The 144,179-nt window shown below is 39.1% G+C and overlaps 1 pseudogene across 1 annotated transcript; it reads left to right on the top strand.

Moving 5' to 3' along the window:
• The first annotated feature begins 29,486 nt into the window (after positions 1–29,486).
• Positions 29,487–103,324, top strand: LOC307101995 (glycolipid transfer protein-like; annotated as a pseudogene). The gene is made up of 4 exons: positions 29,487–29,722; positions 35,395–35,527; positions 88,574–88,661; positions 102,668–103,324. The product of its transcript is annotated as a glycolipid transfer protein-like (transcript).
• Positions 103,325–144,179: the final 40,855 nt, after the last annotated feature.

Below are 144,179 nucleotides of genomic sequence, written 5' to 3'. Positions count from 1 at the left end.
GTACTGGTCTCTGCCAGTGAAATTCTTCAATGTGAGAAGGTTTCAGTATGTCTGTATTTTATCTTATTATTATTTTTGTGTGTGTGAACCACTATGATAGTAAGTGCCTGAGAGCTACTGGATAAAGAAACTGAGAAATAGTTTAGTATCCTTTGGTTAGGAGCTCACCAGTTTTGTTTGTTTGTTTTTTATTTCAAGCAATGCAATCTTTCAGGGTTCTAGCTTGAAACTGGCAAACCAATATTTTTCTGCATTCTATTGACCAGGGCACATCACAAGGTAAATCCAGGTTCAAGGAATAGGGAAGTAGACTCTTTTTGAAAATGTTCTTATATGTTTATTGATTTGAGAGAGAGAGAGTAAGAGGAGAGAGAGAGAGAGGGAGAGAAACATTGACCAGTTGCCTTCTGCACACACCTCAACTGTGGATCAAACTGGCAACCTAGCTATGTGCCCCAACCCGGAATTGGACCCACGACCTTTCAGTCTACAGGACAATGCTCCAACCAACTGAGTCACCCAGGAAGGGTAGGGAAGTAGACTTTTAATGGGAGTAAGTTCAAAGCTTCACTGCAAAGGATATGAAACAGGGAGACACAAACCACTGTGCCTGCAATCAATCTGCCCAGTGAGTAGCACTAGGAGCCCAGGGAGCAGGTGGAACGTGCATGTATTCCAGCAGAGCAGTCAGGAGACATTCCCTGAGGGTGTGATTTATTTTGAATCAAAATTGCCATTGAAAGAGTGAAAATAAAAGTCAGAGGAGGGGCAGGCACTTCAAGGCAGAAGGAGTGACCTAAGTGGGACAAAGTCAGGATGCAATACCTTTTGAGAATTATAATATTTGTGATGGGCAAATAAAAGAAAGAATCCACAAACCGATTTTTAAAACACAACCAGCTTTTTGTGTAATTTGGAAATTTTACATTCCCTCAATAAAAGAAAATTTCTTTCTTTCTTTCTTTTCTGATTATTTTGTTACCTTATTTGATTAAAAAGCTGAAGATTTTCCTTTCTCACTGACATGCACAGGAATAGGAAAACACACCCTGAAAGAATGTAATTTTGGACTTTCAGTATACGTGGAAGTGTCTTCTTGACAGAATTGTCTTTACAGCTACATTTTGAAGGACTAATGAACACGTCTCATCCTGAGATAGCTCAGAAGGAAACCATTTAGAATAAATGACATGTGGATAGATGGCTGTCAATCAATCTGTATAGAAAGCAATTTTCTGAATGTCAGAGGATGGCAAGGAAGACCAGAAGGGATTTGAAAAGAGAAAGACTCATTTTAAGACATGAATATAATTTTCAAAATACTCAATCTCATGAGAGGGAGATAGAAGAAAATTCCAACAGTCATTAACACAGAACTAAAGGACAAACATGTAAGAAAGAAATCAATGGAATGATTAGTCTAGATGAGATTTCAAAAAGTCATTCAATTCCCATTGTTTTCTATTGACTCATATGGTCATATGATATTACACAATTTAAAACGATCTTACTTTTCATATCTGCATACAAAATATTAAATTTTAGGTAATTAAATATTGTCTAGAAACCAGATTAATTTGTCATTTGTTATCAATGACAGCCATGAGTTTGGAAGACTTGCCAGGACTGGAATATTTTCATAATTATAAGACAATATCGTTGTTGTGTTTTATTTGTGTTGATAAGTTCTTTTTAGGGTTTTAGCATTCCATGTCTGGCATTTCCTCCTGCCAGCTATCCTCACCTATTTCTCTGGCATACCACTAGTGTTTCGCTGAGAATAATTCAAGTTTATTTTTTCCTATATGAAGCCTTTTCTGTCTCTGCAAGACTTCTCTACCCAACTTGGCAGAACCAAACACCTTCAGTGGAAGCACTAAACTTGATACCAATCTCTAATATCTGTTATCACAACATGTTCACCTATTAAGGTCTGTCTTCACCATTAGACTGCTCTTTTCAATGGTAAAGTGTATGTTTTCTTAATGTTTGTGTTCTCCCTTCATATAATGATGACATAGCAATTGCTTGATAGGGAAGTAAGCTATGAATAAATGAATGAGTGGCTCTCAACTGCAAATGCAGTTTTGAAAGAGATACATGTTTTCATACAAAAAATAATATGAACTTAGATTTCTTTTAATTTATTGCTTATAAAACCACTAGAGGCCCGGTGTATGAAATTCGTGCACTTGAGGGGGGATCCCTCAGCCCGGCCTGCACCCTCTTGCAGTCTGAGAGCCCTCTGGGAGTCCCCTGGGGAGCAGTCCTAAGCTGTCAGTAAGACATCCTTAGTGCTGCCGTGGAGGTGGGAGAGGCTCCTGCCACCGCCACTGCACTCGCCAGCCGTGAGCTCAGCTTCTGGCTGAGTGGCACTCCCCCTATGGGAGCGCACTGACCACCAGGGGACAGTACCTGCATTGAGCATCTGCCCCCTGTCGGTCAGTGCACATCATAGCGACTGGTTGTTCTGCTGTTCAGTCGATTTGCATATTAGCCTTTTATTATATAGAATTTCACATCCCTTATTCTTCAATTGAGACAACAACCGTATCACCCTCATTTTAAAAGTAAGAGAACATGGGTTAACAATGGGTTATGTGACTCCATAAAAGAAAATGCCAACATTCAGCCATAGCCACGCACTCCATGTTGTACACTGTTCAGGGAAATAGCAACTAAAATGGGACAGCAGTTCTGCAATTAACTTTTCATAACATAAAGTTTGGGTTATTTTTTGGGGGGGAGGGTGGATTCATTTTTCTTAAGTATAAATAAGGGAAGTAGACAAGGTGACTCCTGAGAGCCCTTTAATTCTAACTTATGAAACCTACTCACAAATTCATTAAAACTCTGCATCTGGGCACCACATTATATGACCACCAGATGGCGATGCAGCTTAACTCAGTGCCCAGGTCTGCAACCCCAGCATCTGAGGAAACAGTGCTTAGGGCAATTTCCTGCAGTAAGAAGTTTTTAAAAGATAGATATTCTATTATAATTGAGAATTCACCATTCCCCTTCCAAATGTGACTTTGTGAACTTTCCTTAAGGAGAAAGTGTTTTAGGATGCCAGCCATTCATAAACTCAAGCCAGAGGAACTATCAACTCGAGGCCAGTGCTAGAACACAGATAAGAAGGAACTCCTGTAAATGACTGAAAACAAAGTACAATATCCATGCCAGGTCAAATAACTATAAACATAAAAATAAATTCAAGACTGTGCATCTTCACTAGACTCTAAACTTCATTATTTCAGACACCAGGTTTGTCCATTTCTGAATTCTCAAAAAATATACAGTGAATAAATGTATCTACTAGGAGTAAATCGATGTGCCAGGGGCTAAGGAGGAGATAGTCATCTTGTGTTGGAGTCACAATCAGAATCAGATATTTAGTCTACATTTACTGGACACTGTCTGTGCCAGGCTCTGTGCTAGGTCTCAGGAAAACAGAGGTAATAATGGTTACTGTTAGTTATTGATTGCTAACTGCCAGGAACTATGCTCAGCACTCTAATATTTAACTCCTTAAATCCTTATGGCAACACTACATATTAAGGGTTACTATCCCCCTTTTAGAGATAATGAAAAGGAGGCTCAGAGAGATTAAGGAAAATGCTAAGGTCATTACCAAGACAAGAGGACAGATACATGCCAACAAACAACAGATATATTCCAGACAGTAACTAGAAAGGCAGGGTGGAAACTTTCAGGTCACAACACTTATTCTTGCCTTGATTCTTTAAAATCACTTACACTGGTTCAGAATAGGAAAAAAGTAGCATTTCTGATTTGTCTCACATTGGCCATGGTCTACCAATTCCTCATGGATGTGTGGTTTTAGGCTGGCATAGTTGGTGATTCTTAATCCAGAAAATGTTATTTCCCCAGTTGAAACTATTGCCACTATACCCAAACCCTATGAAATATTATTTTATTGGCAAGACTTTTCCAACTTATTCTGAGACTAGAGAAAAGGTAAAGAGACAAGTTCCCAGGGTGGTGTAAGATTCCCTTATCCCAAGTTTGATTTAGATCTGTGTGAAAACATAGACATTTTTAAAAGTTTATATTTCTTCTACCAAGTTGTATAGATTACTTTTAAGTCTGCTCTCAATTTAAATGCTTCCTTTTGTTAATATGTGCATTTTATGTATGCTAATATATACACACACACATATATATATATATACATACAAGTTTGGACAAAAGTAGGTTTACAGTACTTTATATGGAAAATAATATAATAATCCTATCTAATAAAAGAGTAATATGCAAATTGACCATCACACCAAGACACAAGATGGCTGCCCCCATGTGGTCAAAGATGGCTGCCCCCATGTGGACACAAGATGGCCACCATAAGATGGCCAGCAGGGGAGGGCAGTTGTGGGAAGTGAGGGGTGACCAGGCCAGCAGAGGAGGGCAGTTGGGGGTGACCAGGCCGGCAGAGGAGGGAAGTTGGGAGAGACAAGGCCAGCAAAGGAGGGCAGTTGGGGAGGACCCAGGCCTGCAGGGGAGGGCAGTTGGGGGGATCAGGCCTGCAAGGGAGGGCAGTTGGGGGAATCAGGCCTGCATGGGAGGGCAGTTTGGGGGACCAGGCCTACAGGGGAGGGCAGTTGTGGGCAATCAGGCAAGCAGGGAGGGCAGTTAGGGGAGACCAGGTCAGCAGGGGAGGGCAGTTGGGGGTGACCAGGCCAGCAGAGGAGGGAAGTTGGGAGAGACCAGGCCAGCAAAGGAGGGCAGTTGGGGGGGACCCAGGCCTGCAGAGGAGGGCAGTTGGGGGGGATCAGGCCTGCAGGGGAGGGCAGTTGGGGGGATCAGGCCTGCATGGGAGGGCAGTTTGGGGGACCAGGCCTACAGGGGAGGGCAGTTGTGGGCAATCAGGCAAGCAAGGAGGGCAGTTAGGGGAGACCAGGTCAGCAGGGGAGGGCAGTTGGGGGGGGACCAGGACAGCAGTGGAGGACAGTTGGGGTGGCGGGCCTTCAGGGGAGAGCAGTTGGGGGGGACCAGGCCTGCAGGGGAGGGCAGTTGGGAGCCAGCAGTCCTGGATTGTGAGAGGGATGTTCAACTGCTCGTTTAGGCCTGATCCAAGTGGGATCAGGCATAAACAGGCGGTTGGACATCCCTCAAGAGGTCTCAGATTGGAGAGGGTGCAGGCTGGGCTGAGGGACACCCCACCCCATGCACGAATTTTGTGCACCGAGCCTCTAGTCAATAAATAATGATACAAGAATAAACTCTGTGTTTCACGTATTCACAACTGTAAACCTACTTTTGCCTCACCCTGTATATTCCCATATCCCTAAGCTGAAGGAAACATTTCTGGAAGCAAAGAAGGAAGAGAACAAGAAGAGGTATTTTTGCTCATGGCTCATAATATAAAATTGACTGAGAGTCCCATAACATGAAACATTACAGAACTAAAACCACATCACATTTCTTATCACAAGCTAAAATGGGAGGAACAAATCCAGTCAAACAACCTCCACCCACAAAGGTGGCACTTTTTATATACAAACTGGTGGCCGAGATTGCTTATGAGAGTATGTCTCCATCTCCAAGGCTAATTTTTTCAAATGACCTCAAAGTAGAGAACATTAAACTGAAGAACAAAAGTTGGGCAGAGCAAAGAGACAAACATTCTTGAAGACAAACATTCTTGAAGATCGTAAATATGAATAAGAAACTACCCACAAAGAAGAATTTTCATTGCCAAATGTAAACACATAATAAAAGTAGTAGATCAACAAACACTGAAGCTAGTACATAGGTTAAAAGCAAAAGTAGGAAGATCATATGTTATTACAACAGTAAATTAAGGAATACACACAAACACACACATGCATAAGAAGTAAAAAGTGAATGACAAAAACATAAATGTGTAGAGGATGAGTAAAAATGGTAGTGATTTTATAATGAATTTAAACTTAAGTGACCACCAACTTAAAATAGATTGCTATAAACATAGCTGGTATATAGTAAAGCACATGGTAACCATAAGCCTAAAATCTACAAGAACTACACAAGACATAAAGAAAGGAATCCAAACACAATACAACAGAAAGTCATCCAATATACAAGAGATGAGAGTGAGAGAATAGGAGAAAAAAACAATAACAATAACAACAAAAAGAGAGACTCAAAACAATCAGAAAACAATTAATAAAATGACAATAACTACATACCTATCAATAATTACTTTAAATGTAAATGAATTAAATGTTCCAATTAAAAGATCAAGGGATAAAGAAGTGGTACATATAAGCAATGAAATATTACTCTGACATAAAAAATAATGAAATCTTACCATTTGTGACAACATGGATGGATCTAGAGGGTATCATGCTAAGTGAAATAAGTCAGTCAGATAAAGACAAATGCCATATGACGTTATTCATGTGTGAAATCTAAAAATCAAAATAAATGGAACAAACAAAACAGAAACAAACTTATAGAGAACAGATTAATGGTTGCTGGATGGAAGGCAGGTTGCAAGGGCTAGGTGCAAAAGGTGAAGGGATGATATAGTCCCATTTGTTTATTTTCTCCCTAGTTTCCTTTACACTGGGAGATATATTGGTAAACATATTGCTATGAGAAATGTCTGAGATTTTGCTGCCAATGAATTGGGTGGGGTGGGTTATCAGGGAATCACCAGGGTAGGGTGAGAGTGGTGTTAGCCAGATTAATGGATACTCAGATTTGGCCCCTGCCTATACCTGCAGGCTGGGTGGTAGGAGGGCTCAACAAAGTACCAGTGGCATCTGCTGGCACTTTAGTTCTGGGAAGAGCTATCCCTTCAGCCCTGGCCCTGAAGCCAGAGAATTCAATTCCTCCCCATATGTCCCTGGTGCATTTTGAGCAACTTTCCTTTCTCTGGAGCTTGGGGTGAGTGTTTGTGAGCAAGGGCATCTGCGGACATGCCCATTAAAAGGATGCTTGGGTTACAGCAGCCCTCTGTCTCACCTGGACTGTGTCCCTGCTGTTTTTCACAGCTAGCTGTTGTGGGGACTCTACTTCCCTGAACTAGTACTTCAGGCTGGGTATCTAGTAGGGGGCTGGGACCCCTTCTCCTCAGGGGGAACCTCTACAGCTAAGGTATCCCTCCTGATTTTTAAATGCCACATGTGGGCTTGGAACCAGCCTTTTTGTTTATCTGCCCCTCCTACTGGTCTTAAAGTGGCTTCTTTATATCTGTAGTTATAGGAGGTCTGTTCAGCTGGTCTTCAGGTGATTTTCAAGGGTGGTTGTTCTATAATTTAAATTTAAATTTTATGTGTAGTGGAAGCAGCAAGCACAACATTTATCTACTCTGATGTCTTGTCCAGAAGTCAAGTCAGGATATGCAAATATTGTTTATTAGATTAATATTTTCCACATTAATTAGCATCAGAAATATAATGATACTAGAGGCCCGGAGCACGAAATTGGTGCATTGGGGGAGAGGGTGTTCCTCAGCCCAGCCTGCACCCTCTCCAATATGGGACCCTCGAGGGATATCCGACTGCAAGTTTAGGCCCAATCCCTGTGGGCCTAAACTGCCCTCCACAACAGCCCTTTCCTGCTGGCCTGGTTGCCCCCAACTACCCTCCCCTGCAGGCCTGGTCTCCCCAATTGCCCTCCCCTGCAGGCCAGGTCACCCCTAACTGCCCTCCCCTGCCAGCCTGGTTGCTACCAACTGGCCTGATCACCCACCACTACCCTCCCCTGCTGGCCATCTTGTGGTAGTCATCTTTGACCACATGGGGGTGGCCATCTTGTGCGAGGGTATGAGGGTCAATTTGCATATTACTGCTTTATTATATAGGGCTAGAGGCCCAGTGCATGAAATTCTTGCACAGGAGTGTGTGTGTCCCTCAGCCCAGCCTACTCCCTCTTCAATCTCAGACATCCCTCTCACAATCCAGGAATGCTGGCTCCCAACTGCTCACCTGCCAGCCTGATTGACGCTTAACTGCCAACCCGATTGCCCCCAACTGCTCTCCCCTGCTGGCCAGGTAACCCCCAACTGCCTTTCCCTGCCAGCCTGATTGCCCCAACTGCCCTCCCCTGCTGGCCTGGTTGCCCCTAACTGCCCTTCCCTGCCGACCTGGTTCCCCACAACTGCCGTCCCTTGCAGGCCTGGTCTCCCCAACTGCCCTTCCTTGCAGGCCTGGTCGCCCCCAACTGCTCTCCTCTGCTGGACCGGTCACCCCTAACTGCCCTCCCTTGCCAGTCTGGTCACCCCTAACTGCCGTCCCCTGCTGGCCTGGTCCCTCCCAACTGTCCTCCCCTGCAGGTCTTTTCCTCCCCAACTGCTTTCCCCTGAAGTTTTGGTCTCTCCAAACTGCCCTCCTTTGCCGGCCCAGTCACCCCTAACTGCCCTCACCTGCTGGCCTGATCACCCACAACTGCCTTCCCCTGCCAGCCATCTTGTGGTGGCCATCTTTGACCACATGGGACAGCCATCTTGTGTGTTGGAGTGATGGTCAATTTGCATATTACCTCTTTATTATATAGGATGTTTCTTTGGGCATGTTAATACATAAAATTAGACTTGACAACTTAGCTTTTATGTTTGACTTTCTTGTTACTTATCAACTAATAATGATTTAAAACTGAGCTGGAAATTGTGCATCATAAATGCCTTTACTACCCCCCACCTTCCACCAAACTCTCTCCAATTCCTCTCTCCCTTGCTCCTACCATCAGACAATTTCATACTAAGTCTCTAGTTTTTAGCAAAATCTTCTTCAACTCATTCTCTGGGCAGCTGTATTTACTAACAGAATCAGTATAGAATATGAAGAATATGGCTCAAGGTGAGCTCAGGAGTATTTACATTTAAGAGGGACACTTTTAAGACCCAAGTAACTTAAAATGTAAATTTTTCCAGTATGCAAGAAGGCAGATGTGAAGGAAACCATTCCACCACCTTTTCAAAGACAACCAGGGTCTTCTACCTCTCCCAACTGACAAGGACAAAGGCAGGTGTGTGTTTGATTTTTCATTACTGCCATTTATATGAGGTTTCACAGCAGTTTTCTTGGATCAGAAAACTAACAACAGTGTCCTCACTCTGAGTTGGTAAGTAATGATATCTGAGAGCAAACTTTCAAGAATAATTAACACTAAGGATTGTGTAATTGTTCTACTCAGCAACTTTAGGTGTGGTAAAGTTTGTCATTACACCAGTGTAATATGCTCCCATACTTATTCCCAGAAAATGGAAAATCAATCTTTGAAAAGTAAAGAACCATCATCATTCTTTGCATTTTGTCTTAACATTTTGGCATTAACCTTGGAATTTCTTCCCACTTTTTTGTTATTTCAGTTTTTCACTGTGACTATGGTCTGTTAACACCATTATTTTGTTATTTCAAAATAAAGAATGTTCTATTGCTCTTTGTGGAATATTCAGTGACCCAAATCTATAATTAGTATTACTAAGCACATGCCAGTTTCTTTTTTTTTAGTTTTTGTTTTAAATTGAAATACCCCAAGTCAATATTCTAACATCATTTTTTGTTTAAGATTATTTGGACAGAAGCTTTGTCAACATCAGAAAATATTTTTTTCTCTAAGTAAATAAAGATATCTATCCTCCTAAGATCAAATTTATAACTAGAAAAAATGTAATAACCAACAAAGGCTAGAATTATGTAGTTTGAAAACATCTTTAAAGCTATTGAATTTTATATTCTGGATAAATTTAGATGTTGGGTAGAGTATTTTAAAGACAATTCAAGATGCCTTTTATTATAATACTATAGCCTTAGAAACAGGGAAGAAAAACACTAAATTGGATTCAGTTAACTTTGTGATCTTGGTTAATTCAAGAATTACAAGTCCTTAACTTTATTTTATGTCACCTAACATGAAAAGAAAATTTAAGACAAGCACATGGGTTGTAACTTCTGAAATGAATGGCCAGGCCCTAGGGTAGCCAGCAAAGGACACCAGGTGCCAAGAACCTCTAGCAAGTTCTCCAGGGCGGGAAGCCACCAAGATTTTTATAGGAGCAGCAGCAGATATCCCTGCTGATGTTATAGTGAAGGCAAGGGTTCTATAAGGGCAACTTATTTATCTTTTACTTACGCAATTAGCAGTATTATTAAGAATGCTAATCTATATGATATATGATATGCTTTTATAATTATCTTCAGCCAATCAACCAAAGCCTAGTTTTGGTATACTATAAAAAAAATCAAAAAAGGATTTAGAGTACCTGGATCCCTAAGACTTTTGTAATCTTTAGACATTAATCAAATTACCTCTCATTACTCATGTGGGATAAGAAGGAGTTGGGTTATTTCTATGGTCTGAGAGTGGCTTAGTGAAATAGCAGAGAACATTGATTTAGACAGACATTGGCTAGAATTTCAGCTCTGCTGCCTTTACTACATGGTACTTGTCTTTATTATTTTTTGATAAATAAGTTGGAGGTAGGAATCTCTATCTCCCAGAATTATGAGAATTAAATGAATTAGTAGAAGTATATCTACTAGCACACAGTGGCAGCTATTATTACCGAAGGTCTAATACTGTACCTCTCTCAGTAAATGCCTTCTTTCAACCACCACCATCAATGCTTTAAACTTTTATTGCAGTTGGGCCTTTCTTCAATCTATAAGGACCTAGCTGAGACATATGGATCCATGAGCTGGAGAAAAGTTGAAATTAAACAAACAGTTGAAGAATAAATTGCAGGATTGCATAGAATAAGATCTGTTTGGAGGTAGCATCTCCTATTCTCCTTCCTCAACCACATCTACGGCAATAATCCCATCCATTCATTCTTTCATACATCCAATAAGTATTGATTAAACTTTGTGTTCATGTTCCTTAATCAACCTCGTTCCTAAGCCAGTGTAGGCCAAAAATCTGTCTGAGTTAAAATGATGAATATTTTGGTGCCAACTTTTATCTAATTACAATTTTCTCATTTCTAAATACCAAGACAGCTTTCCGTTATTTACCTCTAGACTATTATATGGCATATGGTGTATTTTTTGGATATTTTCTTCACACTTTCCTAATTAGATCAACTTTGTCTTCAAACTTCCTGTTTAGAATATTTTCCAAGACTGTGCTCTAGTTACTTGTGTTTTTAAACTGAAAAGAATTTTATTCAAATTTTTGTGATTCTTGTTTTCACTGGGCAGATCTTATCCCCTTTTACATTTTCTTTGAAATGTGCTGAAACATAATTGGGGGCAGGGAGAGGATCGATGTAATGTTCTCATAGGTCATATTTATAAAGTATTGTACATAAGACAGACCAGTACTGAAGCGACAGATTCTGGCCCCAAATTCATCAGTGATTTGTTGTGATAGGAGATGTGACAACTTCAGCCCTTTGTTTCTTCATATTGAAAACTAGAAAATGATACTATATTATTTCTTAATAAAAAATAAAATTAGGTAGATATGTAATAGACGCTTGAAAATTATAAAGTGAGTTACAGCAAATATCAGCAATTACCTTATCTTGCCTCAGTGAAGGGAGACCACTAAGCTGGCTCAAATTTGAGCATTGGAGAGAATGATGACTGGGAGTAGATTTGGGTTACAAGTGAATCAGCAAACAATGCATAGGATAAACACAGGGTCAAGGATTCTAGTGAGTGGGACTGACTCTAATGTTTCTTCACTTGCCCTCACAGAGGGATGCCCTGTGCTACAAAACCATATCCAGCAGTGCTCATATAGTGAAGAATCTATCAGGACAGATCACCCCAGATCCATAGGAAACTTGCCTCCCACATCATTTTTCATGGAAGGATCTAAAGGGGAGGTTGTGCACATGGGCATGAAATGGTCTGCCCTATTTCACTGAAAGGGAATTCTTGCTGTGCTACTAATACATGCATTTACAATTAATTTCTTTTTGTGTTATTGGGCCTTTTCAAAGTTTTAATAATCTGGCCAGTTTTATCTAACCCTGAGCCCCACGAGAGTCTTCGGAAAAAAAGGCAGATTTGGGTTTTGACTTCAGCCTCAGAGGTGTTACTGAGTGCAATCAATGGGGAAGACAAGGAAGCAAACCAACCAGTAAACATTAAGTCATGAAAGAGACAAACATACATAAAACCAGGCCTGTCTGTGGGATAAATTAAGCTATAGTAGAGTATTTATTTATTTATTTACTTACTTACTTACTTACTTATTTCTCTTAGATTCCTCTAACTCCTCAGTCATTCTCTACTATGAGCACTCTCCTTGCCCCAATTTCCCACTCTGCCCTTGATTTAACCTATCACAGTTGCTTTAGAGATCACATAAATACCCACTGTTCACAGTCCACACTGCAGGAACTCTCACTTATCCCCTCCCTTTCCTTAGAAGATATTTAGTCTTTCCCATCTCATATGCATCTTATTTTAATCTTCAACATCAGTCTGTCAAGGTACTGAACATCTCGTCTTTATGAAATACAAAGCAATAGAATTCAAGAGAAGGATTGCTGGTTCAGAATCACATAGACTCAATGATGAATCTTGCTGGATGATTTGGGGCAAATAATCTAATATCTCAATTCTTACCTCCTCACTCTTAGGACAGGTGTGATGAATCCTATCTCAGAGGCTGGAGTGAACACTACATGTGAATTTACATAAAATGCACATAGTAAGTTGTCAGCCAATATGCATCTTTCTATTTGTTTCTTTTGTAAAGCTGACAATTTCAGAAACAGGACTGTAGGACTTGGTCTAAGAAACATGACCCACTAAATGTTTACTTGTACTTTCTGCTGCTCCTTGACTAATTAACTTCAATTTTCTGCTAATTACAGTCCAAGCCCTCAGGAATCAAATTAGAGGGTAAAATATTTCATACGTTATATTTTCCAGGCAATTAAGAAGAGCGCAATTGATATTTATTTCTTACTAGAGGCCCGGTGCACAAAATTCGTGTACGGAGGGGGGTTGTCCCTCAGCCCAGCCTGTACCCTGTCCAATATGGGAGCCCTCGAGGGATGTCCAACTGCCCTTTTAGGCCCGATCCCGGTGGGCAGTTGGATCCCTAAATGGGCAGTCGGACATCCCTCTCACAAACCAGGACTGCTGGCTCCCAACTGCTTGCCTGCCTGCCTTCCTGATTGCCCCTAACCACTTCTGCCAGCCAGCCTGATCACCCCCTAACCACTCCACTGTCAGCCTGTTTGCCCCCAACTTCCCTCCTCTGCCGGCCTGATCACCCCTAACTGCCCTCTCCTGCAGGGCTGATCACCTCCAACTGCCCTCCTTTGCAGGCTTGGTCTCTCTCAACTGCCCTCCCTTGCAGGCCAGGAGCCTCCCAACTGCCCTCTCCTGCTGGCCATCTTGTGGTGGCCATCTTGTGTCCACATGGGAACAGGATCTTTGACCACATGGGGCAGCTATATTGTGTGTTGCAGTGATGATCAATCTGCATATTACTCTTTTATTAGATAGGATAGAGGCCTGGTACAGGGGTGGGGGCCAGCTGGTTTGCCCTGAAGGGCATCCCGGATCAGGTGGGGGTTCCCTTGGGGTGTGGGGCGGCCTGAGCGAGGGGCCTGTGGTGGTTTGCAGGCCGGCCATGCCCCCTGGCAACCCAAGCAGAGGCCCTGGTATCTGGAATTTATTTTCCTTCTACAATTGAAACTTTGTAGCCTGGAGCGGAGCCAAGCCTGGGGCTCCCTCCGAGGCTGGCAGCCATTTGTGTTGGGGTTATAATTGAAACTTTGTTGCCTTAAGCAGGTGGGCCCGGCCAGGGTGTGCAGAAAGCTTTGCTTCCCCTGTTGCCGGCGGCAACCCTGGCCTGCTCTCTCAAGCTCCATTCTGCCGCCATTTGTTTGAATTTGTTTACCTTCTATAATTGAAACTTTGTAGCTTGAGTGGAGGCTTAGGCCTGGCAAGGGCAGGCAGAAAGCTTGGCTTCCTCTGTTACCTAGGAAACCTTGCTCTCTGTGGCTGTAGCCATCTTGGTTTGGGTTAATTTGCATGCTCGCTCTGATTGGATGGTGGGCGTGGCTTTTGGGTGTGTCGGAGGTATGGTCAATTTGCATATTTGTCTATTATTAGATAGGATAGTATACTAGAGGCCTGGTGCATGAATTCATGCACAGGTGGGGTCCTTCAGCCTGGCCAGCGATAGGGGCCGATTGGGGCTACAAGAGGTTGGCTAGTGGGGGTGGGGGAGCAGGGAAGTTGGCTGTGGGAATGCACTGACCACCAGGCGGCGGCTCCTGCATCTGCCCCCTGGTGGTCAGTGCGCGTCATAGTGACTGGTCGACTGGTCGTTTGGTTGTTCGGTCATTTGGTTGCTTAGGCTTTTATATATATATAGATAACTCAAATACTTTGATCATTTCCCTTTGATTAGAAAATTAACTATACATTTTATTGATTGGCTAGAGGCCCAGTGCATGAATTCAGGCATGAGTGGGGTCTGGCCGGCCTGGCCCCAATTGGGGTGGATCGGGGCTGGGCATGTCGGGAGGAGGAGATGGCAGGAGGTTGGTTGGCCAGCCCACCCCGATTGGGGCTGGCTGGGGGAAGGGACTGCAGGTGATTGGCCATAGGGCCCCGCCCCTGATTGGGGTTGGGGGGCTGATTGGGGGCGGGGCCAGCCATGGGGAGGGGCTGTGGGTGGTTGGCCAGCCGGCCCTGCCCCTGATGGGGTGACGAGGCTGATCTGAAGTGGGGGCTGGCTGAAGGAGTTTGGCAGGCTGGCCCCAGCCCCTATTGGGGTAGGGGGTGTGATCAGGGTTGGGATGGCCAGGGGGAGGGGCTGCAGGAGGTTGGCTTCCCAGCCCCGCCCCCTATTGGGGTTGGGGGGTGAGATCAGGGGCAGGCAGCCAGTGGGAAGGGCTGCAGGCCTATCATGGAGTGGCAGGCTGATCAGGGGGAAGGGAGGGGGCATTTTGCCTGTGGCCAGATCTTGATTGGGGTGGGAGAGTCCGAACAGGGCAGGTCAGCAGCGGGGAGGGGCTGTGAGGTTGGCTGGCCGGCCGGCCCCACCCCGATTGGCTGATTTGCTGGCCAAAGTGGGTGTCATAGTGACTGGTTGTTATCATCGTTATGGCCGTTATGGTCGCTGGCTTTTTATAGAGAGAGATTTTAGAGAGAGAGGAAGGGAGAAAGTTATTGTTCCACTTATTTATGCATTCATTGGTTGATTCTTTTTTTTTTAAAATATATTTTATTGATTTTTTACAGAGAGAAAGGGAGAGGGATAGAGAGTTAGAAACATTGATGAGAGAGAAACATCGATCAGCTGCCTCCTGCACACTCCCCACTGGTTATGTGCCAGCAACCAAGGTACATGCCCTTGACCGGAATCGAACCTGGGACCCCTCAGTCTGCAGGCTGACGCTTTATCCACTGAGCCAAATTGGCAAGGGCCATTGGTTGATTCTTGATTGTGCCCTGACCAGGGATTGAACTGAAATCTTGGCATAGTCAACAGACTGAGCTACTCAGCCAAGGAAGAAAATGAACTATATTTTTCGCTTTATCCTATATAATAAAAGCGTAGTATCCAATTTGTCCCCTCCTCCAGAGTTCTTCCAGGAGTTCGACCAGGGGGCAAGGGTGGAGCCAGCCCGGGGAAGAGAGAGAGGCCCTGGCCGGCAGTTGCCAGCCACTAGGGACCCTACCAGTGCATGAATTTCATGCACTGGGCCTCTAGTTTTTAAATAGTTTTGTATTTAGGAATTTTAATTTCTGTTAAATCGTTTAGTTTATATTAGATCTTTCTTAGATGGCGGGGCTGACCAGCAGACCCTGAGTGATGGGTGTATGAATGATTACTCTGACACAGGATTGCTGTGAGAGGGCTAAGGGACTGCCTGGCTAAAGGTACCAGACAGCCTTGATTGCTTCCCTCTTCAGGATTTTATTGTGACAGCAGTTTGAGATAAAGTTTATCTTTTAAATATAATCAGTAGGATAAGTAATTTTGGGAGGACACATGTGTCTGCAGTTCTGCAGTGTCCTTTAAGCAAGGACACCTAAAGATTAAGCATAAAGGTTCTGATAAACACCCAAGGGTCTGCACATGCACAGACTTGTTTGGAAAGGTCAAGGAACAATTAGGAGTGACTGCCTTTGGCCAAACTCCCCTAAGTCAGTTGAAATTTCGATAAACATGGTGGGCCACCTTCAGCCAACTTCCCTTTCTGAAATGTCCTCCTTACAATTTTTCTAACCAAGTCTCCTGTGCTTCCCTACATTTCCCCCTTTTTTGTTTTGCTGAATGTAGAAGACAGAGGGCTGAGGTGAACTTTCTGCTTTGGAATGTCAGGTCCGTAGAGTGCGTTTATTGTTGGAGTTCCAGTTTTACAGACAATAAGAAAAACAAAAAGAGCAATGATTAATTATCTGCAGTGCATGGAATGTGAGTATGCTCCAATAATCACTCAACCTCTGCCATCAGCTTCTTCATTATTCCCCAGGTTATTCTGGGAGCCGTCTGGGTCTGGGGAAGGTGCAACGATTGGTGCCATGGTGATCCCAGGCCCAAATTCTTCATTTCTGGAAGAGGATTGGTCCTGTGCCATGCCATGGTAGGGTTTAATCTGGTGAGCTGGGATACACACCGGCCCTGTGGCGGTAGAAATGCATGCATATTCTCTCCCCCATGTTAATAACACATTGGGTCCTATCCAGTTATTAGTGTCCACATCTTGCCACAAAACTTGCTGTTTCTGAGGTGGGGTTATTAAGGTAAAGTGCTATTCTACAGAGTATTGAAAATGATCATTCAGATTAAAAAACTTAAGGGTAAAGAGTGCTTTGGAAAGTATTATAGCAGGGTCCTTGAGTCCCATATTCCTCCTTTTTTGTTTTACTAGCATACCCTTCAGGGTAGCATGGTCATGTTCAATGATGGCCTGTCCTTGTGGATTGTAAGGGATTCCCATATAATGCTGGATGGACCAAGTTCTGCAAAAGGTGGTGAAGCCATGGCTGCTATAAGCAGGCCCACTATCAGTTTATCTTGGTTAATATAGCTACAATTGGAAACAGGTGTTATTGAATTCATGCAATGAAATGTATTGCCACTTATTAAGAATTGTCAAATTCTGGAGGGACAGGTAGGGAGAGAAATATATAATTTACCAAATTGCTTTAAAAATTCTTCCTTACATGTGAAAAACAAAATGTTTAAGAATCAGCAATACTTTCAACAAAAGTTACAAAAACTATATAATTATTTTTCGTTCATTCAGCCCCATAATCAAAATTTTTGTTTCTCCTGATTTTTCCTGCCAGTACTTCTTCTGTAAATCCAGATACTTTATAGAGTAATGGAAATGACATAGAATCTTGTCCTTTCTGCAAAACACAATATTACAGAATAACAATTAGAGCTATAAATGAAAGCATAATATTGTTATTATTATTTGACAAAGCTTTCCATGTACTTCAAGCAGAAATTTTTCCTTCATGAGAGAGAAAACAAACATTTGAGGCATTCAGAGCCCATTGGAATGATCTAAAGCCAATTCTAGGTCAAAAAAAGTTTCTTAAAATTCAAACTCTGGAAGGATTGTCAAACTTATTTTACCAAAAGATTATATATCAAAGTGTATTAGATACAAACATAGGCTAGCAAACTTCAGTTCCCATGATTGAAAGATGGCTTAAAAAAACTGATAAACATATCACCATTTTAATATTTATAGAACTTTTGCTTTCTGGGTAGAAAAACAGGACAGATCTTTCCCTTTTAACAGACTAGAAAAGGACTAACCAAAATAAGGTTTATTCTCTAACATCATTTGTCCTTGAGTGTGGTCAGCAAATGACACTAATTGGATTTCTACTATATGTCTCCCTGAGTAGGTTGATGTAAGCTATTTATCCTCTGGTTAGGGAGGCAAAATGAAAATCATTTACTTTTAAGTGTCCTTGGTTTAGGGGAGATAGGATTTACTAGATAGCTCCAAATTGCTGTTTAACCATCTCAATTTCCCGATTCTACTTGTCCTGGCTTACTGGCCTGTGTCGTTTATATAACTTTCTTTCAACATTTCTCTTTACAGATATTCTATAACTTTCACAAACTTTCTATAACTTTCACAAATCTTTCTTCAGAATCTTACAACTTTTAAAAATAACCAGCTTTAGAAACCACTTTATTTATCCTTCAAAATGCATCTCCATGCCTCATGCCTTCTATTGTACCAAAACCATAATTCTTTTCTAATTAGTTATAATTCTGAACCCTTAGGAACCTTTATTTTGAGGTGACATATAAGTAATTAACATTCCTCAGAATAGCAATACATTGACATTTTAAGAGATATTTCAAATAAAATACAAGACTTATTTATTAACAGATTCAAATCCATCCTCTAGATTTTCTATACAAGGCAAGTTCAGATTCATATTTCAGTATCTGTTATTTCAAAATACCTGGATATTTAATAATTTTTACTATTTAATTCAACAAAGTCCAAAGTTTTAATCTACCAAAGACTGGAAAAACTATGTTTAGGCATATATAATTACCACTGAGAAAGCTTTATCATATACCCTTAGTTTTGGTTATATTTATTTGCCTTAACAACTTTGAGATTTTAAAGCCAATAATTATTACCCAAGGTATTTTCTTGGCAAATTTTGTAACATGGATAATTCACCAGCTTTCAGAAGCTTTAATGTGAAAGTACTGTTGTTTTTTCCTTACAATAAATGGGAGTGGCCCCCACTGCTATTTCTGCAACCTGCTGGAGGGCACTTCTACAGGTCTGATCCTTCTAGAAAAAATACTTGGGGGGTTTAGAAGATTTTATTTCCAATTTTTTCTTTCTGAGTAGACTAGCAATATAAAATCTTACCTAATAATAGAGAAACATGTAAATTGACTGTACCTGTGCTAAGCCCACAGCCAATCAGGAGTGAGTATGCAAATTAACCTGACAAAGATGGTGGGTTAATTTGCATATGCAGGTGTGGAGCAGCCGGGCGGGGCAGGACACCTGCTATGAGGGGAAGTGGGGGGGTGGAGGGAGCTACAGGAGCGGTGCTCTGGCCAGGAGCGGGGACTTGGTGGCTCCTGGGCATCCCAGGAGCGGGGACTTGCAGGCTCCCAGGTGGCTGGGAGTGAAGCCAGGGGAAGGAAGGCCTATTCTTGCACGAATCTTTGTGCAATGGGCCTCTAGTCCTATATATAAGAAGAGATCTTAAAAACAGAAACAGAAAAACCCTATGGTAAATAAATAAATACTCATAACAGGGTGGACTGGGACATTAGCCTAAAAATCTTATCTCACACTAACCCAGCACAGCAAATGGGTTCTGAGTGGCTCAAAGCCCAAACAGCAGAGACAGGGGATTCCCTATGTTCATAAAACAGTGAACATCAAACTGAAGTCCCCCAAAGATAAGAAAGCAAGCAAAGAACATCAGTAAACAAGTTAGATTACAGACAGACAATAACTTCCACTAGCTATGGGTTTCCAGTGGCTGATGTCTTGAGAAGGAAAAGCAGGAAAGGTCGCCAAGATTAAGGATTCTTGGAAACTGCTGAGAAGTTCCTGAAATCCCTGCCATGGGTTCACCCTGCCACAAGTAGCTAGGGCCCCTAGCAAAGTGAAATATGGCCCATCTTTAAACAAATTAAACCAAACAACAAAGGCACTTAAAACAACAATTAATAGACACTTTTATAGATTGAGTGGCCAGATTATCATGATCTCTGGACGCATAATAATCTGGCCACTCAGTGTATATTCTATATAATAAAAGGCTAATATGCAAATTGTCCCCTTGACCAGCAGTTTGAACAGCAGGCAGGCCAGCCAACTGCCTATGTCCCCTCCCCCTGGCCAGGCTGCCCAGACCCCACCCATGCACGAATTCATGCACTGGGCCTGTAATATATATATATATATATATATATATATATATATATATATATATATATATATATATATACTGAGTGGCCAGATTATTATGCATTCAGAGATCATAATAACCTGGCCACTCAGTGTATATGATATTTACAGGTGCGCATAACCCACAGACAATATTTAATAAATCAGAGTCTTTTTTGTGGATCTTTCAGAAGATGTCTTATAGTGCCCAAGACTTACAGCCAGAATGTGGATCAGAGGCTTCCCAGGTGGGTCGCCAGTGAACACCCACAAACAGCCTGTTGTCCACAGATCTCATCATATTCTGTTCTCCATAATAAATATTGACTGGCGTCCAGTGTTGTTTTGGCCCAAATCTGTAAGTCCAAAGGCATCATATTGTAATTTTCAGACAAGGCATTAAGGAGTCCTTTTGTAAATGGACTGTTAGCCCTATTTTCTCTAATATTTTTCCTTATTTCTTTAAAGGTATTAAATGAGGTATCCTGTATCCGATTACCTTGCTGATCTTGCATAACTGGGCAAGTCAAAGGCTCTCCTTCTAACATAGCTTGCCTGACACAAGATCCCATAACTGAGGATCTAGTTGATGGACTCTTCCACACCAGAGGTGGAGAATTAGGAAATATTTCCTCTGGTGGTGGGGCCTTGAGTATTACAGACTCTACAGGCTCTACTTCAGGAGGAGGGGGAGGTGGTAAATCCTTCTAGTATTCTGTAGGCTTTTGATTCTCAATATGAAGTGGACATAGTGCAGCTCGAACAAGAACTCACATAGTTAATGACAAGGACATTAGTTTTCCCTGGGCCTGATTTCATTTTAAATTCCTACCTACTTGTTCACAGAGATCAAAGTCTAATGTTCCAGCATCAGGGAACCAAGGAGTATAAATTATAACAGTCTGCAGCAGGCCCTTTAATTCTTCTTCTGTAACCAAGGCACCATTTGCTTTTAATAACTGTTTAAGTAACAAAGAAATCTGTTACTTGGTGGACAGCTGCTGTCCTGTTGTGAAACCTTAGCTGAGAAACATACCCTTGAACTTAGAAATCCCAAGTAGGCTCCAATGACTTACTACGCAGTTATTCTTCGTTTTCTTACTCTTAGTTTTTGAGGTTTCCACTGCATCTCATTGTTTTCCTTGGTCCTCACACGGGGCACCACTTTGCCAGGGCTGACCAGCAAACCCTAAACAATGGATGAATAATTACTCTGACACAGGATTGCTGTGAGAGGGCTAAGGGACTGCCTGGCTAAAGGGACCAGAAGCCTCAATCTCCTGCCTCTTCAGGCTTTCATTGCACCAGCAGTTTGAGATAAAGTTTATCTTTTAGATACAATTAGTAGGGTAAGTAATCTTGGGAGGACACATGTATCTGCAGTTCTGCAGTGTCCTTTAAGCAAGGATACCTAAAGATTAAGCATAAAGGTTCTGGTAAACACCCGAGGGTCTGCACATGCACAGACTTGTTTGGAAAGGTCAAGGAACAATTAGGAGTGACTGCCTTTGGCCAAATTCCCATAAGTCAGTTGAAATTCTGATAAACAGGGTGGGCCGCCTTCAGCCCACTTCCCTTTTCGGAATGTCCTCCTTACAAACTTTCTAACCAAGTCTCCTGTGCTTCCCTCCACTTAGATATGTTTCTTTTATTTTTGAGTGTATAATGTATGTAGAAATATATTCATGGCAATGGAAAATATGTAGAGTGATTCCCTGGCTGAATGGCTCATCTGGTTGGCATGTTGTCCCATACAAAACTTGGGAATCAAACTCAAGGTTTTGGGTTCAATTCCCAGTCAGGGAACATACCTAGGTTGCAGGTTTGATCCCTGGTTGGGGTGCTAATGGAAGGCAACAGATCAATGTTTCTCACATCAATATTTCTCTCTCTTTGTTTCCCTTCTTCTCTCTCTAAAAATCAGTAAAAAATATATCCTTGGGTGAGGATTAGAAATATATATATATATATATATATATATATTGTGTGTGTGAGTATGTGTGTGTGTGTGTGTGTGTGTGTGTGTGTGTGTGTGTGTGTATATATATATATATATATTTAGAGTGAAATTAGTTTTCTTTCTTTTAACATTTCTGTTTCATATCTTTATATTGGTCTCTCCACTGGTCTTTAGTCATCATTGAGCATGATTCATAGTTGCGAGCACTTTCTTTGCAGAAAACTGAAATTTTTCTTGTAACTAGAAGTGCGTGTTCTTTAAGACAATGCAAAAGACAAGCACCTTTAATGAACACTCAGATCCTCTTCTGGGATGCTGCAAGTCAGAATCATTTTATCATTAACTCTAGAATCATCCTGAAATTTACATGCCTCTAATGGAATGTTTCTACTTCTGGGAAATGGATAGTATTCTTAAAGATCCCATGGGACTTGGGGAGGTGAGAGAGAGGGACAAATGGCAATCTAAAAACCAATCAGGATACATGGTGATCTACTTCACCTCAGTTTATTATTGTCCCCTAATGTCTTTCAGGACATATTGATTAAATTATTTATGACTAAATTGAGCAGTTTAAAATATTTATCAGTTAATAGTAAAACATAGCTCAGGCTTTTAATATCATTTAGCCCTGAAGACTATTACTCAGTTATATAATGATCTAAAGATTTGAAAAGAGCCTAATAAGACATGAAAGGTTGGTGCACTGGAAAATGCCCAGAAGGAATAAAGATGGCACATGTGAAAGGGAGGTTGATGTATATATTTAAAATAGCCCTAGTGGAGCAATAAGAAAAAGAATATTTGGAAAACCATGGAAAAACAACCATAATAGCAACAACAGTATAATAGAAAACTTGTGGCTGCATTCTATTTCCCCATCCTTTATTATAAATAGGTAATATGCAAATTGACCATCACACCCTCATAAGATGGCTGCCTATGACCAGGCCGGCAGGGAGTTAGTGAGGGACGACCAAATGACTGAACAAGCAGGCTGCGTGGGGCAACCAGGTCAGCAGGGGTGTTAGTGAGGGATGATCAAACGACTGAACAAGCAGGCTGCATGGGGTGACCAGGCTGGCAGTGGGGGCAGTTAGGAGTGACCAGGCCAGCAGGGGGGGCAGTTGTGGGTGACCAGGCCAGCAGGGGGGGTAGTAAGGGGTGATCAGGCTGGCAGAGGGGGCAGTTAGGGGCAACCAGGCAGGCAGGCAGGTGAGCGATTAGGAGCCAGCAATTCAGGATTGTGAGAGGGATGTCCGACTGCTGGTTTAGACCTGATCCCCCGAGGGGCCCCAGATTGGAGAGGGTCCAGGCTGGGCTGAGGAGACCCTCCCCCCATGCACGAATTTTGTCCACTGGGCCTCTAGTATTAAGATAAAGACTTTGATTGAAATATAAATTAACAAACTGTGTTTAAGTCAGTGTTAAAACAAAAAAAAATAAGAAATATATATATATATTTTTTTTTTCTATGTATACTCCCACCAGCAAGGCACAGTTCAAGTTCATCCCAATTCTTTTAAATATCAATATATTTGACAAATGTTCAACCTTTTGTGACACTTGCCAATGAAACATCAGAAATCTCTCAAGAATCTACAAATATTTCCAACTCTAGTGTTTATGGGGCCTTTTGTAATATAGATAGATACTGCAGAGATTGGCATTAAGTTATATTTAGTCGTAGAAATATTCTATAATATGGAAAGAATGTATTATTTTCCTTGAACCATAAATGCTCTGAATACCTGAATTATCTGTAATCAGAAAGCAAAGAAAATGCCTGGGCATGAAAAATCCAAAATAACTATTTTTCATAAGGAAATATATACCCTTGCAACTTGAATGAGAAGGAAACACAGGTATGCTTTATTTCTTATATTCAGAAAGTTAGATTTTAACTGAATTACATTTATTTAAAAATCATACTGAAATGACTTTATTTTTAATTGTGTAGGTTAAGCCACATGATTCAGTGTCTTAACAACCCATATCTTGTAATATAAATATTGGCCCTTTACAATTTAGAAAGGTAAAGTGCCAAGTTGACCCGAAGGCTATATCTGTGTATTAGGTATCACTAGTGTGGATATTTAGGATCCATTCAATTCTATACATATTCCATCAATGTTAGGAAAACCACTACGGACTCTCTTAAGAATTTCTGTGTACTGTCTGCCCCTCCTGTATTAATCTTGACTGAGCAATATTCTTATAGAGAATTAATAAAGCAATAGCTAGGAGAAGTTATCTAGAATATTTTCCATTTCTGGAGCAGACATAACTCCTTACTCTCTGGGTCAGGAATCCTGAGTGTTTTTAATGCATTTACCTGCCAAATACTTTTTAAAAGTTTATTTTTATTGAATTCAGAGAGGAAGGGAGAGGGAGAGAGAAATAGAAACATCAATGATGAGAGAGAATCATTGATTGGCCGCCTCTTGCACACCCCCCACTGGGGATTGAGGCCACAATCCGGGCATGTGCCTGACCAGGAATCAAACTACGACCTCTTGGTTCATCAGTCAAGGCTCAGCCACTGAGACACGCCGGCCAGGCCAAATGTACTTTTAATCAGCTGTTTGTTATTATGTCTTAAGTGGAAAGTTCTTTAAATAAAGAACTTCATGAAGAAAACCCAGCTATGTAATTAATCTTATTTAACTCTTACTTTGCTGGCTTCATCTCTGAATGGATACCTGCTTTGCTTCCCCTACTTCTTGATCTTCTCCTAAAACTCATGGCCAAGGAATAAGAAGGACCATGTCTACTGCCTCAGAAGATAAGATAGGTCCATATCACTTATCATGAAATTGGTCTAAATTAAATTGGAAGCATAGTTTTACAACATGAGATACCATATCGCCTTAGATTAAGGCCCACATAAGACCTGTGAACTATGTGATGCGTTACAGAAACAGAACAGAGGAAATTCAGTTAATCATTTTGGTAAAAACCTGATGTTAGCAAAATAATGTTTATAAATTGCTGCATCATGTCCGTAGATCAGATTGCATAAACAAATTTTCCCTTGCTTAGCCAGTATAAATAATTTGCATGATGTGTCTGTTTTGTTTTCTCTTGCTCCTGAAAAACACTGAGAACAAAATATCACAATATTTCTGTAACAAGAAAAAAAAAAAAGCCAAAAGAATTACAAAGGACAATTTTATAAAAAGAAAATTACTTTGGTTTTACAATAAATTAACAGATGTGCTTATGTATAAATTATATTTTATCTATTTATTCTTGAAAAGACAAATATTGCTAACAATTTTCCTGGCTCCCAGGAAAACTTGCCAAATAAGCGGCTTTTCTCTATTTTTCTTAATTGAAATTCAACTCTTTCCTCTTACCATTGTTACAATTTTAGGTGGGTGATGAGAAGTTGAAATATAAGCCTTCTTTGAAATTTTATGAATTTAATCTCAACAGCTCAGAGTTCAGTTCTCGCAGCTACACCTGCCATAGCTTTTCCTAATGGACACATCTACATAGACATCAAAAAAAGAAGAAAGAAAAAAGCCTACAGCAAATACAAGGGATTTTTTTTCCCTGTGATATTAAATACACCCAAATATAGAGACATGCTGAAATTCATAAAGTGTACTTGAAAAGCAACTGAGAAGATGACAGGCACTTGAAAGAATCATAATTTTAAAAATAATTTATTTTGCATGGAGGTTATTGAAGTTAAAGAAAGATAGAGTATATTTCATGGGAGGTAGGGGGCTAAGAGATCCCCATTGTCTAAGTCTAATTCGTGGTATGCTCTACTCTAGCTCATACCAGCCACCTTGCTATGTCTTGAATATGGCCAAACACTGCTTTGGATTTTTGGTATTTGCTGCTCTCCATACCTGAAACATTCACCCAGATATTTACATGACTCACTTCATTACTTTCTTTGGTTGTTGTTTAAACATATCCTTATTGGAGATAAATTTCCTTTCTTTTAATTAAAATAGCATATCTCAGATGAACTATCAATAAAAATTTTAGTTAACACTTTAGGAACTGTTTTTTGTCCAGTACTATTAATTTTTCTAGAATATTCGCTTGCTTCAATTAGCCAATTTAAATTAGCCTGAAAACTTGACTACTATTTCACTGTCAAATTTATTACTCTAACAACAATCTTATTTTACCCTGTAAATATTAGTGGAAAGGATTATTTGCCTTCTTGAGTAGGCCCTGAGCATTCCTGGTGGTAGGCTGGATTTAGATATCAAAAATCCACTTCCCTTCACCATGGGTTCAAGACAACTCAAACAATTCTTGTTGCAGTGAGAGGGCAGCTGCTGTCGGCCAAGTCTCTGTCTGTTACCCAGGTCCCGATTTGAGCGGGGCATGGGACGTTAAGCAGCCATTGGGGCAGGAGACTTCCTTCAGAAGGGGTGAGGTTCAGGCCCCTGCTAAGTTAGGGGGGTGAGTGTCCGTGCCCCACCTTTGTTGACCCCCAAGTTCTCTCTTGATGGCCTCTCTGCAACTGTGCCTGTCTTAGATTGTTCCTTCCCTGAGGAATCTTACCCGTCTCTGGCTAACCAGCCATCCTCTAGGGCCAAGCAGGGTGATGTGAGGTTCAGTTCTGTCTCCTTGGTACCCTATGTCCCCCTGGCCTCCATGCCCAGCACCTGCCTTGGGATCCCCTCACCTGCTGGCGGGGCCCCAGCACTGATCACATATCTTGGGGAACCCGGGTTTCTTCTCCAGGGAGAACCCAGTTTGCCCCACTGGGCGAGAGGCAGATCCATGGTACCAGTCATCACGAGGCTTCAACCTCAACATGAACATAAAACTCAGGCAACAGCTGTGTACAATTGGATTGTGAGAAGAGGGTCCCTCTTGACCAAAATGGCAAGAGGGACCAATATAGAATGCTCAGGTGCCTTCCCAGGAGGCCCTCTACACAATGGAAGGGATTAAATCCTTACATGTACTTTTTAAATTGCTGCCAGACATTCAAAGAATTATCTCAAGTTTGCTTGGGATAATTATGTATTATGTTGTTGTAATTCTAAAATATCAAGAGATGTGATACCTTTGTCTCCAAGCACCATAAAGATGATTTTTATTTATTTATTTATTTTGATCCCCAAGGGTGTGAGGTACTATTATAGGTAATGGGGGTAATCCAAATCTGGAAAAAAATTTAATGACATTGTAGAATAATATCATGTAAGGATATTCTTTGCTCTAGGCCATGGCAATTCCCCTTCAAACTGGCTGTCCATTTCTTTTTGTATTGACAAGGTCTTAGTTACATTTTCTGCACCTCTCCAGGGGGCAAGTAGTGATAGTAGTGACACCCTTTCTTAGGTGTCCACACAAGCCAGAAACCTCTCTTTAATTTTACACACAAAGGGGCAGTGTTTTAATTTTGTGTCATACAAAAGGGAAGCTGGGTGGAGACCCCTGTGTAATTATACATTCTTGCCCCACCCATGATCCTCCTGGATATTATTGGTGACTACATTAATCAGGGGATCAACCCACGTAAGGGGTCTTACCCATGAAGGGTCAGGAGCATAAGTCCAAAATACTTCCCCATTTTTCCCAGGTAATCTTACCGTACATCTGATGATTGCTAACATGGCTAGAAAGGCGTTCTCAGGCATTCTTGGGTTTCTGGTTACCTCACAATTTCTTCCCTGAGGTTTGACGTTTTGATTGATGTTTCTCTGTCTCTGAATCTATTTTTTTATTTTTTTATTTTTTCCTTTTTCTTTCTATCAGTTTATAACAGGTAATGAACCTAAAGCAGTCATATTATAGTGCAAAAAATAAAATTTAAAGCTATCAAGACTACATTAAAATTTTTTCAAAAGCCTCCTAATATTTAAATCAAAAAAAGGGGGGATAGTAGAAGAATATCATGTAAGGAAAAATATCCTGTAAGTAAATTACATCTAGAAAATTTGTACTTTTGAAAAATAATTGTAATGCTAAAAGCAAGACACCCATGAGAAACACACATGGTGTCAAAACAAGCCAGAGGAAAATCATTTGGGCAAAAAAATGAAAAAGGATCCTAAGTCAAATTTATAGGAAATATTCCTTTATTAACTTTTGGTCGAGAATATGTTTGTATATTTTCAGAAAACAACTCTGAGACCATGTGGATTCCGGCAACAGAGAGGAATCGACAGGACTACTCCAGCCATGAAGACAGAAAAGAAGCAGTCCAGAGATGGAAGACGCTGACGTCGCCTTGCCATACTAGCAGTCAGCAGCTGTGCATCACTGCAGGTTGCCCAGGACCAAACCAGAGAGGGTCGGACCTGCATTACCACCATTTGTCCACCATCCAGAACTGAAATATCATTGCTGACATGTGCACATAAGGAAATGTTTGACATTGAAATTGGGTCACAAAAGAACTGTTGACCCAGAAAGAAACTCACTACAGACTGATTCATTTGCCTTTCAGCATAACCATTATTGCTTGTCTCATTTTTGGTTCTTATAAGTGTATTTCTAGTAGCACATGATCTCACTCATCTAGGGGAAATTATGAACAACATGGACTGATGAACAAGAACAGACCCAGAAACAAGGAGGAATGGATCAGACTGTCGGGCCTCAGAGGGAGGGTAGGGGAGGGTGGGGGTAAAGGGGAGAGATCAACCAAAGGACTTGTGTGTATGCATATGAGCCTAACCAGTGGTTAAGGACAACAGGGGGGGTGGGGGCATGCGTGGGGAGGGGTGTGGGTTGGGAATGGGGGGATGAGGACAAATATGTGATACCTTAATCAATAAAGAAATTAAAATAAATAAATAAATAAATAGCATATCTCTATCAACCTCTAATCTCCATCTTTGCTTATTTTTTTTTCATAGCATTTATCACCTCCTAATCTATATTTTATTATACGCCATGTAGCCCCAATGCCTACAACAGTCCTAATAACTTTATGGGCACTTAATTTATATATGTTGAATAGACAATCATTTAAACTCATTTCTATTATCTAGTGAAATCTTTTCAGAGTATCTCAAATATTATAATAACTAGAGGCCCGGTGCACGAAATTCGTGCACGGGGGTCCCTCAGTCCAACCTGCACCCTCTACAATCCAGGAGCTCTCAGAGGATATCCTACTGATGGCTTAGGCCCACTCCCCATGGTTCTCTGCTCTCTGCGGGGCCTGGAGGTTTCCCTGCAGCCATGGAGATGAAGCCCCCATGCCCTGCTATAGCTCTCTGCCTGCTGCCACCATGTGCCATGTGAAGGAAGCCCCAATGCCCTGCAGTGTGCTCTGTCTGCCAGGCCTGGGGGCTTCCCAGACGCGGACACACTAAGGAAGCCCCCATGCCCTGTTGTCCAGGCTCTGTCTGCCCGGCCTGGGGGTGTTTCCACTGCCACTGCCCACTAAGGAAGCCCCCAAGCCCTGCTGTCTGGGCTCTGTCTGCCATGTCTGGGGACTTCCCTGCCACTGCCCCACTAAGGAAGCCGCTATGCCCGGCTTTGCAGGGCCTGGCGGCTTCCCAGCTGCCGAGATCAGGAAGCCACCATGCCCTGCTCTGGTGGCACTGGAGTCTTCCAGATAGCCTCTGCGACCAAAGGGAAGGTGCGGTCCCCGCTCCTAGGCCGGCTCCGTGTGCGCAGGGCGGGCCGCTTCCCGATCGCCGCGGAGACCAACGGGAAGGTGCCGGTCCCCGCTCCGAGGCCGGCTCCGTGTGCATGGGGCCCGGCCGCTTCCCGATCGCCGCGGAGACCAACGGGAAGGTGCCAGTCCCCGCTCCGAGGCTGGCTCCGTGTGCGCGGGGCCCGGCCGCTTCCCGATCGCCGCGGAGACCAACGGGAAGGTGCCGGTCCCTGCTCCGAGGCCGGCTCCCTGTGCGCGGGGCGGGGCCGCTTCCCGATAGCCGCGGAGACCAACGGGAAGGTGCCGGTCCCCGCTCCGAGGCCGGCTCCATGTGAGCGTGGCCGGCAGCTTTCCGATCGCCGCGGAGACCAACAGCAGGGCTGAGGGGACTGGGCGCCGCCATCTTGTGGGTATGGGGGCCGCCATTTTGTCGCAGAGTGACGCCTAATTTGCATATTACTCTATTATTATATAGGATACCTGCTAGAATATTTTGAAGGATATTTAAATCAAGCTTTAAAAAGCCAAAAATATTTTTGAAGATTTCTGTCTTCAAATAGACAAAAACACGGTAGCTTTAGCCTTACTATAAAGTTCATTCTTATTGTGTAATCCAAAAAGATCTCTGATTTTGAGAATTCTGATCAACTTTTCTATTTGAATCTTGATATTCTCTTCATTTTTATTTCATTTTAGAGCATGTTTTTTGGAAACCTTCTGTGCTTTACAGCTAATGGGTTTCTTAAAGCACCTGTGCTGCCTAGGATCCCTTCTGCCTGACACAGGTTTTGACAGACTGATCTTGTATTGATATTCTTTTCTTCCTGACACATTTGGTTGTAGAGGATATCAACTGTCATTCATGGGGAACCCCTCAGTAGTTATGGGCTCCCTAGAGTCACCCACATTGGATAAAAGGGACTAATAGCAATTGATCCAGGGTGTAAATTCTAGAAGCTTTATTGACCCATTACTGTGTTTTCATATCAAGGGACTATGTTTTGTGTCCTAAATGCAACTTATGGTAGAAAGATTTTACAAAATTTTAAGTGAATTAAACTTTTGTCACTTTTAGTAACTTTCACTGTAATAAAACAAAAGCATTGTCCATGAAAGGACAGATTGGTAAACTGGATTTCCTTAAAATTAAAAACATCTACTCTTCATAAGACTGTTGAGGGAATGAAAAGACAAGTGACAATCTGGAAAAGAACATTTGCAAAACACACACACACACACACACACACACACACATATATATGATAGATGTGCTTAATTATATATGTTAAAGGACATATCTTCATAAAATATAAAGACCTCTTAAAATGAAATAATAATTAAAACAGTCTAAAAATGAGCAAGATATTTGAATAAGTATTTCACTCAACTAACTACGTTTACTGATTATAAATAAACATGCCAAAAGATACTCACCATCATTACTTATTTTGGAAATACAAATCAATGAGGTAATACAGTGAGCTAACACTATCCTGTATAATAAAAGCATAATATGCAAATCGACTAAACAGCAGAAAGACAGGTCAGCGGGGGGGCTGGCGAGCAGGCAGTGCCAGGCCAGCCAAGGTGTGTGCCAGCAGGCAGAGGGAAGAGACGGTGATTGGGGGTGGCAGAGACCAGCAGCGGTAGAGGGGGAGGGGAGCAGGACTGACCAGCCGTCCTCTGATCACCCCCAAGTCACCTCCCACAGAGGGAGGCCAGACTGCCCAAGGGGAGTGGGTCTAAGCCATCAGTCGGACATCCCCTGAGGGCTCCTGGACTATGAGCGGGTGCAGGCCAGGCTGAGGGACCCCCCACCCCCCGAGTGCACAAATTTTCATGCACCAGGCCTCTAGTACATCTATAAGAATGGTTAAAATAAAAAGAGACCTGCTATACTGAGTGTTGGCAAAACTGTTGGAGAATTAAAACTATAATACACTTCTGTTAGGAAACTAGTTTATAGTTTCTTAAACACTTAAACTCAGATATTCTACTCCTAGCAATTTACTCAAGAGAATAGAAGCATAAGTCTTTATAAAACTTTAACATGAATCCTAATATTAGCTCTACTTGTAACAGATAAAGAGAGGAAACAATCCAACATGTTCATCAGCAGATGAATGGATAAACTGCTATATCTTTAGAAAAGAGTACTAGTCAATAATAAAAAGGAATTTATGCTACAACATGGATGTAACTGTCAGGAAATAATTGTGCTAAATAAAAAACCTGTATAACATAGGACACAATGAATGGTTCTATCTATTCTAGCAAATGAATATTTAACATGTGTGGTAGAAAGAAGATATGTGGCTGCCTTGTATGGGGGGAATGTGGGGAGAGACAAGAGAAAGGGATGACAAAGGTGCAGGAGAAAAGTTTCGGAGGTGATATATCTGTTCAATGTCTTGATTTTGGTCATGATTTCATGGGTGTTATGTCTGTTCAAACATGGTATATATACAGGCACCTGTTTATGTTAAAACAGCAAATTTATACAATTATGATGTGCAGTTATTTTATGTCAGCTATGTCTCAATAATTCGTTAAAAAGAGCTAAACAAAAAACATCCACAATAACCACTATCCACATATGACAAAATTTTTGCCACATAGATGTCACTGATTGCACATGTGGATTGGCTGCCATTGGGTCAAGGACTTACTGTTGCATTTATTAGCTATGGACAGAATGTGCAATGTGGTATCCATTTGTTTTCATCCTGTAAACTTCTATTTAAGGAATTGCCTCAGGTTGAGGCTCGCAGGCATTCTCAGACTTGGATTGCTTAGTATGCCATCTACAATAAAGGAAAATGCAGATGTCACTAAGAATAGAGGTAAAATTAGTGAGCCAGGTTTGAAATATTTCTTGCCACACATTGCCCCTCCAGCTAGTGTATATGTCCAGTTTAATTGTGACTCCTTTAAACTCCTCTAGCACTTCCAATTATTCTGGTAATTTCAAATTTCACAATTCACATTCCAAAAAAAATCACATGTTGCTGAGACTTTGGAATTTGGTTTGAAATATGATGCTATACTCTACCAGTCATCTTACTTTTACCACAACACTTTGACAGCTGTTCAAGGCTATTAATATGAATTAATGCTCATGGAAGTTTACAATTCATCACTACGGAGGAAAGAATATAAGTTAACCACAAACTTCCTGTTTTTTGCATTGGCCAGCAAAGAGATCCTTATGTTTCATTGCTGAGTAATACTCAGATTTCATCTTTCTCTGTCTCACACAATTTGGTTTTCCTTTCTTCAAAGAGCTACTCAGGTTGAATAATTATATGTGTATGATACCTAAACATGCAGTGGAAAGATTTTTAGGAAGGCATCAGAACAATTGCAAAAGAGGAGAACGAGAGTTGAACAAATCACAAAGTAGGTATTGTACATTATTCTTCTAATACATCCTCATCAAGCATTTCCTATGTGTCAGGCAATGTATTGGAACTGGATGAGTAATACTGAGCAAAACCAACCTGTTCCTTGTTCTCATAGAGCTTATAGTACAGGAAATGCATTCAATCAAATGTGCAGTTTATCCCAGACTCCAGCTCCTTGTTCTTTATTCCTCTTTCCTATCTAAATTATCCTCAATAAATTCATAATTATATGACTGAGATTATGTAACAGCTTGGAATGAGATTTGGGTATAAACTCTTCTGAGAAGGTAAGTCCTTGTACTCCTCTTCCTCTCCTTTCCCCCTCCTCTTTCTCTCTTTTTTCCCTCCTTCTCTTTCTTTTACTATTTTCAATTTTTTCTAATTAGTACAATAAATTCCCTTATATCCAAACCCAGATTCCCAAATTGTTAACACACATTACTAATATTCTCTCTCTCTCTCTCTCTCTCTCTCTCTCTCTCTCTCTCTCTCCCCCCCCTCTGTCTCTCTCTTTCTCTCTCTGTATGACCCCAACGTTTCTCTCTCTCCCCTGTCTCCATATATTTATGCCTATGGGTATAAATATAAATATAGATAAAGATATAACCATAGCCCTATATTTTCCTTAAATATTTGAGAGTAAGTTGCAAACATGATACCCTTTACATCTAAATACATCAGTATACATCTTCTGTTACTTAACATATTATGATAAATAAAATCAAGAAACTACCATTAATAATACCAGTATCTAATCCAGAAGTCATATTCAAAATCAGCCATGTGTACCACTAATGTCCATGACCATTACAAGAGCATATGCTTCATATAGTTGTCATATCTTTTATTTGCTATAAATCTGAAACAGATCCTTAGTTTTTCTTTTTTTATGACATATATTTTTAAGAATACAGTCCAGTTATTTTGTAAAATGCTTCTCAGTTTGTGCTTGTCTGGTATTTGCCTATTATTAAATTCAAGTTATGCATTTTTGACAAGATTACCATAGGACTGATGTGTCTTTCTCAATGCATCATGATGTGTCATTAGTGGGGCAGTAATTTAACTTCATCTACTTACTAAAGGTAATATCTGCAATTTTCTCCAATGTAAAATTACTGTTTTCCTCCTTGTAATTAATAATTATCTTGTCAAGACCTGCTTTGAGATTACATAATCACCCTGCTTTGCCGGGCCTGACCAGCAGCCCCTGAATGATGAATGACGGATGAACAGATTACTCCAACACAGTTTCACTGTGAAAGAGAAGGCTAAGGGATGGCCTGGCTGATAGCAACCAGGCAACCTCGATTGCCTGCCTCATTAGCTTTTTATTGGAATATTTATTTTTAGATAAAATCGGTAAGGTGAATAATCTTGGGAGGACACATGTTTACATTGTCCTCTAGGCAAGGGATTTAGCAGTATTTGTTTTGTTCCACTTAACTCTTCTTCATAATATCAGGATATTTAAAAATCTGCACATATGCTAAAAAATATGTTATTTTAAAACATTTAAATGAGAGATATGGTGATAATGGTAATTTATCCCTTTATGATGATTTGTAACTGTGCCATACTTTAAGCTTCCATTTCCTTAACTATAATTGAACTCCCTAAGTTGAATTTTCTGTTTCAAACAGTAGATGGTAGTACTGGGTTATTCTATCAAGTTTAAGGACTTAATTATCAATATTGCTGTGTTGTTGAAAGTAATAGTAATCTACATTTTGGTTTCAGAACCATTTATATAATTCTGTTAAGATTTATTTTATAAAATAACATACATAATGAAGAATATTGCACATATGTAAATACTTTAGGATAAAAGAAATAACTGTGTATATATATAAAATGTATATTTAAATCATTATTTAAATCATTATTTAAATCATTCAATAAGGTTGTTCTTCATATAAATATTTAAACAATTTAGATTTAAATATGTATTTTAGTGATACATGTAGTTTAGTATTGGGGATTAAATATTTATATTGAATATACTCTAAATTTGTAATTATTATAAAAATAATAGTGCTAAATGGTAAAGATTACATAAATCTTTGTTATTTAGGAAGAGTATTGGTGGAGAAACAGAACTTTTTTCCCACTTCTTCAATTAACTCCTGGTTGAGTATAATGATTATCTTCAGTCACCTTCAACTAATTTTATAACACACAATATATTTTCTAAGACTCATCATTTTATTATATTCAAAATCTCCAAATGATTTGAGTCTTGACTACATTTCGGTTCTTAATTGATTCTTAGTATCACCTAAAAGGGTGACATCTTCCAGAATCTTTTATTCTGAGCTGAATTTGGTTGGATGGTGGAAAGAGTATAAGGAAAAAGGAGGATATTGTACTCATTTAAAATCCATTTCTCTTATTGTTGAACTAATATTTGAATGTTACAGTCCTCCAGGCCCTGATTATAATTATGATGTTAAATTATTTGAGCCAGTCTCTCAGAGGTCCCACACCACACAATGCAAAGGTAATATTTATTACCTTAATGTTTCATAAACAATACTAAGTAACAGATGGCATCTCTAAAGAGTTTAATAAGGGTTTTGCAATGCTCGTTTTATGGCAGATGGAATGGAGGAGTAAAGAAGCAGGTGGCTGGGAACTGTTATAATGAGCTAGAACCAGGTGGTTGGCAGGAATTACTGGCATTGTGGAAGGAACAGAGGTTAAAATTGAAGCAGGAGTTAAAGAGAAATAAGGTGAGTTGGCAATGCGACTAAAAATGTGTATAGATAGAATCTACAAAGTGGAGGTGTGGAAACCATTTACATTTTACTTTAGGGTCAGTCTATATGACCTCATTTTTATTTTGACCACTGTAAAAGTAGAACTGAGGTTTAGGAATGAGGTCATTACCAAAGTCTAGTGGATGATTAGCATTATCTATGGCAGGATTGATATGAGTATAATGAATACATCCAAATGTCTGCTCAAAGGACTATTTGTTTTCTTTAAAAAAACAAACATATTTTTATTGATTTCAGAGAGGAAGAGAGAGGGAGAGAGAGATAGAAACATCAATGAGAGAGCCCTAGCCAATTAGGCTCAGTGGATAGAGCATAGGCTTGAGGACTGAAGGGTCCCAGGTTTGATTCCAGTCAAGGGCGCATGCCTGGGTTGTAGACTCAATCAATTATTCTTTCTCATCATTGATGTTTCTATTTATCTCTTCCTCACCTTTGCTCTCTGAAATGAATAAAAATATCTTAAAAAAAAAAAAAAGAAACGTCAATGAGAGAGAATCATTGATCAGCTGCCTCCTGTATGCCTTCTACTGGGGATAGAGCCTGCAACCTAGGCATGTGCCCTGATTGGGAATCTAACTGAGACCTCCTGGCTCATAGGTTGACGCTCAACCACTGGCCCAGGTGCTCAAAGGACTCTTTGGAACTGAGTAGTTAACCACACTAAGTTTTTTACCCCTTCTCTGTCCCTTGGAGTTGTCATAATTTTTGAAATGGAAATTACCCAACAGAGCAGCAAAAACTTCAGCTTATCTTAAAGAATGTCACTAGCACACAAATTCTAAGGTTTCTTTCAATTATAAAATTATTAGCATGTATTTGATTTTCAATGTATGATCCCAGGACTAAAAGACCTAACTGCTAGTATGTAGTATATATAGACATATATATGGGTATATAGGATATATAGACAAATATACACACATATATACACAAATAAAAATATCTATATATATGAAAGGCCAGCGACCTTAATGGCCATAACGACTGAAATGACCAGTCACTATGATGCCCACTGTGGCCAGTGAACTGCCCGATCAGGGGGTGGGGCCAGCCGGCCAACCTTGCAGCCCCTCCCCGCTGCCGGCCTGCCCCTGATTGGACTCTTCCACCCTGATCAAGAGTGGGGCCGGCCAGCCAAATGCCCCTTCCCTTCCCCTGGCCAGCCCTGCCCCTGATCAGCCCACCCCACCATGAAGGCCCGCAGCCCCTCCCCACAGCAGGCCTGCCTCTGATCCCACCCCCCAACCCAATAGGGGGTGGGGCTGGCTGGCCACCTCCCGCAGCCCATCCCCCTGGCCGGCCCCAATCCCTATGGGCCCCCACCACCCTGATGGACCTGCAGCTTCTCCCCCTGGCCGCTTTGTCCCTGATTGCACTCCTAACCCCAAAAGGGGGTGGGGCCTGCTGGTCAACCTCCTGCAGCCCCTCCCCCACCCAGCCCCACCCCAGATCATCCCCCACCCCAATCAGGGGCAGGGCCATTTAGGGGTAGGGCCAACTGGTCCACTGCCCACAGCCCCTCCCCATGGCCATCCCCACCTCCAATTGACCCCCCAACTTCAATTGGGGGCAGGGTCTTCTGGCCAATGCCCTGCGGCTCTTCCCCCCAGCCAGCCCGGCCTTGATGGCCCCAATAGGGGTGGGCCACCCTGTCAAACTCCAGGGGTCTCCTCCTCCCGACAGACCCAGCCCGATCCACCCCAATTGGGGCCAGGCCAGCCGGACCCAACCCATGCACAAATTTGTGCACTGGGCCTCTAATATTGTACATAAGATATGTTGCATAAATATAATATATGAAGATAAAATATTATACATATCACATATATCATGTATAATCTTATCTAATAAAAGGGAAATATGCAAATTAACCATCACACCATCACAAAGATGGCAGCACAAGATGGCGGCACCCAGTCCTCTCAGCCTCGCCAGAGTGCCCCAGTCCTGGGGTGGCTGCCGCTGAGAGTGGGCAGAGTGAACGATCTGGCAGGAGTCTTGCTTCATTACTGTGGCAACGCCCCAGCCATGGAGGGCCTCTGGGGGACCGGGGGGGCAGCCCACATCCTCTGCGGCTGAGCGCAGGCCCGGAGAGGAGAGGGCGGGCCCGCCTCCTACGGAGGCCTCATGGCTCCCGGCTCCCATGGAAGCAGTGCAGTTCCCGGGGAAGCAGTGTAGCTCCCGGCGGCGTGCTGCGGTTCCCGGCCTACTGCGTGCAATATTGCACGATGGGCTACTAGTCTATATAATAAAAGCTGAAGCAACCATTACAGTGGAACGACCAGAACGACTGGTTTCTACGATGCACACTGACTACTAGGGGGCAGACGCTAAATGCAGGAGCTTCCCCTGGTGGTCAGTGCGTTCCCACAGGGGGAGCGCCACTCAGCCAGAAGCCGGGATCATGGCTGCCATGCACAGTGGTGGTGGCAGGAGCCTCTCCTGCCTCTGTGGTAATGCTAGGGAGCAGCGAGCTGAGCACTAAGGAGCAATGAGCAGGCAGGCGGTAAGGAGAAAGGGGTCCCAGACTGTGAGAGGGATGTCCAACTGCCGACATAGGCCAGATCCCTGGGGATTGGGCCTAAGCTGGCAGTTGGACATCCCCCAAGGGGTCCCAGACTGCAAGGACTGCGAGGAGAAAGAAAATTAATACCTGGGTGCATTAGAGGGAAACTACAAAAAAAAAAAAAAAAAAAAAAGGCAGAGAGCATTTTATTTTATTTATTTATTTATTTATATTTTTTAAAATATATTTTATTGATTTTTTTTTTTTACAGAGAGGAAGAGAGAGGGATAGAGAGCTAGAAACATCGATGAGAGAGAAACATCGATCAGCTGCCTCTTGCACACCCCCTACTGGGGATGTGCCCGCAACCAAGGTACATGCCCTTGACTGGAATCGAACCTGGGACCTTTCAGTCCGCAGGCCGACGCTCTATCCACTGAGCCAAACCGGTTTCGGCCAGAGAGCATTTTAAAAGTAGTCAGAAAAAAGCCAGCAGGTGGACGTCCCCCGAGGGGTCCCAGACTGCGAAAGGGCGCAGGCTGGGCTGAGGAAACCCCCCCCCCCCAGTGCAAGAAATTATATAAATACTAGAGGCCCAGTGCACAAAATTCGTGCAGTGGGGTGTGTCTCTCAGCCCAGCTGCACCCTCACCTATCTGGGACCCCTCAGGGGATGTCCGACTGCAGGTTTATGCCCAATTCCACAGGGATCGGGCCTAAACCGGCAATCGGACATCCCTCTCACAGTCCGCTAGCCTGCATGCCAGCCTGATCACCCCCTAAACACTCCTCTGCCAGCTTGATCGATGCCTAACTGCTCCCCTGCCAGCCCGATCACCCCCAACTGCCCTCCCCTGCTGGCCCGGTCACTCCCAACTGCCTTCACTCCCCTGCAGGCCTAGTCGCCCCCAAATGCCCTCCCCTCCTGGCCTGATCGCCCACAACTATCCTCCCCTGCCAACCATCTTGTGGCACCATCTTTGACCACATGGGGTTGGCCATCTTTTGTGAGGGAATGAGGGTCAATTTGCATATTCCCTCTTTATTGTATAGGATAGTTGAGAACCACTGGTTTGGATATTTTAAGGACTATTGCTAGAAGCAGTAGCTTCATAATATAGTAAAATAAAGCCAAACACAAAGGAACACAGTTCTAGTAAAGGCAAAAGTAGTAGAGCCATGTTTATGTGTCTGGAAACCCATAAATACTGGGAGCCTTCTTTATGGAATAAAATAAAAAATTACAAATACAAAATTAGTATAGTGCTCTCAGAGTAAACCTACTTTTGAGGAATTAAGATTGAGGTTAACTTCACTTCTTACCATCCTGGACATGTTTCTGGGCCTTTCTGAGTTGAAAAAAATGGCCTCATAAAATTGTCAAAATCAAATGAGTTAACAGCTCCTTATAAACAGTGCAACACCCTACAGCTGTATTATCCTCTTCATCTTTGACCACCTAGTTCATGTGTAAGTGTGAAGTGAATAGAGGAAAGTGCTCAGTAAAACAATTATGCACACTCGCATCCCCTGCTCTTCAACTTTTCTAGAGAAATCCAACTCCTACATATACCTTAATATTTTTGAATAGCTGACTGACTGAATGATGAATGAATGAGGGAGTGAATGAATGAGTGAGTGAATGAAAGGAAAGGCTCCCGGCCTACCTGATACTATCATAAAACATGATTGGTAGAATCTTATAAGTGACTTGTTACTTTGAGGATTTTAAATTAATTAACTGTGTGCTGGGATGAATATGATTAACTGAGCTGGGTGGAGTGCATTTAGAAGGTGTTTTTACTGGAAGAAGGGCCTTTTTGCCAAGCCTTGGAAGGAAGGAAAGTATGTTTACAAAAAGTAACAAAAAAGTCCCTCTAAAAAGCATTTTTTCATTTCCATTCCAACATTAGGGCGCTATTAGTGCTCATTCACCTTGTTCATCAGGGTAGTTTCAGTGAACAGTATTTGGCTTTCAAAATAAGCAAAGTTAATATTTCCTAAGTATCCTCTGTGGGAAAGCTCAGGAGATTACAGGGCATCTAAAAGATGTGTCTTTGTAATCACACTAAATCCTCACCACAACCCATGAAGTCAGGTTTTTCTCACTAGAAAGCTGGGGCTTCAGGAGCTTAATGACTTTCTGAGATCGCAAGATCTTAGCTATTACACAGATATTAGAAATAAGATTCAAATTCCCAAATATCTGATTTAATAACCAGGTTCTCCTACTATATCATTTTAAGTCACAATATATATATATATTTTTTGCATTTTTTAAAGTATAAGTAGACAAAGAACCTCTGAATTTTAATAATATTCCAATTGATGCCCTGGCTGGTTTGCCTCAGTGGATAGAGCGTCGGCCTGTGAACTGAAAGTTCCCCGGTTTGATTCCAGTCAAGGGCACGTGCCCGGGTTGTGGGCTCAATCCCCAGTGGGGGCCTTGCAGGAACCAGCTGATCCATGATTCTCTCTCATCATGGATGTTTCTATCTCTCTCTCCCTCCTCCTTCCTCTCTGAAATCAATAAAATATATTAAAAAAATAATAATATTCCCATTGAAAATATAAATGATTTTTCAATTATATGTATTAAGTTTATAACATTTTCTAATGAAGTGAAAAAAGGCTATACATTTCCTGGAAATGGCCACCTGACTGTATCTAAATCCCACCTTTTCCATAAATAATGTGGTAAAAAATTAGTCACCAAATTACACATTCACACACATACAATACATGTCATACATATACATACATATGTACATCTGAAAATGCATATATAAAATACTTTTTATTTTTCTTGAAAACAGAAAGAACAATTTTAAAAATGAAGTTTAAATATGATGTTTGGATGCTTGTTTACTTTAATATCGAACCATATGTAGACTAAAATATATAAAATTAACTACAAAATAGACTGGTTTTATAAGCTGAGCTGAAACCTATTAGGAACATTCTGGATATATAGGTTCAATGTGCAATTTCTGCTTCTGTTTGTTGTTGTTTGCCATGTCCTCTATGAATTTTAATTAAACATATATTAAAAGAAACAAGGATTTGATAGAAGCTAGTGTTTGGATAAAATGAATTTATCAAAAGATTACAAGCAGCTTTTAAAAATTTTTATTCAGGGCACCATTACAATCTTGCAGTCCTGAAGGACTCTGTCTTAGACATACTTAAACAAATATGCCGTGTTGTGTATGTTTGTGTCTAAAGAAGAGTTTTGAGACCTAACCCTTTTCTAGACCTCAAAATGCTGAGCTTAAGCCATCTGGATCTTACTCTATAAATATTTAAATTGTCTTTTGTTTTTTTCCCCAGTCATTTCGGATAATTCCTTTGCTTTACAGTGCCAAAAGAACACTTTTTTTGTTGTTGGTAATCCTCATTTGAGGATATTTTTTCCATTGACTTTTAGAAAGAGTGGAAGGGAGGGAGGAAGAGAGAAAGAGAGAGAGAAACATGGATGTGAGAGAGAAACATCAATTGCTTGCCTTCCACACATGCCCCAACAGGGGCGGGGATAGAACCTGCAACCCAGGCATGGGCCCTTGACTGGGCAGGTGCTCTAACCACAGAGCAACACCATCCAGTTTTAAATGCATCTGGTTTGTGGTTGTCTGGGATGCAAATTAAATGCAAGAGAGCAACCCCAATAAAGTTTCAGGGGCTAGGCACCCATAGGGAGATACCAGATAAAAGGATTTAAAGTAGGAAAATAATTTGATATTGTCTCTGGACTCCCAGAAGCTTACTAAAATGTTAAATTTTTAGAAGTTCTTTATATTTACTTTTCAGTTGAAGTTCCAGATTAGTTTTGCAAAAACCAGTCCTAAGCGACCCTGTTAAAATGCCTGCCTTCACTTTATTTTCAGGGTTTACTGGTTGTGGATGTGTACTATTGATTTAAATTCTGGTAGGTGTTCTGAAAAGAAAAAAAAAATGCATAAAACTCCAGAGCCCAAAGTGCCCATTAGCTCTGAATATGCCAGGTTGTCAACCAATATTACAGCTATGATCTTTAAAGTATTTGAAAGAAAGCTGGATAAAAGGCTGGATTTTGTGTAAAAGGCTGGATTTTATGACTTTGCCTATGCCAAAGAGATTGTCCAACAGAAAGCACCCTGGTAAGCCTAATTATTACTCCACATATGGTACGTGGCATTATAAGCTATTTTGAGGTTTTTGGCAAGGGGGAGCCATGAGTGACAGCCACAGCAGGGCGTGCTGAGGAATTTTCACCCCAGCTCTAACATTTCCATGTTGGCAGAACATAAAACACAAAACGCTGCTTCAGTAATCATTCTTCCATGTATTTATTTTCAGGGCAAATAATTTTGTTAAAATTTATAGGATGGACTGAGTAAGGAAGTGATACATGAAAAGTCAGTATAGTGGATCTATACTCAATGAAGATTGTTCTGCAAAATATCACACTATTATCTATAAGGGTGGCTTTTATTTCCTATTTTAAAATCATGGCAGCTTTTATAAAACTTTATTTAGAGAATAATGTAGGATCTGATTTGGAGTACACCTTAAGTTAAACATCAATAAAACACTTTGAATGTATGTGTAGGTAGTTGCACACACAACGTATATTAAAAGAATGAACTCAGAGAAATGTGGAAATAATCAGCCATTTGTCAAATGTGCCTCTATGCCTTTAATTGATTATGTTTGGAAGGTTTCTCAGAAAGTGAAGAGAATTAAAACATTTATGAAGAAGGTTGTTTTATACTTATAATTTGAATATGCCAATCCAATGAGAACTATTTCTAACTCAAACTTGTGGGCATCTCAAACATAGCTTAAAATGAAATTCAGACATGGCCTCCCTCCATCCATGAAGCACGTTAAAGGTCACTTTGCATACTGGGTAATTGCAGTGTTTTGCTTAATGGTTAATATGACAGTGGAAGGTATGTTCATATGCCTGGTCATGTGAAAAGTGTTTATATACATTCAACAATAATTATGCTCACATCCTCTACTATACTTTGTAGGGTCCGAAAAGACTTTGACTTTCCAAGTCTCAGGAGCTTAGCAGATTTCTGGCACTACTTTCCCTTGGTTTTGGATAAAAGAAAAAATAATTTTATTCTCTGGAAAAAAAGTGGAGAGAGAGAGAGAGAGAGAGAGAGAGAGAGAGAGAGAGAGAGAGAGAGAGAGAGAGAGAGAGAAATTTGTCTCTCTGGTTTTCCATTCTAAATACTAAAATCAGGACAGTACTTAAAGTGAAGTATTATTTTAGCTAAGGCAGAGTAGTGACTGGGAGCAGATAATATTTACAGTAGGCCTGTGTTCATGTTCAAGGCTAAAAGAAAATCATGACATCAGGGTTTTGGGTAGCATTTTGTTCTCAGTGATTATTTTAGATATTGCTTTAAAACAAATTCAGGTATACTTTATTTACTTCCAAATCCAGATTTCAATTCAGTTTTAACTTATATTTAAGACAAATGATTTTAAAATCTCTGTGGGTATAACTTCTAAACATTATAAAAACATTAAAATGACATTTACCACTTCATTTTTTCCCTTTAAGAGTGAAATAGAATGAATGTTTTTAGTATCTGGCCCCTTTGCTGCTATTACTATTTTCTCCAAAAGGTGGCACTTGTGTCATCTTTTTCTTCCTCAGGGTGCAGAGAACCTGGGGAGCCAGAGGGACCACCATGCATTTTTAGAATACAAACTTTAAGCAGCCATGTCAGAAATCCACATTTCTGCAACGTAGCTGATTTATGCTCAAAGAACCCTTCAAATTATTATTAGTCCTCTTCTGTGAAAGAAAAACATGCTTCCTGTCTTAGTTTGGTTTAAACTTTGGAGTTCTTTATCCCAAGATTGTTTTAGAATGTTCTTCTTCTGATCTTTGACTAAAGTTCTAATCCTTTTTTGTAGATAACATTGGCTCATCTGAAGTTGTGCTTCTTGGTTAGAATGCAAAAGCAGCACACCAGTGTGTCTGGACTCTATCTAAACAAATCTTTCTGACAGCATAAATCCAGCAGGATAAATCATCCAGACAGGAGAAATCTTTTGAACTGCAAACAGACAAGAAAGAGAGGCACAGAGGGAAAGAAAGCCATGTTGGAGAGATTCTGGTGATGAGCCAGAACTAAACAGCTGAGACATAAAATGAAACATGTAGGTTCTTCCCAGAAATTCATGTACATTTATGTCCAACCCCTGCAGCTGAAAAGATTTTTAAATGTGATCTAATGAAGTTCATCCACTTCATCTGACAGATGAGAAAGCTGAGTCCCAGGAAGGTAAAAGTGTGTGTTCAATGAAACATAACTGAATGCTGTTTCTACTTCTGGTGAAAGAAGGCAGTGATCTGCCAAAGACATCTGTTAAGTCGCCAGTTCTAGAAAACAAAATCTCCATTCTGAAAATGGGAGCTTCTTTAACAATGATTCCTTTTTTCAGGCACATATTATTTTGAGACACTATGCTATCTTACAAGTCCTCCTCTGCTCCAAGAAGTAATATGGTCATTTATTAATCATGTATGTTATAGATCCATGCTGTTTTACACAATAGCCGTTATCCACAGGTGACTATATTAAAATTTAAATTAATTACAATTAAATAAAATTATAAATTTAGTTCCTTGGTTACACTAGACACATTTCAAATGCTCAGCAGCTACACGTGGCTAGTGGCTACAGTATGGGTCAGGGCACGAAGGACTTTCCATTGTTGCTAAAAGTTCTCTTGGATACCACTGTTATAGATTATTAACTTCAGAGTATGCAGCGAGGCCAACACAAGGTCAGGTACATAGTGTAATGAGCTAATCCAGTGCATAATTACTAAAAGCTTTTGTCTCATAATTTACATGGGTTTGTAAACAAGTTTACAACCAGCAATGGAAAACTATCAGTCATACGCCCTCCCTTCTTCACTCCCTTTCTCCCCCTTGTTTTCCCTTATCTAATGTTCTTTACTTTTGAGCATTTAATAAATCTTTGTGAGTACCTCATTTATTCCCTCTTGTGTGCATTATTTGATTAGATATCACAAGGTCCCTTGAACACCTGCTATGTGATAGACATTGCACTAGGTAACTAAAAGGAAGAATCAGATACTCTGTGATAATGAATTGGGCAGGAGAACATGTTTCTAGAGCCCAAACAGGATTGGAATGAGCTCCTTGAACTGTCTAAATTAGCAAATCAAGTATTATTAGCATAATTATGTAGGTTAAGAGATGGGGGCATATTCTGATGGATTTAATGACTTGCCTAAAAGACATCTGCCAAGGAATCATCAAATAAGTTGTGCCTTGCACACATCAACATTCTTTCCTTTTAAGCCCAATTCTCAGAGTGTTTTTGAATACAGAAAGGATTGGTGTTCTGACATGGACTTCTCTTTGTAGTTCTAAGCTAAGTGCTTCTGGAAGGCCATTTTGTTAAAATGGTCTGTTCTTGATGTTATATCAATACTTTGAACTCTTGGGAGTTGACAGAGTTTAAGTGTAAATTAAACCAATGTTCTTTCTGTTAAAATAGATATAATTTTTATCAATTGGCAGATGAATAAAATCAGACCATTTGTAGGCAATCAGGACAGCATTGGTAGCATGCAACTTCTCAGAGTTGGCATTCCCCAGGCCTTTCTTTTTAGTATTTTTAAAATTAAATGTATTGGGGTGACATTGGTTAAAAAATTATATAGGTTTCAAGTGTACAAGTCTGATACATCATCTGTATATTGTGTGTTTGCAACTCAAAGTCAATCTCCTTCCTTCATCATACACTTGACCCCCCTTTACCCATTACTACCTCCCCTACCTCTAACCCTCTGGGAACCACTATACTGTTGTCTGTGTCTATGAGTCTCTCCCCTCCGCCCCCTGCCACAAGTCTTTCTGTGTAACAGCGTGATTCATTTAGGCACACCTAACTCCAGATATTATCTAAAGTCTACGTTTTATATCGATTTTTCCTTCACAGCATTCCTTGCTTAGAAATTTGACAACATCACCCCATCATTCTTCAAGTGGCTCAGGAATGGACTTTTACTGGGCTGTTACTGTCTCTGCATAAGTTGGTAGTGCTCCACTGATGCCATATGCCACTCAGCATGACGGACTCCCCCACACTGCAAGTTCTCAGCCATGTGTTAATTTATATATTCTAAATGGGGTCTCAGACACCCTGTGTACTTAGAATTATTTGCATCACAAATTGTATTATAGTGAGACAGTGCTTCATTTATTTTTATAATAAACCTAGATACAGATTGTCCTTAGCTTTATCTAATACTAGAGGCCCAGTGCACGAAAATTGTGCACTCGGGAGGGGGGCGGTCCCTCAGCCTGGCCTGTGCCCTCTCACAGTTCAGGAAACCTCAGGGGATGTCCAACTTCCGGAAGTCAGACATCCTTAGTGCTGTTGCAGAGCTCCCCCTGTGGGAGTGCATTGACCACCAGGGGGCAGCTCCTGCATTGAGCACCTGCCCTCTGGTAGTCAGTGCGTGTCATAGCAACCGGTCATTCCACCATTTGGTCGATTTGCATATTAGCCTTTTATTATATAGGACTAGAGGCCTGGTGCATGAAATTCGTGCATGGGGGGTTGTGTCCCTCAAGCCAGCCTGCACCCTCTCCAATCTGGGACATCCCTCTCACAATTCAGGACTGCTGGCTCCCAACTGCTTGCCTGCCTGCCTTCCTGATTGCCCCTAACCGCTTCTGCCTGCTCGCCTGATCACCCCCTAACTACTCCCCTGCCAGCCTGATGATGCCTAACTGCTCCCCTGCCGCGTGTTTGCCCCTAACTGCCCTCCCCTTTAGGCCTGGTCATCCCTAACTGCCCTCCCTTGCTGGCCTGGTCCCCCCCAACTGCTCTCCCCTGCAGGCCTGGGTCCCACCCAACTGCCCTTCCCTGCAAGCCTGGTCACCCCCAACTTCCCTCCTCTGCTGGCCTGGTCACCCCTAACTTTCCTCCCCTGTGGGTTTGATTGCCCCCAACTGCCCTCCCTTGCAGGCCTGGTCCCTCCCAACTGCCCTCCCCTGATGGCCATCTTGTGCCGGCCATCTTGTGTCCACATGAGGGCAGGATCTTTGACCACATGGGGGCAGCCATCTTGTGTGTTGGAGTGATGGTCAATCTGCATATTACTTTTTTATTAGATAGGATAGAAGCCTGATGCATGGGTGGGGTCCAGCTGGTTTGCCCTGAAGGGTATCCCAGATCAGGGTGGGGGTTCCCTTGGGGTGTGGGGCGGCCTGGGTGAAGGGCCTGTGGTGGTTTGCAGGCCGGCCATGCCCCCTGGCGACCCAAGAAGAGGCCCTGGTATCTGGGATTTATTTATCTTTTACAATTGAAACTTTGTAGCCTGGAGCAGAGCCAAGCCTCTTGCTTGCTCCGTGGCAGGCAGCCATTTCTTTTGGGGTTTGTGTATCTTCTATAATTGAAACTTTGTAGCCTGGAGAGGAGGCTTAGGCCAGCCAGGGCTGCAGAAGCTTTGCTTCCTCCATTGCTGGGGGCAAACCTTGCCTCCTGCTCTTTCCAGTTCCGTAGCTGCTGCCATTTCTATTTGGATTTGTTTACCTTCTATAATTGAAACTTTGTAGCCTTGAGTGGAGGCTTAGGCCAGCAAGGGCAGGCAGAAAGCTTGGCTTCCTTTGTTACTGGGGAAACCCAAGCCTCCCTCCTGCTCTCTGTGGCTGTAGCCATCTTGGTTGGGTTTATTTGCATATTTGCTCCTGATTGGCTTGTGGGTGTGGCTTGTGGGCATGGTTTGTGGGTGTAGCGGAGTTAGGGTCAATTTGCATATTATTCTTTTATTAGGTAGGATAAACCTCCAGTAATGCCATATTTTCTTATCCTATTCACAAAATTTGCCATCCTGAATTTAATTGATTGGAACTTTTTTGAAAACTTTTCCAAGTCCTTCAGAGAGCACTGCCCTGATTACATCATCCTTTTTACATTGTCATATTTTCCTACCAAAACAAACAAACAAATAAAACAAAACAAACATGACTTTTCTACTTTTAATGATTTATTTTCTTTTCTTCCCAACTCATCAGTTCAAAGAATCTTTCCCTGATTATCTACAATTCATTGATTCCCCTCTTTCAAGGTTTTTCTCTAGTATCTTAGAATTCAAAGATTCTCATAACCAAAAATACTTTTCATGCATTTTAAATATATTCTCTTTGCATAATAAAATCATACTAATGCATTGAATAATATATACTGCCCAGTGTAATGAAACACATTTTTCATAGCAGACCACTCCCCAGCTATGTGACTTTGGGCAAATAACTATCATTCTGGACTCCAATGTTCTCATCTAAAAAATGAAGTAAAAAATATATAATGAAAAATAAATCTATATTGCTGGTACTCTCTTTTTCTCAGTCATTTTTTTTCTTTTAAAAGAGTCCAGTTAGAAAAACATACTAGCTAGTAATTTTCTCCCTATAGGTTATGTGACAGATAATAACTCAAAATAATTTTCTCTAGAATGTGTTATCACTAGTGAAAGTAATTTTGGAAAATAAAAACTTTTGGTAAAAGATAAAATTTGTTATTTTCTTAAGGATTTGTTTGACTCTCTGCTGGTAAGACTAAAGTTAGAAATTTTGAGAAATAAATATATTCTGATACCGGCTACAAATTTTTAAAAAAATCCTTATATGTTTAGCTGAAGTGTGGTTTATATCCCAGGTTACATGACATAGCATTGGAAAATGGCACAGTATTCTTAAATAATTCACACTGGGAAATTGGATGCATATTTAAAATGACACTTGTACATGTTTCAGCTGGAATAATTTGTATTTGTTCTGTGGCTTGGGAATCTCTCCACTGAGTGAAGGAGCACAGAGCCGACTTTGTCCTAGTCAAGATTCTAATACACAAGCCTCCACTAATAGCCACAACACATTTTAACTAGCCAATGGGTATTTTTCAAAATGTATGTCCCTTGATCACATTAAGATATGTGGCTCCTTGTATGAAAGGGAAATTTTGCATAAAACAAATAAAATTCTAAATCTGAGTTATTACTTTAAAATATTTTGGAAACAAAATAGCCAGATCATCACTTTATAGACTTTACTTCCAAATATAAGTTACTTATGTGGTCTGTACACTAGCTAAATCAATATTGCTGTGGTATCAGCTCAAATCTCCGGTGCTCCTTAAAAGCCTGTAGGATATTTGGCCTTATATTACTCTATGTGTTGCCTGTTGCACAGTGCACTTTCCCTCATCAATTATCTTTTTAATATGGCTCTACTGTTGATAGAGAAAATGACGTGAGCAAAGCATAAAAACAAACTAATTCTCCCCAAGATATAAATTTGATCAAACTACACTGCACAAAAATTTCATTGGACGGAAATATACCTGAGAAATAAAAGAAGACAGTAACATAAATTATTAGTTTTTATTAAGTTTGAATAATAGACTTTGTACTCAGTTGGTATGTACTAACTACTTATTGATTTGTCAAGAAAGACTTTTGATTCTTTCAGATTCTCTATTTGACAAAATGCAATTTACAATTACCATCTATTTTTCTATAGTAGAGTATCCATTCAAACAAAGAACTGTGTAAGAATTGATCTTGTTTGAAAATGACAAGATAGTTTATAGTATTAGCTTATTGTGTAAAAGTAATGGTTTCCATTATTTTATAAAGTGAGTTTAACTGGGTAGATGGTGAATTTTGTACCTACAGATTAAAGTCTGATAATCTAAAATATGATAACGAGAGAGGTAGCAAACTGCTTTTCAGATATTATTTAAAGAGCGAAAATTTTTATGCTGTCCCATTTCAAATTTAAGAGTGCAGAGTCACTATCTTCCAATGTTCCTTCTCAAGCAGAACTCAATGGAAATTCAAGGCATTCTGGAAACTATAATTTTGCTGTTGTTTGAAGTTGCCCAGATTAAAGGGGGGACAAAGTTCTGAACAAATTATTCTCTGGCTAAATTCAAGTATTATCCTGGGCCAAATACTTTTTTATTTTTATTTTTTTGGCTGTAAAATGAACAAAAGGGGTTCTTTATAAGGAAAAGTTGTTATTTTTGTTGAAAAGGATTTTCATTCATCTTGTCATGATTATAATAAATTTCACTAGTCTCACATTTCTAGATATCTTCAGCCTGTTTTTGAAAACATTTTCTTTTCTTTTTAAACTATAAATTACCTAAAATGACTGGTATTGAAGAATTTCCAGTCACAGCCATCAATCTTTTAAACATCAAACTTTAAATAATAAATGGGTGGATGAATAAATTGGCCAATTCTTTTATTTATTAACATTAAAAATAGAGACATTGTCTTCTATTTCTCTAAATATTTATACCCTCAACATGAAATGAAGTCATGAAGACATGCCCATCTGCTTATTTTTTAAAATCCCTGGTGTCAACAGTTTAGAAGTTTTCTGTTAAAAAACAACAACGAAGGCATTCTTGTGGAATGTAGTCAAATCAAGGAATCCTGTCCAAATCTTGGAAACAAACAAAATTTTTGGCTTATTTTCTGGAAAAGTTTAGATCAAGCCTTTCACTTTTATAATTTATAAACAATCTTGCAACTGGTGTGTGTGTGTGTTTGTGTGTGTGTATGTGGTACTGTGTTTAAAATTTGAAGCAGAGCTGAAACCGGTTTGGCTCAGTGGATAGAGCATCGGCCTGCGGACTGAAAGGTCCCAGGTTCGATTCCGGTCAAGGGCATGTACCTTGGTTGCGGGCACATCCCCAGTAGGGGGTGTGCAGGAGGCCCCTGATCGATCTTTCTCTCTCATTGATGTTTCTAACTCTCTATCCCTCTCCCTTCTTCTCTGTGAAAAATCAATAAAATGTATTTTTTAAAAAATAATAAAATTTGAAGCAGAGTGCTAAGGGGATTCCATGTTGTTTGATTGTTGTGAAGATCTGGATGACATGAGATTAGATATAGGAGCTTATAGTCTTGGTTGTGGATTGATTATCAGCTGGAAGAAGAGTATTGAAATAGGGAGAAATCACCCTTATCTAGATACCATTTACTGGGACTTGGCCAGGAACATAACACTAGCAAATAGCAAAGTGTACTTGTTTGCTCTCTCTATTTGCTCCCCTTAGTCTATGCTCCATCCTTCTCTAACCCCATCTGGACCTTAGAAAGCTAATTTCTGAAAATTGCTTCTCCATGGCTTTCTTGCCAGCTGGCTTCTGCTTGGAATCAGTCAGTGGTCCCAGGAAACTAAGATACAAAGGTGGAATGGCAAGTTGTACATTTCTCCCCCTATCCCTCCCTTTGTCATCAGCACCCTGTCCCTGGTAATAATTATATTCCCCTTTCCCACCAAAAAAGCATTCTTTCACAAATCCATCTCTTAGTGAGCTCTGATAGCACCATTTCTTCCTCTTGTCTCTTTGGTCCTATGGGTGGAATCAACTTCCACCGTTGTTGTCTCTCGATGCCCCACCATCCCTATTTGCTCTTTTCACTGTGCCCACACACAATCAGGACCCCAATAAATAAAAAAAAAAAGAAACCAACTATATTATTTAAAGGCAGTTGTGTGCATAATGTGAAAATGGTGGGTTTTTTTCATTGTCTCAATGGCTATGGAAATATAATTAAGAATTAAATCACTCAGTCAAGTACTTATTATAAAAATTGAGAAATGCCCTGGCCACATGGCTCAGTTGGTTGGAGCATTATCGAGTACACCAAAAGGTCATGGGTCAGAATCACAAAGTAACAGATCACTGTTTCTCTCTCTCTCTCTCTCAAATCAATAAAAACATATCCTTAGGTGAGAATAAAAAAGAAAATTAAAAAAGTACTTCACATTTATTACTAGATAAATTTATAAAATGTGTAACATGGAAAAATTAAATAAGAAAGGAAATATTAATTAATCTCACTGATCAATTTCATTGTGTTAGCTACATCCCTATGAAGTAGGCATTGTTGCCGAAACCGGTTTGGCTCAGTGGATAGAGCGTCGGCCTGCGGACTGAAAGGTCCCAGGTTCGATTCCGGTCAAGGGCATGTACCTTGGTTGTGGGCACATCCCCAGTAGGGGGTATGCAAGAGGCAGCTGGTCGATGTTTCTCTCTCATCGATGTTTCTAACTCTCTATCCCTCTCTATCCCTCTCTCTTCCTCACTGTAATAAATCAATAAAATATATTTTTTTAAAAAAAGTAGGCATTGTCATTGATCCCATTTTAAAGTATAGAAACTAAACTATTGAAAGGTGAAATGACTTGTGTAAGGCCACACAGCTATGAGATTCCAGAGGAAGAATTTGAATTGAGGCAGACTGGCTCCTAAACCTGTACTCTTAACAACTAAATACTGCCACCTTTGAAGAAAAATAGCATTGATTAAGTATCTACTAGATGCTAGGAAGCTCATTAGGTGCTTTCATGGACAATGTCTCCTTTACTGCCCTCTGAGGAGCACTTGACATTCATCCATTCCCTATTTTGAGAAACATTTTCCTTTCTAGGTTCCTCTGATGTAAAACATGCTGTTACCTCTTCCTCATCTTTCCTGGATACTATCATTTTCCTTTACTTGTCCTTTCTTATTTATTATTCAACCTTTAAATGTGTGACTGTTTTGAGTTTCCTTATTGTTTGTATTTTTCCTGGTTGAGCTCATTTAATTAACTGGCTTTAAAATGTCAATTATATGCAGATGACTCTAATGTTTTTGTTTCTAAATTGTCCCCTCTCTTAAATGTCATACCTGCATATTCAACTGTCTCCTGGACATCTCCATATGGGTGTCTAGTGAGCATCTCCAACTTAACATGGCCAACTGAGAAAGTGTGATTCATTATTTCTTCAATCTTCTCTCTGTGTCATCTCCATTTCATTAAACAGCACTATTATCTATTTCAATTGATCAAGATAAAAATTGAAGAATGATCCTTTCCCAAATATGTAACTATCAATACCTTCTGTTAGCTCCTCCTGGGGAGATCCAAGTCTCTTCCTGCTTATGACCATCATCTTTTATCCCTGCCACAATGATAGCTTCTCTCCTGACCAATTTTGTTATTTTCAGACTTTCTCTCCTTCAAGGATTTCTACAGATATCAGTCCAAGCAAATATTTTAAATATATTGGTTCATGTTACTTAAAACTATTTATTGGTTTCCAAACAAAATGCAATCTGATCTCTTATTTGCATAGGATAAAAACCTTACCTAAACTGGTCTCTGTTGAATGAGTGAATCCTATTGACTACTCTACCTCCATTAAAGATGGTGCATTCACTTGCTTATTACTACAAGTTATATGCACTCATTTTATTCCTTTTCAAAGAATATAAACTTCTTGGTCAGGATTAGACTTTATTATAAACTCTGTGTTTGTAGATAAAAGGCAAAGACAGTAGTTTTGTTCAAAACCTAGTGACAATTTCTCTTCGGCTTGACTCAAAACAATTACTAAAGAGCTCTTAAGTATGAAATGCAAGGAAGGTGGTCATTTTGTATAAATGTTTAAAGAAAATTTGTTGAAGAAATAAAATTTGCATTAATATCTTCTCAATTTGATCTCATTACGCATAGTTTCTAAACAGCCCAGGAATTTGTAATTTAAAAAATCCATACCAGAAATATGGAATCATTTACACATGTGGCTATTATCAACACTTCCCTTATAAAAGAAAATAATTTAATATGAAGTGGTTTGAATTCACACTGGAAGGAAAGAACATAAAAATATTGTGTTGATACTTAACATAACAATTGACCATAATAGATACCATGATACCCAGATTCTATTAAACCAGACATAAGATTGATATGCCTACATAGGGATTCCATCTTGTTCATGCTGAGAGAAAAATACATTCAATTTTAATTTTGAAAAATGACTCTAAAATTGCCAGAAATTTAGTTTACTATAGAACTTGCTTCTTTGACAACTATGATTATATTAATTATTGCTCCAAGTTAATCTTTTCCAGAACTATTTCTTTTTCATGCCTAAAGAAATCACAAAGGGAATATATTATCTTGTTTATTCCAAAGAAATTATGATTCAAGCTTTATTTTCTTTCTTTCATTGTAGAAACTACAGCCAATAAAAAGCAATACCAGTAAGAAATCAGGAAATTTGGCTCTTACAGCAATTCAAATTGAAAACTATACCCACTATTACTTAGATTTGCAGTCACATACATTATCATCAAATGACCCCTTCATTTATATTCACTCAGATAACGTTCTTTATTTTTCTTTTCTTTTTTTCTATCAGCAACAGTTTATTTTGCTTGTTCTTGAACTTCATATCAATGGGACCACATAGCATTAACTCTATGTTTATTTCATTCAGCAACATTATGTCTGTGAGATTTATTCATGTAAGCAAATGTATCAGTTGTTACTTATTTTTTTTATTGCTATATAATATTTTATTGCATAACTATACCAAAATTTATTTACTCATTTTCTCTCAAAGACCTTTGACTTGTTTTCAGTTTGGATCTATTATGAATAAAGGTAATGTTCAAAAGTAGTATTTTAATTTGTTTGTTTTTAAAAATAAAAATCTAGATGCTGTGGCAAAAATGTACAAATATGTAGTCAAAAACCAAAATTTCATGGGAATGATTTCTTTTCATATGACTTATAAAATGATTCTGATAAAATTTCTGGGGAGTGTTTCAAAAGTCTTGAGCAATAGATATGTTATTGTATGATATCTCCTATGATAACTGTTATAAAAGAGTTCAGCTATTTTTGTGTATATATTCTTCTAAAATTATATTTTTAATTATTCTTAATGCTTGATTATTTTTCCTTTTGCCATTAACATGTAGTAGTAGTACCACTACTCTACTTTTCTGCACTTCTCAAATGTTTCTTGAATGATATACATCATAGTCAGTAATGATTTATGTGGTTATTTGTTTTTGGATAATTTTCCCTCCCTTCCTCAGATAAACTGAAATAAAATTGAGAAAATTAAGTAATAGCAGAATTGGATATGTACCAAGTCCAATTAGATGTTTAAAAATTATAGTGCTCTGTCTATCATATAAGATTGATTTTCTTTCCAGGGAGTTAATCTAGCTGAAAATACACTCAGAATGAATACCCTTGTGTTCAGTGTCTCTATGTAAACATTACTTAGTCTTATCAACATATCTGTAAGGAATGAGATAGAAGCTACTATTAAACATTACTTTCATAACTCAATTGACTTATCAGATGCTCAATCAGATATCTACCAGGACCTGAAGGAAAACAGGAAATGAGAAAGGCCTGAGTATCCTGTTGGCAGTGTTGAAAAGAGCAAAGGTCTTAAGGCAATTGTGAGGCCAAACACTGGGAAGACCAGGAGAGCCAAGGCAGGATATAAGTAAAGTCGAGTCTCTGCCTGACAAAGACTCTCTCCTTGACAAAACTGCACTGGACTGGATAGGCTCATTTTCTCCCCTAGGCCTCATCCTTAGGTCCTGTCCTCAGGCCTGCATGGCCCAGTTTTAGCAAAAATCCTACTAGGTCAGTTTGGCATGGATCCCCAACCCTCAATACCTGATCATTTCTTACATTTGATCAAATTCCTCATTCTCCTACCCCACCTTCCCAGATGATATCTGAATATCCTGCCTGCTTTTAACAAGAACCTTCTAAATCTGTTTATCAAGAATCCCACCTACCCTTAATGTCTACTCTTAGTAATTTTCTATCTACCAGTCTTCTCAACCTGCTCCTTGGCTGTAAATCCTCACTTGTCCTTGCTCAGCTTGCTGTGCTGAGCTGAGTTCTATAATGAGGTCTTTTTTCCTCTGTTGCAATAGTTCCTGAAAAAAAAAATTACTATCTGGCTCTTTAACAGTCAAGAAAGTATATTTTGAAAGAAGTGAAAAAAAATATACTGCTAATGAGTGAGTAAGGGTGAGAAGGTAGGAGAAGAGCCAAAAAAGAGGAAAATCTATTATTGCTCATCAGGGCAAGGCTCAAATATACTCCAGTGTCTGTGTCGTAGCTGAGTGGAAACTTCCCAACTTCCTCCAAATGAATCAAGTTCTTGTTTTTACATTTGCAGACTCTTTGCCCTCACTCTGTTCTTTGTATCATGTTTTCCAACCAGTAGGTCATTGGTCTTTACTATTTGCCCTGCCACTTTATTTTACCGTGTTCTTTATTTATGTTGTTCTTTCCAGCTTTTAAAAATAATTTTTTATTCTTGTTATGCAATCCCTTTCCATCAGTCTTTAATACAGTTACTTGGAATTTGTCAAAACTGGAATTGATGTCATCTTTTTCCTTTTTAATAGTGAATCATAAAAAAGTCAACTTTGTGGTTTGAATTGGTGAAGACACCATGTGAATGTGACTTTTTTCCCTTTTAATTTTTCTATTCTCTTCCTACATTTCTCCCTTGATTCAGGATCTATTCTTTTTCAATGTCTGCATTTTGGTCAGTTTAGTTCAAAACACAGTAGGCACCATCTTATTTTCTATAGACTGTTTCCCTAATTGCTTCTCTATATAACTTCTTCCCGTTCTTATTTCCTTCCCAGTGGATTCACATGGACTTCCCTCCTCTGTCCACTCTCTCAACAAGGGTTACATTCCCCAAAGAGATGACATGTAACATCCCTAATGACTGTTTTCTTTTGCCTTTTTGTCTTGCCATCTCCTGAAAAAACATCTTAATTTTCTTTTTCTCTTTAAGCCTCTTCATCTTTAATGGCTTTGGGGTCTTCCTTACCCTGTGCAGATGTTACCACTCAATTTTACAGTTCTTTCATCTGAGTCCTTGAAGCTGACCCAGTGGGGTCTGTCTTCATTCATTTTGATTCATTATTGAGATATTTGATCAATTTTGTTCTTCTCTATGCACATTTTGTGCACTGCATGCTCTACCTAGTTGTTTTGTAATGCTTAAGCAAATTGCCTCTGTATTATATATACTCACACTTTTCTCAACCACAGATTACTTGAGTTTACTTCCAATCTGTTCTTGGTTATTCTTTACCATCATATAACTACCTCAAATTCATATTCCTCTATCTAAATTTCAAATCAGTCTCTTATTGTAATGTCTGGTACATCAGAATGATGCACTATATCACTGTGCCACTTATCTTCATAATCTCTCCAATCACTATGGAAACCTACTGGCCTTCTACTTTGCTACTCCAAGTGTGGTACCTTGACCACAACTATTAACAACTCCTTAGTGCTTGTTAGAAATGCAAATGTTCAGGCTGAATCACAGATCTTCTGAATTATAATCTGAATGTTAATAAATCTCTAGGCAATACACATTCACAATGGAAGTGTAAGAAGCACTGGTGTGCTATAATATTCATAAACTTGAGGGTGTATAAGAATTATCTGAACAGTATCAATAATTTTGTAATTTGTGCCCAAATTATATTGTATCAAAGCCTCCTACTTTATCTTAGAGTACATGCATAGTTATTGCAGTTACTATAGTCTTTCTCATTATTCATATCTACTAATCACTATCCTTCCCAGCATGCATTGTGGTCACACAGATGAATTTCTTTCTATGCCTATGAACAAGGTAAGATCATTATTTTATTTTTCATTTTAATAATGTAAAACTAAAATGAAAAACATTATTTTCTTAAGTTATCCAGCTAATCACAGTAGAATGAAAACATGTACTCAAAATCCTTAACCCTTGGTTTAAAATGTGTACCATTGCCATGCCTTTTCATGTTAAATAAATATAAAATGTTATAAATATTATTTTTTTACATTTCACTCAACATTTTATAATATTAAAACTTGAAATTTCCAGATTATTGTCAAAGACACATTTGGAAATATAGTAGTATCTATAATATTTTATCAAGCATACTTTGAGAGAACACAATAAAAAATTGAAGCTTTAGAAATTATATTAAAAAGAGCACAGCATTTATTTAGAAATACACAGAGGTTGTGCTGGAGGCTAAGGACAGTAGTTAGCATAATAAATTCAAGAAGTTCATCAGAAGGCTGATGGACATTTTCAACAGGGCTGATAATCTACATATTATTACCTGCTGCTGAACAGCTGTAGGCATTTCCCCTAATTTGATAATCCTTTACTGTTTACCAAACCTTACCTTTGATATGTATATCTGCTTTGCTAAAGGGAAAAATGTGTTAATAAAAAGCTGTGGGTCCAGATATTCAGAGAGCTTAGTCACTAGAGATAAGTTTCCATCTGGCTCCCCCAAAACACCTTCCAAATTTATATTTCTTGTCTACTCTCTATTCATTTATGAGCAGCCTTTCTCCAGATTCCTGAACCCTTGCTTCGAAAAGACTGTAGCAAGGTTGGTGACAAAATGTCAGAAGACAAAATATATTAAGCTTACATGTCTTTTGGGGACGATTAATAGAACTATTCAGTGGTACATGCCTCTTTAAATATATACTGTCTCCTCGTCCATTTGGTCTTGACACTTCCCCGTAATGCACCCACTACTTCTCCTCTTCTTCATATATTGTAAATTTCTCCTCTTCTTCATATATTGTAGATTTCTCTAATATTGATGTTGCAGGGCCATGGTTTTGGAGGGAGAATTGGAAGCACATTGAAGGACATTATAAGCTTATAAACATTCACAAAAATTAAGAACTACTTATTTTTACAGTTTAAGTAGCATGATAGTCTAATTTGAAAATTTCAACAGCTATCACATAAATAATTTGATGATTTATAATGTGACAGTATGCAAAATAAATTTATTAGCTAGTAATTTTGGCATGTAATTAGAAATAAACATCTGTAGCTGAAATCAGACTCTGTTACTGATACTTAATTTAAAATTTAGTTAAAATACCTCATTAGAATCTCCTCATTTCTCTACTGCTTTTGAAAACCTTAATTATTGACACAATAGGACTTATAGTGTATAAATACTACACATACTATGGATAAAAACCTAAATCAATGAGGCAGCATGTGGAATGAATATAAAAATTGGGAGCATATGAAGGACTGATTTTGAACTTTGGATCTGCCACTCATTGTGTGACCTAGTTTTAAAATGGAAAGGCCTGCATCCAAGGAACCCTCTATCTTGGGCAAACCAAGACAGTTGTTCACTCAAATAAGTGATATAGGCTTTCTAAGTATCATATATCTTACCTAAAATGTATACATGTGAGCTGCGATTTAAATCCTACTTTCTTTTTTTTAATTTTTTTTATTGTTTAAAGTATTACATATAGTAGTACATATATCTCTTTTTTTCCCCATTGACCTTCCCCCAGCCTCCCCTACTTTCTACATGTATTGATATACTCTACTATACTACCTATAAAAGTGCCTCTTTAGCAAGCTTTATATATAATTATAATAAATTATAGTAATAATGGAGAAGAAAAATAATAAATTGAGCAGCAGAATTTGCACTTTGAACACAAATTCACTCATAGAAGAAGTTTCTCTAGAAATTCCTGGGTTAAAATAAAATTATGAGTAGGAAATAAAATTAAACTTTGAAATAGTAATAGTGAAAGGAGGCAAGGGTTTGAAACATTTTTCAGTCTGGAAACCAAATTTTCAGGTCTTAATAGTAAAATATTTTGGCAATACTATTTAGGCCACAATTGATGAGGGAAATTGATGCCATTTCCACTCAATTTCAACAGAGGTTTATGGGAAGATGGTCTTAAAACAAAATAATAGAGACATCACTGTGATCCATTTCCTAATCTTTCTTAGTCAAGTTTTAACAAGAAGCATTATGAAATGTTAAGTCTCTGATTCCTGAGTAAGAACTCGGTTTATTATGTCACTCCTACAGTACATACTGGACTCCTTCATGTCTGGAACTGACCCCAACCTTGTGGGTCTAAGGTCATCATCTCTAACCTTAAGGAACTCATGATTTAAGGAAAGAGTCAGTTAAGCAGTTCAATGGTTAAAATACAATCTGAACTCCAGCCGGTTTGGCTCAGTGGGTTGAGTGTCCGCCCACAGACTGGAGGGTCATGGGTTTGGTTCCAGTCAAGGACAACTGTCTCAGTTGCAGGCTTGATCCCCAGCCCCAGCTGGGGCATGTGCAGGAGGCAACCAATTGATACCTCTCTCTCACATCAATGTTTCTCTCTCTCTATCTCTCCCCGTTCCTTCCACACTCTTTAAAAATCAATCAGGTGAGGATTAGGAAACAAAAAAATAAATACAATCTGATTCATAGTAAAATAGAACTCTAAGCAGCACTACGGAGACAAAAATGAAGAACAGCTATTTGCCTAAAGGAGCTAGGAAAGCTTCGGAGCTTGTGACACTTGAGTAGACTCTGAAGGATTACTTAGAACCCACCAAGCAGAACAGGGTCAGAAAGGCATCCCACAAAGGAAACAGTATATCCACAGGCAAGAAGGCATGACCAAGCCTGTCATCTGGGAGAGAGCAAAGCTGGCAGAATATTGGTGTCAAGATCAGAAAGACAGGCAGAAACAAATTGGGAGAGAATTTCATAACTTCTTAAGGCCTTTAGCCTTTTCCTTGTAGGAATTGGGAAACATCAAAGTTTTTTAAGGAGGTAATTGAGGAGCTTGGGTTCTTGTATTTGAAAAAAAACACAAAAACATTGGCAGGAGTGTGATAGAAGGATTATATGGTGAGAGAGACTAGAGGCAAAAGCTAAGAGAGAAGGCTGCTGTATTAATCAGTATAGACATGAAAATAACCAAAACTAGCTGTGATCATTGAGAAGGGGAAGGAGGAGAGGGGCTAGATATTTTTTTAAAATATATTTTTATTGACTTTAGAGAGAGGAAGGGGAGGGAAGCATCAATTTCAGAGAGAAACATCTATGTGAGAAAGAAACATCTTTCTGTTGCCTCCCTTACACACGTCAAATGGGTCTTGAACCCACAACCTGGGTATGTGCCCTGATCTGGAATTGAGCCCGTGACCTTTTGGTGTACGGGACCACACTCCAACCAACTGAGCCACACCGAGTCTAGCCATTGTCTATAGGACTCTGAGCCCTTGAGTGTTGAGGAGGGAGTGGAATGAGGCATATTTCTTTGAAAAGTTGGTTGGATTGATGTAATTTTACTAGTTTAAACTACTGTAGTATCTGGAGAGCCATAAAAAGAATCCGTGCTTGACCATGAGGACATTTGGGACCATTGTGATTTGAAAGCTTGAAATTTAAAATGAAAATAATGCTTGCTGAAAGAGAAAAATGAGTGATCTTAGAATCCATGTTCTACATAAATTCCCAGAGGAAAGCACTGATCCAGTAAGAATAGGACTTAGGTTGCCAAGGTGAGCCCAGAGTACAGAAATCTTATGGTGACAGAGTACACTGAAGCGGAATGCGCATTTGGAAGTTCAAATAGGCTGCTTTTAACTTAGAGGGAGGGCCACTCTTTTACAGAGAGTTTAAGCTTTCCAGGACCCCAGTATTCAACATTTATCTTGGGTTAAATCTAGCATCTTTGCAATTCAATAAAGGAGTGTCTCTTAGAGAACCCAGCCATCAAATAGTACTATGGAAACTGGAATGCGTCAAGAGAAAAGTGTGCCTTTAGGTGCTGGCAAAGCATAAAGAACCTAGATGAAATCTTTAGGTAAACCAAGTGGAGCAATGAACTATAGCAAATGAATAGATAAAAGTGTTGTAAGTGGAGGGAATTTACCAGAATTCCCTTTTAAACTTGGCGCAGAGTCAGCTCAATACACTGTAAATACTTGTAGGATGTAAATAACCCTTATAATAAAAGAAAAGCTGACATAGCTAAATCGATTTCAAGGGAAGGTGATGAAAGTAGACAAGAAACAACTGGAATTGAGAGCTCTAAATGGGTGAGGCCAAAAGAATGAGGTTTCACAGAAAAGAATGAAAAGCGCCATATATTTGACCTGTGAAGGAAGCATTTTTTAAAATAAATATAAATATTCTTAGCTTTTCAATTATGTAAATACCTGTTCATTAACACAAAGAAAACCAAGAGGAATATAAACAAGTTAAAGATATCTTTAGCTGACCTCCAGTTTCCTTCACTTCCATACTTCTGAGAGTAATAGATTAGCAATGTTTTTTACAATGTTATAAATCATTACGTAATAAAATGATCTCTGTGACACTCTATGATCACACAATGATGAAATCACCTGATGATACATTTCTCAGAACTATCTTCATTGTTAAGCAGCACATGCTTGTATTTCAGATTTATATTACATATATTTAGTTATTTTATATTCACTGTTCTATTTATCCATGAAATTGTTAATGAACATAAATATTGTTTTTAGTTTGGGGCTATTACATGTATCATTATTGTGGTTTTGACTTGCATTTACCTAATGATAGTGGTTTTGAGCATTTTTTGTTCTATCCTCAGAGAGAGAGAGAGAGGAAGAGGGAGAGAGAGAAACATTGATAGTTTGCCTCCTGCATGGGTCCCAACCAGGGATCGAACCCACAACCCAGGCATGTGCCCTGACTGAGAATTGAACCTGCAGCCATTTGGTGCATGGCATGATGCTGGAAGCAATTGAGCCACCTAGCCAGGGTGGGTTGAGCACTCTTTTGTGTACTTATTAGTATTGGCCACTCACATATCTTCTTTGAAAAAATGTCCATTCAAGTCTTGTCCATTTTCAAACCAGGTTGTTTGCTGTTGTCATTGAGTTTTAGGAGTTTTCTATATATTCTGGATATTAATCTCTTATCTTAAATGTGATTTCAAATGTTTTCTCTCATTCCCTAGGTTGCCTTTCACTCTGTGGCTTGCATTTTTCAATGTACAAAAGTTTTAACATTTATGCAGTTTAAATTGTATATTTTTGCTTTTGTTGCCTTGCCTTTGGTGTTCTATCAAAGAAATTTCCAAATCCAATGTTATAAAGTTTTGCCCTATGTTACCTACTAAGGGTTTTATTATTTTGGCTCTTACATTTACATATGTGATCCATTTTGAGTTAATTTTTTGCATGTTGTTATTTGGTCCTGTAAAAAACATTCATGCTTAGAAAATGTCCCTAGGTTCAAACAACCCATATGTTTATTCATACTTTGGGTTTCCAGGATTATATGTAAAAAATACTCTCATGTTGTGTTGGCCCAATAATTGTGTTGTGACTGTATTGCCAGTAAAACCCTCCTGCCTTAGTATCTCTAACTGGTAATGGTACATGGAGCTAGAAAGATGGTCAAGGTTTGAATCTTGAAGAGTGGGATTGATATTAACTATGGACCAAATGTTTCTATGGATGCTTTGGACAGGACCAAATATTAAGGAAAGACTTTTGGTGTGGACCAGATGTCTCCATGGACATTTTAGACAGAACCAAATGTCTGCTAATTGTAATGACATCTTAACAATGCTGAATTTTCTTATCTATGAACGTGGGTTGTCTTTTCATTTATTTATGTCTTTAATTTTTTTCAGTTATGTTACATAGTGTTCATTGTACAAGTTGTTTACTCCTTGGTTAAATTAATTATTAAGTATGTTATGTTTTGATGCTATAGTAAATGGATTTATTGTATTAATTTCTTTTTTAGATTGATTATTGTTAGTGAATAGAAATGCAGCTAATTTTTTTGCATGTTGACTTTGTATCCTACTAATTTTCTAAGTATTATTAATTCAGTTTGTGTGTGTGTGTGTATGTAGTTTGTAGGATTTTCCACATATAAGAACATATTATCTGTGAACAGAGATAATTTTATTTCTTCCTTTCCTAACTTGAATACATTTTATTTCTTTATCTTGCCCCTAATTGCTCTGGTTAGGACATTCCTATCTATAATAATAAAAGTATAATATGCAAATTGACCGAATGACCGAACAGCAGAACAACCATCCGAACAACCTTCTGGAGACCACGCTATGACCCTCACTGGCGCCAGGCCAGCCAAGGCGGGTGCAATGCAATTGGTCGGGGGCCCGGCCATCGCCCCATGATCATCCTGCAGAGGGAGGCCCAGGACACCAGCCAGTGGGCAATCAATCAATCTGGGGTATCCACAATTGCCCCAAAGAGGGAGGCCCAGCCACTGACCTGCGGGCTGTGGTGGGTGGGTGGGTGGGTCCTCCCTCTGCGGGGCATGATTGATCATATGATTGCCCTGCAGAGGGAGGCCCTGGCCACTGGCCGGTTGGTGATCAATCAATCAGGGGGCTCCACGATTACCCCAAAAAGGGAGACCCAAGCTATTGACCGGTGGGCTGCAGTGGGTGGGCAGGTCCTCCCTCTGTGGGGGCTATCCATTGTGGAGCCCTGGCCAGGTGGGCAGGGCCTACCTCTTTGGGGCAGTCCTTTGGGGCAGTCCATTGTAGAGCCCCGGCCAGGTGGGCAGGGCCTACCTTTTTGGGTGATTGATTGTAGGGCTCCCAGACTGTGAGAGGGTGCAGGCTGGGCTGAGGGGACTCCCCCCCCCTCCAGTGCATGAATTTTATGTACCGGGCCTCTAGTGTTTAATAGAAGTGAGGAAAGCAAGCATCTTTGCCTTGCTTCTGATCTTAGGAGAAAAGATTTTGTTATTTCACTATGATGTTCTCTGTAGATTTTCGTATATAGTTTTACTATGTTGGGGTATTTTTCTTCTATTAATATTTTGTCTTTATCATGAAAAGCTGTTGAATTTTGTCAAATGCTTTTTCTATATCAAATGAGATGATCATGTGTTGTTTTCTCTTTGTTTTGTTATTGTGATGTGTTACATTGATTAATTTTTATATATCCAATTATCCTTGCAGTTCAGGAATAAATCTGATTTTTTCATGATGTATACTCCTTTAAATATGCTGTTGAATTTTATTTGCCATTATTTTGTTGAGGATGTTTGCCATTTTTCTAGATAGCATTAGTGTTCTTGTGAAAAATGTAACCAATCTTGTGACTTCCTAATTTCTTGATTTTATTTTCAAAGCCTTTTTCTTCAGTATATCTAAACCACTGATACCCTCAATCCATATACCCACCTAGCTCCCAACTTTTTTTTGTCTACTTTTCTCTGTCTGTGAATGTTGAGTTTGAGGTGTTAGTGAAGAATTCAAATGAAGATCTGACCTATTCAGTTAGATTAGATTTGATTCCAGAATTTAGAAAAGTTGTATGAATGAAGGCATAAATTTAAGGGACACAAATTAGATAAGATGGATGGAGATAGAGTGAGAATAGAAAATTGTCATGACTAGCTACAGCACTTAAAGATCAGACAGCTTCAACATTTTAAGTCTGTGAGCCAAACTAGGAAAAAGGATAGGGAAAAAGTAGCCACAGAAGTTAAGGGAGATTCTATTGTCATGGAAGTCAACAGAATAGAGTGCTCAGGAAAGAGGCAATTTAATGATAATAAGCACTCAAGATTGAAGAATGTCCAGTAATTTCAATGTTATTGAGGTTATTTGAGTTAATATTAAAAATGTCTTTAGTTACACAAAGGGATGGAAACTATATTAAAGAGGATTAATAAGAAGAGAGAAAGCAGAAGGAGGAAGTACTTGTTTATTTAATTTTTTATGGACACAGTTAAACCACAGTTTTTAATGTGTTTACCTCTTAAATTTCTTTCAAACAGAAAATTTGTCTTCATCTTCTCTCTCTTTTTTTTGTTTAATATATTTTATTGATTTTTTTACAGAGAGGAAGGGAGAGGGATAGAGAGCTAGAAACATCGATGAGAGAGAATCATCGACCAGCTGCCTCTTGCACACCCCCTACCAGGGATGTGCCCACAGCCAATGTACATGCCCTTGACCGGAATCGAACCTGGGACCTTTCAGTCCGCAGACCAACGCTCTATCCATTGAGCCAAACCAGTTTTGGCTTCATCTTCTCTTTTAATCTACCTCTAACTCTACCTGTACTACTATCCCCTCTACCATCACCATCTTCTTATTCCAAGTTACCATCTTTTTTTATAGGGAATATAGGAATAACATTCTTATTGCTGTCTCCTTCCCCATTCCTCCCCTCTACTAATTGATTCTCCACACAAAGCAAGTTTGGTCTTTCTTTATTTTTTAATTTATCTTTATGGTTGAAAGTATTACAGATGTTCCTCCTTTTTTCCCATTGAACCCCTCAACACTTCTCCTAGGCTTTCACCACATTATTGTTTGTGTCCATGGACTATACATATCTATCTACATATATAAAGCCTGTGGCTTTGATGAACAGGACGACCAAATGACCAGTCCATCCTCCTGGCCCTCAGGCTCCGATTGATCAGGGGATGGCTAACAGGGAACTGGGGTCCCTCAGGCTCTAATAATTGATGGCAGTGGTGACTGGCGAATGGCTAGAAGGCAGACCTCTTGATCCCTCCTCCAAGCCCTCAGGCTCCAATTGATGGGTGGTGGCGTTGGGGTGGAACTCAGGACTGGCTCCCTTAGTAGTCCTGCAGGTTCAATCTCCAGAGGTCAGGCCAGGCACCAACGCACCAGCACCGCCAGCACAATCCCGACAGCACTGCTGGCCTCCTGGAACTTGGCCTCGGGCACTGCAGCCACTTCCCCTCCCTAGATGCTCCACAAAGAAGAAAGGATACCACCAGCAGCACCAGGGGCGATTAGCGGTGACTGCTTTCCCCATGCTTCCTCCAGGTCACTCGAACCCCACTCCAGATGAAGTGTGATCACTGCACACAGAAGGAATGTAGTAAAAAAAACACAAAAACCGATGACCAAGAGAATGCTGCAGTCAACGTCCGGAGTCCGGCTCAGGAGAATGGAGAGAAGGGGGACACCCTGTAGACAGTGAAAGTTTGATTGCACAGTCAGTACCTTCATCCCAGAATCCACGTGTTTCTTGCCTTGTAGGGACAAGTCCAAAACAAAACCCTATTTTATTGACTTATACAGGAGATACAATATTGGAACTTATACAGGAGATACACTCTTGGTTTTCTTCTGTGACAATCAGCCTTATTTTTTTTCAAGAAGGCAAGGATGGAAAAGAATAATCAAACAAAAAACTGACAGAATTTTACTTATATTATAAACAAGATAAATTGGACAAAGTGCTGAAATCCTCTTCCTATAAATGTGACACCTTTAAATTATCACTTTACTTAAAATCTGACATTAGGATTTACATGGTGAAGAGAAAAGATATATCCAATTGAATCTGAAATAATAACTTAGTCATGTACAATTCCAGGTTAAGCCTATTTCTATAATTATTATAACCTTATATCAATTTCAAACTGTTTGATCACAAATATATGTTATATCTCACTTTTGAAAGGAAGGGAATTCAATAATTTATCATCAAATATATACTACTAGAGGCCTGGTGCACAAAATTCGTGCATGGGGGGGTGTCCTCAGCCCAACCTGCACCCTCTCCAATCTGGAACTCCTCAAGGGATGTTTGACTGCCTGGTAGGATTGGGCCTAAATGGGCAGTCGGACATCCCTCTCACAATCCAGGACTGCTGGCTCCCAACTGCTCGCCTGCCTGCCTGACTGCTGCCCCTAACTGCTTCTGCCAGCCAGCCTGATCACCCCCCACCACTCCCCTGCCAGCCTGATTGATGCCTAACTGCTCCCCTGCCAGTCTGTTTGCCCCTAACTGCCCTCCACTGCAGGCCTGGTCTCCCCTAACTGCCCTCCCCTGCCAGCATGATTGCCCCAAACTGCCCTCCCCTGCAGGCCTGGTTCCCTCCCAACTGCCCTCCCCTGCAGGCCTGGTCCTCCCCAACTGCCCTTCTCTGCCGGCCTGGTCACCCCTAACTGAACCTCCCATGCAGGCCTGGGTCCCTCCTAACTGCCCTCCCCTGCAGTACTGGTCGCCCCCAACTGCCCTCTTCTGTAGGCCTGGTCCCCCCCAACTGCCTTCCCCTGTAGGCCTGGTCCCCCCAATTGACCTTCTCTGCCGACATGGTCACCCCTAACTGCCTTCCCCTGCAGGCCTAGGTCCCTCTCAACTGCCCTCCCCTGCTGGCCTGATCACCCACAACTGCCCTCCCATGCCAGCCATTTTGTGGTGGCCATCTTGTGTCCACATGGGGGCAGCCATCTTTGACCACATGGGGGTGGCCATCTTGTGTGTTGGAGTGATGGTCAATTTTCATATTACTCTTTTATTAGATAGGACTAGAGGCCTGGTGCACAAAATTCTTGCACTGGGGATTGGGGGGGTCCCTCAGCCCAGACTGTGCCCTCTCGCAGCCCGGAACCCCTCAGGGGATGTCTGTCTGGTGACTTAGGCCTGATCCTTGGCAGTCGGATATCCCTCCCTCAGTCTGGGGTTCTCACAGTCTGGAACCCCTCAATCCTTAGTGCCCACCTGCAGTAGAAGCAGGAGAGGCTCCTGACACTGCCTCTGTGCTTGCCAGCCACAAGCCAGGCTTCTGGCTGAGCAGAACTCCCCCTGTGGGAGTGCATTGACAACCTGGGGTCAGTTCCTGCATTGAGCGTCTGCCCCCTGGTGGTCAGTGAACATTATAGCGACCAGTTGTTCTGCCATTCATTCCGCTGTTCAGTCTATTTGCATATTAGGGTTTTATTACTAGTATATAGGATATGTTTACTAAGTGGAACATATATGCTACATACATATATTTACTATATATTTCAGTAGCTGAGAGTGTATCAGTGAACAAAACAGACAAACATCTTCATCTTTTTTGCAGTTCCAGTCTAATGTGGGTGAAGAAGTTAATAAACAAATGAACAAATATATCATATAATATGTCAGAGTGCAAAGTCACTAATCATCAGAGAGATGCAAATTAAAACCACAATGGGATTTCATCTCATACCTGTCAGAAAGGCTATCATCAACAATCAACAAAGATAGTGAGCAGTCATGGTATTATGTCTATATTTTTGAAGGAACAGATAAAAAATATGGGGATGTGAGATGTAATAGAAAAGGAGTCATGAACGACTCTAAGCTTCTTGATTTGAGTTATTGGAAAAATGAAGCTGCCATTTACAGATATGTGGAAAATTGTGCTAAATGTAGTTTTTGAATTTAATTTAATTTTTTGAGAAGTAGAGTTTGATAGTTAAAATATTGGAGATGGCATATTTAAGGTGCCTATTAGACATGTAAATGGGAGTGTCAAGTGAGTATAATCCAGACTTATTTTGATAGCGAGGTCCAAGCTACAGATAAATTTTAGAGGATGGGTAATTTTAAAGTTATGATAAAATATCTTAATGATTAAATGTAGAAAAAAATAAAGAAAATATCTGAGTTTTGGGATACTCCAATATTTATAGTTTGCAATAAGGAAGAACCAACAAAACAGACTAAGAAAGAAGAGCCAAGATTTTAAGTAAAATAAAATACTCTTAGAGAGTTAGGAAATTATCTTAAAGAGGAAGGAGTAATCAGTCATGTGAAAAGCTGCTAATTGGTCATGAAAATGGAGCACTAATAATGGGCCATTTGGTTTAATAATGTAAAAAAACACTAGCTAAAATTTTTTAAAAATTTGGTGGAGTCATGGTAGTGGTGTGAGTTAATGGGTTCAAAGAAGAAGAATAAAATAATTAAAAATTGTAAATATAAAACTTTTTTGAGGAGTAATGTAATAAATGGAAACAAAACAAAGGGGTGGTAGGTGAAAGAAGATGTGAAACAAAATAAAATTTTAAGATGTGAAAGACTATACATTTTGTAATTAAAATGGAATATTTTGGCAAAGAAGAGCAAATGAAGATACTAAAGTGAGAGAGAGATCAAATACTGGCAAAATGCTCTTGAGTGTGCAATAAGATGACAAATTTGTCTTGAGAACAAAATAGAGCCTCCATATTAACAACTCAAAAACAAGAAAACAAACAATCCAATTAAAAAATGGGCAACTTATCTGAATAGACACTTCTCCAAAGAGGGCATACAAATGGCCGATAGACATAAAAATATGCTCAATATCACTAATCATCAGAGAAATGCAAATTAAAGCTACAATTTTATAATTAAAATAATTAAAACGACAATGAAATATCACCTCCCTGTCAGATTAGCTTTCATTAAAAAATCAACAAACAACAAATGTTGGCCAGGATGTGGAAAAAGGGGAACCTTAGTGCACTGTTGGAGGGAATGCAGATTGGTGCAGCCACTGGGGAAAGCAGTATGGAGTTACCTCAAAAAATTAAAAATGGAACTGCCTCATGACCCAGCAATTCCACTTCTGGGAATGTATCCAAAGAAACCTGAAACACTAATTTGAAAGAATATATGCACCTCTAGGTTCTTTGCAGTGTTATTTACCATACAATAGCCAAGATTTGGATGCCTAACTGCTCCACTGCCAGTCTGATTGATGCCTAACTGCCCACATGTCCATTAGTAGGAGAGTGGATTAAAAACAAAACAAAAACCTGTGGTACATTTATACAATGGAATACTACTCAGCCATAAAAAAGGAAATCATATCCTTTGCAACAGTGTGGATGTATCTGGAGAGAATTATGCAAAGTGAAATAAGCCAGACAAAGACAAATAGATACCATATGATTTCACTTATATGTTGACTCTAGTGAACAAAATAAAGTAGCAAACAGAATAGAAACAGACTCATAGATACATGGAACAGACTGACAGCTGTCAGAGGAGAGGGAGGTTGGAGAGCTGGGTGAAAGGGTAAAGGGACTAAGAAAAACAGCAACAACAACATAGACACAGACAACAGTATGGTGATTACTTGAGAGAAAGGGGCTAGGGAAAGTAAAAGAGGGTAAAGGAGAGGTAAATGGTGATGGAAGGAGACTTGACTTTGTGTAGTGAACTCACAATACTATATACAAACTAGAGGTCCGTTGCACAAAGATTTATGCAATAAGCCTTCCTTCCCCTGGCTGCTGGCACCAGTTTTTCTCCAGCACCCAGGTCCCAGGCCTTCACTCCAGCTGCAGCGGAGAAGCCAAGCCTCGAGGCTAGGCTTCTCCACTCAGGCCACAGCAGGGCTTGGCTTCTCCACTCCGGCTGCAGCGGAGAAGCCAAGCCTCTTCAGTCTTCAGTTTTCAGTCGTCTTCAGTCTTCAGTCTTTAGTCTCCAGTCTTCGCTCCACGCCTGCATATCCAAATTAACCCGCCATCTTTTTGGGGGGTTAATTTGCATGCTCACTCCTAATTGGTTGATGGGTGGCATGGAGGTACGGTCAATTTGCATATTTCTCTTTTATTAGTGTAGATGATGTAGCATCGCATCATATACTTGAAATCTATATAATAAATTGTAGTAGCCAATGTCACCCCAATAAATTCAATGCTTTTTTTCTCTCAAACTTTATATTAACATTCAGCAATAGATGATGGATCAGGACCCTGTACCTGATCCTCCCAGACCTTCACCACACTATTGTCTGTGTTCATGGGCTATGCATACATGCATATAAGTTCCCAGGTTAATCTCTCCCCACCCACCCACCCACCCACCACTGCCTTCCCTCTGAGATTCATCAGTCTATTCCATGCTTATATGTCTCTGGATCTATTTTTGTTCATCAGTGTATTTATTTTTTTAAAGAACAAATACAGGCAGGTAGCCAGTGGTGATAAGTTGTAGAAGTATTCTTTCATTGCTTTTATTTTTCCAGTGAAAAGGACCCACAACTATCATCTAAGAATGAAGATGTGGGAAATCTTTGTAGTTTGGGAAAGGTCAGAAAGTGAATGGGTTAGGGAAGTGTACTGGTAATATAATTGTTGCCATCATTAAGGGCCCACTTAAGGTTAGCGATGAAGGATGTTTTTGTACTTTCATCCAGCATATTTAATTATGTGGATCCAGATTCTGAGTAGGCGGAAAGGGGATTTAACCAGGTGAGATGAAGGGAGGGAGGGCAAAAGAATTGAAAATATATGTCAAGTACCCTGACCAGTGTGGCTCAGCAGATGGAGCATCTTCCCACACATCAAAAGGTTGCAGATGCAATTCGTGGTCAAAAGCATGTACCTGGGTTGCAGGTTTGATCCTTGGCCTGGTAGGGATGTGTGCATGGGGCAACCAATTGATGTATTGATATGTCTCTCTCACATAAGTCTCTCTCTCTCTCTCTCTCTCTCTCTCTCTCTCTCTCTCTCCCTTTCTTCTTCTTCTTCTTCTTCTTCTTCTTCTTCTTCTTCTTCTTCTTCACCTCCTTTCCACTCTCTAAAAAATCAATAGAAAAATATCCTTGTGTGAAAATTAACAAAATATGTGTCAAGTAATAATTATTATCTATCCTATAATTATAATATAGAAGCTAACAAGAAATACAGACATCAGGTCCAGTGAAAAAGTCATAAGGCCAGTAGTTGTAGGATTGCCAGAGATGGGATACTAGGCAAGTGGAGCTCAAAAGTGGGCTAATGTAAATTAAGATGGAGTGGCATTTATTGATAATGACAAACTCTAAAGTATGACTGTGAGAGCAGCTGACAAGATAGAGTGAAGGACATGTACAATGGAGGAGTGGATGTCAGGGAACAGAGAGGCGAGGAAATTGGAAGGATTATTTATGTGGCTCTTGAAATTATCATGAATGATTACATAAGCAGTGCTGGAAGGAATGACTGAGCCAGGAAATGCTCCACACTAATTAGTTATTATATTTGTTCACAGATTTGGAGGCAGAAAGAGAAGTGATGCCAATTTTTCATAACTAGTCTGAATATAAAATACAGAGCCTTGGCTTTGCTCCAATTATAGAAAATGCTATTGCAAATACCTTTTCACATGTAATTTCATTTTTCAGAAAAGGGGCCATGAGCTGGTATATAAAGCAACAATTTAACAAACTGCCTGATGGAAGAGATGTGAATAATTTTAATAAAGAACATCCACCAGGATTGGACAGGAAATGATACTAAAAGGACTTTAAGATTTTCTACCCAATTTTCCTAAGTTCCAGGAAGTTATCTTAGGAGGAAACCACATTATTCCTGGGATTCTAGAGACTTCTGGTCAGCATATGTGACTTTAGGGAGACATAAATAATTCATGTTTTAGAAAAACCCTAATTACCTGAAGATGACTCTTTAATAAAGTCATAGGACAAGCAGGAAATAGACATATGTCTCATATTCCCAAACCCTTTCAGGACCCGGTTAATAACAACGGAGGCAGGAACATGGCTTTAGGAAAGGGTGTGTTTTAGTCCTCTTCCCTGTGACACTATATTGGTATATATGGAACAGGCATTGCCTTACTTCACCTCAGTGATGCATGCCAGTGTATTTGTCTAATTCATCCTTATTAAAGACAGAGAATGTTTCATGTTGGCCTTTATGTCCCCACATTCTAGAAACCGGGTGTTCAAATGTTATATTCTCAAATTTTATATTTTCACTTTATGAGTGTGTACCAGTATCAAGAAAAGTTTCAGAGGATAAAAGAAAATAAATACATACATTTAAGGAAAATTAAGTAAAAAATATTTAATGAGAGCTAAGTAAAAATAAACAAAAACAAATATTGACATGTTTGTAGTTAACATTTATACCTCACTGTCATTTTATTTTCTTCTTAGTGTTGCTTGAAAGTAGTCATGTGGGAAAATTTCAACTCCAGGCAGTAGGCAGTTAACATTTTTGAATGTGTGATGAATAATGACCCTTCCACAAAGAAAATTTTAAGTTTCATATGTAATATACATTAAAAACTAGCTTTCTTTCTTTTTTAAATAAATATTTTTATTGACTTCACAGAGGAAGGGAGAGAGAGAATCATTGATTGTCTGCCTCCTGCACGTCCCCTACTGGGGATTGAGCCCACAACCCAGGCATGTGTCCTTGACCAGAATTGTACCTGGGACCCTTCAGTCTTCAGGCCAACGCTCTACTCATTGAGCCAAACTGGTTAGGGCAAAAACTAGCTTTCTCCTGCTCTAGTGGCAACATCACTTTCAAACAAACAACAGCCTGTCAACGAAGAAGCTCTTAAAAGTACATAGCATTTTTATTAAAATCTCTCAAACTTACCAAAGATGGGGAGATAGAGAATATATTTTTAACACTTAGAAAAACTTTTAAATTATGAACTTTCATCATTGTTTTATTTTAAAATCTCTCCTACAGCCCAGCCTGTGTGGCCAAGTTTATTGAATATCATCCCATGCACCAAGAGGTGGCTGGTTCATTCCCTGTCGGGGCACATGCTGGGATTGTGGGCTTGATCCTCAGTAGGGAGCGTGCAGGAGGCAGCCAATGAGTGTTTCTATCTCTCTCTCCCTCTCTTTACCTCTCACTTTAAAATCAATAAAAACATATTTTAAAAAACATGCTTTAAAAAAATAAAATATCTCCCACAAAGTAGGGGCTATCCCAGATATCTCATCTTTGTTCAAAACTCTCTCTTGATCTTTGCTTATATTAATCTCATATTTTTTCTCCATTGCCTTTATTCTACCCTCTGACCTGCTGCAATCTTTATTTACATAAAAGTGTCCAGAAATCTCTTGGCAAGTTAGAATATTCTTTAGCTGAAGTCAGGAGGAAATTTGACTATGAAAATTCAAGCTTTAATATCTTACTCTTGATCAAGCAAAAGTATTATTTTTTTTACTTGATCTTTAAGGTTTTCAACTTAAAAACCAGTAAGATCTATTTATATTAAGCCTCTAAAATAAAATGATTTTTATGGCTCTTTGTTTTAATTTAAATTGGAATAAAAAAGAAAACTTTATGGTTCTCATTCCATAGATGGATTAACCCCTCATCCATGTTCTTTTGCTCCTGCTTCCTAAAAATCCCTGGATTTTAGGGATTTCCTCACTGTCTACCCCCTGGAAGAGGGAAGGGGACTCAAGGAGAGGCTTCTAAAACTGAGCTGCGTAGAACACTGAGGAGAAAAGGCAACTACTGGTTTCCAGAAGGCCTTCAAAATGGAACAGACTACACATTCTCTAATTAGCAGGAACAGTGGCAAGGCAAGCATGCAGCCTGCTGTTTACCTCCGCACCAGGAAAGAGGCTGCTGGCTTTCTCTCAAACATAACAAATGCTGTTCCTTGCTGTGTGAAAGAACCTTGCCAGATTAAGTGGATTTTCAAAAAATAAAGTCCACATTTGTGTTTTTTAAACCCTTGAGGAAAATGAGTTTGTTATAAGAAGATGCTTGGATGTCAAGTTAACTCTGCACTGTTCCTTTCAATACAAAATGGAAATACTAGTTTGTTGTGAGGATCACATAAGATGATTCTTGTGAGAACATTAGAAGAAATAAACTCTAGGTGTCCATTTATATTATACAAATGTAAAGTATTGGTCTGTACCTCCTAAGTATCATCATGTTATTAAGTCAATTTATAAAACTGAATTTATTGAAATAAAATTAATAGAAGAAGGGCTTGACTACTGGGCCTCCATGGAGCATACAGAGCAAGTTAGAAAATAATTGAATATTAAACAATCATTTAAAAATTACTTAGTTGCAATAACAGCTTTGAAGCTTCTAGGGTGTAGTGTGCATTTAATAGGTATTATTATATCTTCTTTGGTACTTACATGTGTGATATAAGGCATACTTTTATGAAAAGCAAAAACAAAACTGAGATGTACATAATACCAAAAAAAAGGAAGGAAAAGCATAATCAAAACAAGTGGTTCCATTAAGATAGCAGACTATCTTAATCCTATATAATAAAAGGTTAATATGCAAATTGACCAACAGCAGAATGACTGGTCACTATGATGAACACTGACCACCAGGGGGCAGATGCTCTCTGCAGGAGCTGCCCCCTGACGGTCAGTGAGGAGCGCTGCTCAGCCAGAAGCCCTGAGCCAGGCTCATGGCTGGTGAGCACAGAGGTGGTGGCAAAGCCTCTCCCGCCTCCGCAGCAGTGCTAAATATGTCCGACTGCCAGCTTAGGCCACGGGGAGCAGGCCTAAGCCAGCAGTCAGACATCCCCCAAGGGCTCCTGGACTGTGAGAGGGTGCAGGCCAGTCTGAAGGACCTCCCTCCTGCCCCGATTGCATAAATTCCATGCACTGGGCCTCTAGTAATGTAAATAAAAGCAAAATGCAAGCTGAGAGGTCAGCAAAATAAACACTAACTCTAGCTTGTAAACAACCTTTTCTATTGAATTAGAACACACACACACACACACACACACACAAAACATATTTAATGTAAATAAAATGTTTATGGTATGTACAAAAGATTTATTTCTAGGTAGGAATTTCATGTGATAAGTCAGTAAGTGTTGGTATTGGTCCATGTCACCAATGACTGTTCTCCTTTGGAAGATCTCAGTAATGCTCCATTTTTTTTTATTTTTTTTTCCGGGATGCAAGCTGCTACTGGGACTTAGACTAGGAAAATTTTTTATTGTGCTTTGGAAGTGCTTAGCATTCCTATTCTGGGGGAGGAGGGAGTAAACCAAATCAGGAGGCTTTTCTAGTCATTAAGACAAACAAAATTTCCAAACTACCCATACAGACTTCCAGTACCTGGCTGGTGGTAAATCCCACCCCACCTTTCCTGGAGCTACTTAGTTTACACATCGGGAATCAGAGTCCCAAGGAAGTTGATTGATTTTTCAAAAGTCACAGAGTGGCAGACCTGGGGAGGAACCTTGCTATGTTGGTGTTTTTCACTACTTCCTGCTGCCTTCTCTCCCAGTCCCCTTAATGGGCAACTGCAACAACTCTGGAAATCTACACAACAAGCTTCTAACTGAGATTACCTCTCTATAGTGAGAATGAGAAGACAGCAGAGGATTTCACCTTTTCTCCATATCCTTGTGAATTTTTTGAAGAATTCACAAATACTCCATAGATTTGTGATTTTTAAAATAAAAATAAATTGCACTTTGTGTCTTATTTTTCTGCTCATAGATAGAAGGCTGACAGCTATTGGGAAGTGGGGCTGGGGGGTGTGAAGGGATTCGAAAAAATAGGAAAAATAAAGAGAGAACACTCATGGACAGGACAATGGTGTGGTGATTGTTGGGGGCAGAGGGAAGGTGGAGGAGGGTAACGGGGCGGTAAATGGTGATGGACAGAGACTTGACTTGGAGGGGTGAACACACAACACAGTGTACAGATGATGTGTTGTGGAGTTGTGCACCTGAAACCTGTATAATTTTGTTAGCCAGTGTCACCCCAATAAATTCAATAAAAAATAAATTAGAGAACATTTTATAACACTCCATGTAGTTTACCTTTTAATGTCTCTATGTTGAAAGAAATGACACAAAATAATTTTCTGAAGGTTTACTTTTCTGCATGTTCATCCCTTCTATTTCCTCTGTTCTGCTAAAATATTAAGAATTCTGAGTGGGATTTTCATTTTATTTAATTTCCCAGGCTTACTGCTTTTGTTTTTCTCCTTCTTCCATCTTACCATGCAATGCTGATGAAGTATTTCCACGTTTCACAGATTGGTTCTCATGTACTGAAAAATAGCAAAAGCATAGCATGGTAAAGTGGGTTGAATCATTGAAAACACAAATGACAACATTATTTTATTTTTAATTTCACATTTACAAATGTGGTTTTCAATAAGGGCTGAAGGCAGACTAAATTAAGTCATTTCCAATACTAACAAATATAATACTTATTTTGAAGACCAACAGTATCATTTAGTGACATCAGACTACTAAGTTGTTGTTCCACATTAAGACCTCTCCTCTTAAGCAGTGCACAGACTACATTCTTTGGGGCATTATTTATTTTTTCTCATATTTTCTTCACTGAAGCCTTTCTTCCTGTGGAAATTCTGATGGGAATTGAGTTGAAATGAAAAGAAACTCAAAGTACTACCTAAGCCTATCCTCCAGAACATGGCCAACTTCTCTCTTCCCTCTGTGTCCGCATTGGCTCGGAGTTAGCCTCTCCTTTGAACTTCTTGTTGTCTTCGAAACATGTGTTCCTAGTTGACCTTTTGTTTTTCAAGGGAAAAGATAAACATACCACCCATTTGGGGGCCCTACTCGAGCCTCTTCCCTGAGAAGTGCCCCTTCACAGCTGCGGAGTCCGACATGCTCAGGAGAGCGCCATCCCCCAGCCTTCTTGGCAGCAGCAGGCAGAGAATGGACACCAGCTGTACTAGAACATGAGCTTGATGAGCCCTTTCTTATTAGGCCACATCCTGTCTTTCTTTTAGAAGTGAAGGAATGTTTCGGGTCAAATAAAGAACAGTCTTATGCAATATAACCCCTAAGAGTACTCTTTTGAAAATAACAGCAGGCAGGCCACCTGAGGTGAAGGGTAAGTAATAAAATATCTCCAACTGGACCTAAGGAAAAGATGCTATATGTTATAGATTAGAATCCTTAAAGGGAAGACCGTTCTAATGTTTATAAATTCTTGCAGACTGTGAATGCAGCTTAGATTTGAAAGGAACTTTGGGTATTGAGACTTAGATAGAATCTGGAGTCAAATCACAGCAGTGTTGCATCTAGCATGCCCTACGTGTTTGTGTAGAGTTCTTAAAAGGTGCCACTGGGGGTCTTTGTGTAGCGCCTGAGCTGCACAAGTACAGGAGGGCCGCCTGCCTGTATATCCAGCTGTGTACTGGGCATGATGACGTAGATGTTGCAGAAACTTCTCAGGCTTAACCGAGAACCCTTGATTTCTCCCACAAACCTGTTTCTCCTCCACAACCTTCCCCCATTTCAGTAAATGAAAGGCAGATACACCCAGTTGTTTAAGCAAAAATTGTGGTCCTTCTAGAGCCTTTGTCTTCCCCTAGTGAAGTCTACCTAATTTGTCACATGTACACTTTCAGAAAGTCCATCCATCTCACCTCCAAAGTGTTTCTGGAATGTACCTTCTCAGTTTGCACTGCCACTCCCAGTCTAAGTCTAATCTCTCAGTGGGTCTACAGCAGTGGCCTCTAGATAATGTCCCTGCTCCTGTATGTTCTGCTAGCATACTCCACACAGCAACCAAAACATCCTTTACAAAGCCAACAAGGCTATGCCATCTTCCCTACTAAAACCTTGAAGTGTCTTTCGAATTTTCCTAGAGTTAGACTCAACCTTTTTATTATGACCTAAAATGTGGTACATAGTTGTACGTAATTGGACCTCTGCCTAGCTCTCCACACCAGATCCTGCTGTTATCTACTTTACCCATTGCACTTCTCACTCTTCTCTTAAACATAGCAAACAGTTTCCTGCTCAGTCTTACACAAGATAAAATTAAATTAATTAAATCAACTAAAACACATAAAGAAAGGAAACCCTCTCCTCACTACTATTACCAACTAGTTTATTTTTTCAATGACAGTTTTTGCAATCTAAGGCTGTCCTTTTTATTGGTCTGTCTTGTCCTAGTAGAAGTTAGGGACCTTGACTGTGCCTAAAACATTGTTTGGCAACATAAAAGCTTTATATGTATATACATACATATTTCTAAGGGAAATTCTCCTAATGCTATGAGAAAGTTAATTTACTCTATCTTTATCGTTGATGACACATTCACAACTTTTTTTTTTTTTTACTTTGACATTTTAGTTTCCTTACTTCTAGAACTGAACAGAACAACTGAGACTGAATGTAAAGGGAAATAATTGATCAATCTATAGTTAGTTTTGTGTGGTTCCTGGTAGTAATCCAGCACCCGACGTCACCATCCCCAAAGGATTCTTTACAAGAAAGCACTTTGACTTGTTGCTTTAAAGAAATGTAGAAACGTCTTGCCCTTCCTGGCTTACTACAGAAGAGTGAATAAACATGCTTGAATTTACTACACACTTCAGGGCATATGTGTATGGATTATTATGTGACATTCTGAAGATTTCTTTCTTCTAGAAAACACACATATATCATCCAAACAAGACATGCCCTTTCCTGAGTTGAATTAGCTCCTGGGTGGTCTGGCACTAGAATCCTCACATTGATAGCTCAGAGTATCCTTTGTAGTGTCTTGAACCCAAATAAATCAAAGTTCACTTATTTAATAATATCATTACCTTGTTAGCACTGAAAGATATAACTTCAACTATAATAATCACAAATTATTGTAAAAGCAATAAACACATAGTTATGCTTATGCTTTACTTCTTTTATAAACAGTGACAACAACATTTCCACAGTTGTGTCTTGGATTTTTAACAATAAACTAAATAATATCACACATTTTACCTTTACCTGAAGGGCAGTCCTTACCTCAATCCAGTTATTATTATTGTTGTTATTTTTGTACCTAAAAATGTCTCCATTCCCCAAATTAAAACATGTATTTACTCTCTTTTCTTCTTACTTTTGACAAGTCTCCATAAACTCTTTATGTATGTAGGTTATTTGTCCATGTTCTTCCATTTCTAGCACATTATATATTAGGTGACTCCTGGAGGCTATCCTACCTAATAATAGACAAATATGCAAATTGACCATACCTTCGCTATGCCCACGATTGGCCAGGAGGCACGGAGGGGCGGGACTCGGGGTGGCCGGGGTGGCCGATTGGGCCGGCAGGACACTGAGCTCACATCGCCAGTGGCGGCACGAGCTCAGTGTCTGCACCATGGCTGTGCTGCGGCACAGAAGGGGCCTCTGGGGCAGCGAGCCCACGTCCCGCCGCGGACCATCAGGCACCAGGCCTTTCAGAAGCCTCCGGCATGCAGGAGGCTTCTGAAAGGCCTGGTTCACCAGCGGACAGGCACCCAGCTCCCCCGCGATCGAAAGCGAAAGCGTGGGAGCTGGGTGCCTGTCTGCTCCGGCACCAGAGGACAAGCACCCAGCTCCCCCACAATCGAAAGCGGGGAGCTGTTTGTCCGCTCCGGCACCAGCAGACCCCCTGCCATCAAAAGTGGGGAGCAGGCTGCTAGCAGTGTCCGCGGAGTGTGCTAGGCTTTGTGGGGCAGTGGATATAGCCTGGATGGCAGGTTAGGCCTAGGGGACCCTACACATGCATGATTTAATCATGCACTGGGCCTCTAGTATACATATATGATATAACCCATATAGAAATCAAACATCTGCCAGTGCAATTCTTCTATCATGTCTCCTACTAAAGCAATTTCTTCAAATTCCACTTTTGTATCCAGGTGCTTCAGAAACTTTAATTCTTTATATTCTTAGGAGTCCCCAGGTGAAGTGTCAAAGGGTATGATGTGGTGAAGAGGGCCCCCCCTAGAGAAAGGCCATGAGATCTCCCATGTGTCCATCCACCAGAAACATCCTCTTTGTTTTAAATATTGGACTCCTGAATGTTACTTATTTTGAAGAAACTATTTTCACTTTAAAAATAAGATGAAAATTGTCATTTGAACAATGATTTGGGCAAGTCTGGATAAGACAAGAACCTGGCTGATGTAAGCTTAGCATATCTGCTAAAGGAATTTGTGTCTACAATGCATTGAACTGCTTACACTTCCCAGAGGTCTTGGAAGGTGACCCTCAGAGCTCAAGCCTGTGGGAAAAGCTCATGCCCTCCCATGTGTGTGCCTGAGAACACTCTTATTTCTAAGAGAATTAGAACATCGTCTTTAAGATGGCCCATGCTCCTCAGTACAGTGATTGTAGTTGAGTGAAACAGTAGTCCACATTGAGGTCCTTTACTTCCTCTTGTTTGTTTCTGATTACACTGTCCTATAAGGCTCATATCCCTCAAGAGCAATCTCCACTTGCTTCACTCCAGGCACAGCCCTATGGAAAATCCTACTCACTCTTCCAGACTTAATTAAAAATATTTCTCTTCTGTGATTCCAGTCATCACAAATGACTATTAGTTCTTCTATCCTGCACAGCGAGTATTTCAGCTTAGTGCTTATATCTTCCTGCCTCCGTTTACAGTTATTTTATGACACTTGCCCTTGAGAGAAGGCCTGTGTCTTATTCAATGTGTCTATTCTGCCACTTTACTCCAGCACATAATATAGTTCCATACATGCAGTAAATGCTCAATAGAGGATTACAAGTCTGGATTTCTTAGAAAGGTAATTGATCAGTCAAGGTTCTTAATTTTAGACATCATAAACCAAGTGAGGCTAATTTAAGTAGAAAAGCAGTTTACTAAAGAATATTTAGAACTTGTGCTTAGAGACCATACCATCAGGAACAATCTCTGAAGTGATATAGGAGAATTGGTCTCTTAAATACCTCTATGCAACCACCACTGAGCACAGGCTCAGCTGTTGTACCATGGAAACCATGGAAGCTGGAAGTTGGATAAGTTGACAGAATCATAGCCACTGCCTCCTCTGGAACTTGATGCAGCTTCAATTGCTGCCCTACTCTTGCCAAAGTGGAATTCCCACCAGACTCTGCATCTAGGGAAATGAGTTTTCACTTGTATTGGAGGTAGTCTATGTCCTCACCAGACAGGAAGGTGACCTAAAGCAGAAACAGTCTGGGTGTAGAAAATGAATATCATTTCCAGTGTCATTTTTTATTTTGCATTTTCACAATTTATATTCATTCACATATCCATACACTCACTTTTTGTACTCTACGAGAAAGTCCTTTATTCCTATTTGTCTCTATGTATATTATTTGGTTACATTTACTGCTATAAAAATTTTACCAATATTCAGTTGGAGTTCACTCCCAAATCCAGAACTTTGTTATCCTATATAATAAAAGGGTAATATGCAAATCGACTGAACGGCAGAATGACCGGTCGCTATGACACTCACTGACCACCAGGGGGCAGACGCTCAACACAGGAGCTGCCCTCTGGTGGACAGTGAGCTCCCATAGGGGGAGCGCTTCTCAGCCAGAAGCCAGGCGAGTGGAGCAGTGGGTGGCAGGAGCCTCTCCCTCCTCCGAGGCAGCGGTAAGGAGCAATGAGCAGGCAGGCAGTAAGGAGTGAGGACTCCTGGACTGTAAGAGGGATGTCTGACTGCCGGGGAGCGGGCCTAAGCCAGCAGGTGGACATCCCCTGAGGGTGCAGGGCCGGGCTGAGGGACCCCCAACCCCAAGTGCAAGAATTTTCGTGCACTGGGCCTCTATTATAAAATAAAAGTGCCCTATGCTTAACTCATTTACATATATTTTTTTAGCCACATTTATAGAATGTTTTTGGTTAGTTCTTGTTTTCATCAAATTGCCCACTGTCAGTTGATTAAAACAATACCTTGTATCTATACTATATGTGACATTTTGCCCTTAAAATTCTCTTTTCTTTACCTATTCTTCAGCTAAAAATTTTGATTCATCTATTACTTTTCTGAAACCACTGACATACCTTGATATCTTTTCACCAGGATCCAGATGTTGCTTCATCATCCACATTACTGAAAATAAGGAACAGAGATCTTATTATTGGTCGGCAGAAGTCCTAATAGTTTTGTGGTAGTATAGCCTCCAAAATAAATTTATGTTCTCCCATCATCTGCCGCTTATGTAAATGTTTCTTTTAAGCTTATATAAAATATCCAAATATGACATAGCAATCAAGGTTCCTAAGTAACCTATTGCTAGACAGCTTCTCTCATTCCTTTACTAAATACAGTGCATTCATATAACACATATTCCCTTAAAAAATGTTGAGTGCTTTGGAATTTAATTCATTTGAACCAACACTTGTTGAGATGGAATATGAATCAGACTCTTCTAGGTCCTAGGAACAGAAACCAAATAAAACAAAGTCCCTACCTTCAAGGAGGTCACAGAGTAACAGGAAAAAAACACACACAAAAAACAAGAAGCTGAAAAAATTGCATTATTATGTGAAAAGTACAAGAATAGATATAGATTTAATATTCAATGATAATACTACGTGTGTGAGTGGATAGATTTTTTTGGGGGGACAGGGATCCCATTTCTTTGAGTCAATGATGTTTAGCTGGGTTTGAAAGATGCAAAGGACTTTTCCAAAGTTGAAAGGAGAAAGAAGGCTAGTCTGATCAGAGGAAATAGCATAAGCAAAAATTCAAGAGCTTGAAGCAGCATTAAGTGTTTGGAGAATTTAAGCAGTTTACTTAATAAGCTAGATATGTTTAGACAAGTATATAAGAACCAAAGCGTGCAGGTTCTTGTTTGCCTACCAAAGATGTTCAACAGTAATTTAGCTTTAATCCTTCAGGTGATGGATGGATGCTGTTAGGAAATTCTGAACAAGAAAATGACATGATCAGATTTACATTTTACTTTATTCTTCTTGGCAGCACATGGAGGAAGGGATGGAGGAGGGTACATTGAAAGTAAGAACATCAGTTGATAAGGAAGCTATTGCAGTAATATACACAATACATGATCAAAGCTTAGTGACAAATTGAAGGAAGGTAATGAGGAATAGATGTTGATTTGATTCCCACATTTCTGGCTTGAGAAACTGTGTGCCCCTAACCAAGACAGAAAATAAGAGATAAAACCTTAGAAATGAGTGGAAAACTTAACTTCTAGTGAGCTATTTTACTGCAAGTATCTAGTAGGCAGAAAAGTCTAACATAGAGATACAAAGTTAAAAATTGCTATTATGTAGATTATGGGAATTCAAGTTTCCTAGGGGAAAAGGTAGGCACTAAAAAGAAATATGAAGTCAGAAACATGGGAATTTAAGTAGGAGGCAAAAATTTTAAATTGTCAGTAAATGAATGACATGTTGGAAGAGAACCTAAAGAAAATGTCAGAGAAATGAAGGGCTTAAAGTTCCTACAATGAAGAAAGAATTTTTAAAATGTTATAGTGAGGTCACATCCTTTAGATTTGGTCATTAGATCATTTGTTATCTTTGCCAGAGACAATAATAACAAATTAAAAAGTAATAAATGTTGTTTCAGTAATACTGCACGAATAAAAGAAGCCAGTGTAAACTTTTTTTTTTTTTTTTTCAAAAAGCTAGCTAGAAAGCAATACAATATATTGGAGAAATTTCTCAAAGATGGAGAGATTAAGCATATGTTTATACTGAAAGAAAAGACTGTAAAATTAAAGCTTGAAATAAAAATAGATAAAGCAATGTCTAGAGATCAGATGAAAAGTATAGATGGGGGTATTAGCCTTAATAAAGATGTGGCGAACCTCCTGTTTGGAGAGTTTAGAGAAAGGAAGAAAGAATATGGTGGATGAAGGTATTATTGTAATTTGAATGGTAAAATGCGGAGCCACCTAGACTCGGATGGTCAAAGGTCTCATATTTATGTGGTAGGATGTGGATGTGGCACAGGTTCGGAATATCTAATGGAGAAATGTAAGAGGAAGTTTATTCAAGAGCAACAAAGTATTATTTCCATATTAATTATAAATTTTTCTGTATGTTTTATATTATGTTTCCATCTCTCTATATTACAGAAACATAATTAAATAACTTAGTAGTCTCTTGTTTGTCATTTTATTATTTCTTGTTTTTCTCTCTCCTCCACAATGTCCTCAATTTTTTTTTTGTTATTATTTTTTCTCTTCAAAATTCCTACTTGCAGCTGACAGTTGACATTTGCCAAGACCCTGAGGGGCCAAATGGAAACATTCAGGCTTGATAAGAGCCAGATTACGGTTCTGCACTTCCTGTTTTGTTCTCACAGCATTTTTTCTTCTGCTAGTACCTCTGCGTGGCTTGTGCCTACATTGCTTATCCAGTAGTCTCCTTCATTTATTTTCTCTGGCATTCTGAAATGCAGCTTTAAATCCCTTACTAGTCCAACCGACACACCCACTTCTTTTCTCATGCTTAATAGCTGTAATGGGTTTTTACTGGCTTAAAGATCTGAAGGAGTTAGACGTGGGGATATCTGAGAGCTATGTCCCCAGGCTGTCTTCCTTCTTCAGAGAACGTCGGCAAATAGGAGATACAAGCCTCACCTTTTGCTATCATACCACCTAGAGAAAGACCTTTTCCCCAGTCAATTAGTACTTCTGAACTTTAGTTTGATTGGACCAATCTGATTGGACCATACAAATCACTCTGTTCTAGAAACCTAACTATAGCCTGCCCGGCTTGGGCCTGGATTATGGCACATCTCACTGAAATAAAGGGGATAAGATTACACTGCTTAGCTCATAACAATTAGAATTCACTTAGATCTGAGGCTTGGGTCAATTCCAACTTAAGTGAATGGATATTATACAAAAGGGGTCAGATGGGATGGGATGAACGAAAAAGGAGTCAATAAAATTCTCATTACTACAGATTTAGTGGTACTCATCCTCAGTCTGTCTCCAGGGAAGAACCCCTTATACAGGGCCCATTGAGTGGGCATGTGACCTATTTATTTGTATTCAATTACCATTATACTACACAGAGTACATAACACATGGTATATTGTGTACAAAGAAATAATTCCAATTAATTACCACATTTTTGGTCTTCCTTCACAAATATAAATCACATGAGTATGGGATATCATATTCCTTTGCATAGCCTTAGGACTGAGCATAATTAATGTTTTTGAAACAGAAGTATCTTCCCAAGGTTACAAAGTGCTGGCACCCACCTTGCCAGGATGGAAAATCCTTTTGTTCTTTTTCCTCATCTCCTACAGAGATGGAGCTCAACCTTCAGCTAACATTAAAGAAGCTGTGTTTATGATTTAGCATATGGTCTTGTGCAAGTCACTTTCTTTAATAATAGATGGAAATTATAGCAGTAATAATTTTTCTACCCCACTGGCATAAACTAAAATCTGGACACCTCCTATTTTTGTTTATTATTTCTTCTTTATTTGTTTTTTTTAAAAAGTCTTCACCAAATAATATGTTTTTTTATTGATTTTAGGAAGGAAGAGAGAGAGAGAGAGAGAGAGAGAGAGAGAGAGAGAGAGAGAGAGAGAGAAACATCAATCTATTGCTTCCTGTTTTGCACCCCGACTGGAGATCAAACCCACAACCTAGGTATGTGCCCTGACCAGGAATCGAACCTGCAACCTTTCATGTACAGAACAATGTTACAACTAACTGAGCTACCCAGCCAGGCTTGCTTGTTTGCTTTTTAATGCTCCATTTGCTAAGGAACAAAGTAGCAATGTTTTAAAACTCATTATATATTTTAAATATTTATATTTACCAAAATAAAACTTTATATTGTATAAAAATTGTAATAATGGAATATATAACTTCATTTGCATTTATCAAAATTCTAAATTCAAGATTTCCAAATGTGAGGATAAGGCAAAATGTTCCTACTAGTTCCTGCATGAGGGCTCTGACCACACCATGATTGCAGCTAGCAGAATCGCAGGGCCTTGGTGCTGCATGCTATAGAGGGTGTCAGTCACACCATAGTCCCTGTGAATGGTGCCTCCTGCAGTTGTGTGGTGCCATTGCCACAGTCAGTGTCCACAGTATTTTAATCCATTTATTTAAATGTCTTTGTCTCAACTTTTTACATAAGTGAGAGCTTAAAATGCCTTAAAAGAATGTAAACTAACATCATAAATAAAATGTTTATGTCGTTTTAAATTATCAACTATCTTTAAAAATGGTTTCTTAAATTTATATGCTGTCAAATGAGAAATGTGGCAAATTTCAGAACATCTTAGCCTTTTATTTGAACTCTTTTCTATGTGATTCCAAGCATCTAGCACAGAGTTTGTCCCAAAATAGGTTCTCAGTGTTGTAAGAATGAATAAATAACTAAGATAAATGGCATATGTAGCATGAATTATGATTCCATTTCTAGCAGGATAGTTTTGAGATTTTTGTGATGTATGCTTTTAATTTCTTATTTATCTGCAAAGGGAAAATGACCATTTACTAAGATGTTTATACATTGGACTAAAGATAATATCCAGACATACCAAAGACTATTGGATATTGGGTCTGCGTGGATGTGATACCCGGAAACCAGAATCATCATTGTGGCACCCCATCAGACAAGTGATATACAGCTAAGTAATAAATGGGAGCGTTCTGATAAAGCCCAGCTTTTAATAGGACACCTGAGTTCATTTTTCTGCTTATTGGGTGTATAATTGGGGTTGTCATGTTTGGCAATTGAGTCTCAGGAATAAGATATATGATAGTAAGGAAGACTACATGAAAATCAACGGCAGCTCCCTAACTTCTCTCTCTTCTACACCAAGATATTGAACTTTCAAAAAGTATTGTATCCCACGGTAGGATAAGAAGAAAATTATGCCATCCATGAAGACCTAAAAGATGCCAGGGTGATAGTTCTTACCATGCACTCATTTAATATGCTACTCTGGTTCCTGTACAAACTAGACAGATCTCAAAGAATGACTGTACTCCAGTAAAAGCCCAAAGAAGTAGTTGCTGTGATCAGAGATGCTGTGTTAGATGTAGTATCCTTGCAAGAGCATACTACTAAAGCCTCAGGTATATGTATGTGACTATTTATGTGCCAAATGTATTATTTTTTATCTAATTAATAAAGAACAACAGAGACTGTATACTTTCATGTTAGACAGATAACAATATTTATTTACAGCTGTGCCCCAGGAATATGTTAACTCTTCTAACCTCTGCCATGATGTGTTCCAAAGAGATACAGACTACATGAGAGAAATACTCCATAGACCATCACATCAATCCACTACATGAATGACGTTTTTCAGTTCAGTCCTAATGAACAAGATTTACTAAGACACATGCACTCTGGAGGGAGGGAAATAAATCTTGTGAAGACTAAAGGAAATGACACTTCAGGAAAATTTCAAAGGGGTCTATGGTGAGGGGCATGGAGATACAACCTCTGAAAAGTGAAAGATAAATTCCTGCATTTTGATCACTTATTACAGAGGAGGAAACGCAATGCTTGGAGGAGCTGTTGGGTTCTGGAGTCAACAGATTTTACGTCTAGGTCTACGTCTCTGGCTGATATAGCAGGTGACACAAAGGCAGTCAGCTCTGAGCAGAACCGACAGTTGTACAGGGTTCTGCAGAAAATGAAGACTTGCCACTTGAGCCATAGGATCTAGCCCAGTTGTGTTTGTAGAGTAAATGGAAAACAAGAGATGCAGTGTGACATTATGACAAGACCCTGGGCTTCTGAACCACTACCATTCCATCAGCAGAGGAGCATATACTCCTTTTAAAAAACCGCTTCTGCTAAGTTACTGGGCCCTGGAAGGTATAGAACATTTTAGCATGGGACACCAAGTAACCGTCTCTGAAACGGATCATTATAAGCTAGCTTCTGTCAGACCTGCCAAGTATGATGCCAGCAGGGCTCAGGACAATCCGGCATAAGAAGAAAATGTAATTGAGTCCCAGCAGAAGCAGAGGGGTCATGGGATCCACATAGTATGAGTTACATCACACACCACAATATGTAGAAGCAGATGGCTTGATAGAGCACTGGGATGGGTGACTAAAGGCACAGTAAGTGGAAATTGCACTAATTTTGCTGATTCTTCAAGAAGAGTTGAAAATAATCCATTAACTCAAGGAATATGAAGGATATTTATCCCAACCTCATGATTTCCTCTGACTCCTGATTTCTTCCAAAATAATGGATTAGAATATCAAGATACTATCCCATAGGCAGAAATTTAAAGCCCAGCAAGTAAAAACATTTTTAGCTATGCAATAAATCCTTTAGTTTTTAGTCTTTCTGTAGAAAATAATTCCAGATGAGTTTAATTCTGAAATTTTGTGTTGACCTCCTGTAGATAAGAAAAAGAAAAAAAATGAATATAAGTCAGATTTAGGAAATTAAGTTCTTGAGCAAATCCTCCTTTAATTTCCCCTCAAATAAAACCCTTCATGTAGTTTTAGCCAAAGTATAAACTTGAAGAATATATTAACTAAAAACTGCCTCAGAGTTTAAAATCTTCAATCTGTGTAACAGAATATATTTTGATCTCTAAACCGAGAATTAATTGAATTTTCTTATTTTTTCAGGTAATTTGTTAAAGTGAATATCAGGAACCAGAAGACATGAGTATAATTTCTATTTATTTTTAGTTATTTTGAAAAAAATCTTTATTGTTGAAAGTATTACAAATGTCCCATCCCCTCACCCCCCCATTGACCTCTTCTAGCCCACCCTGCCTCCCAACCCAGGCCTTCACTACACTATTGTCTGTGTCCATGAGTTATACATATATGCATACAAATTCTTCAGTTGATTTTTTCCCAGCCCACCTACCCACCTCTGCCTTTCCTCTGAGATTCAATTGAGTTATTAATAAAAAGATTATGGCCCAGTGTAGGAAATTATTGATCTTTTCTACTCATTGTAATACTGAATATTCAAAGTTTATTTCTCATGCAACATTAAAGAGTTAATCCTGGTATTTAAAATACATTTTTTTTTCCTTTATACTCATGTCCTTCTGAGATCAGGAAGTTCAGCTTGTTATACTGTATTTATTATTAGGGATATTTTTTAGTTTAAAGGTAGATAACAGATTAATTTTCTAATCACAAATAAACAGTTTGTTACTTCACTGTTACTCTCTTGATGCTAGTTATGACCTTTCTTAACTCTCAAGTGAATTTTACAACATCCTAGCTGTCAGCTAGTTTTTTCCCCCGAGTCCACTCAACATGTAATTGCTTAAGTGACCATTCTGTCATAGCTCATAGCCAACTCCCACTCCTAGCTAATGCACTCTACCCTTTAGCCAAACTGAATTACTTTCTGTATCTTAATTGGGGCCCCTGCTCCATAGGTGTGGTTTAGAGCTCTTTTTAATTTCAGTCTTTAGAAATCTTCCCCCTCCTTTCATGTCTTGCTCCAAAGAAGCATGCAGCAAGTAAAAGAAACTCGCTATAACCAGGGAACTTGGATCTTAATTCTTGTTTTGCCATTAATGAAGTATACACATTTTGACAAGTTTTTACCTCTTGCAGACTCAGTTTTCTCATTTATAAAATGGAAATCCATGAATCAGATCGGTTGTCCTTCCAGCGTGGTCCTTGGAGCGCCAGCATCAGCATTGCCCTGGAACTTGTTGGAAATGCAAATTCTTGTGACCCACCCCAGTTTAAGAATTCTGGAGATGGGACTGAGAAACCTGTGTTTTAACAAACCTTCTAGGTGATTCCAATTCAAGTTAAATTTATTGAGATAACATTGGTTAATAACATAATATAAGTTTCAGGTGCACAATTTTATAATGTGTCACCTATGTATTCCATTATGTGCTCACTCCCCAAAGTCTAGTATTCTTCTGTCACCATGTATTTCACTCTCCTTTACCCTCTTCACCCTCTCCCATCCCCATTTCCTTCTGGTAACCACTATACTGTTGTCGGTGTCAAAGAGTTCGTTGCTTTTGTTGTATATGCCAATAAATCATATGGTTCTTGTTCTTTTTAGTCTGACTTATTCCACTTAGCATGATGCTAACAAGATGCATCCATTTTGCAAAAATGGAAATAGTTCATCTTTTTTATGGCTGAGTACCACATAGATGTCAAAGGATACTTAGGTTGATCCAATGTCTTGGCTATTGTGAATACTACTGCAATGAACATAGGGGTACATATATCTTTACATGTATGTGTTTTTAAATGTTTTGGGTAGAAACCTAGAAGGGGGATTACTGGGTCATATGGTAGCTCTGTTCTTAAGTTTTTGAGGAACCACCATGCTGTTTTCCATAAAGGTTGCTCCAACTTACATTCCCCACATTTCACCACATCCTTTCCAACTCTTGTTATTTCTTGTCTTATTGATATAGCCATTTAACATAGAGGATTGGGACTAAAGACTATCCATGTATAAATATGCTCTGAGTCTTAAAAATCAGTTTAATTTAATTAGGATTAAGTTCCTTCATCCTCAGTTGACATAACTGCATAAATTCTGTCCCAGGCATGATTATAAATTTGATTAGTGTCAACTATGAAGAGAAATGCCTAATATAATTATCAACTGTCTGTTTCCCTGACAATTTCTCCTTTTTTAAAAATCCTCACCTGAATATATGCTTATTGATTTTAGAGGGGGAAGGAGAGAGAGAAAGCAACATCAATGTGAGGGAGAACATTGATTGGTTGCCTTCCATAACTGTCCTGACCTGGAATTGAACTGCAACCTAGGTATGTGTCCTGATTGGGAATTGAACCCACAATCTTTCAGTATATGCGGTGACACTCCAACCAACTGAGCCACACCAGACAGGGCTGCCATGCTTTTTAAAAGCATTTTGACCTAACCAGCAACAATGAAATAATAGAAAAGAAAAAAAAAATTTAATTTCAAATTTTATGTTTTTTTATCTCTAGTTTTTGCTTAATTTTGGCTTCAAAATGTGTCTCTAAATGAAGGGTTAACAACCAAAATTAAAAATAATTTTATCAGATTTGATTAAGAGTTGTGGGTATACCTTTCAGAAATTAAGGTGAGTGATTCTTTTTATAAAACATATTTTTATTGATTTTTAGAGATAGAGGAAGGGAGAGGGAGAGAGAAACATCTATGTGAGAGTGAAACATCAACCAACCAGCTGGCTCCTGCAAACTCCCTACTGGGGATCAAGCTCACAACCCAAGCATGTGCCCTATTGGGAATTGAACCAACAACCTTTGGGTTCATGGGATAACCAGCCAACCAAGCCACACTGGCCAGGGCATAAGTAAGTCTGGATAACAAATCTATTTAACATCAGATAGTTATTAATTCTTTGGTTTCAACAAAATAAAAATCATTAAAAATATTTGATGGCAGATTATTATGTAATTTTTTGCATATAAATGGAAGCAAATTTGTATAACTGATACTTTTTGCTCAAAAAATCCTATCCAATAAAGACGGAATATGCAAATTGATCGTCACTCTGTGACAAAGAGGACAGTGCCCACAGCCAATAAGGAGGGAATATGCAAATTAATGAGACAAAGATGGCGGTAGTCGGGCCAGGATGCTTATGTCATTGCCATGGCAATGATGCAGGCGTTCCGTCCGCGCTGGCTGCTCCGGGCCTCTGGGCAGCACGTGCGCACAGGTGCGGAGCAGTTGGGGTGGGGCGGGATGCCTGCTATTGGGGGGGGGGGGTTAGAGGGAGCTACAGGGAGGTGGTAGGGCCAGAGCAAAGGCAGAAGAAAGTGGCCAGAATGAAGGCCTGGGTCCCGGGTGCCGGAGGGAAGCCAGTGCCGGCAGCCAGGGAAAGGAAGGCCTATTCTTGCACGAATCCTTGTGCATTGGGCCTCTAGTTAATACATAATTATATTTATGTAAAAAGGTATATAAACATTAGACTCTATAACAATAAACATTTAAAATCAGTAATCAAATCAATTTAACATGCTTTATTCAGACAATAAAGAATATTATAGACAAATACCTGAAATAATTAAAAATGATTCTTATTCATCTCATTAAATTAGTCACATATTTCTATTGTTTTGTCAGTTGGTAGTAATAAACATTACAATGATAATTCTAAACAAAATATTTTAGCAGTTAGAGCCATAAAATTCCAGGGAATTAAATATATATATTTAGCCGAAACCGGTTTGGCTCAGTGGATAGAGCATCGGTCTGCAGACTGAAAGGTCCCAGGTTCGATTCCCGTCAAGGGCATGTACATTGGTTGCGGGCACATCCCCGGTAGGGGGTGTGCAGGAGGCAGCTGGTCGATGTTTCTCTCTCATCGATGTTTCCAGCTCTCTGTCCCTCTCCCTTCCTCTCTGTAAAAAATCAATAAAATATATTTAAAAAAAAAAATATATATATATATATATATTTAATACACACACACACACACACACACACACACACACATATATATATATATATATATTAGATTTATATAATTCATTCTTATTATTAATATAATTATCTCTATACATAAAAAGCCATTGATTGGAACTCCATAAGGACTGGAATGACCAGTCGCTATGATGCCCACTGTGGCCAGCGAACCAGCTGATCAAGGGTGGGGCTGGCCAGCCAACGCCCCTGGAGCCTTTCCTGATGGCCCCCACTACCCCAATCGCCTGCAGCCCCTCCCCCAGCAGGCCCCGCCCCTGATTGCCCCCCTATCCCACTAGGGGGTGGGGCTGTCTGGCCAACCTCCAACGGTCCCTCCCCTGGCAGCTGACTCCCAATTGGCACTCCCCACCCCATTTGGGGGCAGGGTCAGCCGGCCCACCTCCCACAGCCCCTCCCCATGGCTGGCCCCTCCCCAAATCGGCCCCCCAACCCCAATTGGGGGTAGGGCCCACTGGCCAATTGCCCACAGCCCCTCCGCCCAGCCAGCCTGGCCCTGATCGGGCCCCAAATAGGGCGGGCTGGATGGCCAACCTCCCACCATCTCCTCCTCCAGACAGGCCCAGCCCCTGATCTGCCCCCATTGGGGCCGTGCTGGCCGGATCCCACCCGTGCACGAATTCATGCACTGGGCCTCTAGTTTTACATAATTAAATTTAATTATATTATGTATTATACATATAAAAGTATATAATTGTATTAAATTAGTATATGTTAAAGTTATACATTATATTTATATAATCTATGTAAATACATTTGTTGGAGAAATGACATAAGGACAATTAAGAAAATATTTTTAACTGTTAACATCTATTTCATTTTAAATGTAAGTATGAGTTCGAGGATTAAAAGGAATGATGAAAAATTTAACTGCCAAAGAAGAGCTTGTTCATCTATACTTTAATTTATGCTTTCAATTTAAATTTTATTGGATATATTTAAAAGAGGGACTTTTATTTTTAATATTTATCATAAGCTAGAAATGAAACCTTTGGAACTATATACATTACTGATGAAAAATTTTAGATATCAACTTAAAATATGCAAGAGAATGAATATATGGTTTAAAAAGTCATTTTAGAGGTTAAATGAAAAAAAAATTAGAGACCTGGGCTATAGCCCACCCAATCTGGATAACATGTATCTGCTTGGAGTAACTTATACTTCCTTCTATCACAGGATTTACTATGATTTTTTTGGTAACAGTCTATTTACTTATCTGCTTCCTTCAGTAAACAGGAAGCTCTTTGTTATCAGGCATCATGCCTTCTGTAAGCAGTCTTGAGATAGAACTTGTCAAGGAATGTGGGATGTGGTTTTATTTTACTGAAGGCACAGATACACTGATTTGTTTGGGATGCAGATTTCTCAGTATTTTTAATGATTTTATGTAGCATCATTCATGCTTATATTCTCTCTTCTGAATTTTAAGATCTTTATGAAGATCTTCAGTAAGTATCACATTACAATAGAAAGAATCCTATATAATAAAAGTGTAATATGCTAAGTGTCTGACAGTTTAGTTGACCTCTTGACCAGTTGCTATGATTCACACTGACCACCAGGGGGCAGATGCTCTAACTGGTAGGTTAGTTTGTTTCTGGGGTCTGGCCGAGCGGGACTGGGAGAGAGGGCAGGACATGCCCTGGAGCCCTCCCATGGTTCCTCCCTGGCTGGCAGGCTCCCATCAGCTCCAATCAGGACTGGGCGAGATAGCCTTGATAGGCCCGATCACCGGCCAGGCTGAGGGACCCCACCTGTGCATGAATTCGTGCACTGAGCCTCTAGTAATATAATAACTATGTAACTGAGGCAAGGCATAAATACTTTAGGCCAAATTTTTCTTACTTGTAAAATCAGAACTTTCAATTGGATGCATTCTTGGGTCCCCTCTATTTTATATTCTTATATTTCCTGAATAGTCAAAAGTGACTTAACTCAGAAGTCACTCATTTCTTATGCATTCACAAGTGAGAGTGCTCAGGGATGGCTGCTGCCTCATTGTCCTGGTCATGACTGTACTGCCATTGGTAGAAAATAAATAACAGTGACCAACTTTAACATCTATCTATTATTATTGAATCATTATATTCAAAACTACAAAACACTTATATATTAACTAGTTTTACTTTTATTTTAAAATGAGAAAAATGTCAAAGGTTTTAAATCACTTGCCCAAGGTCACGCAGAGCTTAGTATAAAATCTGATCTTGTTCTCAATTGAGTGCTAGTTCCCTTAATAATGGTTAAGAATCCAGGTTTTGGACCAAGTATATTTGAATTCAAATCTCAGCCATGGAGTTTTGGGAAATTTATTTAAATTCTATTTTTTTAAATTACTTTTTTATATGATAGAATAATAATACCTCAACTCATAGCTTGTTTTGAGGTTATTAAATAATGGTTGTAAAATCCTAGGCTCATACAACAAAGCTAAATAGGTGCTATCTATGATTATAATATCATTCAGTACAAAGCTACAATGTATCAAGTTGATAATGGCAATTTTACCTTAATACCACATACATATAACAGACAAAAACAGATTAGCAAAATTTATGCCTGTCTTCAACTTTTGTTGCTCTAAATTTTACTAAATATCTGAAAAATGGGTGTAAGACCCATAATGTAAAAATACAAATGCATATACACCAATTAATCTGTCTACCTAATTGTGTATAAATTCAATTCAAGAAATAGTTATTGAACACTATGTGCCAGTCTGTGTTAGACACTGGAGGGTCCACACAGGAAAAATGCATAATCCAGTCTCTAACTTCAATAAATTCCAAGTTGACATTTTGAGTAAAAGGTCCTAAAAAGTGTATGAACCAATTCCTATAGGAACTACAATACTGAAATGAAGAAATTGCCTTGGTAAACTGCCCGCCCCCCTCAAGATCCCTGTAGTATAACCCTGTCTATCTTTATGTTAAATTGCCTCACCCTATACAATATCAATTGAGATGCAGTGAAAACTGTTATAACAGATTTCCCTTAAGTAATTAGAAAATCTAACTGCATGAAACTCAAGTTTACTTAACCCATTTAAAAGAGACCTTGAAACATGTCATCTATCTGAAAAGATTGGAAGAAGAAATGAGAGCACAACAAGATTTAGCATGAAAGAAAATCAGAATTACAAACTGCTCTGTGCTCAAAAACAGTTCAGGGTTTGTAACCAGAGCTCTCCCAGATGTTCTCAGAGTCCCAGGGCCATCATGTGAAAAATAAGGAGATGAGGCAATGAGAGAACTATATACCCTGGGGGTTTGTTTCTTTATAACAAAACTCCTTTAAAGCAATTTATCAAAGTCACTGAAGAACTGAAGACATTTAACATGGCTTATATGTGAAACCTCACGTGTAAGGCTCTCTTTTTGAAAATAGAAAAAGCGGTAGGCTTTTTTGATTAGCCCTTTTTTTTATAACGTCAGATTGCCATAAATTGGAATAAGCGAGGATGAGAAAAAATGTCATAAGACAACAGTGAGATGGAAGTTTTAAACTAACTACTAATAGAGTTATACTTGAGGACATGTTTAAAAACATGTCACGTGTAGACATAAATAAGGAATTAACTACAAGAACAAGTCCCCATTTCTGTTTTTTGAGCAAACAGCACATTCCATGGATTTTAAGTCCATAAACATCAGGAACTAATCTCTTACATAAGCCAATTCTATTATCTTCTCCAAAGTTGAGGTCATACACTAGGGATATAGGAGTGGACTTCTTATTCCATACACACCCATTGCTGGTTGGCTATAACATGTGAATAAGTTTGTTATTCAATTAATTATGTTAGCTGAAAATGATTCTTATTCATATGGCAGGAGAATATAACTGCCTTTTTAATAAGTAAAAGTAGAGAATACTTTAAAACATTCTGGAGAATTTCATAAAAATACAGTTGGGACAGATTCTCCTGCCAGCTGAAGAGCTGTTTTTAATTAAAACCTTGTTCAACATGCTTATTGCAGAGTTTTTCTTATTTTCCTGTTATATAAAGATGTACTGATTCAGCAATTATTGAACCCTGGACACTTTATAAATCTTTCTTCTGGGACACTTTAGTCAACAAAATCAGCTGTGATTCATTGGATAATAACACTACCAAGAAGAATGTTTCTAAGTTCTCCCTTATAGATCTTTGGTGGTTTGGGAGCACAAAGGCCCAAACTAAGAAAAGAGCCTTCTTATTTTAAATTTTATAGAAGTCTCTGTGATGAGATGGTAAAGGGATATATATATATATATATATATACATATATATATATATATATAATCTCCAGGGAGTCTATTCAACAGAATGTAAAAGTTAGATTGCTTCACTATATACCCTAGTATGACTACTATTACTTAACTAGTGGCCCGGTCCACGAAATTCGTGCACGAAGGGGGGTGTTCCTCAGCCCAGCCTGCACCCTCTCCAATCTGGGACCCCTTGAAAGTTGTCCAATTGCCAGTTTACAGAGATTGGGCCTAAACCAGCAGTTGGACATCCCTCTCACAATCTGGGACTGCTGGCTCCAGCTGCTCACCTGCTGCCTGCCTGCCTGATTGCCCCTAACCACTCTGCCTGCCTGCCTGCTTGCCCCCAACTGCCCCCTGCTGCCAGCCTGCTTGCCCCACCTTCCCTCCCCACTGGCCTGCTTGCCCCCAACTGCCCCCCTGCTGACCTGCTCACTCCAAACTGCCCCCCCTGCTGTCCTGATCACCTCCAACTGACACCCCACTGACAGCCTGCTCACCCCCAACTGGCCCCCCTGCTGGTTTGCTTACCCCCAACGGCCCCACCCCCCACCAGCCTGATCACCCACAACTGCCATCTCATCCTGGCCTGATCACCCCATGACACCCCAAACTTTCAGCCCCTCTTTTTTCCTTTTTCTTTTCTTTTTTTTTCAGCGCCTCCTTGAGCGGAGGCCAGGGCCGGCTAGCAGCAAGTATCTGGGATTTATTTATCTTCTATAATTGAAACTTTGTAGCCTTGAGCAGAGGCCAGGGCTGGCCAGGGCGGGTGGAAAGCTTGGCTTCCTCCATCGCGGGGAACAACCCAAGCCTCCTGCTTGCTCCAGCTCTGGGGCTGCCACCATTTTTGTTGGGATTTATTTATCTTCCATAATTGAAACTTTGTAGACTTGAGTGGAGGCCAGGGCCTGCTATAAGCCTGGGTTGCCCCTGGCAACCCAAGCTCCCAGCCCCTCCTTGAGTGGAGGCCAGGGCTGGCCAGGGTGGGCGGGAAGCTTGGCTTCCTCCTCCTGCTCACTCCAGCTCCGTGGCCGCCGCCATCTTGGTTGGGTTAATTTGCATACTCACTCCTGATTGGCTGGTGGGCGTGGCTTGTGGGTGTATCAGAGCTACAGTCAATTTGCATGTTTCTCTTTTATTAGTGTAGATATTAGCACAAAAAGTCAACTTTGTCTATTAAATAATGCTGTGCAATTTTCACATAATATGCACATATTATAAAGGACCAAAATAACTACTCAAGAACTAATTATTCAGAATCCACTTGAATTCTTGAAGACCAGCAAATATTCCCCCCCTGCCAAAATTTGTTACTTTTTTCAACTCCAAATTTATGTGTTTTGTCACTAGCTATGTGCATTAAATCAAACTTCTGTTACTTTTTCACACATTTACAATGGTGAAAGAACTTTCAAGATTACATATTTCTGGAGATCTAATGCACAGCATAGTAATTATAGTCAACAATACTATATTTTGGTAATATTTTCAATAATAAAAATTTATTAAAAATATTATATTATGTATTTAAAATTTACCAGGAGACTAGATCTTGGTAACTACCAAAAAGAAATGATAATTGTGCAACCTGACAGAGGTGTTAGCTAAGTTTATGGTGGTGATTGTATTATAATATGTGACCATGTCAAATCAATTTGCTCTATACTTTAAACTTACATCATGTTATATGTCAATTACTGTATATCTCAACTTAAAAAATGATCACATTTTCCCACCAAGTGTTCTGAAAATTATGATGTGATTAAAACTAGAATTTAAATGCCCTTCAAAAAATTACAAATTAAAATTCTAGGTGGGCAATTCAAGAAACTGATAGACCTAATAGGCATAAAATCAGCAAGAATATACAGTTGGTATATAGAAGATCTAAACAACACAACCAACCACAATGATATTATTGACATCTATAAAAGATACACATTTTCATAGACCCATGGAACATTATCCAAAACAGACCAAATACTGGGAAATAAACCTCAACAACTTTAAAAGAATTAAAATCATAATGATTTTAAACTGAAAATTATTAACAGAGAGACAAGAAAATCTTCAGACATTTAAAAATTAATCAATGCATTACTTAGTCATGGTTCAAAGAGAAATTGTCAGAGGAAATAAAATATATAGACCTGAATGAAAATATGATATATCAAAATATGTGGGATGCAGGTAAAGCTGTTCTGAGAGGAAAATTATAGCACAAAAAGTATATGTTAAAGAAAGAGCAAAGCTCACAAATCCATCTCAATTTTAAACTCAAGAAAGTAAAAAATTAAGAGTAAAATAAGTGCAAAGCAGGAAAGGAGTATAATAATAAAGGAAAGAGCAGAAATCAATGCTATTGAAAATCATAAAATAATAAAGAAAATAAGTGAGCAAGAGTTCTTTGAAAAAATAAAATTGATGAACTGCTAGCAGGACAGGCAAAAATAAAAATAGATAAGACACAAATTACACATATCAGGGATAAAACTATAGTTCCTATAGCCATTATAAGGATAAGAAGGGAATACTTTAATAACTTATGCTCATAAATTCAAACTAGATTAATTAATTGAGTAATTTGTTGTAAGCCAAAAAGTACAAAAAAATCAACCAAAATGAAATAGATAATTTGAATAATGCTGTAGACTTAAGAAAATTGAATTCATAATTAAGTGCCTTGTGAAGAAAAAACAATTCCATGGCCAGAAAGTTTCACTGGAGAATTCACTGGATCATTTAAATTAGAACAATGAACACCAATTCTACCCAATCTCTTTAGAAAAAGAAAAGAAGAGGAAACGTCTTAATTAATTTTATGATACCAACTTATCTTGATATCAATATAATACAAAGAAATTACAAAAAAATAAAATATAGACCAATATCATTTATGAATATTTGTGCAAAAATCTAAGAAAATTGAATCCAATCATGCATTAAAAATTATACACTATGGCCAAATGACATTTATTCTGAGTATGAAATTCTGGGTTAACACTGAAAAATCAATCAATGCAATGTACCATATGAGCAGGCTAAAGAAGAAAAAAACATATAATTAAACCAATTGATGCAGAAGCATTTGATACAATCTAACAGCCATCTATATATATAATCTATATCCTATCTAATAAAAGAGTAATATGCAAGTTAACCATCACTCAGCTACACCCACCAGCCACGCCCACAAGCCACGCCCACCAGCTAATCAGGAGCGAATATGCAAATAAACCCAACCAAAATGGCTATGGCCACAGAGAACAGAAGAGAGGCTTGCGTTTCCCTGGCAATGGAAGAAGCCAAGCTTTCTGCCTGCTCTTGCCGGCCTAGGCCTCCACTCAAGGCTACAAAGTTTCAATGATAGAAGATACATAAATCCAAACAGGAATGGTGGCAGCCACTGAGCTAGAAAGAGCAGGAGGCTAGGGTTGCCCCCGGCGACTGAGGAAGTCAAGCTTTCAGCACACCCTGGCTGGCCCAGGCCTCTGCTTAAGGCTACCAAGTTTCAATTATAGAAGGTAAATAAACCGCCAGAGAAATGGCTGCCACCACAGAGCAAGCAGAAGGCTTGGCTCTGCTCCAGGCTACAAAGTTTCAATTGTAGAAGGTAAATTAAACCCCAGATACCAGGGCCTCCGCTTGGGTCACCAGGGGGCGTGGCCAGCCTGCAAACCACCACAGGCCCCTCGCCCAGGCCAACGCATGCCCCAAGGGATCCCCACCCTGATCCAGGACATCCTTCAGGGCAAACTAGCCGGCCCCACCCATGCACCAGGCCTCTATCCTATCTAATAAAAGAGTAATATGCAGATTGACCATCACTCCAACACACAAGATGGCTGCCCCTATGTGGTCAAAGATGGCTGCCCCCATGTGGACACAAGATGGCCACCATAAGGTGGCCAGCAGGGGAGGGCAGTTGGGAGGGACCAGGCCTGCAAGGGAGAGCAATTGGGGGGGGGGCAGGCCTGCAGGGGAGGGCAGTTAGGGGCAAACAGGCTTGCATGGGAGCAGTTAGGCATCAATCAGGCTAGTAGGGGAGTGGTTAGAGGGTGATCAGCCTGGAAGGCAGAAGCGGTTAGGGGCAATCAGGAAGGCAGGCAGGTGAGCAGTTGGGAGCCAGCAGTCCTGGATTGTGAGAGGCAGTCAGACATCCCTCGAGTGGTCCCAGATTGGAGAGGGTGCAAGCTGGGCTGAGGGACACACCCCTCCCCTGTGCACAAATTCTGTGTACCGGGCTTCTAGTATATATATAAAGAGCCAGGGTCATCACATCCACAACGACTGGAGGCTCAACCAAACACCAGGAAGTGCATGGAGCACTTCCAAGTCCCTCCCCCTTCCCCCACTCCCCATCTCCCAGCCATGAGCAGGTTGAGGCAGGACAGGGGACTGAACAGCTGACCTCTTGGTCTCTGCCCCCAGCCGGCAGGCTCCGATGGATCAGTGATGGTGAACGGGGGAATTGAGGTGGGTGGTGGGAGGACCAGACTGGCTGTCAGGCCGTTGGGATCCCCAGCTCATCCCCGGCTGCTTGGGGGCTCAGGCCTATGGGAAAGCAGGCCCAGCAAATTCTCCTCCATGTGCATGCGCTGGGATGGCCACTGATGGAACACACTGCTCACTCAGGGCCACTCACACCCGGGTGGTTAGGTTGCAGGTGTGCCCCGCAGCTTCTGTCAGCGCCTCAAGCCCCAGTAGTTAGACCAGAACCACCACTGCCCCTCGCCAGGCTGCCCTTCCCCCCAGGGAGCAGTTAGGGGCGCCCCTAGGCAACACAATAGGGTGCGAGTTTGATGGGGGAAAGTTAAAGAAATAGGAGGAAGGTCTTAAGGGTCTTCAGGGTTGGGGTAGTCCGTCTGGAGTAGGTTTGGAGTGTGCTGGGGAAGGAAGAGGAAGATCTGATTAGAAAACGGCATCACCGCTGGCCTCGACCACGAATTGGCGCTGCTGGCTGAGCACCTGCTGAAGCCACTGCCCACGGACAAGCAGATCGAGACCGGACCCTTCCTGGAGGCGGTGTCCCACCTGCCACCCTTCCTCGATTGCCTTGGGTCCCCAGTGTTTATTCCCATCAAGGCAGACATAAGTGGTAACATCACGAAAATCAAAGCTGTGTACACACCGACCGACCAAGTTCCGGACCCTGCAGAACATCCTGGAGGCAGAGAAGGAAATGTATGGAGCAGAGTGGCCCAAAGTGGGGGCCACGCTGGCGTTGATGTGGCTGAAAAGGGGCGTCTGCTTCACCTAGGTCTTCCTGCAGAGCATCTGTTATGGGGAGCAGGATGAGAGCCACCCCACCCTCATCAGTGTCAACGCCCCCAAGGCCTAGGAGATGGTGCTCAAGAAGTACAGGCTGGATGGAGCAGAAGATCTGGGCAGCGCTGTATGCTGCGCCCTGCAAGTCCGACTTCCTGAAAGCCTCTCCAAGGGCCAGAACGTGGCGGAGGAGGAGGAGTGCCTGGAGGAGGTCCGCCTGTTCCTGGTCAACTACACGGCCGCCATTGACGTCATCTCCGAGATGTACACCACGATGAACACCGAGCTCCACTACAAGGTGTAGGCGTGCCCAGTGGCCGGCACTTCCCGAAACAGACAGGCCAGAATCACTGTGAAGCAAGCTGGCAGGCCGCTGTGGCCTGTGTCCCCCAGAGTGGCCCAGAGTCTGGCTGGGGATGAAGGGGAAAGCCCTGGTTTCTGAAAAGTCACTTTGGGGGGGTCTATCCTAACAGAGCAATAAATAACCACCCTGCTTCTGAACCACCTTTAATGTCACGGCAGCACAGACTGCCTTCATTTCAGTGTGATAAAAACCAGTTAATGTTGCTAATAAGTCAAGTCCTAGGGTTTTCTGTCCCCGTCCCCCCATGTGGTGCGTGACCCTGGGGGAGCCCTATCATACACCTCATTTTAAAAATGAGGATCTGGTGCAGTGATGTTTCAGGTCATGTAAGGACCATGACTACTATCTTTTTCCAGACAGTTTTTTATCGTTGAAAACAACCAGCAAGACTTTGATGACCTTGCCCAAGGGGACTTTATTTTAAAGCTATCAGGTATGAGTAACTGACCACAGATGACTGAATTTGCATTCTTCTGCATAAGAATTTTCTTCAGAGACAGCCTACCCTACCTAAGAAACTACCTATCGTGTGTTCTCTCAGAGGGGAGACCACAAGCCCTCCCAATGCCGAGACCCAAAGAAACACCTCGCTGCCTTAACTGTCCCTCCTGGCACTAACAAGAGCTGTATTTTGAAAGTGCTGGTGTGAATAGAGGGACCCCAAAGAATTCATGTGTGTTAAAAACCCAATGAGGAACAACTGGTGACTTTTATGCAAACACTAAGTAATCCTTAATAAATAAATTTCTATGTTGGAATAAAAAAAAAAAAAACTAAACAAAATTTTGGAGATAGTGAAGGGTAGTTTGTCCAGACCAGGGGTCCTCAAACTTTTTAAACAGGGGGCCAGTTCACTGTCCCTCAGACCGTTGGAGGGCTGGACTATAGTTTAAAAAAATACTATGAACAAATTCCTATGCACACTGCACATATCTTATTTTGAAGTAAAAAAGCAAAACGGAAAAAACACCCGCATGTGGCCCGCGGGCCATAGTTTGAGGACGCCTGGTCCAGACTGTTGAGAGCTCAGAATTAGAATTTAATTGGAATAGAAATCCTGCTAATAGCACCTGATGCCTGAAATCCGAGCACTCTACTTTTAAGTTTTCCAGTTCAAATTTTTGGAGACTGCCTATTAAAACATTCCTGGTTGGAAAGTGTTTGTATAGAAGCCCATAAGTATTAAGTATTTGCTGTGTTTACCATGCTTAGCTCTCTGTAAGGAATATGGAATAATGTTAAATGCCTCAAGTTCTCAAGAGTCTTGAATTTTAAAATAAAAAATAAAGAAGAAATATAAATATTACAAATAAAAAAAATAAGAAGCTTGAGTTTTAGGGGCGAAATCAGGCAGGCAGACAGGCGAGCGGTTAGGAGCCAGCAATCTCAGATTGCAAAAGGGATGTTCATGGGATCAGACCTAAACTGGTAGTTGGACATCCCCTGAAAGGTCCTGGATTGCGAAAGGGTGCAGGCTGGGCTGAGGGACCTACCCCCTCCCATGCATGAATTCATGCACCGGGCCTCTAGTCTATATATATAAAAGCCTAAGAGACCGAAAGATCAAACGACTGAACAACTGGTCAACCCGTTGCTATGACATTCACTGACCACCAAGGGACAGATGCTCAACACATAGGATCGGGCTCTCTCCTGTCTGGATTGGACCTGCGGGGATGTGGCTGAAACTGGCTATCCGGCATCCCCCAATGGGTCCCAGATTGTGAGAGGGCAAAGGCCAGGCTGAGGGACCCTGCCAGTGCATGAATCTGTGCACTGGGCCTCTGGTTTATTATAAAAACTCTCAGCAAATTAGGATTAGAGAGTAATTACTTCAACATCATATTAAACATGTAAAAAAGGTCTATCAATAATATTTATGGAGTGATGAAAGACAAAGTTTTGCAGCTAAGATTAGTAAGGGTAAAAATGTCTTCTCTCACCTTTTGTTCAACATAGTAGTACAAGACCTGGTCAATGCAATAATGCAAGAAAAAGAAAAAAAAGATATATATATATATATATATATATGCAAAAAATAAAATTATCCCGATTTGCAAATGGCATAATTATCTATGATGAAAATCCCAAAGGATTTACCCAAATCTCCTAGAACTATTAAGTTAGTGTGATAGTGAGATACCAGAGCAACACAAAAATATAGGATATCCCAAAAAACTGTATACACACTTATACACTACAGGCCCAATGAATGCATGAAATTCATGCAAGGGTAGGCCTTCACAGCCCCAGCTTCTTCCAGAAGGTCATCTGGAAGGTCGTCCAGACAGCTATTCCACTGTTTGGCCTATTTGCATATTATGCTTTTATTATTATAGATTATTAATTCCAATGGGTTAAATCTGAAAAGAAAGAAACATCAATTGAGCAGTCAGGTGTTAAAGTATGTATACATTTTTGGGATACCCTATATATTAACAAAGCATATGTGAGAATGAAAATTAAAAACAATATCATTTATAATCACCTAAATAAAATGAAACATGTAATTAAAAATATATACCAGGTCTTTATGCTGAAGATTGCATAATACTTTTGAGGGAAATAAAAGATAACATAAATAAATATAGTGTTACGGCAAAGTAACCAAAGGTGGGAAAACAGACCGCCATGCACTCGGGAGATGCAGAAATTCACCTTTATTCCAAATGCAGCATTGCTGGCTCAGGGGAATCAGTTTTCAAAAAGCTGAGCAAAATCTATTCTGCTGAACCCAGGTATATATATCCCCAGATTCTGTTTCTTGCTTCCACATCTATGTGGGGGTTTTTCTAAAAGCTATTTTGCTGAAAAGTAGGTTATAAAAAAGTCCCTTAGCTGACACCAGTTGCTAACACCTAAGACTTGGTTTTGGTTTAAAGCCTCTGCAACTTACTGTTCTAGGATGTGGGTCTGCACAGTGCAGCACGCAGGGGGCTAGACTGATTATAGATAAGCAAGCATCTTGTATTGCTGGGGGGCTGGGTTAAGCTGTCCTTACACTGCCCTTACAATCATCCATGCTTTCCTTATCTCTTACAATAGAATAGCACTATTTTAATATACTGAAAGACTGAAAATATTATTTGTCCCCACACCGATGTATGTATTTTGTGAAATACACAGCAAAGTTTTTGGTGATACAGTTAAGCTTATTCTGAAATTTACATGGAAGCACACAGAACCAAAAAAGGCTAAAACAATTTTGACAAATAAGAATACAATGAAACAATTACTCTACCTAACAGTAAGATTTACTGTCTAGGTATAGTAAACAAAAAAAGTGTTTTATAGATATATAAGCACAGATATATGGAAAAGAACAAAAAATCCTTAAGAAAACCCACACAAATATGGCCAATTAATTTTTGACAAAGGTTCAAAAGCAACTGGATGGAGGAAGGATAGCATTTTCAACAAATGGTACTGGAGCAACTGCAGTCCATGGTATAAAGTAAAACTTGATATATGTTTCACATGTTATACAAAAAATAAATTTAAAATGGATCACAGACATATGTGAAACATAAAAGACTGATAAATTGGCCCTCATCAAAATAAAATAAAATATTCTTGTTTTGTAAAAGACCCTTTTAACACTATAAATAGACAAGCTACAGACTTGGAGAGAATATTTGCAATGCATAATTCTGACAAAGAACTGGTACCTAGAACTTACAATGAACTCTCAAAATTTCACATTAAAAAAGGGAAATGACAGCTCCCATGGCAATGAGACTAAGGAGAAAATAAACAAATGGGACTACATCAAAATAAAAAGCTTCTGCATAGCAAAAGAAACCATCATCAAAACAATAAGAAAGCCCACTGCATGGGAGAACATATTTACCAGTGATATTCCCGATAAGGGTTTAATCTCCAAAATTGACAGAGAACTGAGACAACTTAACAAAAAGAAGATAAACGATTCAATCAAAAAATGGGCAAAGGACCAAAATAGACACCTTTTGAAAGAGGACATACAGAAGGCCCAGAGACATATGAAAACATGCTCAAGTCACTAATCATCTGAGAGATGCAAATCAAAACAACAATGAGGTACCATCTCATACCTGTCAGAATGGCTATCATCAACAAATCAACAAAGGACAAGTGCTGGCAAGGATGTGGAAAAAAAGGAACCCTCGTGCACTGCTGGTGGGAATGCAGACTGGTGCAGCCACTGTGGAGAACAGTATGGAGTTTCCTCAAAAAAGTAAAAATGGAACTTCCATTTGACCCAGTGATCCCACTTCTAGGACTATATCCCAAGAAACCAGAAACACCAATCAGAAAGGATATATGCACCCCCATGTTCATAGCAGCACAATTTACAATAGCTAAGATTTGGAAACAGCCTAAGTGCCCACCAGCAGATGAGTGGATTAAAAAACTGTGGTACATCTACACAATGGAATATGCCGCTATAAAAAAGAAGGAACTTTTACTATTTGCAACAAACAGCATGGATGGAACTGGTGAGCATTATGCTAAGGGAAATAAGCCAGTCAGAGAAAGATAAATATCACATGATCTCACTGATATGTGAGATATAATGATCAACATAATTTGATGAACAAGAATAGAACCAGAGACAAATGGTAGGGGAGGGGAGGTTAGAGAGCAACCAAAGGACTCGTATGCATGCATATTAGCATAACCAATAAACACAGACACTGGGGCGGTGGGGGCTTGCCTGGGGTGGGAATGGCTGGGGTGGGGGGGTCAATTGGGGAAAAAACAGACATATGTAAAACTTTAGACAATAAAAAAATAAAAATAAAAAGGTGAAAAAAACAATAAAAAAGGGAAATGATTGCATTAGAAAACGAAAAAAAAAGCATGAACAGACATTTTACTAATGAGGATATAGGGATAGCAAATAAGCACATAAAAAGATGTTCACAAGCATTAGCTTTTAGAGAAATTAAGTTTAAACAACAATGAGATATTACTACACAACTCTCAGAATGGCTACAATTAAAAATAGTGGCAAATCAAAACGTTGGTGAGGATGTAAAGAAAGTGTATCACTCATACATTGCTTGTGAGAATGTGAAATGGTAGCTACTCTGGAAAAACAGTTTAGTGGTTTTGTGCAAAAGTAAACATATAGTTATTTATTACTCAGCTATTGAATTATTGGGCATATATCTTAGAGAAATAGAAAGTAATATTCAAAAAGCCCTATGTAAATTCTTATGTTCACACTAGCTTTATTCATAATAGCCCCAAACTGAAAACATTTCAAATGTATTTTCAACCAGTGAATGGTTGGATAAACACTGTGATATATCCATCTATACCATGGAACATGGAAATCAGCAATCAGAAAAGAACAAAGTATATCAGACACACACACAGAACTTAGATAAATCTCAATGTAATTATGTTCAATGAAAAAGCCAGTACCAAAAGTTACATATCATGGTTCAGTTTATATAACTTTCTTGAATTAACAAAATTATAGTGGTAGAGAAGCTATTAGTGGTTGTCAAGCATTATGGATGGGAGGAGGGTAGAGGAATGTAGGTGCTATTTAAGTACAGCCAGCAGTATTCTTGCAATAATAATTTATTTATTTATTTAATTGTTTTATTTAATAAATCTTTATTGTTCAGATTATTACAATTGTTCCTCTTTTTCCCCCCATAGCTCCCCTCCACCAGGTTCCTACCCCACCCTCTGCCCTTATCTGCCCCCCACTGTCCTCATCCATAGGTGTATGCTTTTTGTTCAGTCTCTTCCCGCACCCCCCACTCCCCTTTTCCCCTGAGAATTGTCAGTCCACTCCCTTTCTATGCCCCTGATTCTATTATATTCACCAGTTAATACTGTTCATCAGATTTTTTATTCCCTTGATTTTTAGATTCACTTGTTGATAGATATGTATTTGTTGTTCATAATTTTTATCTTTATATTTTTCTTCTTCTTCCTCTTCTTAAAGAATACCTTTCAGCATTTCATATAATTCTGGTTTGGTAGTGATAAACTCCTTTAGCTTCCTCTTATCTGTGAAGCTCTTTATCTGACCTTCAATTCTGAATGATAGCTTTGTTGGGTAGAGTAATCTTGGTTGTAGTTTCTTGTTATTCATCACTTTGAATATTTCTTGCCATTCTCGTCTGGCCTGCATAGTTTCTGTTGAGAAATCAGCTGACAATCATATGGGTGCTCTCTTGAAGGTAACTAACTGTTTTCCTCTTGTTGCTTTTAATATTCTCTCTTTGTCTTTTGCTCTTGGCATGTTAATTATGATGTGTCTTGGTGTGGTCCTCTTTGGATTCCTTTTGTTTGGGGTTCTGTGTGCTTCCTGGACTTGTAAGTCTATTTCTTTCACCAGGTTGGGGAAGTTTTCTGTCACTATTTCTTCAAATAGGTTTTCAGTATCTTGCTCTCTCTCTTCTGGGACACCCATAATTCTGATGTTGGTACACTTGAAGTTGTCCCAGAGGCTCCTTACACTATCTTCAACTTTTTGGATTCTTTTTTCTTTTTGCTTTTCTGGAGGAGTGTTTTTTGTTTCTTTGTATTCCAAATCTTTGACTTGATTCTTACAATCCTCTAGTCTGCTTTTAGGTCTCTGTATAATATTTTTTTTTTTATTTCAGTCAGTGTATGCTTAATTTCTAGTTGATCCTTTTTCATATCCTCGAGGGTCTCATTAAATTTATTGGCCTTTTCTAGGAAATTCTTGAAAAACCTTATAACCATGGTTTTGAACTCTATATCCAGTCTTTTGCTTTCCTCCATTTCCTTCATTTGTGGCCTGCCTCTTTGTCTCCACATTTTAGTTGCTTCCCTGAGTTGATGGAGTGGCTTTGTGTGCTAGGTGTCCTAGCAGGGCCCAGTAGCTCAGCCTCCCCAGTTACCTGAGGTGGACACTCTTGGTGCACCCCTTTGTGGGCTGTGTGTGCAGTCTTGTTGTAGTTAAGCCTTGATTGTTGTTGATATCACTGGGGGGAGTTGACCTCCAGGCCAATTGGCTGTGAGGATCAGCAGTGTCTCTGCTGGAAGGGCTTCTGTGCTCAGCTTGGATGGGGCAGAGTCTCAGGGTGGAGCAGACAGTCTTGGTTTCTCATCAGCCCTGCCCTAAGAGGGCCCTGTGTCTCAGTGTCCCGCAGCAATGGCTGCACACACCTCTGAGAGAAGGCTGTTCTCGAGTTTCGCCAACTGCCAGACAGTCCAGTTTATCCCTGAATGAGTCTGGTGCCTAAAGTCGCACCCGGAGCTGGATTTCAGTGCAGTTAGGAGGTTTTGTTTCCCTCCCGAAGGAGAAAGCTAGTCAGTGGGAGGGCTTCTGTGCTCAGCTTGGATGTGGCGGAGTCTCAGAGTGGAGCAAACAGCCTTGGTTTCCCGTCAGCCCTGCCCTAAGAGGGCCCTGTGTCTCAGTGTCCCACAGCAATGGCTGCACACACCTCTGAGAGAAGGCTGCTCTCAAGTTTCACCTGCTGCCAGACAGTCCAGTTTCTCCCCGAATGAGTCTGGTACTCAAAGTCTCACCCAGAACTGGATTTCAGGGCAGTCAGGAGGTTTTGTTTCCCTCCCGAAGGAGAAAGCGAGCCGTGCGCTTGCTGCCCGCCTTCTCTGTGCACTGCGAGTAAGCCAGCCACGTATTCAGCTGCCCACCCTTTCTGCACACATGGTTCTTTGCACCTCGACAGCTCCTCTGAGTCTCAGTGTCCTTTTCTCTTTCCTTCTAGTTGTAGAATTTCCACTCAGCCAGCTTTCCGGTGGTTCTGGGTGATGTCCGCTCTGTCTTCCAGTTGCAGTTTTGAAATTGTTGTGCGAGGCAGCAGTATAGGTGTTTACCTATGCCGCCATCTTGGTTTCTCTCTCTTGTAATAATAATTTATAAATAAATTTATATTTTAAAAAATAAGGAAGAAATAAAAGTAAAAAGGTGACTATTTTTTTTTTTTTAATATGCCCTGACCGATGTGTCTCAGTTGGTTGAGCATCATCCTGTGCACCAATCAGATCACATGCCCTGACTGCAGGTTTGATTCCCCAGTCAGGGTCCAAAAGGGAATTATTAAGAGCAGTGCTGAAGTAACTAGTTGAAGAAATAATAAATCATACAGGACATCCTATAAAACATCCACAGGACTTTGAATTCGTGTAAGAACAACAAATACTACTACAATATAATTAGCAAAATGAATATTTAATAGTATGCAAAACACCTTGCTCTTTCTGGAAAGAAAAAAAAAACCATTAGACATGGTACTTAAAATTTCAGAAAATACTAGCTAGTGATTTCTCTCCTGGGAATATTTCATATGGTTATGCAAAGATTTTGAATACACGGATGCACACTTGGTCATAACATTCAGTCCACTCTTGGCATTATGAGTTCAGAGGAATATGAAATATTTCAGAGACTTTCAGAATATGATTAAAGAGTTGAGGAAAAATATCTCTAAGGTAAAGCTGGAGGAATCAGCCTAACTTGGGATAGGAAAGAGAATGACACAAAGAGGATTCAAGTTTTGAAAAAGGTTATTTAGTAAAGATATTAGATGGCTATTATTTGTTCATACAGAGGATTAAGGAAAGTGACACAGGTTTACTTCTCTACTTAAAAAATGTTATAGCCCCAAATGAAGCTACTTCAATTAATACATGATAAGAATTTAACTTTAATACTTACATTATTAAACAGACATTGTTGTGCCTATAGAAAAGGGGACACTGAGTATTTTACTAAGGTTGCACAATAAATAATGGAATTTTAATTCTATTCAACAATGGCTAATCTCAAGGTTCAGGTTTCCAACCAATGCACGAGATTAGTGCTCAGCAAACTATGATCCATGGGCAAAACCAGCCTCAGCCTATTTTTGTATCACCCATGAGATAAGAATGATTTTTATATATTTAACAGCTTACAAATTTTTAAAGAATGATAGTTCATGGCATGTGAAACTTGTATGAAATGCAAATACTTGCCAAGTTGCAACAGAAACAGTATGGACCACAAAAGTTAAAAAAATATTACAAAATAAGTTTACTGATTTTTGCACAAGGGCACCCATGTAGTATGAATCTGAATAAAGATCATTTCTAGGAAGTGAAGGAATCTTCTCTGATAGATTGCAATCCAGAATATATGCTCCTGTGTGAAGAACAGATGAATTTAGAGATTTCCTAAAGATGAGAAAACAACTAGACAGCTTTTCAAAGAATTTCTGAAGAAACTGTTATCTGTACTTTTTTGTTGTTGTTAATACTCACCTGATGATATTTTTCCCATTGATTTTTAGAGAGAGTGAAAAGGAGGAGGAAAGACAGAGAGAAAAACATCCATGTGAAAGAGACACAGACATGTTGTTGCCTCCTGCATGCTCCCCAACCAGGGCCCATTGAAAGGAATTTTAGAGACAAAACAGGCAGGTTTAGGGAATAAAGAGGGTTCATGAGAGAGGAATGCATATGTGAAGGGCAGAAACAATTCCAAGCTGCCAAAATGCTTAACATATTTTCACAGAGGATAGGGAAAAGTCACAGGGCACCAGGAAAAAGAAGCATACTTTCACAGGGGATAGAGAAATGTCTACAGATACCAGGAAGAAGAAAGATATTTCACAGGAGATAGAGGAATGTTGCAAGATAAGGGTGAGAGAAAGAAGGGGGTAACATGTGGGCTTTGGATTTTGAAACTGATACTATGTAGCAGAATGACCAATGAGAAAAGCAGAGGGGGTCCTAAATTAATGAAGGGCCCAATTAGAAAGGGTCAGGGTCAGACAAAGAGCTATAGCATATATAAACCAGAGACAAAGGAACATGAGACAGATTTTCTTTTTCTTTTTTTGTTTGTTCATTTTTTTGTTAAGGTACTAGAGGCCCAGTGCACGAAATTCGTGCATGGAGGGGGGGTGTCCCTCAGCCCAGCCTGCACCCTCTCCAATCTGGGACCCCTCGAGGGATGTCTGACTGCCCGTTCGGGCCTAAATGGGCAGTCGGACATCCCTCTCACAATCCAGGACTGCTGGCTCCCAACTGCTCGCCTGCCTGCCTTCCTGATTGCCCCTAAATCGCTTCTGCCTGCCAGCCTGATCACCCCTAACCACTCCCAGGCCAGCCTGATTGATGTCTAAGTGCTCCCCTGCCAGCCTCTGATGGCCTGGTCACCCCTAACTGCCATCCCCTGCAGGGTTGATTGCCTCCAATTGCCCTCCCTTGCAGGCCTGGTGTCTCCCAACTGCCCTCCCCTGCTGGCCTTCTTGTGGTGGCCATCTTGTGTCCACATGGGGGCAGGATCTTTGACCACATGGGGGCAGCCATATTGTGTGTTGGATTGATGGTCAATCTGCATATTACTCTTTTATTATATAGGAAGATAGAGGCCTGGTGCACTGGTGGGGGTCAGCTGGTTTGCCCTGAAGGGTGTCCTGGATCAGGGTGGGGTTCCCTTGGGTGTGGAGCAGCCTGGGAAAGGGGCCTGTGGTGGTTTTCAGGCCAGCCACGCACCTGGCGACCCAAGCAGAGGCCCTGGTATCAGGAATTTATTTACCTTCTAAATTGAAACTTTGTAGCCTGAAGCAGAGCCAAGCCTCCTGCTCCATCAGTGGCTGCCGCCATTTCTGTTTGGATTTGTTTACCTTCTATAATTGAAACTTTGTATCCTTGAGTGGAGGCCTGGGCCCACCAGAGTGTGTGGAAAGCTTGGCTTCTTCTGTTGCTGGGGAAGCCCAAGCCTCCCTTCTGGTAGCCATCTTGGCTGGGGTTAATTTGCATACTCATCCTGATTGGCTGATGGGCGTGGCTTGGCTGTTGAGCATGGCTTATGTAGCAGAGTGATGGTTAATTTGCATATTACTATTTTATTAGAGAGTATTATATGTGTACATATCTTACCATTGCCCCCCCCCACCCCACTCCCATACATGCCCTCACCCCCCAGAGTTTTGTGTCCATTGGTTATGCTTATATGTATGCATACAAGTCCTTTGGTTGATCTCTTATCTCCCCCACCTCTCCCTAACCTTCTCACTGTAATTTGACATTCTGTTTGATGCTTTACTGTCTCTGTATCTATCTTTTTGTTCAACAGTTTATAATTTTCTTTATTATCCATAAATGAGTGAGATCATGTGGTATTTTTCTTTCATTGACTGGCTTATTTCACTTAGCATAATGTTCTCCAATTCCATCCAGGTTGCTGCAAATGGTAAGAATTCCTTCTTTTTTATGGCAGCATAGTATTCCATTGTGTAGATGTACCATAGTTTTCTGATCCAATCATCTGCTGACGGGCACCTAGGCTGTTTCCAAATCTTAGCTATTGTAAATTGTGCTGCTATGAACATAGGGGTGCATATATCCTTTCTGATTGGTGTTTCTAGTTTCTTAGGATATATTCCTAGGAGTGGGATTACTGAGTCAAATGGGAGTTCCATTTTTAGTTTTTTGAGGAAACTCCATACTGTTCTCCACAGTGGCTGCACCAGTCTACATTCCCACCAGCAATGCACAAGGTTTCCTTTTTCTCTGCATCCTCACCAACACTTACCGTTTGTGGATTTGTTGATGATAGCCATTCTGGCTAGTGTGAGATGGTACCGCATTGTTGTTTTGATTTGCATCTATCGGATAATTAGTGACTTTGAGCATGTTTTCATGTGTCTCTTGGCCTTCCTTCTGTCTTCTTTTGAAAAAATTCTATTTAGGTCCGTTGCCCATTTTTTTTTATTGGATCATTTATCTTCCTTTTATTAAGTTGCATAAGCTGCCTGTAGATGTTGGAGATTAAAACTTTATCAGTGATAACATTTGCAAATATGTTCTCCCACACAGTGGGATTACTTGCTGTTTTGTTGATAGTTTCTTTTGCTGTAAGAAAGCTTTTTATTTTGATGTAGTCCTATTTGTTTATTTTTTCTTTAGCTTCCATTGCCCTAGGGGCAGTATCAGTGAAGAAGTTCTTTTGGCATATGTCTGAGATTTTGCTGCCTGTGGATTGCTCTAGTATTTTTATGGTTTCCCATCTTATGTTTAAGTCCTGTATCCATTTTGAGTTTATTTTTGTGTATTGTGTAAGTTGGTTCTCTAGTTTCATTTTTTTGCATGTATCTGTCCAATTTTCCCTACACCATATATTGAAGAGACTGTCTTGACTCCATTGTATGTTCATGCCTCCTTTATCAAATATTAATTGAGCATAGGGGGTTGATATCTGGATTCTCTATTCTATTCCATTGATCTATATGTCTGTTCTTGTTCCAGTACCTTGCTGTTTTGAGAACAGTGGCTTTGTAATACAGCTTGAAATCTGGTATTGAGATCCCTCCTACTTTATTCTTCTTTCTCAGGATTGCTGTGGCTATTCAGGGTCTTTTTTTTATTCCAGATGAATTTTTGGAGAGTTCTTTCTAGGTCTGTGAAATATGCCGTTGGTATTTTAATGGGGAGTGCATTGAATCTATAGATTGCTTTGGGTAGTATGGACATTTTAATGATGTTGATTCTACCAATCCATGAAAATGGTATGTTCTTCCATCTGTTTACGTTTTCCTCTATCTCTTTTTTCAGTGTCCTGTAGTTTTCCACGTATAGGTATTTTATCTCCTTAGTTAAGTTTATTCCTAAGTATCTTAATTTTTTTGGTGCGATGGTAAATGGGATGGCATTTTTAGTCTCTCTTTCTGTAAGTTCACTATTGGTGTATAGAAAGGCCATAGATTTCTTGGCATTAATTTTATATCCTGCTACATTGCTGGATTCATTTATTAAGTCTATTAGTTTTTTGATGGAGTCTTTTGGGTTTTTTATGTACAATATCATGTCATCTGCAAATAAGGACAGCTTTACTTCTTCTTTTCCAATTTGGATGCCTTTTATTTCTTCTTCTTATCTAATTGCAATGGCTAATACTTCCAGTACTATGTCAAACAGGAGTGGTGAGAGTGGGCATCCCTGTCTTGTTCCTGTTCTTAGGGGAAATGGTTTTAGTTTTTGCCCATTGAGTATGATGTTTGCTGTGGGTTTATCATATATTGCTTTTATTATGTTGAGGTATGATCCTTCTATTCCCACCTTGTTGAGAGTTTTTATCAAGAAAGGGTGTTGGATCTTGTCAAATGCTTTTTCTACATCAATTGATATGACTATGTGATTTTTATCTCTCAGTTTATTTATGTGATGTATCACGTTTATTGATTTGTGGATACTGTACCATCCTTGCATTCCTGGGATAAATCCTTCTTGGTCATAGTGTATTATCTTTCTGATGTACTGCTGGAGCCGATTTTCTAGATTTTTGTTGAGGATTTTGGCATCTAGGTTCATGGGGGATATTGGCCTGTAATTTTCTTTCAGTGTGTTGTCTTTATCTGGTTTTGGTATTAGGGTGTTGCTGGCTTCATAGAAGGAGCTTGGAAGTGTTCCTTCCTCTTGAATTTTTTGGAATAGTCTGAGGAGGATAGGTTTTAGTTCTTCCTTGAATGTTTGGTAAAACTCTCCTGTGAAGCTGTCTGGCCCTGGGCTTTTGTTTGCCTGAAGCTTTTTGATGACTGCTTCAATTTCTTCCATAGTTACTGGCCTATTGAGCTGTTTAGATTCTCCCTGATTGAGACAGATTTTTTGGATTTAGAATTTTTTCCCATTAGAGAGAGAGCAGATGTTTCCCATTTGGGGGCCCTTCTCAACGGGGTTCCTTTTGGGGACACCCTTGTCCAGGTGGAGTTTGTATGTGCTTCCAATAAACTTCTACATTTTTATTAAAGAAATCTGTTACTCCACAAATTTATTCTTCAACTTCATTGAACAAGAACTCATGAGAAGTCTGCACCCCAAACCCCACATTTCAGCAGGATCGAGCCTGCAACTGAGGTACATGCCCTTGACTGGAATCGAACCCGTAACACTTCAGTTCCCTGGCTGATGGCTCTAACCATTGAGCAAATCCTGCCAGGGATGTTCTCTGTACTTTTAAGCACTGGAAAACATATAAGGAAAGTGGAATGGGAACCTGATGTTTCTCAAGCCACAGCTCAATAAAAAAAGTCAGTAATGCATACTACTTTTAAGTTGGTAGGACATCTGGTCTGGAACAGCATGTGCCTAACTCATTTGGCTCACCTTTTGTGTTCTACAAAGTTAAGTTCTAAATTCATTTTTTGAAAAAATCAAAGAAAAATATAAATCTCGGGATAACATTTCTGAAAACAATTCAAGTAAATAAACACATTAACTGTATGCTATCAATCCATTCTTTTCTTAAAATAAAATAATCAATCAGAGAAAGATAAATATCACATGATCTCACTTATTTATGGAATGTAATGAACAGACAGAGAAGCATTGAACAGACTCTCAAATTTCAGTGGGAAGGCAGGGGAGGGCTGGGGGCGTGGTAAGAAATCAACCAAAGGACTTGTATGCATGCATATAAGCATAACCAATGCACACAGATACTAGGGGATGAGGGCATGTGCTGGAGGGTGGGGGTGCCTAAGGGGAAGTTAATGGGAGAAAAGGAGACATATGTAATACTATATGTATTACCTTAAACAATAATAAAATAAAAAGAGTGAAAAGTATTTGGAACAGCTGCTTAGAATAATTCAATAGAAAGTCAAGAGGAATAAAACGGCTGCTTTGATAACAAAATAAATAAATAAATAAATAAATAAATAAATAAATAATAATAAAAGATTTCTACAAAGGAATTGAATGGAAAGAAATAAAAGTTTGTATATCTAAGGCTCTCTTTCACAACTCACAATGATATCTTCAACTGAGTAGCCATAAAAGCAAGCTGCTCAACATCCCTTCGAGCAATAAAGCCTAGGGTCTAGGGAGAGATGGATGGAAGGATAATTCCTTTTTACTTTCTTTGTTTTCTTCTTCATTTCACAGATACTGTTGACTTCCCTTCAGCATATTTCTCTCTTCTTAGCTGGACCCTTTGACTTAGTTTTTATGTTGGTAAATTCTTTTGCAATTGGTCATTGTGCAGATTCCTATTTTTATTAGCCAAACTAATCGTTAAGGATCACTGCAGTAGAAACATTTACTGTGAAAGAAATCTTGGAACTCTAGCAAGCATAATGTAACACTTACCCAAACAAATGTGGCCTCCTATCTTTATTTCAGTTTTTTTTCTTTTCAATTCATAAAATAAAATAAACAATGTGTAAACTAACTCCTTAGCCTGGCCACCCTTAAATAACCAAATAACTCTGGAGGCTATGAAAGATAAACATCATATTCTGTGACCTTTTGAAAAGGAATTCATACTACTCAATTAACCACCATGTTATTTCAATAGTAGTTTGGCTTAAATAACCTTGGAGGCAGAAAAGGGACATTTTAAAGAATATTGACTATTTTACTCTGGCAACAAAACTGATTTTCATGCCTTTGATCAAGTGTTCTATAAATCCAGACCTTGGCATAATATTATTTACAATGTGATAAAGAAAGGAAAATGAATTCTGATTGGATGGAGACTAGGAGAAGACATTGTATAATCCTTTAGTGACTTCAATAGTTGAAGTTAAAAAATAACTAAAAGGCTCTGTTTTTCTATGACTAAGAGTGGATGTGTTGAGAGGTTCAGAAAAAGTTCACATTGCCCTTGAACAAATATGTTTTCCACATTTCATTGCCAGAATGGGAAGAAACATGGGGCCAGAAATTAGTGAAAAATTCTGACCTCACTATGCTTCTGGACTCCCCTAGAGTGGGAAGTACCAAAATTCATCTTGTAGAGACTAATGCTTTTTTTCCCATTGTTTTTGCCAGAAGTGAAAAGTATTTTGCTTAGCTTTCCACACTAACAAGAGATTCTAAAATATTATATTTCTTCAAGTTCTCAAACCTGATACATTTTCATATATTCAGCTAAAGACTCAAATATTAGAAAAAGTAATATGTGGAAATTATAGACTAACTATAAAAAATATTTTATTTACATAGAAATTAACATAATTTATTTTCCCCCAAAGGAAATGATGACAAAGGTAAATTTTTGTTTAGGTTTTAAAATATAACTTTTACCTAGGTTATTAAGCAGTATTTCATTTGCCCTGAAGTAAATTGTGTTATCTAAAAAGTCTTATCCTATATAATAAAAGGCTAATATGCAAATCGACCAAACAGTGGAACAAATGGCAGAACGATTGGTCGCTATGATGCGCACTGACTACCCGGGGGCAGACGCTCAATTCAGGAGCTGCCCCCTAGTGGTCAGTGTGATCCCATAGGGGGAGCACTGCCGAGTCAGAAGCCAGGTTCATGGATGGTGGGCTCATGGCCAGCTCCCGCCACTGCTGCTGCACTGAGACTCTTCCGCCTAAGACGACAGTTGGACATCCCCTGAGGGGTCCCAGACTGTGAGAGGGTGCAGGCTGGGCTGAGGAACCCCTCCTCCCCCAGTGCACGAATGTTGTGCACCGGGCCTCTAGTCTATAATAATAAAAGTATAATATGCTAATTAGACTTGACATCCTTCCGGACAGCCTTCTGGACAAAGCCAGGGCTGCGAGGGAAGCCTGGGTCCAGGGTGCCTTGCCAGCAGCCGGAGGGAAGCCAGGTCCCAGAGGGAAGCCAGGGGAAGGAAGGCCTACTCTCACACGAATTTTGTGCATCGGGTCTCTAGTTAGAATATAAAATTATGTATAAACTAGACAATCCATAGTGATGGAAGGAGACTTAACTTGGGGCGGTGAACACACAATACAATATACAGATGATATGTTATAGAATTGTACACCTGAAACCTAATATAATTTTATTAATCAGTGTCACCCCAATAATTTAATAAAAATAAACAAATAGCTTAAATTTCTGGGTTGATTTATGTATGTAGGTAGGTAGGCAGATATGTATGTATGTATTTATTCATTTATTTATAGATATCCTGTGTTTTCCAAATAATTTTTAAAAATTGAATATATATGGGCAATTTTCACCCATGTATTTCACATTGCACCTAGTTTCTTATTTCATTACAGTAGATATTTTTAAAATTTTTCGACACATTGGAAATGGCTTTATTGCTATGATTTAAGATATAGGTGAAAATACTACTTGGTTATAAAATACTAGTTTTACCACTAATTAGCGATTTACCTATCATCTGGTCCTGAGTTTTCTAATCATGAGTATAAGATAATAATATACACTTTACTTGGCTGTTAAGGTATTAAGTGAAATGACCTGTAAAATGCCAAGCAAACTGTCAGACCCAAAGTAGGTGATTCATAAACAGTGGCTTCCCTTTCTTCTCCCTTTTCCTTCCATTCCTATATTGTCTTTATTCTTGATCTTCAAAACCAATGGGTCCATTATGCCTATATTGGAGGGAACTTCTTTTTTTCCTTTTGTGTTTGCAATAGCTAGCATACTGTCTACTAGGGTCTGATAAATATTTATAGAATGAATGCTAAATGTTCTTTATGCATGTAGATGCAGTTCAAAAGTCCGATTCCAAACAACCACAGAGTATTCAAAATATTTAGCTTCATCACTGTTATTTCAGGGGTTGTCAATTTTAGTTAGACTCACAGTTAACACATAATATCCTTATGTTTTGTTTAAAAAGAGTATCTCATTGACACCTTGCTTCCTAGGCTGTAAATTCCACAAGGTCAGGAACACTGCCCATTTGTTTAGTAATATATCCCAAATGTTTGTGTCCTTTAATAAGAACTCATTAAATATATATTTAATTAATGATAAATAAGATAAATAAATAAATGAAAGGGTAAGGTACACTATGGGAATTTAATTTTCATCATCTATGTAGACTGCTGTGTTATGTTTTAAATGTTTCCATTGATTTCAGAGAGAGAGGAAGGTAGAGGGAAAGAGAGAAACATTGATTTGCTGCCTCCAGTATGCCCCCCATTGGGGACTGAGTCTTTCAGGCATGTGCCTGACCTGGAATCAAAGTGGTGACCTCTTGGTGCATGGGATGAAGCTCAACCTACCGAGCCACACCGGCCAGGGCTGTTGTGTTATTTTGCTAGAAGTTTTACTTCATCTTTTGCCTACGTTTTGCCTCAATCTCTGGAGACTACGTACTTGGAAATTTCCCTAATCGCTACTGAGGAGATTTACAATCTGGCAAATTTGTGCTAAAATATCCTCAATAGACAAAATCTCAAGACTATTAGCTAGCATTCACACTTAACATTTACTATCCATGGAAGTCCAAAGTCATTTATATGGAAATGTAAAAGTATTTAATATATTTTTTACTTAAGGCCCAGTTCCTAGCTCTTTAAGAAATCAGACAACTTTCTAAAATTTACATAATGATGAGCTAACTCACCTGCCCTGAGGCAACCATTGGTTATGTGTGATACTTATATTAACTTATTTTATCTTTGCAATATAATTATTAGTATGTTTATTATCAAATGTATAGGGTAGGATTCCATCCACCAATAGTTATCACCAATAAGATAAAATCACATTGCCTTTGAGACTACAGTATCAATCTCCCAGATCCCATGAAGACATTTAAAACTAGATCAAATATTTTTTCTTTATTGGTGATAAAATAATTATTGGTGGAAGATTTTAATTCTATTATTAATTATAAACTTGGCCTGTTGGTTAGATTTTCTTGGGGATTTTCCAGTATTGTAACAAAGGTTAAAAATGTTTATATCCAATGAATGCATATATTTTCTAATAAGGCATTATGCAGACCCATTGTAGAAACGGTAGACAATAAAGGAGAAAATAAGTGGGAAAATATAATAATGTAATAATTTATAGCTGCCAGCTGAAGTCAAATACTATTAACATTTGACATTTTTCTATATTGGTATATATAAATATACACATAATACATGTTTATATATGATTAACCTCATATTGTATGTATAGCTTTATTTCTTACTTTCTCCTATTTAACACCATAGAGTAGCAAGTCAATATTTTCTCATGCCGTTAAAATTTTATAAAATATTCTATTTTACATCTAATATTCTATTGTATGACACTCTCATTTTACTTTACCCAAACCCTGCTACTGAAAATGTATTTTGTTTCCAATTTATAGTAAAATATTATAAATGACATCATGAACATCTTTGAATTGAAGATCTTTTACCCATTTTCTGTCCATTGGAAGACCATGTACATGAAATATATGTTTTCTAGTTGATATTTTCCAGGATATTTGATGATGCTCATTGATGGAGTTAAAGTCATGCCAATGAATTTATTTAGTAAGGTCCTTGGTAAAGCATTAAAAAAAATATAGAAGAAATTAAGAAACACCATTTATAAAATAAATTCTTCTTTCTCCCACTGGTATTGAAAAATAAAATGAACAAGACATTATGCATTTTTCAAGACAGTAAACGATTAGTACCAAATAAATAGCTATCTATAGAGTTCAGGAAAGGAGGAGATCATTGAGGTCAGATTTTAATATTCTTCCACTTTTTATTAGTTCATTTCCCATCTCTACAGATATATTATTAAATTTCTCTGCTAATAATGATGTTTGATAAAAATGCATGAACAATTTATTATTTAATAAAAAGGATGTTTTACTTGGTTTATAGTAATATTTCATTATTACAAGATATTGGATGCAATGATTTTCTTAGTGCCAAATTAAAAGATCAAGGATATTTTTAAAATTTTGACAAAACTGCAGACTTTCTCCATAATATAATATATTTCCCACTATAAATTTCAATGAAGTTTTCCTATTATTGTGTTTCAACTGACAATATTGCTTCTCTAACAATGAGTTGTTTAATATATTATTTCAGATGTCATTTCTATCTCCAAAGTTCAACAAAACCAGTAACTTCATTCCAAGACATGAATTTTCCTTTTAAAGAAAGCATTAGAACATTATTATGTGAAGCAGTTGAAATTTTGTCAATAATCAACATTTCATTTCATTTTAAAAGTTTGCACAAAACTATGTTTTCTCAGTCTGTAGTAAACATTCTGCAAAAAAAAAATGGAATCAGGAATCTAGACTATGATGACACATCTGACAATATTACTCTTTTAAACTTCATAATTAATAGTGGAAAACATTCTGATTAGTTTTTACATTTGCTTTTTCAATGCTTTTTCACAAAATATTTCAGTGCTTTTTATTATTGAAAATGCTTTATGTTGTAAAATGGTTTCAGGATTTTAAAAAAATATAATTTCCCCATTGATGATTGCAATTTAAAAAAAAATTATTTCTATTAACTTTCATTAAACATGATTGTCATTCTGGTCAAATTGGTGCCATCATTTACATCCTTAACAAGATAAATTCAAAATGTTATAGCAGCCAACGCTTTTGGCACTGGCACTAAAAAGCCACCTATATATTTTTGTTTGCTTAAGTTATCAAAAGTTCTATGTTATATAAGAAATACAAATAATTTTGTACAATATCTTATACTAAATCATGCACAGTATCCAATGGCATTTTAGGATTTTCTCATATTTTGCACAGAAAATGTGTCAGGCTGAAATTTTTTTATTAATTTTTTTGGTATTTCCTGCAGATTCAAAAGATTAAACTTAAAAGCAAGTTTAAAAATTTATAACAACTTTTTGTCTTTCTATTCTGGCTGCTAGTTTTTAGTATTTCTTAAAAATACTTAAATGTATGAATAACAGATCACGATACATTGACTATTTAATGGAGAATTACAAAACACTAACTATATATGTGCTATTTATAAGCTGGAGCACATGTCCAGGATAATGATAATAAACTGGCGATTATATCAAAGGCAGAATATTTCATGTGAAGGCTGACAAAGTCATTTATCATTGAAACTAGGACAATGCTTGATTGTGAAAGTGGATACTGTTAATAGTTTTGCCAGGAAAACTTGCATGAACCAGGATGGACTCCAGCAAAGCAGGACCTGTGTTGAACCTTCTCATAAGGAATGCACACCATAGCTTCATTTTGTGCTTTGGCTGGGCCTGATTGAATTTTAGAATTTATATGAATGATTATTCTTTTCTTTACCACCCAAACAGAAGTATTTTTATTTTAACAGTGGGCTCAGCATACAAGCAAGTTCTGGGTATTGTACTTGATGGGACTCTTCTTCTAAAAATTGAAAATGTAGAAAATGTCATGTCACATTTTCCCCATTAAAATAATTCTGACATTGAGTTTCTGTCCCTTAGAGCTGGAAAAAATCAAGTTTGAGTCATTAACATATTTCCTGTTTCCCACTCTGATTATTTAGATCCAAGTTCTCTTTGTCCTTATTGAGTTACCACTTAAGTGTTCATTAACCAAGATCTTAGGGCACTTCAACCCACAGCAACTACCTTTCTATGTCTACATGAGCAAAGGATAATTTGATAGGGTTGGAAGTCTGCATGTAATCTCCCTTAATGCATCTCTCTCCCATCTCCATGGGTGCTTCAAGGATTTGGGTCTGCACTGCTCATAGAACTTGTGAATCTGTAGGTGATACTTTGGAATGAGACAGAAATGTCTCTCCTTTGACTGCTTCTCCATCTCACCTTTCATCATCACAATCCTATTTTAAAGGAGCTTAAATTTTCTAAAGAAGAAAAAACAGAAAGGCCCTGACCAGGTGGTTCAGTTGTTTGGAGCATCGTCCTGTGTACCAAAAGGTTGTGGGTTCAATTCCCAGTTGGGGTGGGTGTGGGAGGCAACGAATAGATATTTCTCTCTCCCATCAATGTTTCTCCCTCTCTCTCCCTCTCTTCTTCTCTCGGAAAAAGTAAATAAAGGAAATTATGAGGCAGAATACACTACACAGACTTTTCTGGGCTAAAGAAATACAAAGTGCTTGCTTGTGTTTTTCAATTGGAGAAAACAGAACAACAAAAACATAAATTGCTATCGCAGCAGGTTAACCTGTGATTGATTCATGATCCTCATTAGTAAGTCAGACCTAAGCAAGTGTCTTTCCAGATACCACACCTCTTCATTGACCAACACAAAAAAAAAAAAAAAAAAAAAAGAAAAACAACAACAAAAAAGCCTACAGTTACTCAATTCAAATGGCCAAATATTTGTGACCTTTTGACCTATGCATAGAGGGAAGTAAAGGGAGAAGAAGAGAGAGAACGGGCTTCTGAGGTACAAAATATAAAATGAAGCACACCCCTGACATCTCTGACCCAGTCCCCTTGATGTGGACGACATTGGCAGTAGAAAGGCAAATTCTTCTCTTTTTCCCCCACATGTCTATAACCAAAGTACCATTTCAACATTATTTTCAAGTTTAAACCTCTACTTAGCATGGTTTAACATATGCTATTTGGGATAAACCAAACCCCGATAATGTATACTTATCACAGGGTCAATGACAACCTCTTATTTCAAAACACAAAAGAGAGACAGATAAACTATATTAAATCTGTAGTTGGGTATACTTGCTGACATGTCAAGAGTTCCAGTGACCCATTTGTGAAAAAGTCTATTTTGGGTACAAAATTTTAATATTTATCTCCCACCCTAAACACTTATTTGACTAGAATGACAATAAAACCAAATGGTGTTTCTTCAAAGGGATATTATAATTGAAATTTTTTGTAGCTCTTTAGTGCTATAATATTTGTATTTAAATGCTAAACTTGATGTTTTCATCTTATTCATTGTGTATTCATCAGATACTCCCTTAAAATTATTTTATTCTTATAAAAATATGGTGTAAGTTGGATGAGTTTTTATTTCTTTGGGTATATATTTTCCCTTGAGAAAGGTAATCCCACTTACTCATGTTTACACAAAACAATTAAAACCTTAGCTAGTTCAATAACTTTAACAATAGAGCACTAATCATGTAACAAGGTATGGTATCGCCATTGCCCCATATTTAATCTATAAGAAATGTGGATATATATTATTTCAATGTTATTTTAATATGATTAAATTAAGTATGGTCTCTACCTCAAGCTTTTAATATTGCAATAGGTAAATAAAACTGAGTACCCATGTTTCAGATGTGTCTCTGTGTGTCTGTGTAACATAGATTATAGGATTAACTGCATAAAACATGTAGCCTAACTGGCTAATTCATTCAATTTACAGATGGAATAATTTGATTGGTACTTTTGCTTGATCAGACAGAAATTAGGGACCCCCTACTTAACATGACACAATTTCACTAAGACAATAAGAAAGGAATAATTTGGGACCAAAGGCAGAATAATATTAACTCTTACTAAATAAGTTTGTCAGTGATGAAGGGACATGAGTATTAAAAAATAAAGCAAATCTAAAGAAACAATAGTAAAGTAGTCAGAGATAAAGGTTAGGAGTCTAATAATAAAAAAGAATGGCTAACTTGAGTGAAGTCAAGGTGATAACATAAGAACTCAAAGGAGCCAAAACCGGTTTGGCTCAGTGGATAGAGCATCGGCCTTCGGACTCAAGGGTCCCAGGTTCGATTCCGGTCAAGGGCATGTACCTTGGTTGCGGGCACATCCCCAGTAGGGGGTGTGCAAGAGGCAGCTGATCGATGTTTCTCTCTCATTGATGTTTCTAACTCTCTATCCCTCTCTCTTCCTCTCTGTAAAAAATCAATAAAATATATTTTAAAAAAAAAGAACTCAAAGGAGATGTTAAAAGCATTCTGTATTACTCAATTTCTCAAATGCAATGGTTATGATATATTATTTTAAGATAGTTAGCCCTGGCCAGGTAGCTCAGTTGATTAGAGCATTGCCAAGATTGTGTGTTCGATCCCTGGTCAGGGCACATACAAGAATCAAACAGTTAAGGTAGAGATGAGTGAAACAACAAATCGATGACTCTCTCTCTCTCTAAAATCAATCAATCAATCAATATTTAAAATTAAAAAAAGAAGGTTCATAAAACATTAAAACTGAAAGGGGTATGGAGATAACTTTTCAGATGAAGAAAGGAAGCACAGAGTTTAAGATGCCAATATTTTCACAGAAAGTCATAAGAGGAGGGAACTTCAGAATGCAGATTTCCCAACTCTCAATTATTGCTGAACATTTTCTATAATCGAAGTACTGAAAAAGTAGAGCAGAACTTTCTGGAACGTTGAGCAGACCTTCCTGTTGTGAAGCTATGAGCCATTGTGTGCAGAAGTTTACTTTTTATCAGGTTATAATAACAGGAAAATTTCCCCAAAGAGAAATGTTGCTTAACTCTGACTAAATGGTCCTCAGGCCCATTCATATTCACTTCAAGCCAACCAATTTCCTCTTTGACAGGACGAGCACATTTCCAGACAGCAGTGGCCCATGTGGTGTGGCCCAGAGCCTTGCCTGCTTCCTGTGTCACTGCTCCTCCCAGTGGAATTTGGACTAAGACACTCAAGTGAAATCTTCCAAGTTGCATGTTTTTCTCCTCTCAGGCAAGTAACCAGGAAAGAATTATTTATTTAGCAAGCTTTGCTTTTACCAACACCCCCTTCCCCCCGCTTATTGCGGTATTTGTGGTACCCTCCATTACAGTTTAGCCTCATTTTTTAAGTTAATCTTCTGAGTCCTGGACTTCTGTCACATCCTTCATTTGAATAACTTCAAGAGTAAAGCTAACCATTGAAGTTAGCCATTTAATCACCCTTCTGACCAGTTGAACTTATTCAAAGTTTACTACTGGGTATAGTCTAAATTTCAGATTCCCGAGGATATTATACAAAGCCTCGTTGACCTGGACCCCACTTTTTTAAAACTCAGTCTCCAACCACACTCTCTTTCACCTATAATCGAGTGGTTTTTTTTTTCATATATTTGCAAATATCCCAAATACAAAGCACCCTTATGTTTATTCTTAGTCTCAATGTTTATCATATAAATTATACTATTTGTCTGTTTCTCACTAAGGTCAGGAGCTGTGTGTTATTTTTTCAGTATCTCTTAGTCCTGGGCACATGGCTTATATGCCTTTGCTATACCAAGTATCATATTTTTTTATAATTATTTCATAATTATTTACTTGTCTCTCTTACTAAATTATGAATTTTTTGAAAAGGATAGTGTTATTCTGGGTCATTTCTGCATTCCCAGAACTTAACACAATACCAAGTACATAGAAATAGTATAACTGCTTGCTGACTATGTTCATGGAAAAATGAACACTCTTCTGACTCTGTGACTATTGCTCAAGCAGCCTTGTAGCTGCTCATTCATCTGTTCATCATGTATTTCTGTTCACCTAGTAAGATTGTATTCAGCTCAGCATCTACCACAATACTGGTGACTATTAGCTACTTAAAAATTAGTTAAATGAGTGAATTAAAATGTGTCTACTTTCTTAATATACTACATCTTGATCACCATCTAGAAGTAATTCTCCCTCCCCTGAGGACCCTCCAAAAATATTTGTGAGGCAGTTTGTTTGGCAACATTTCATTTCTCTTCTATAATTGTTATAAAATTTTTAAATATTTGTCATTATATTAAAATAAATATTATATTTTGTTTCCTCGATTAGTTCTTAGGATTGTGAGTTCTTTTTTTAAAAAAATATATTTTATTGATTTTTTACAGAGAGGAAGAGAGAGGGATAGAGAGTTAGAAACATCGATGAGAGAGAAACATCGATCAGCTGCCTCTGGCACACCCCCTACTGGGGATGTGCCCACAACCATGGTACATGCCCTTGACCGGAATCGAACCTGGGACCCTTGAGTCCGCAGGCCGACGCTCTATCCACTGAGCCAAACCGGTTTCGGCAAGGATTGTGAGTTCTTAATAGTTATAACCAATATTATCTTCTTTTGACTCTCCTACACACTGTCAGTGTTCAATAATTGTGATTGAAAAGGCAAGACACAGAAGAAAAAGACATGGTATTGGCATCAAGTTGATGGTGACAGTGAAGGTATGAGGGGTGAAAGCAAACATGCTTTTGTCAAGATACAGAGCAGTTGGTAAGGGTGAGATGAAGAAATACCAGGTAATGTGGTGGAACCTGTTCATATAAAGAGTTAGGGGAGAGTAAAACATAGAATTGATTGAAGTGAGACAGAATTAGGAGAGTTTTCTAGGAGGAAATTAGTTTGGAACCTTCTCTTGTATCAGGATTACTGACACAAATATGAAGAGGAAAGAAAGTCCATGAGGGTTAATGGCACATGGGAATTACAGGGATGGAAAAGCAAAAATAGTTTGTTCTGATAGAGAAGGCATATCACAAGTTAACAACATATGGGGACAGATAGAAATGAATATTCAATAGAAGTACTTCATTCAAAAGTTCTAGGATTTGAGAGAGTCCTGTTTATTTTTCAATAATTAATTCATCTATTTCAAAGGCTAAAGTGTTGCTGGGGTCCTGGAAGTCTCTGCCACCTTCCTCAGTGTTGTTATAGTTTAACTTCAGGATTCTGACGTGGCATGCACAATATGACACAATGAGGCAAGATGAAAAATGATGTGAGCAAATAAACCTAAAAGTTTTTAAATAGCCCTTCGCTATTGCAAAGAATTCCACAGGATCAGGGATCTGAAGCCTTCATCTGGACGTTGGAAGATAACAGAGACTATTAGAGTTTTTTTCACCCCTCTTGGTTGGATTCTTATAAACTTGCTTTATTAAATGAATGTCCTTTCATGTTATTCTTATTTTTCTCAAATCTTGGGAGATGTACCAAAAATCTCACAAGCATTATGTCCCCAAAGAAAACAAAAATAGGTTCCACTGGATCCTGATAAGAACCCAGCAAGGAAAAGTTATTGCAATAAAACTAATATTGCGTTGCTTCACTTCATTAGATCTTTAAACAGCTACCACAACAGCAGCTCCTGTTTTAAGCATATTCTGGTTGTCATGCAGTGAATACGGTGAGTGAAGATGGTAGCCACCACAGCCCTCCCTTCTGCTTATGTAAGAAAGACAAAGCTTTGCCAAATAGCTTTGGTTTGGGGGAACATCCATCCCAGTCCACATCTGCTGGAGTAACTATTTATGTGAGGTGGAAAATGGAAATTTAACAACCTCATTTAGTGACTCTATGCATGGGCTGTAAGCACTCAGTGAATGTTAAAAGCCATTGGAGCTGGAAAGAATGTAGGCTGGCAACGTTGGACAAATGTGTGTATTTAGTCATGTAAAGTACCCTTGAAGAATGACCACTTGGAATCTGTACAAGTCAATCAAGTCTTTGTATTGTGTAGGGCAGGGAGAAACTGTGTCAACTATTCTGTTAAAATGCACTGGAACACTCTGACTTTTTAAATTGAACTCAACAACAGCAGTCAGGAATTTTGTGTTGTATCCCAGATATGATGAAGTCCCTGGCTGAAAACAATGTAGAAACAAAACAAAAAAATAAAAAATAAAATGAAATATTGAGAAAATCTACTTGATTATCCCAAGTATGTTTTATTTCAAAAGTAGGAGTTAACTGAAAGGCAATGGCACATTCATTCCACAAAACCTTGTTAAGTCAGGGAAAATGATCTGTCAAATTTAAAGTAACTGCCATGCAGGAAGGATGGCCACAAATGTACAAAGAATTTTCCTTTCACAAGACCACTGATTCCTTTGGTATCTCAATTATCCATGCAATGGCTATTATCTCCCTCAGAAAATCTCCTCTTACTACTTTTAATTCAATTTATCTTGTGCTTTATTTTAAAAATAAAGTAAATAGTACATACAGATAAAAGGGGCAGTAATCCATAAATTTCCCTATCCTCTTTTTGGTTATACTATTCTTTTCTTCCCTCAGGATACATTCATCATCATGAATTTGATATGTATGTTTCTTGTCCTGTTAAAAATGTGCTGCACATATATGTTTATGAATGTTCTCTTGTTAATAGCATTATACCATATATTTTCTGCTACATTTTTCATTCAAATTATATTTTAAGGTCTTTTTTAAAATCTCCCTTGTGCATTTTAACAGCAGGGAAGCATTGCACCACATGACTATAATATATATCATTTATCCATTCCACTTTCTTCCAAGGGAATTGGGTTATTTCCCGTTTTCCATATTATAAACAGTACGACAGACATTCTAGCATATACTAGTATATTATACAAGTGAAACACATCATTATTTCCCAAGCGCTTTGTTGCATAATCTAATTTAATTTTCACCTAAAGCCTAGAAGAACTGTTGCTTCTTTGACATCTTTAAAAATTATACCAAAAATGTCAAGAATCGTTACCAAGTTCACATAACTGATAAGAAGGGATCTGAGATTAAATTTTCATAAATTGATAGTGAAATTGTCTTGCTTGTTTATTTGTTCACATACTTGTTGTCTGTCACACCCCCTAAATATAAATCTCAGACAGGAGCCTTGATGTGTTCCAATTAGTACCTGATTAATAAATGAATGAATGAATACAATAGTTCTCTGGTATGTTGAAGAGCTCAATGAGTGAAAGAACAGTAACCTGGTCTGGGGTCTCTGAAATAATTAGTTTTAATTCTAGGCAATTCCATGTTCAAAAAAGCTCAGGCAAGCTGTTTGGGGTTTGGATCCTCCTCAAATAGCTGTGTTTGCTCAAACTGGGAATTTGGGGATGTGTACTGGGTGAGCAACCTTTGGATCATTTCAGATGACATTCAGAAGGCTGGCAGTTTGTGGTTCTGAAGAAATCTGGAAAGTCCAAGTCAGTAAAGTTCAGTGGCTTATTATAATATTTTTTCTCATTTTGTAAACTCTGGAAAAAGAGAAATTTTCAAAGTTACAGCCACAAGTTTTGTAACACAACGTGCTCTTAAAAACGAGTAATTAAAATAATATGAATTGCTGTTGTTTTAAACCACAAGAATACTTCTGATTCTGGGGACAAAGAGTTTAGCAATCCACTGTCTTTGGAGTCATTGTTAAAAATGTTCCATTCCTTCATTATCTGCTGTAACATCAGATAAACCAGGAGAAAATTTTGGTGAAGATTATTAACACTAAGAACTGTTATCAATATTGCATTTGTTTGAGTAATGCACTTTATTCCACAGTATACTATCCTGAAGCTCATTTTGAATGACCCTAAAATCCACTGGCAATGATTAGTTCTGTTTATTAAATTTTCTAGTTACTTAAAATGTACAAAGAAGCCTCTATTTTCTGTTTATTTTTTGTTTCAGCAACTTTCTGAACTTCATTAATATAACTTTGTGGCCTGAGTGCATTTTGTGTAACTAAATAGCCCAATCTTCCTTTAGATCTATAGATGTAGTATCCTTCTGTATCTTAAAAAAAACAAAATACAAAAAAACACCTCTAACTTGAAATACGTTCTTATAAATTTTCTAAGAGGTTGTACACAAATCTGCAGAAATCACATATCCTATAATTTATTTTTCAATAACTATATCTTCTCTATCAATCTTCAATCTATTTGTTTTCATTCTACTCTTAACTAGATAACTGGACAAGATGTTAATGCAGGTTCTAAATTAGTGGAATTCTGTTGGATTACTATTTCACTAAGTTGAGTATAAAATGACATATGGTATGTAAGATGTCACAAATGTTCACATTTTGGACTTCATAGAAATAATACTTTATCAACAGTAGTGAAATTCAATCAGCACAAAACCAAACAACTTTCTTCCAATGCTTAAATGATGACTCTACAGCATGCCTTTCCCCCCTAGAATAGCTTCTGGTTTCTTTTTGTTAGAATTATTATGAGTAGATGTTTTAAATTGGCAAATATTTTGCAATCTGTACTTATTTTCTTCAAAAACTATGTAATACATGGTTAACTCTACATTATAAATTATACTGAACAAGAGATGAGCTCTTTCTACTTATCTTTAAAATTCTTATATAGGTATTTTCAAACAAGGATTAAAGTAGAGGATAGCATAATGAACCCCATGAACCTGTGACTCATGACCAGCACACAGCCACTCTTGTTTTATCTGCATCTGCCCCAGCTTAAACATTCTTAGTGTAATCATTAAATGTAGTGAAGTAGAAACACCCCTGGATGAAAAGCAGGAATCTGGGTCCAAATCTTTTATCTACCCTGTGAAAACCTCTAGCTTCTCTGTAACTCATAACATGAAGCATATACTGTATAAGCAAATATATTTAAGGTCTCTTTGCAATATTGTTTTAAACATGAGGCTGTACTGTATGTTGGTTAGTGTAGTCCACTGAATGCACCCTGTGTCTTCAGTGACCTTTCTCTTTCTAAATAGGCACTTGGATGTAATCTACCTACACCACAAAGGCAAAATTACAACCAATTTAAAAAAGAAAACACAACTTGCAATAGACTAGTCATTCTAATCATAGCAATCCATTATAATGATGTCAACCCTTAAAAAAATGCTGATGTGCCAAAGCAGAGGCACAAGCTAGATTTATCTTGATTATATATATTTTACATATGTGAAATCAATGAAAAAAATCTGATAGTATCATAGATGTGCTATAAAAATAAAACATTATGAAATAGTCTGATAACATTGCAAAAACAGCCTAAAATTTTAAGATAAATAGTTCCATCTCAGTAGTAGAACAAAATGTTCTTAAATTCATTGTAATATGATGAGGTAGCAATTATTCTTGCAATTAAAAATGATTTCACATAAAGAATTCATGCCAAGATTAAGTCAGTGAAATAGAATTGATCCCATGTCACGGGTGGCCATTGTTTGCTTGTCATTAACTCCAATGCTCAGACCTAGTCTGTCTTGTTCATTGCTATATCCCAAGCTCCTAGTAAAGTATATAGCACAAAAAAATTTATGAGTGAATTAATGAATTCCTAACAATGTATGCTATGGGAGAAAAATAACTATAACAAATATATATCATGCATATCTACTTATTTGGTTTCTGCTTATTGGGGTGATTTTCAGATATATTCAAATACATTTTGATACTGATTATATTATAGCTATTTATATCTCCCCACTACACAGGGATAAAGGCTTACATGCAGTAAGTCAGAATTTTGGTAAAATTAAGTAAATTGAAATTATGCTAAGCTGTGAGGAAGAGAACAAATATGCCTCTGGACAAATCTGTTTACAAAAAGATAGTGATAAACAGAGGAGATGTGGTTTCAAAAGGTGAGATTTACCAAGGGTAAATACAATACTTTCACACATGTGCATCAACAGAATTCACTGGCAAAAATAAAGAGGCCATAGCTTAGCAGCTTTTTGGGTAACAGTAAATTCAATGTCAGGTAAGGAAATAATGTAATCACCATGAGATAATTCATTTTAAACTTCATTAAGAGAAATACTGTTTTTAAAACTAGGGAGGCACCATTTTAACTCTGTAGTGGTTAGTAAATGTTTGGACTATTTCTTCCAGTTCTAGGTACCTTAATTTAAAATGATTTAGACAGACTCATATATAACATTTATATATGAAAGACTAAAAATTCATATATGAACAATGTTTAGAGGAAGTAGATATATTTAGCCTAAAGATGTGGAACTTCATTAAAAGGACAATAAAAGTTTTAAAAGTATATCAGTGGATACCATCATGAAGTATTTCTGTCAGTTTTACTTTCTCAATATTGATTCCTCCCTCTCAGAGCTACCATCATGCCATGCCTGTGTCTCCATAGCAATTAATCACGTGTGTCTTCATATTCACTCTTGTTCCGCACTCCCCAATTCCATGATAAATTTAGGAGTTAGAGACTTTCTTCTAAAGGAACATGTGATATGAGCAGAAATGCCAGAGGAGCTTATCATTATGATCCACACAACATCCATATTAAATAAATGTAATCAGCCCAATTCGCTCAAGATGCGGAAAGAGATAACTCAAAACTGTCAACTGACTTACTCAAAGACACTTATCCATGGTTAGGAAATTATGAATCTGTAATCAGAAATAAAGTCTATCTTATTTCAGAATCTATGTTTTTTTAAGAAACCAGGTAATCTGTGGGTCTTGAGACTAACAGGAATGTGAATTTGGGTAAAGGAGAGAATGGTCTGAAGTGAGCTCTTGTTATGTATTGTGTAAAAAATTCCTCAAGCATAGTGACTTAACATTACAAATTTTATCTTTCACATTTTTTTGTGAAATAGATTAGTTTTATTCACTAATGTATTCCATGTGCCTGGTGCATGGGACTTAACTAAAGGCTCAATTACCATTAAAATAAATATTGAAGAATGAAAAATTTATATACTAGTATATATATATATATATATATATATATATATATATATATCCTATCTAATAAAAGAGTAATATGCAGATTGACCATCACTCCAACACACAAGATGGCTGCCCCACGTGGACACAAGATGGCCACCACAAGATGACCAGCAAGGGAGGGCAGTTGTGGGCGATCAGGCCAGCAGGGGAGGGCAGTTGGGAGGCACCAGGCCTGCAAGGGAGGGCAGCTGGGGGTGACCAAGCCAGCAGAGGAGGGAAGTTGGGGGCGACCAGGCCTGCAGGAAAGGGCAGTTGGGAGGGACCCAGGCCTGCAGGGGAGGGCAGTTAGGGGCAAACAGGCTGGCAGGGGAGCAGTTAGGCATCAATCAGGCTGGCAGGGGAGTGGTTAGAGAGTGATCAGGCTGGCAGGCAGAAGTGGTTAGGGGCAATCAGAAAGGCAGGCAGGCGAGCAGTTGGGAGCCAGCAGTCCTGAATTGTGAGAGGGATGTCCGACTGCCCATTTAGGCCCGATCCCACCGGGATCCCAGATTGGAGAGGGTGCAGGCTGGACTGAGGGACACACACACACACACACACACACACACACACACACACCGCCGCCCCATGCACGAATTTCGTGCACCGGGCCTCTAGTATATAAATAAATGTATAACTTAACCAACTAAATAAAGCATCATTGAAGTGGATATATTTTTTTTGTTAATCCTCACCTAAGGATATTTTTTTCAATGCTTTTCAGAGAGAGAGAGTAGAAAGAGAAGAATAGAGATAAAGAAAGAGGGAGAGAGAATAAAAGAAGGAGAGGAAGAGAGAGAGAGAGAGAGAGAGAGAGAGAGAGAGAGAGAGAGAGAGACATGGATGTGAGAGAAACATGGATGTGAGAGAAACACATTGACTGGTTGCCTTCCACATGCCTTCTGACCAGGGGCAGGGAGGAAACCTGCAACCCAGGTACATGCCCTTGACCAGAACTCGAATCTTCGATCTTTCAGTGCACCAGCTGGTGCTCTAACCACTTAGAACACCAGCCAGGGCTGGATAATATTTTTATTCCTGGTTATTACCTATATGATTACTGTTAAACACATTTTTTTTCTCCAAATCTGTAAATACATTGTAGGTCAGTTGGGATACTGATGTTTGGTGAGTTTGACATTTTTCTAATCAATCTATCTGAAAAAAATCTTGTTCTTTTGTTATCTACCCCATCTGACAATCTACCCCAATACTTAGTGGTTTAAAACATGAATTATTTTTTTTACTTGATAATGATCCTGTAATTTGGGCCAGGCTAACTGGAGTTCATCTCTGCTCAAGATGACACCATCTAGGGATGCTTATTTGGGGGACACTAACTGAATATCCATATCCAAAATGTCCTCACTCACATGGTCTCTTCATGTAGCTGGCATGTCTTTCCTGTGGCATGATGGTTCCAGGGTGGTCAGAGCCTGTAAGTACCTTTCCCAGGGTACAGTAACAGAATCTCCCAGCCTTCTTAACCTTGGGCCAACACTTGCATAGCATGACTTCCTCTGCATTGTATTGGTTAAAGTAGGTCACAGAATAACCCCAGATTTAAGGAGAAGGACTTCACAAGAGTGGGAGAGAGGGAGGCATGATTTATTGAGTAAAAAAGGCCACATCTGATAAGTTCTATGAGGATGGAGAACTAGTCCATATTGTTCATAACTGTCTTCCCTTTCTCTAGAAGAGTGCCTGGCTCACATTAGGAGCTGAAAAATATGTGTTGAAATGATTAAGTAAAAAAAAATAATAATAATTTACATGAAGAACAACAATTTTCTGGTTGATTAAAGAGGAAAATAATTAAATAGAGGACTATCATAGGATAATTAAAAATTTCCAAGTTTGAAAAGCAAAGCATGGATGAACTAAAGTGAAAAATTTCTGAGAATTGTAGGCTATCACAAGGAAGACAGGCGGCTGTCTGAAGCCTGACACAAGGAAAATATGTGGCCCATTCCAACAAAAATCAAGCTATCGAAACAGTTTAAAGGTACAACATTTGATATTTCAGCCATTATTCTTTCTCAACATTTGGTAAACAGATACAAATAAAGTAAGAATTCTGAAAAAGGAAAGAAAACAAACAAACAAACAAACAAAAACTAATGTTTTCAAGGAATGAAACTCCACAGGCAAAACAAAGCCAAATAACCACTGCTGTAGATTTAATGTTTGTGTTCCCTTAAAATTCATGGGCTGGAATTCTAACCCCCTAGGTGATGATATTAGATGGTGAGGCCTTTGGCAAGTAATTAGGTCATGAGGGTGGAGCCCACATGAATGAAATTAGGGGTTCCAGAGATTAGGGCTGCTATGACCCGAATGGACTTAGTCAATCACCATCCATGAAAACAGCTGACTATTTTCCAAGTTAAGGGATATTATGGTATCAATTTAAAAAGTTTAGGAAGGAATATTTTAATAAGGAAAACAAAAGCACCAAAGAGGTTATCTCTTGTATACAGGTATTAGCGTCTGTTAAATTAAGATTCCACTGAAGTAGAGATTATTTTTCGGCGATTGCTTTAAAAAGAGTTTAAACAAAGGATTATAATATTTTAGGAATGTCTCTTTTTCAGTTAAAGATATGCTCTATTCTATGGCCAAACATACAATCCTCACACCTAGCAGTGTCCTGCTAGAAAAACTCAAGATTCAGCCAGAATGGGCCACACAATAAAGCAATATAACATATATTTGAGTTTCGGCTCAAAACATTTTTTATTTACTTGGACCTTTTGCAAATGTTCAGAAACCTCAAATTGGCTGTAAACTAGTCACTCTTATGCCTGTTATCATTATTTAGTTCCACTTGAGAGTGGGATTTCATTAAAATGTAGGAAAAGTATTGGGGTATTAAATATGCTCCAAACCTATTGTATTTGGTAAGAAAGTTTACCAACATAGAAGAGGCCTCGATAAATAATAATCAGCATGTTTGAAACTAAAGGCAGACACTCAATTTGCCCTTTTGTCTTACTGTTCTATAGGAAACAAGCTGAACTTGAATAAATGGTTAATACGGTGTAAGCTCATTTAATCGTTTATTTCATAAATATCTATTAAATCTATATTATGGGCCAAATCTTGTTGTATGCCCCAGAATAAACCAGTGAGTAAAATTATAATCACTATGTTCATAGAGTTTATATTCCAGTGGAAGAGGTAGGAAATGAGAAATAATGACAAAAATGCATTCTGTAGTATAAATGGTATGGGAATAATACATTTAGAGTATGGTGAGGGGGAGTTAGTGTCAGGGTGAAAGGGAGGAGTAGGATAGAGCACTTCATAGCGTGGCCATATTAGCCTTGGAGAGAGGTTACTGTCAGCAGAGGTATAAACTGTGAGGAAAATGTTTTAGGCAAAGGGAATTCACAGTGCAAAGGCCCTATGGCAGGAGATGCACGGCTTATCTGTGCAACAGCAAGAAAGTAATAATGGTGGGAAGGGAGTGGGGGAGGCAGAGAGTATCACGAGGTAAGTCAGAGAAGTTATGGTGCTGGTGGTAGTGGAGGGGTGGGGTTATTTCTGAAGGTCTCATAGGCCTTTTACAAATTTCAACTTTTTTTTTTTTTCCAGTGAAAATGCAGAGCTATTGCATGGGTTTGTATAGAGAAGTTCTATGTTGTGAAACAGATTTTAAAACCTCACTTAGGTTGCTCTGCTGAGAATGGCCTGGAGTGGGTTAACCCTGTTGTCCCCCAGCATAAAGTCTAAAGCCCTTACTTCACCATGTTCATGTCTTTATTTGTCACCTCATGAGGCAGCTGCTCACATGATTTAAACAAGTTCTTTGGAACAGATGGTCTTTATTTGCTCCCTTTTTTCTAATGCCATGTAAATTAGTCATTAGCAAAGGAATTTGGGACACCTTAAGAATAATCTAGACAGAACAAATGTGAATTTTTATACCCCAATTTCTGCATTAGTGGTCTCTCCATTGGAAAACTTCAAACACCAGAAATATTAATTAATTGAATTAATTAAACAAATGTTTATTGTATGTTACCATGTGTCAGGTACTGCTCTACAACGTGGGAATTCACCCATAAACAAATAAACCAGGACTCTATTCTCATGAAGCTCATACTGAAATTCAAACCATGTAGGCAACTTGCAATGTACATGTTGAAAGCTAGCTCCCATCCATGTAATTTGAGTTTCCTTTCAGAGAGGTAGACATGGGGAAATCATGCTCTTTCATAGAGGCTATCATAGCAAAGGTCACAAAATATTTTCTGATCCAGTTTTGTGCCTTTGAAAAGAGAGGGTGCTAGTCTTGTATTTGCCACATTAATTCCTACTTTTGTTGGTAACAATAACTCTAATTTCATTCTAGGTTCCTTCTTCTCTGTGAAGTTCATGTAATGGGGTGAAGATAACCCCAAACCCAGCTCTAGGTATGGCCAACCTGACCTAAGCCAATAGGCACAACCCATGCTCCTGGCCTTCAGGGACGAGTACATGATTTTAATTCAGGTCAATGTGAAGGAAAAAGGGATGAGTAGATGGAACACAGGGCACTTTTAGGGTTATTGAAATTATTCTGTATGATACTGTAATGATGAATACATAACATTATGTACATATCAGAGCTGTAAAACATAAAGGGTGAACCCTAATGCATACTATGGACTTCAGTTCCTATATCAATATTGGTCCTTCAATTGTAACAAATGCACTTCATTATGCAAGATGTTAATAATAGTAGGCACTCCAAGTACTTTCTGCACAATAGTCCTGGGATTACGTAGGACTTGACATATGTCGTTTCGTGGTTATGTCGCCATCTCCCATTTATTTATATAAAAAAATAAGTTCTGTCATTTTGACATATGTACATATGTGCTTTATGCTTTTTATTATTTACTAGAAGCCCAGTGCATGATTGAATCATGCATGTGTAGGGTCCCCTACACGCTTTCGCTTTTCGCGGTGGAGCTGGGTGCCTGTCCGCTGGTGCACCAGGCCTTTCAGAAGCCTCCGGCTCGGCAGAGGCTTCTGAAAGGCCTGGTGCCGGAGCCGACAGGCACCCAGCTCCCCCGCTTTTGATGGTCCGCGGCCGCTGAGGGGGGCTGCCGCGGACACCTGGCTACCCTGCCGTTGAGAGGCACAGCTGGGTGTCCGCAGCAGGCCCCCTCAGTGGCTGCGGATCTGGCCGTTGAGAGGCGCAAGGGGCGGGAGTCCCGCTCCCTGCGCCTCTCCACAGCAGGGTAGCCCCCCTCAGTGGCAGCGGATCCGTGCCTCTCAATGGCCGATAGGCCACCCCGAGTCCCGCCCCTCAGCCTCCCACCGCCCAATCGTGGGCGTAGCGGAGTGATGGTAATTTACATGTTACTCTATTATTAGATAGGATGTACCACAAGTAAAGGTCAGGAATTGTTATCTTTCTTTTAAATTATTATTTTCTTTTTTTTAAACTGTCTAAAGTTTTACATTTGTCTGTTTTTTCCCCAATTGACCCCCCCCCCACCAGCCATTCCCACCCCAGGCAAGGCCCCACTGCCTCAGTGCTTGTGTCCATTGAATATGCTAATATGCATGCATACAAGTCCTATGGTTGCTCTCTATCCCCCCCCCCCCACCCCTATCATTTGTCTCTGGATCTATTCTTGTTCATCAAATTATGTTGATCATTATATCCCACATATCAGTGAGATCATGTGATATTTATCTTTCTCCGACTGGCTTATTTCGCTTAGCATAATGCTCTCCAGTTCCATCCATGCTGTTGCAAATGATAAAAGTTCCTTCTTTTTTTATAGTGGCATAGTATTCCATTGTGTAGATGTACCATAGTTTTTTAATCCACTCATCTGCTGATGGGCACTTAGGCTGTTTCCCAGTCTTAGCTATTGTAAATTGTCCTGCTATGAACATAGGGGTGCATATATCCTTTCTGATGGGTGTTTCTGGTTTCTTGGGATATATTCTAGAAGTGGGATTACTGGTTCAAATGGGAGTTTCATATTTAACTTTTTGAGGAAACTCTATACTGTCTTCCACAGTGGCTGCACCAGTCTGCATTCCCACCAGCAATGCAGGAGGGTTCCTTTTTCTCCACATCCTCACCAGCACTTGTTGTTTGTTGATTTGTTGATGATAGCCATTCTGACAGGTGTGAAATGGTATCTCACTGTTGTTTTGATTTGCATTTCTTGGATGATTAGTGAGTTTGAGCATGTTTTCATATGTCTCTGGGCCTTCTGTATGTCCTCTTTCAAAAAGTGTCTATTTAGATTCTTTGCCCATTTTTTGATTGGATCATTTATCTTTCTTTTGTTAAGTTGTATGAGTTCTCTGTAAATTTTGGAGCTGTGTCTAGGAGCTGTGTCTGTAAAGATATTGCTATGACATATGTCTGCTATTTTGCTGCATATGGAGTCTTGTAAGATTTTTATGGTTTATGGTCTTACATTTAAGTCCTTTAGCCATTTTGAGTTTGTTTTTGTGTTTGGTGTAAGTTGGTGATCTAGTTTCATTTTTTTGCATGTATCTGACCAAATTTCCCAGCACCATTTATTGAAGAGACTGTCTTGACTCCATTGTATGCTCTTGCCTCCTTTGTCAAATATTAATTGAGCATAATGGCTTGGGTCTATTTCTGGGTTCTCTGTTCTGTTCCATTGGTCTATATGTCTATTCTTGTGCTAGTACCATGCAGTTTTGAGAACAGTGGCTTGGTAATATAGCTTGATATCTGGCGTTGTGATCCCTCCAACTTTGTTCTTCTTTCTCAGGATTGCTGTGGCTATTCAGGATCTTTTTTTATTCCAGATGAATTTTTGGAGAGTTTGTTCTAAATCTTTGAAATATGTCGTTGGTATTATATGGGGATTGAATTGAATCTGTAGATTGCTTTCAGTAGTATGGACATTTTAATGATGTTGATTCTGCCAATCCATAAACATGGTATGTTCTTCCATTTGTTTATGTCTTCCTCTATCTCTTTTTTCAATGTCCTATAGTTTTCCGAGTACAGGTCTTTTACATCTTTAGTTAAGTTTATTCCTAGGTATCTTAACTTTTTTGGTGCAATGGTAAATGGGATTGTTTTTTCACTTCTCTTTCTGTGAGTTCATTATCTATAACAATAAAAGCATAATATGCTAATTAGACCAGACATCCTTCCGGACAACCATCAGGATGAAGCCAGGGCTGCGAGGGAAGCCCAGGTCCCTGGAGCCAGAGGGAAGCTAGTGCCGGCAGCCTGGGGAAGGAAGGCCTACGCTTGCATGAATTTCATGCATCGGGCCTCTAGTTAGTGTATAAAAAGGCCATAGATTTCTGGGTGTTAATTTTGTATCCTGCTACATTGCCAAATTTATTTATTAGGTCCAGTAGTTTTTTGATGGAGTCTTTGTGGTTTTCTATGTATAGTATCATGTCATCTGCAAACAAGGACAGTTTTACTTCTTCTTTTCCAGTTTGGATGCCTTTTATTTCTTCATCTTGTCTGATTGCTATGTCTGGCACTTCCAGTACTATATCAAACAGGAGTGGTGAGAGTGGGCATCCCTGTCTTTTTCCCATTCATAGGGAAAATGAGTTTAGTTTTTGCCCATTGAATATGATGTTGCCTGTAGGTTTGTCATATAAGGCTTTTATTATGTTGAGGTATGATCCCTCTATTCCCACTTTGATGAGAGTTTTTATCAAGAAAGGGTGTTGGATTTTGTCAAATGCTCTTTCTGCACCGATTGATATAATTATGTGATTTTTATCTCTCAGTTTGTTTATGTGATGTATTACATTTATTTATTTGTGGATATTATACCATCCTTGTATCCCCAGAATAAATCCCTCTTGGTCATAGTGTATGATCTTTCTAATGTAATGCTGAATCCGATTTGCTAGAATTTTGTTGAGGATTTTAACATCTATGTTCATCAAGGATATTGGCCTGTAGTTATCTTTTTTTGTGGTGTCTTCATCTGGTTTTGGGTTCAGGGTAATGCTGGCTTCATATAAAGAGCTTGGAAGCATGCCTTCCTCTTGAATTTTTTGGAATAGTCTGAGGAGGATAGGTTTTAGTTCTTCTTTGAATGCTTGGTAGAACTCCCCTGTAAAGCTGCTTGGACCAGGGCTTTTGTTTGCTGGAAGATTTTTGATCACTGCTTCAATTTCTTCAGTAGTTATTGGCCTATTCAGGTTTTTTTTATTCTTCTTGATTGAGTTTTGGGAGTTTGTATTTTTCTAAGAATATTTCTATTTTATCTAGGTTGTCTATTTTGTTGGAATAGAGTTGTTCATAGTATTTTTTCATAATTGTTTGTATTTCTATGGGATCGGTTGTTACTTCGCCTCTTTCATTTCTGATTTTGTTTATTTGGGTCCTCTCTCTGCTTCTTAGTGAGCTTGGCTAGAGGTTCATCAATCTTGTTTATCCTTTCAAAGAACCAGCTCTTGGTTCTGTTGATCTTTTGTATTGTTTTTTTATCTCTATGTCATGTATCTCCACTCTGATCTTTATTATTTCCTTCCTTCTGCTTATGCTGGGCTTTTCTTATTGCTCTCTTTCTAACTCTTTGAGTTGTAGGGTTAGATAATTTATTACCATCTTTCCTTGTTTTTCTAGATAGGCCTGCAGTGCTATGAACTTCCTTCTCAAGACTGATTTCACTGTGTCCCATAGATTTTGGATTGTTGTGTTTTCATTATTACTTATTGCCATGATGTTTTTTATTTCTTCTTTGATCTCTTTGGTAACCCAGTCATTATTTAA

Source organism: Cnephaeus nilssonii, assembly GCF_951640355.1.
Source record: "Cnephaeus nilssonii genome assembly, chromosome: 6".
In the NCBI taxonomy this organism is placed as follows: domain Eukaryota; kingdom Metazoa; phylum Chordata; class Mammalia; order Chiroptera; family Vespertilionidae; genus Cnephaeus; species Cnephaeus nilssonii.
Note: the sequence above shows the minus strand (reverse complement) of the source record. Positions and strands in the feature narration are given on the sequence as shown.